General features: G+C 53.2%; 33 protein-coding genes across 33 annotated transcripts, besides 1 other annotated feature; 14 read left to right on the forward strand and 19 right to left on the reverse strand.

Annotated features, from left to right (window-relative positions):
- Positions 1 to 1734: 1734 nt before the first annotated feature.
- Positions 1735 to 3382, reverse strand: TRIREDRAFT_61576 (uncharacterized protein; the record flags this gene model as incomplete). The annotated part of the gene is made up of 2 exons (XM_006965467.1): positions 1735 to 2922; positions 3146 to 3382. Coding segments are annotated over 2 exons (1425 nt in total), but the record flags the coding sequence as incomplete, so codon positions are not given.
- An 8292-nt stretch (positions 3383 to 11674) lies between these two features.
- On the reverse strand, positions 11675 to 12813 carry TRIREDRAFT_61750 (uncharacterized protein; the record flags this gene model as incomplete). The annotated part of the gene is made up of 2 exons (XM_006965468.1): positions 11675 to 12069; positions 12141 to 12813. The coding sequence occupies 2 exons, from the start codon at positions 12811 to 12813 to the stop codon at positions 11675 to 11677; spliced, it is 1068 nt and encodes a 355-aa protein (XP_006965530.1).
- A 1792-nt stretch (positions 12814 to 14605) lies between these two features.
- TRIREDRAFT_107547 (uncharacterized protein) lies at positions 14606 to 16567 on the forward strand (the record flags this gene model as incomplete). The annotated part of the gene is made up of 1 exon (XM_006965340.1): positions 14606 to 16567. The coding sequence occupies one exon, from the start codon at positions 14606 to 14608 to the stop codon at positions 16565 to 16567; it is 1962 nt and encodes a 653-aa protein (XP_006965402.1).
- Positions 16568 to 17458: 891 nt separating this feature from the next.
- On the forward strand, positions 17459 to 18821 carry TRIREDRAFT_121915 (Hypothetical protein). Its single transcript, XM_006965341.1, has 5 exons — positions 17459 to 17523; positions 17660 to 17771; positions 18052 to 18189; positions 18291 to 18453; positions 18528 to 18821. The coding sequence occupies exons 1-5, from the start codon at positions 17509 to 17511 to the stop codon at positions 18610 to 18612; spliced, it is 513 nt and encodes a 170-aa protein (XP_006965403.1). The 5' UTR covers positions 17459 to 17508; the 3' UTR covers positions 18613 to 18821.
- Positions 18822 to 19075: 254 nt separating this feature from the next.
- Positions 19076 to 20274, reverse strand: TRIREDRAFT_107551 (uncharacterized protein; the record flags this gene model as incomplete). The annotated part of the gene is made up of 2 exons (XM_006965469.1): positions 19076 to 20074; positions 20185 to 20274. The coding sequence occupies 2 exons, from the start codon at positions 20272 to 20274 to the stop codon at positions 19076 to 19078; spliced, it is 1089 nt and encodes a 362-aa protein (XP_006965531.1).
- Positions 20275 to 20970: 696 nt separating this feature from the next.
- TRIREDRAFT_107552 (uncharacterized protein) lies at positions 20971 to 22242 on the forward strand (the record flags this gene model as incomplete). Its single annotated transcript, XM_006965342.1, has 3 exons — positions 20971 to 21030; positions 21112 to 21897; positions 21997 to 22242. 3 exons carry the CDS (start codon positions 20971 to 20973, stop codon positions 22240 to 22242), a joined length of 1092 nt encoding a protein of 363 aa, XP_006965404.1.
- A 214-nt stretch (positions 22243 to 22456) lies between these two features.
- On the reverse strand, positions 22457 to 25033 carry TRIREDRAFT_78095 (uncharacterized protein; the record flags this gene model as incomplete). The annotated part of the gene is made up of 1 exon (XM_006965470.1): positions 22457 to 25033. One exon carries the CDS (start codon positions 25031 to 25033, stop codon positions 22457 to 22459), a length of 2577 nt encoding a protein of 858 aa, XP_006965532.1.
- Positions 25034 to 25927: 894 nt separating this feature from the next.
- TRIREDRAFT_107554 (glutathione transferase) lies at positions 25928 to 27055 on the forward strand (the record flags this gene model as incomplete). The annotated part of the gene is made up of 4 exons (XM_006965343.2): positions 25928 to 25968; positions 26098 to 26245; positions 26303 to 26540; positions 26676 to 27055. The coding sequence occupies 4 exons, from the start codon at positions 25928 to 25930 to the stop codon at positions 27053 to 27055; spliced, it is 807 nt and encodes a 268-aa protein (XP_006965405.1).
- Positions 27056 to 27935: 880 nt separating this feature from the next.
- On the reverse strand, positions 27936 to 31392 carry TRIREDRAFT_61508 (uncharacterized protein; the record flags this gene model as incomplete). Its single annotated transcript, XM_006965471.1, has 6 exons — positions 27936 to 29016; positions 29116 to 30815; positions 30878 to 30943; positions 31056 to 31074; positions 31153 to 31211; positions 31324 to 31392. Coding segments are annotated over 6 exons (2994 nt in total), but the record flags the coding sequence as incomplete, so codon positions are not given.
- A 2964-nt stretch (positions 31393 to 34356) lies between these two features.
- Positions 34357 to 36141, reverse strand: TRIREDRAFT_121920 (glycosyltransferase family 57; the record flags this gene model as incomplete). Its single annotated transcript, XM_006965472.1, has 3 exons — positions 35952 to 36141; positions 35088 to 35854; positions 34357 to 35018 (listed from the first exon to the last, which is right to left on the reverse strand). Exons 1-3 carry the CDS (start codon positions 36026 to 36028, stop codon positions 34357 to 34359), a joined length of 1506 nt encoding a protein of 501 aa, XP_006965534.1. The 5' UTR covers positions 36029 to 36141.
- Positions 36142 to 36714: 573 nt separating this feature from the next.
- TRIREDRAFT_22351 (uncharacterized protein) lies at positions 36715 to 38370 on the forward strand (the record flags this gene model as incomplete). Its single annotated transcript, XM_006965173.1, has 2 exons — positions 36715 to 36989; positions 37110 to 38370. The coding sequence occupies exons 1-2, from the start codon at positions 36895 to 36897 to the stop codon at positions 38368 to 38370; spliced, it is 1356 nt and encodes a 451-aa protein (XP_006965235.1). The 5' UTR covers positions 36715 to 36894.
- Positions 38371 to 38905: 535 nt separating this feature from the next.
- TRIREDRAFT_61765 (uncharacterized protein) lies at positions 38906 to 40566 on the reverse strand (the record flags this gene model as incomplete). The annotated part of the gene is made up of 5 exons (XM_006965473.1): positions 38906 to 39122; positions 39235 to 39347; positions 39438 to 40025; positions 40068 to 40329; positions 40436 to 40566. Coding segments are annotated over 5 exons (1311 nt in total), but the record flags the coding sequence as incomplete, so codon positions are not given.
- A 742-nt stretch (positions 40567 to 41308) lies between these two features.
- Positions 41309 to 41491: a sequence feature (Protein overlapping with rRNA (TRIREDRAFT_48280, EGR48827.1) was converted to a misc_feature.).
- Positions 41492 to 42396: 905 nt separating this feature from the next.
- Positions 42397 to 46554, reverse strand: TRIREDRAFT_48281 (N-terminal binuclear Zn cluster-containing/DNA binding domain-containing protein). Its single transcript, XM_006965208.1, has 6 exons — positions 46322 to 46554; positions 45882 to 46233; positions 44931 to 45681; positions 44236 to 44865; positions 43768 to 44152; positions 42397 to 43707 (listed from the first exon to the last, which is right to left on the reverse strand). The coding sequence occupies exons 2-6, from the start codon at positions 46132 to 46134 to the stop codon at positions 42802 to 42804; spliced, it is 2925 nt and encodes a 974-aa protein (XP_006965270.1). The 5' UTR covers positions 46135 to 46233; positions 46322 to 46554; the 3' UTR covers positions 42397 to 42801.
- A 5435-nt stretch (positions 46555 to 51989) lies between these two features.
- TRIREDRAFT_61965 (uncharacterized protein) lies at positions 51990 to 53474 on the forward strand (the record flags this gene model as incomplete). The annotated part of the gene is made up of 3 exons (XM_006965344.1): positions 51990 to 52283; positions 52365 to 53129; positions 53214 to 53474. Coding segments are annotated over 3 exons (1320 nt in total), but the record flags the coding sequence as incomplete, so codon positions are not given.
- Positions 53475 to 54241: 767 nt separating this feature from the next.
- On the reverse strand, positions 54242 to 55420 carry TRIREDRAFT_62029 (uncharacterized protein; the record flags this gene model as incomplete). Its single annotated transcript, XM_006965474.1, has 2 exons — positions 54242 to 54565; positions 54701 to 55420. 2 exons carry the CDS (start codon positions 55418 to 55420, stop codon positions 54242 to 54244), a joined length of 1044 nt encoding a protein of 347 aa, XP_006965536.1.
- Positions 55421 to 55870: 450 nt separating this feature from the next.
- TRIREDRAFT_107564 (uncharacterized protein) lies at positions 55871 to 56652 on the forward strand (the record flags this gene model as incomplete). The annotated part of the gene is made up of 2 exons (XM_006965345.1): positions 55871 to 55953; positions 56031 to 56652. The coding sequence occupies 2 exons, from the start codon at positions 55871 to 55873 to the stop codon at positions 56650 to 56652; spliced, it is 705 nt and encodes a 234-aa protein (XP_006965407.1).
- Positions 56653 to 57048: 396 nt separating this feature from the next.
- On the reverse strand, positions 57049 to 57414 carry TRIREDRAFT_61577 (uncharacterized protein; the record flags this gene model as incomplete). The annotated part of the gene is made up of 3 exons (XM_006965475.1): positions 57049 to 57102; positions 57201 to 57316; positions 57378 to 57414. Coding segments are annotated over 3 exons (207 nt in total), but the record flags the coding sequence as incomplete, so codon positions are not given.
- Positions 57415 to 58407: 993 nt separating this feature from the next.
- Positions 58408 to 65529, forward strand: TRIREDRAFT_78109 (uncharacterized protein; the record flags this gene model as incomplete). The annotated part of the gene is made up of 1 exon (XM_006965346.1): positions 58408 to 65529. The coding sequence occupies one exon, from the start codon at positions 58408 to 58410 to the stop codon at positions 65527 to 65529; it is 7122 nt and encodes a 2373-aa protein (XP_006965408.1).
- An 818-nt stretch (positions 65530 to 66347) lies between these two features.
- TRIREDRAFT_107567 (uncharacterized protein) lies at positions 66348 to 69426 on the reverse strand (the record flags this gene model as incomplete). The annotated part of the gene is made up of 2 exons (XM_006965476.1): positions 66348 to 67306; positions 67419 to 69426. The coding sequence occupies 2 exons, from the start codon at positions 69424 to 69426 to the stop codon at positions 66348 to 66350; spliced, it is 2967 nt and encodes a 988-aa protein (XP_006965538.1).
- A 711-nt stretch (positions 69427 to 70137) lies between these two features.
- Positions 70138 to 71760, reverse strand: TRIREDRAFT_37368 (uncharacterized protein; the record flags this gene model as incomplete). The annotated part of the gene is made up of 1 exon (XM_006965186.1): positions 70138 to 71760. A coding segment is annotated over one exon (1623 nt), but the record flags the coding sequence as incomplete, so codon positions are not given.
- Positions 71761 to 72591: 831 nt separating this feature from the next.
- On the forward strand, positions 72592 to 73148 carry TRIREDRAFT_48295 (uncharacterized protein; the record flags this gene model as incomplete). The annotated part of the gene is made up of 2 exons (XM_006965209.1): positions 72592 to 72647; positions 72761 to 73148. The coding sequence occupies 2 exons, from the start codon at positions 72592 to 72594 to the stop codon at positions 73107 to 73109; spliced, it is 405 nt and encodes a 134-aa protein (XP_006965271.1). The 3' UTR covers positions 73110 to 73148.
- A 571-nt stretch (positions 73149 to 73719) lies between these two features.
- Positions 73720 to 75840, forward strand: TRIREDRAFT_4004 (uncharacterized protein; the record flags this gene model as incomplete). The annotated part of the gene is made up of 4 exons (XM_006965160.1): positions 73720 to 73730; positions 73977 to 74705; positions 74771 to 75142; positions 75228 to 75840. 4 exons carry the CDS (start codon positions 73720 to 73722, stop codon positions 75838 to 75840), a joined length of 1725 nt encoding a protein of 574 aa, XP_006965222.1.
- A 1306-nt stretch (positions 75841 to 77146) lies between these two features.
- Positions 77147 to 79531, reverse strand: TRIREDRAFT_107571 (PAK domain-containing protein; the record flags this gene model as incomplete). Its single annotated transcript, XM_006965477.1, has 3 exons — positions 77147 to 78456; positions 78502 to 78854; positions 78900 to 79531. 3 exons carry the CDS (start codon positions 79529 to 79531, stop codon positions 77147 to 77149), a joined length of 2295 nt encoding a protein of 764 aa, XP_006965539.1.
- A 13840-nt stretch (positions 79532 to 93371) lies between these two features.
- Positions 93372 to 94175, reverse strand: TRIREDRAFT_40216 (uncharacterized protein; the record flags this gene model as incomplete). Its single annotated transcript, XM_006965189.1, has 2 exons — positions 93372 to 93706; positions 93770 to 94175. Coding segments are annotated over 2 exons (741 nt in total), but the record flags the coding sequence as incomplete, so codon positions are not given.
- A 1893-nt stretch (positions 94176 to 96068) lies between these two features.
- TRIREDRAFT_78117 (uncharacterized protein) lies at positions 96069 to 97234 on the forward strand (the record flags this gene model as incomplete). The annotated part of the gene is made up of 1 exon (XM_006965347.1): positions 96069 to 97234. The coding sequence occupies exon 1, from the start codon at positions 96185 to 96187 to the stop codon at positions 97232 to 97234; it is 1050 nt and encodes a 349-aa protein (XP_006965409.1). The 5' UTR covers positions 96069 to 96184.
- Positions 97235 to 97306: 72 nt separating this feature from the next.
- TRIREDRAFT_48301 (uncharacterized protein) lies at positions 97307 to 99754 on the reverse strand. The gene is made up of 2 exons (XM_006965210.1): positions 97764 to 99754; positions 97307 to 97712 (listed from the first exon to the last, which is right to left on the reverse strand). The coding sequence occupies exons 1-2, from the start codon at positions 99738 to 99740 to the stop codon at positions 97443 to 97445; spliced, it is 2247 nt and encodes a 748-aa protein (XP_006965272.1). The 5' UTR covers positions 99741 to 99754; the 3' UTR covers positions 97307 to 97442.
- A 400-nt stretch (positions 99755 to 100154) lies between these two features.
- Positions 100155 to 103426, forward strand: TRIREDRAFT_61692 (uncharacterized protein; the record flags this gene model as incomplete). Its single annotated transcript, XM_006965348.1, has 3 exons — positions 100155 to 102780; positions 102909 to 103177; positions 103262 to 103426. 3 exons carry the CDS (start codon positions 100155 to 100157, stop codon positions 103424 to 103426), a joined length of 3060 nt encoding a protein of 1019 aa, XP_006965410.1.
- Positions 103427 to 103691: 265 nt separating this feature from the next.
- On the reverse strand, positions 103692 to 106614 carry TRIREDRAFT_61486 (uncharacterized protein; the record flags this gene model as incomplete). Its single annotated transcript, XM_006965478.1, has 5 exons — positions 103692 to 104271; positions 104342 to 104788; positions 104856 to 105868; positions 105939 to 106268; positions 106429 to 106614. The coding sequence occupies 5 exons, from the start codon at positions 106612 to 106614 to the stop codon at positions 103692 to 103694; spliced, it is 2556 nt and encodes an 851-aa protein (XP_006965540.1).
- Positions 106615 to 107118: 504 nt separating this feature from the next.
- Positions 107119 to 107651, reverse strand: TRIREDRAFT_107577 (uncharacterized protein; the record flags this gene model as incomplete). Its single annotated transcript, XM_006965479.1, has 2 exons — positions 107119 to 107267; positions 107489 to 107651. The coding sequence occupies 2 exons, from the start codon at positions 107649 to 107651 to the stop codon at positions 107119 to 107121; spliced, it is 312 nt and encodes a 103-aa protein (XP_006965541.1).
- A 954-nt stretch (positions 107652 to 108605) lies between these two features.
- TRIREDRAFT_62004 (uncharacterized protein) lies at positions 108606 to 110714 on the forward strand (the record flags this gene model as incomplete). Its single annotated transcript, XM_006965349.1, has 6 exons — positions 108606 to 108783; positions 108895 to 109212; positions 109290 to 109605; positions 109764 to 109891; positions 109952 to 110177; positions 110246 to 110714. 6 exons carry the CDS (start codon positions 108606 to 108608, stop codon positions 110712 to 110714), a joined length of 1635 nt encoding a protein of 544 aa, XP_006965411.1.
- Positions 110715 to 111512: 798 nt separating this feature from the next.
- Positions 111513 to 112637, forward strand: TRIREDRAFT_61971 (cis-Golgi transport protein particle complex subunit; the record flags this gene model as incomplete). Its single annotated transcript, XM_006965350.1, has 4 exons — positions 111513 to 111910; positions 112058 to 112175; positions 112244 to 112372; positions 112503 to 112637. 4 exons carry the CDS (start codon positions 111513 to 111515, stop codon positions 112635 to 112637), a joined length of 780 nt encoding a protein of 259 aa, XP_006965412.1.
- Positions 112638 to 113037: 400 nt separating this feature from the next.
- TRIREDRAFT_4009 (uncharacterized protein) lies at positions 113038 to 114710 on the reverse strand (the record flags this gene model as incomplete). Its single annotated transcript, XM_006965161.1, has 7 exons — positions 113038 to 113178; positions 113282 to 113426; positions 113489 to 113951; positions 114059 to 114146; positions 114278 to 114388; positions 114492 to 114523; positions 114698 to 114710. 7 exons carry the CDS (start codon positions 114708 to 114710, stop codon positions 113038 to 113040), a joined length of 993 nt encoding a protein of 330 aa, XP_006965223.1.
- Positions 114711 to 116522: 1812 nt separating this feature from the next.
- Positions 116523 to 117461, reverse strand: TRIREDRAFT_33692 (uncharacterized protein; the record flags this gene model as incomplete). The annotated part of the gene is made up of 5 exons (XM_006965181.1): positions 116523 to 116673; positions 116805 to 116929; positions 117052 to 117075; positions 117179 to 117279; positions 117422 to 117461. Coding segments are annotated over 5 exons (441 nt in total), but the record flags the coding sequence as incomplete, so codon positions are not given.
- Between the last annotated feature and the right edge of the window lie 666 nt (positions 117462 to 118127).

Raw genomic sequence — 118127 nt, forward strand, 5'->3', positions numbered from 1 at the left:
TATTTTATTTTAAGTTCTTAATTTATTTATATTAAGTTTTATTTAATAATAAACTTAAAGTTTATTTTTAAAAAAATAATACTTTAATATTATATAATAATTTAATTATAAATAATATAACTTTATTAAATTATAATTTCTTTTATTTATTAATTAAAGTTATTAATTATATATATATATATATATATATTAAAAGTTTATTTTTTATTTTAAATAATAAAGTAAGTTATAATTAATAATATAATAATTTTTAATTTTTAAAATTATTAATATATTTTATATTATAAATTTATAAAAAATATTTAAATTTATATTATTATATAATTAAAATAAATTAATAATTTAATTATTATTTTTTTTAATTTTTAATTTTTTATATAAATTTTAATTTTATATATTATTAAAAGTTATATATTTTTAATTTATAAATAATTTATTTAATAACTTTTTAATAGCTAATTTAAATTATTAAATAAAATATATTTTTAATTTATAATTTTTATAACTTTTAATTATAATTAAATTTAAAAAAAATTATTAAATATAACTTAAGTAATATAAATAATTTAAAAGTTTTTTAAGAAAACTTTTTAATAATTTTTTTTTAAATTTTTTTTAAATTTTTTAATATTTTTTTAATAATTTTTTAATAATTTCTTTTTATAAATTTAAAAGTTTTTTTTAATTTTTATTTATAAAACTTATATTTTTAATAAATAAATATTATATTAAAATTTAATAATATTAATATTAAAAGTTATATAAAATTTTAAAATTATAAAGTATTATTATTATTATTATTATTATTTATTTACTTATTTATTTACTTTTTTATTTTTAAATATATTTAATTTTAATAAATTATAAAAGAATTAATTTTTTTATATTATTATATATAATAAATAAAAAAATAAAATAAATTTATATTTAATAATTTATTAAACTTTTATAATATAATATTACTTAATAATATTATTATAAAAAAATAAGCTTATTATTAACTTAATTAAAAAATATTAAATAATAAACTTTATATAATATATATATTATATTATATATAATAATTATTATTTAAATAAAAATATATTATAATATAAAAAAGTATTAATATAAAAATAATAAAAACTTTTATTAAAAATCCTTTTATTTATATTATAGTATATTTTTATTTAAACTATAGTAGTTTATATATAAAATATATAGTAGTTTATATATAAGGCAAAATTACTATATATATACTATTAAGTCTACTACTATATACTTAATTATACTATAAGCTAATAGCAGGCTTGTTTTTATACTATATAAGGTTATAGCTCTAGTATTCTTAATTATTACAGTTAACCTTAGAGCTAACCTTATTACAGTCAGCGACTTAATTATAGCGCGAGATTAAGAGCAGCACTTATTATTATTAGGATAAAGGAGGCAGCTGCAGCAGCAGAAGAGGCAGCAGCAGAGACAGCAGATACCCTAGTGTTAATCCTATATGCCCTCTATCTTATAAGTATAATATTCTTAACAGTAATTACTTCTAGTATAATACTATATTTTAATACTTAAGTATAGGATATTTTACTTAGGAGGTTAGTCTAGCTATTAGTATAAACTACTGTAGTTTAAATAGAATTTTATAATAGTATAAATAGTAGGACTCTTCTCTAGTAATAATAATATTACTTAATATTATTTTATATTATTTATTTAATTTTACTATCTTATATAGTCTATTTATTAATGCCAGTCTTCTGTACCTATAGCACTAGCTATCCACCCTAGCTCACTGACAAACTCGTCAAGGCCTGCCTCAATTGGTGTATCCAACATGTTGGATCTGCTGGGAATGACCTTTGGTGAGGCACGATGTGCAAAAGTCTGCGGAAGAAACGCGTCCTTGCTATCCTCGCCGTGTCGTGGCAAGCTGTATCCCTGGAACGAAGACAGGGGCGACTGGGATAGAGGGGCGGGAGGGAAGTGTCCCTCGTCCTCGTTGCTGGACAAAATGTCGTCGTCATCATCTTCATCATCATAGAAGCTCATGGGGACATCTTCTTGAGATGGACTTCCGGTGATATGGTCTGATCTTGTGATAGGCCATTCATACTGCGGCCTTGTTTCGTTCATGACGGCTGAGATAGGCTGGCTCTGCTTTGGTAATAGAGACGGTACTGTGAGGCTGGGTTTGACTACTGTCGTTGAGGATCCGGCCTCGGTATTGTGTTTTACAGTATCGGATGATGAAGAGCGTTGAAAGGGGGGTGGCGAGAGAACAGTGGCAAACGGTAGACTTTCTGAGACCGCAGAGGCTGCAAAATCCTCATCGTCCTCATCATGCTCGATGACATCCTCTGGTATCTTGAGCGGTGGTAATTGAGCAGTGTGACTTGGGAAACGCAGGGGTTTGTGGCTCCCTTCCCGTAGGATTCGGGAGAGTGAAGTTGGAGAAATGTCTCTTGGTCGGGCACCCTCGCTGAGTGATGACATATGACGGCCAGAGCGGGCATGTGGTGAGGGGACTGTGATAACGTTGTCGTAGGCGGTAAATATGGTTTCTTGCGAGCAAGCAGAGGCAGCACGTTGACTGTCTGGTGTCTCCAGTTTGCGAGAAAAGAATCTCTTCCATGAGCGTGGTGACGTTGAGCGAGACGATGAAGATGACGAAGGTTGTGGAGCTGACTGGGAACGTCGTTTGTTTGTGTCCGGCGAGAGGGGCGTTGGTGGTAGCGGCTTTATAAATTTGGTTGCCGGGTCCATTGTCCTGAAATTTTCCAAGTTCACAGATGTCGTGGACGCACTTCTGAAGCGCGCCGTGCGTTCGATGGGGACTTGAAGAGTATTGACTGTCTGACCGGGCATATATGGGCAGGCAGTTGTGTGAGGCATCGTAGTATCAAATGTTTCGGTTGATCCGTCTACCTCGTACTATGGCGGCGCAAGTTAGATTTGGAAAAAAAAAAAAAAATAGAAAAAAAAATAAAAAAAAATCTGATACTCTGTGTGAGACGGGTGAGAATTGTTGGCTGACAAGGGGCAGAGAGTTGTTATACCCATGGATCAGGATCAGGAATTAATAACCTGCCCCAACGGCTGGGATACTCGACGAAGCGCATTGGGATGATAGCAGAAAGTGAAATTTGTGACTTACATAGTAGAAGTACGTGTGACCCATCTTTAGGCCACCACTTGTCTTGGGATGGTGCGGGCTCCCATCATCGTCCATGACGTTCTGGAATGCGAAGCATCCTCTCCATTGGCCCTGGCCACGTCTACTGTCCCGTTCCATGCTATAGCACATGGTGAAATTGTCCCAAGAGCCAATGAGGCGGACGGATCGGACAGATGGCTCCGTCTGACTGTGAGGTTGGGGCGTCAGCTTAGGTCTGTTCCAGCGGGCTAGTGATGGGCTGATCTGAAGATTTGTAATTTCGAACTGAGGGTATCGGCAGGTGCAGAATGCACGAGTGCGTCCGGGATTGGGAGAGGGGTAAGCCAGGAGTGAAGATTCAACTCGAAGAGATTCCCGTCTATCTTGTGTGGCCCGCGGAATCCCACCGGGCAAGCATAAGACTGGCAACGAGAGCAGGGTGTAGACATGAGGTGCAGTGTTGAAATGGCCACGGCGTAACTCATGAGTCCGTGAAGCCAATGTGTAGGGCAAACCGGCATGAAGCTGCGCGGCAATCAAAGTTCAATGGACTCATACCAACGAGCGAGCAGGTCAATGCAAGGGGTAGGCAATGTGAGCGGGCTGACGGCCACACTAATGAGCACTTGACCTGGCAAAAGCCAACAAAAAAGGGAGTACTCCGTCCGGGCTTCTGAGAAAGCAGGGCCTAGACCGGACAGAGTGAACAGCCGACCGTTCGAGGTGCGGGATTCAGTGAGACACGGAACACGCTGAGCCAAAGGCCGAGTAGACCAAGGGCTACCAATGCGCCCTGAACGAGCTGAGCCAGAAAGCGAGAGACGATAAGTGGGAGGAACCGGTCGAGCCCGGTAGTGAGGAAGGGGAACGCTCGGGAGACAAAAGTAAAAAGAAAGAAAAAGAGATAAAATAAAACACAGACAGATGTTGAGGATATTGAAGAAGGGAAAATGAAGGGAAAATGAAATCCAACCAAAAGACAAGGACAAAGGGGAAAAGAAGAAGAGTCCGCAAGACACTCACAACATAAATGTAACAAGAGTCGTTGTTGGGTCCATTGTGCTGAAAGGCGCGGGAGACAATCGACTCGAGTATCTGGTTTGGGTATAAGAGTCTTATGAGGGCCGATAGTAAGCAACCGAGGACTGTCTCGTAATCCGGCGATTATCTTACAATGTCTCGCGCTAACGTTGGCTGGCAGAGAAAGTCAACGTGCGAGTCTATTCTGATGCAGTATTCCTTGGGCGTCAGAACGGAGCAGAGTTGAGAGTGAGAGTGAGCTTGAGTGCGTGAAACACGGCGGGCTGAATGGCATGTTTGAAGAAGCGCTGAAGCGAATAGCGTTGTGAGGTGATTGGCTCAAGGGCGCGGTTTAACTCCATGTGCTGCAAGCGCCGCCATCTAGCCGTACACTGGCAAGTTGTACTAGATATGGTGGTGGAAACCGGTCCCTGGACGGTTGGATGAATTTTGGTCGTATTGCAGCGTTGGATGGAAGGGAGGAATAGGGGGGGCGAGACCAAGAAGGGAGAGACGGGCGCTTAGGACGATGAAAGAGAACGTCGTTAGACGCGATCCCGAAAGTCGACGGGGGTTGTTCAAGTAATAAGTGGCAAAAGATTTTCACCAGAACGGATAGAAGCCGCGATCAGCAGGGATTCTGAGCAATGAATCGGACGAGCTGAATTTGGCAAGAAGTGTTCCAAAGTGGCGATGAAAAGATGGTATGAGTCTGGAGCTTCATGAGAGCGGTAGATTGTCAGACCAGAGGCTCAGTACAACAGCTGCGATGCTGCGGGGTGGGAATGCAGCAGAAAGAGCGTGATGCTTTCCAGGCTGTTGATGCTGATGTTGGTGACGACGGCAGATCTCTTGCGGCCCAGAGCTCAGTAATAGTTTCCCGGGCCAGCAGCGTGACGACAGAGGCTCCAAGGGTCAGCCGCCATAACACCCAGAGGTGGAATCCGGAGAGGCAGGCTGACTAGCGAGCTGGCACTTGGAGGTGGTGTGAGCGATAGTGTTGTACGAACCAGCGATAGTTTGGTTTTGGCGTGATGCAGACTCCGGGATGTTGTCTGGATTTCCGCATCTGAGTAACGGGCCTGGTCAACGGGACGGCTCCTCTGAGGTTGTGACAAGAGCAGACCTTGGTCGGAAAAGCCGGCGCTGTGCCCATCAGACAAGCAGAAAGCAAAGCTTGTTGGAAGCACAAGATACCACCCGGCGGCCTCTGCCCTGAAGCACCTGGCTCAAAGCCTGGAAACATCAGTCCCCGATAATCCCTCTGGCCGGATGCCGTGGCGATGCCGGACTCAATTCAGGTTTGAGTTTATTGAGCTCAGCTCAGCCGGGGAATGGGCAGCAGCCGCCTGATCCGGATCCCAAGAAAGACGCTTTTCTTTGGGGCCGGGGTCCGAGCAGGGGCACGATTTGGCCACGCAGGCACGGAGAGAGGCTGATTGGGTGATTGGGCGGCATCGGCGTGGTTAGAGGGACCAGAGAGATTGAACGGGGCCGCACTGGAGAATCAGCGGCGCCAATCATGGGCGCGATGCCGTGAGAGGCATCGGTTGCCCCCCCCATGATGCAAGTCGAGGCTACATACTGTAGGAGCCACGATTCCCGTTAGCAAGAGCATCAGCCCACAAACAAGTGTGGTTGGAAGAAAGCGTCCCTTACTTGCTCTCATCGCTTGTCGAGTGGACGGACGCTTTCTCAACGCGATATTACTGGCAGCTATGCTTGTGTGCCTCTCTCCCTTCCGCCCTTGACTGCGCCCTCGGGGCGGAATAGGGAAGCGTCCAGCTGAGGTTTGATTTGTCGCTGCAAGGGAGCGTCACCAGTTTCGGCAATGGATCTGAATGGATGGCTGAAAGAACGCCAAGCGTCTAGCCGGGGACCGGCGTCGCAAGGATTTCATGCTGAGCGACGGTGAGGTAGTCTTGAATCTCGTACATGGTACTCGCTGCGATCATTGAAGAAGATGATCAGGTGCAACGGCATGTAAGCGTTGTGCTTCCCATGGAGGAGGAAGTGCTGTTGTGATCGGTAGCTGGCGAGTCACCTTGATGCCTCTCTTGTGTTCCGAGCACGGTTCCCGACCGCCTGCTGCTTTCGTCGGAATTTGCCTATCGATTACATGTCCTGAGGCACTACGTACTCATGCATGTCTCAGGTACAGCACTCGTACGGGTACCAACACCTTATACCTAGGTACTTAGGTACCTAGATGCCCCGGTAACCACTGCACCCAAGGCACCGGCAGATTGCATCTGATTGCCCAGGTGTCCAAACTGCAATCTACCAAACATGTACGACATGCGAGATGCCGAGCTTCAGGTCGCTCTTGGTCTGGCTGATGCGGATTCAATCTTTTTGCAATGTCGTTGTGAGTATCACCTTGGACGTACTCGTACCTTCGTACCAAGGACTGAAGCCGATGCATCCAGTGAAGCGTCACCTATTCGAGCTGATCTGTAATGACTTGACAATTAGAAGCCCTGCCGTTTATGCCTTGACCTGTCTCGCCTTGCCCTGACCTCCGTCTTGTCTCAGCCTCTTTATGCACAAGATGCCAGGCCTAGGAAACAAGTCCATCTACTCATACTAGTTAATACTCGGCGGGTTAACTAATGGCCCGGCCACAAGGCCCCTGCCTCTCCTTACTAAAGAGGCAGGGACCTAACCTATATCTTTTATTAATGCGTATCCTTTTATTATAGCATAACTGCTATACTATAATGCCTAAGTAAAAGGAAAATAAAAAAAGAATTAATAGCTATATAAAACTGCATTTAAGGTTTTTTTTAATATAAAGATTAATATATTAAGTATTATTATAATAGTATAATTTATATTTAAAAATACTAGGAAGAATATACTTATATTTATAGTATATTAATTTAGCATTTTATAATAATAATAAAAGGCTTATTTTTTAATAATAAGTTATATGCCTTTAATACCTTTAACTTTTTTAAATCCTAATTAATTTCTTAATTTATTTTTTTATTAAGCTTAAGGCTAAGACCTTTTATATAAAAAAACCTAGGAATATTAAAATAATAATTAAATAAAGTCTTTATATAGCTAGAAGTTATAATAATTTTAATATTATTATTATTATTATTATTATTATTATTTTTTTTAATATTACTGCTAGCAGCGCTATTAAATAATAATATTATAATATAGCTAGCCTTAAGGCTTTAATTAATTTTATTATTTTTTAAGTTAGCTTTTTTATTAATCTTAGGCTTTTTTTTAACCTTTTTAAGCTAGGTTATAAGTTTAAGGATTTTTAAAAAATTAGGCTATAGTATTATTCTTAAAAGAAAGAAATAATAATTATTATTAACCTTATTTTATTCTTATATAAGTTACTATAATATCTCTCTCTTTTTTAAAGTCTTTTAACTTTAAAAATATACTTAAAATGCCTTTTTTTAATATTTTTATTTATTAATAGCAGCCTAGCTATAAAAGTAAGGCTTTAATAAGGCTTTAGCTATATTTAAGGTATATTATTATTATAGCTAATATTAATACTTATAAGCTTATGCTTAAGCTTCTTTTTTTACTTTCTGTTATTATTAAGCAGCTATTTTATTATAAAGCTAGGTAATAGTATAAGCGCTATTAGTAATACCTTAAATCTAGCAGTAAGTCTTTATTTAATGCGCTTTATATTAAATTTAATAATCTTAAAGTTATTATATCTTCTTATTTTAATAATTTAAGACTATTATATAGTTTATATAAGTAATAGCATTTTAAATAATATTTTAAGTTAGGCTGCTTAAGATTTTAAGCTTTTTTTATATATTTTATGCTAATTTCTTAATTAACTATAGTAAGATTATATTTTAAGTAAGGAGGCTAAGTAAAAGTAGCTTTAGCTATTACTTTTAGCTATAGTAAAGTAGTAATAGTACTAAATTAAGGTTAAAAGGCTAAAGGCTAGCTTTTTTAAATTTAATATAAATATAATAAGCTTTAAAAGCAGCTTTATATATTTTATTCTATTAATAAAGGAAGTTATATTTTATAATACTTATACTATTAAAAATTATAAACTTTTATAAAGACTTTTACTACTACTACTTAAAATACTAATAAATACTAATATTAAGAGGTTAAAGAAAATAACTTATATATAAAAAAAGCTTAAAAGGCATAATATTAAAGAGATTATAATACTATATAAACTTAAGGTCTTTATAAGCAGTAAATCTATTTATTAATAAAAGCTAGTAAATAGTTTTTATCTTTCTTTTAATATAACCTTATTAATAATATTTAGTTTTGCCTTAAATTAATTAAGTTATTTTTAATAAGTAGCTAAATTAACTTTTAATTATATAGCTTTTAAAGCTTAAGCTAAGGGTAAAGGAGTTATAATTAAAATACTATAGCTATTATAAAGCTTATTAAGTATTATTAAATTTAGTTACTATTTATATAATAACTATATTTTTATTAATTAAGGCTATTATATAGTTTTTAAAAATAACTTTTATAAAAAGAATAAAAAAGAAAGGGATAGCTTTATTAATAGTATTAATAATATTAATAAAAGTTAAAGACTTTTTATTTCTTAGCTAAAAAATAATTAAATATATATTACCTTTTTTTTATATTAATATAAGTTTTAGTAAGCCCTTTATTTATTTAAGCTATAAAGGAGTCTTATTAAAGTTTTAGAAGTTATAAGCTAAGATATTAAAAGCAGTAATTATAGCTTTTAACTTTTTAAACTATAACTTTAGCTTACTAATATTAAGCTTTATTTTAGCCTATTATATTTCTTTAATCTTTACCTTTTAAAAGTATAATTTAAAATGCCTATTTTTAAATTTATAAATTTAATACTTACTAAAATTAAGGACTAGTTTAAATAATTAATAGTAATAAAGAAAGTTAGCTTAGTTAATAAAATAAGCCTTTATAAAGGTAAAAGAGCTGCCTTTTACCTTTTAGGTATATATTATAATAGCTTTTTCCTCTTTTTTAGTTAAAGCTATAGGTATACTACTAGTCCTGCTTTTAAGTAAGGCTAGGCTAGCCTGCAGGAATTATATATATTTCTTAATAAGATTTTTATTAATATAAAATTATAATATAGTTTTATAAATTATTAAGGGATATGCAGGATGTAAATTTATATATATTTAATAAGTTAGCGTTTTATTATTAATATAAGACTGCGCTACTATAGCTATATATATTAAGCTATTTTTTTTAAATTTAAATATATTAAAATAAAGAAGTTAATTAAGATTTTATAAAAATTTAAAAGTAATTAAGTGTAATCTAATTAAGTTATAGTGTTATAAAGTTAAAAAAGAAGGATATGCATTAATAAAAGATATAGGTTAGGTCCCCGCCTCTCTAGTAGGGAGAGGCGGGGGCCTTGTGGCTGGGCCATTAGTTAACCCGCCGAGTAAGTCAAGCCTGTACAACGAGGACGCGCCTCTCCGTGGGGTCCGAGACCCCTGTTTCCAGCTCGACTTTCGGTATCTACGCAGACATCGAGGATCGGGCTTTGAGCTGCCTTGTGTCCTGTCCACGTGGACATTTGACCACAGAGTACAATATGCATCCTCATACCTATGACTTCCAAGAATAATTGGCTTTCCACTGTCATTGTGAACGCTGAAGCTGATGAGCAGCGGAACCACAAGAGCAGTCAATAAGTACAAATACGCTAATGTGCCGATGCGCTTAGGCTAGAGCATCGTCAGACGGAGTGGAAGCGGAACTACTGGAGACCAGCCCATCCACGTATCTGAAATCCGCCGCCGTCCCAACTACAGGACCAAACACAACGCGAGATTTGGTGTGACGTAGCTTCGTGCTTCTTCCATGCACCCTTGACTCCGTATTTGCGCGGAGAAACGCTGATCGGTATGCTTGTTGTACCGAGTTGTATGGGCCGACGACCATGGACAGCTTGTCCGTAGAACTCTCGTCGTAATACGTGGTGCAACCGTTTCCACCTACGATGACGCCCACATGACTGCCCTGTACAATCCTTGATAGTAGCGCTGTGGTCCAACGGCTACTCGCATCAGGAGGTCCAGATCCTCGTGCTAGCCTGCCGGCAAGAGAAAACTAGTAATAAGAGGCAAAAGAGGGGAGCCAGCGTCTGATAATACATTAAAAAAACATTCCGCGTCCCCATGTTCCAATCTCGGGCTGTTGTACTGACAAGGTGGGATGAGCCAACATCTTAGCACCTCTCTTATGGACTGCAATTGCAAGTCTTTATACGTACCTAGCCAAGTCGAGAGAGGGATAACCTGGTTGAAAGAGCCAACGGGCGCCAGGATGCTTTTACCAGCCTCTGCGCCCGCACGACCTTGAACCTTATAGATGGGCTCCCCTGTCCATGCTTCTTGGGAATCCGCAGCCAAAGAGCTCTGGGTGGGTCGCCCTCAAGTTCGAGGTTGGCGCACTCTGGAGACGATGTTGTGCATGCGGCAGCGTAGTCGACATCTGGAACAAAATAGGCCAATGGTGGATTGATCCAAAAAAAAACTTTTTGCGATAGGGAGTCTCAAGGACTTTGGGACGAGTTAAGTAAGGCCCAGCAGTACTATCTAAAGCTGGAAATGTTCCTTGCTCTGTAACAGATTGCGGGTGTTAGTCGTATAGAGATGTCAGTTATTTGGTGATGCTAATCAAGAGTCAATCTTGCAACTGGGGGTTCCTTGGAATACGACTTTGATCAGGAAAAATGTCCAGCTAATGAAGTCAGGCCCTATTGCGGATGAAATCATCTTGCGAGAAGCGTCTTTGTGTCTTTCTTGGAGTCGAAACACAAATAGATTATTACCTGATTTAGACTGACTAAATTCAGGGTAGGTATCTAGAGCCAAGGTGCCGAAACGAATTCTGATAAGATAGGATGATCTTCCTCGGCATGTTCCAAGGTCCTCATATTCCTGCAACACCGGTCATCAAAAGTGAACTGTATCCTGTCATGCAGTCCATCACACCTACAGTGTTATACGTCAGTTGGATTGCAGGTAGTATAGACAGCAGCGGTGACCTGGACCAAGTTTGCGCCAAGATAGGTAATGTATTCCCAGTGAATTGCAGCATGAACCGCCTCTTTCTTCCCGAGCATCTCCTATGCCATTCCAGAATCATTCAAGAAAACCATGCAAACACCCCTGAAGAGAATATTATCATTATGTACAGATTTAGAGTAGCCCTTTCCTTCTTTTACCCTCAGCGGGCCTATGAGGTGAGATGTAGTCCATTAGGTTATTAGAGTATCGAGTTTGGCAGTGCCGATTCTGCTGCCGTCATCCAATATGCGTTTCGTCGTGTTTATCCATCATAATTGCGATGGAGAATGTAATTATCGATCCTCCCACGGAAGAGTGTTTTCGTGTTTATGTGTGAGGGTGGGAGGACAGTGTATGTGAGAGATAATAAGGAGAGAGTGTGAGATTGTGCGTTTCTGCAGAGTATCCGCGCACGCCTTGACCAAGATTAACCGATGGTCATCTTAGAGCCCGTTCACTGAGCCTTTTCGGCTTGCTTCTGTTGGCCCAGACGGTTGGTGCGGTTTCCGTTGTACTTTGTACCCAACAGCTGATCCCAGAAGGTGAAGAAGGGCTGTGAGAAGTTGGCCTTGATCCCCCAGTTCTGGTGGTGAATGTCGTGGTACGCGGCATTGTTGCTCGTGATGAGCTGGAGAGGATCCCAGGGGAAGGCATATCCGCAGTGGTCGTCAATGGTCTTGATCGTCGAGAAGGCGAAGAAGCATGTGCCCTGTAGCAGAGTCATGCCCGTGACCTTGAATCCGATGCCGGCGCCAAGGGTATCGAGGAGGAAGCCCTCCAGCGGGTGGTTGTAAAGGGCACCGTAGGCGTAAGGGACGTAGAGACGATGGTGTCGAGAGTGGAAAGTTGCTGCAGGAAGAACATGGTCAACAGATTGTTCTTTTTTTCCGCAAACGGAGTTTCATTTTGGTAAAACTTACTGTACAGCCAGCGGTTGACGTGCATCAGTCGGTGAAGAAAGTACTGCCAGGTATCGAGGATGAAGACGGCAACAAAGTATTGCACAGCGGGGATGAAGACGTAGTATATGGCCTTTGCAAGGGTCAATTCCCACGCAGTAAAGGTCGGAGCAGCGGCGGCGGCCGAGTCGGTAGAGGTGACGGGATAGTAGCCACCGGCCAGGACGCCGGCGAGCAGAGGATGGGACGACGACATGCTCTTGGAGATGGCGGTGGCGTTGAGCCCGACCAGGCCAAGCAGGCCAGGCAAGGCGCGCTGGGCAAGGCGGATGCGGGTGGCCCAGACGGCAATGTCGTAGTCCGTCTTGCCAATCATCTCCTGGGGCTCGGTTATCGCCAGCGCATATCCGGTGATGACCTGGATGATTTGCTGGATAATGACATCGCGCGCGACTTCGTATCGAGTGGCATGGTTACGCTTGGTGATCTCTTCCGGGGTATGGAGGCGGTACTGGGGAAAGAGGTCGAGCGTGTCAATGGCGTGGAAGAAGAGCGAAGCGACCCAGTAGACGACGACGGGCAGGACCAGTGACAGCCAGAGGTCAGAGATGAAGGGCAGCAGGTCGGGCTTCGGCTCGAGCGTGTAGGTCGGCAGGGGCGGGAGCGACGAGTCGTAGAGGCTGTGGTTCGCCATGCTGGAAGCCTCGGCGGAGAGGTTTTCCATGGCTGCGGCTGGTGACGATGGTCGTTGACTTGTCGACCATGCAGATGAGAAGAAGAAGGTTGTAGCTGAGAGAAGCAAGTATTATTGAGTTGAGAGCAGGCGGAGCTGTCGGAGCAAACGGCAAACTAATCTCGGCGTTGTTCGGATGGCGCGTATCATAAATTGAATAATTCGGACAGGGGGGGGGCAAATCGCTTGGGTGGGATGACGGCGGATCGCGACTGGGCAATCGACGACAACAATTAAGAGAGGCGAGAGAAGCGTGAACGGCGGGAAGAGACAATAATAAGGTGCCTTTCGAGTACTGTAAGAAAAAGGAAAGACGGAGGACGCGGTTCCCGTTATTAAAGGCGCGGATATGGAGCAGAATAAAAAGAGGAAAAGGAGCGTAAGATGACGATGGCACAAGCAGAGGATTAAGCCTTGGGAAGCTCACGACCTCTCATTGAGATGAGCTTCGAGGGCGGTGGGGGGAAAAGAAAAAACAGAGCCGGAGACCAGTGGCGAATTGTTAGTGGAATAGGTGCGAGCGACATACAAATGTCTATCGCGGACGGAGTCTCGGGCTCGGATAATTCCCATGGGAGCCAACCCAAAGAGTCTAGCGCGAAGAATTTCCCCTGGAGCCAAAAATTGGCTTGGGCGTGTATTGTCGCGTGTTGGATCAGACCACTTAACACGAGTTGGGAGACTACATCTGTACCTACCTACTGCTTGACTAAGTACCTACCTTACCTTACATTGTACGGATCTGCTGGATGATTTTTATGGTGATGTAGCGTTCTACGAGTAACGTATGTGCAGAAAACCAACATGGCGAGCTGCTTAGGTAATTGCTCGGAAGGCTGTGATGGAGTCGACCTTGTGGTGACGTAGATATACATTTGCAGTATATATTTCTCGGGGTACGATGGTGTACTGGGCACTTCGCGAGAGACTCACACAAAACCCCCCGACGTAGAGTCTTAGTACCGTATCGTCATTCCAGCAAGACGTCTGCGCAAGGAATCTGGTTGTAACAGTAATATAGTGTAGAAAATTCGAAGTATCAATTGAGCTACTTCCATGACTGTCCTTGGGCTTTGTTTGTTGCGACTGATCTCTGATACCGTTTGACTTCCATACAAACTCTGACAAGATGAGCAACAGAATAATCTCACTTCACAGCGAGACCAGAGACGACGGTATAATAGAAAGCAAAGACAGAATCAACTCATATGATATGACCAGAAGAAGCAGCAATCATGGCAGCACAGATGGCTAGGTAGTTGCAACAAGCAGCATACAGCGACACCAGAAGCAATCCCACAGATATATTGAAACTTGGTCTGCCAGAATATCCAGTTTGGTGCAAGGGATCTCGTTGTCTTTGCCGCGTTCTTGTTGGTGCAGCATGGCCAAATCACTGAAAGAAAGAAGAAAAAGAGCGTGCAGTGGTTCGTGCTGCTGGCAGAATCTCACCGACAGCTGGCAGACAGTCGCGAAATGCAGCCAACAGCTGCCAGCTTCCCTACCGCCTTCAAGACAGCAGAATTTCGTTCCTTCCCTTGAAACTTTTCGTTTCCGAAAATTCTCTTCTTCTTCTTCACCTCTTTTGCATCACCCGAGATCCCCCCTCTCCTCCTCCTCCTCATCCTCTTCATCCTCCTCCTCGTCCTCCTCTCTTCCACCATGTAAGTCTGTTCGTGAACACGTCAATCCTCCTTGGCATAACTAATTCTCCCATTCTTCAGAGCAAGTCTGACGGCTCTTTCTGCTCATAATGGAGGCAGCTCCAGAGCCTCAACTTCTTCCCGTCGTCAAGCCGCTGCACAGAAAGGTTGGGTACTATGTGATCAACATCCTTCGCAAGCGTCTTCGCACTCTTCGCAGCAACGACATAACGCCTCAGATAGAGGTAGACTTCTACGACTCGCTCATCCGCGGCATCTTTCGCTTTGTTGGAGCAGACCCAGACCTGTATCCGCAATGCTTCAAGGCTTGCACAAAACTATGCTGGGACACAGAAGCCCTCAACGCCAGCAACTGGCTTGAATGGAGCGGCTATTTCCAGATGGCATGGTCCATGTATAGATCTCAGATTCTCACTGAGAGAACCAACCTGCTGCATTGCCCCCCGGCGCCAATACTCGTGGTGGTCATTGCGATGCGGCAGGTCATCCTGTATGGCAAGCTCACACCGACTGACCAGAAGGTCGAGTTTTTGAGAAAGTTTGACTGCAACCGAAAGGCTGTTACCGCCATCCACTTCTTCAGAGAGAACTCTGATGAGGACGCCCTCACCTTGAATCAACCATGGAACACCTCCCTGGATGTCGACCACCAGCCACGGCCAAACAGCGAGATTGAACAGGCAGCCCAACCAGACAGCACACCTCCATACTCCATGGCTGTTGTCAACCGTCGACGGGGAAACAGTTCGGCCGCTCCTCGCTCAAACGATTCTCGACAATCAGCTGTGCAGTCTCCCCAAGAGACATCACCAGCGGCTGTACCTGCTTCTCTTCCAGTGCGGACCTCAACTCCGCGGCCCGTTGCAACGCCATCGCGCCGTCCATTCAAAGCAAGGTCGGCTTTCATTCTGTCACCAGACTCACCGGTGATATCGTCTTCCGTTCGAGCGCGTTCGTCACCGAGCCTGTTTGTCACCCCACTGCCGTTTCGACTAGCAGCAACGCCTGCGGCAGTGACGCCTGCGGCAAGACGTGTGCGCTCTCCTCCTCCTCCGCCCACACCTGTGCCAGTACCCATGTTTCCCTCTCCCCTTGTTCCCACACCGGTTTCAGTGCAGCCAAGATCAGCTTCACCGAGGGAGATCACCAAGCGAGTCACCCGAGCGGAAGTCATGGTGCACGTGCGGCCTCTCGTCAACCGACTTAAACGCGAGGGCTGGAACGGCAACATTCAAACGGACATTATGGAGGTACTTACCGACAAGAACGTCAGGGTGCTGCCGTACTTTGCAAAGCAGACACTGCGTATCTGGGCGGAGGCATCACGCAAACACGCAGTCGTCGGCTGGCTTGAGCAGGCCGTTGATGACGTTGATGTCTTTGAATGGGTAGAGACAGATCCTGAGTCTGAGCCCGAGCCGGAACCCCAGTCTGAGCCGGAACCGGAGGAAGAGGCAGAGGCAGAGGAAGAAGAAGAGGCGGAGGCTGAGCCTGAGCCTGAAGCCATTTCACAGACTGCAGGAAGCGCACCGTCCACCCTCGACGTCTTTCATGACCTGGAAACCGGCATTGCAAGCATTTCGGACACCAGAGCTCGAGAGCAACTCCTCACCAATCTCCGATCTCTAAAAGCCAACCTCTATACGAGTGACTTGGCGAAAAGGGAGGAGATGGATCGTCGAATTGACCAACACGATCAGATCATCAAAATGCTGCAGGCCCAGATGTCGGGCACTCAGAAGACAGCTGCAGGTGCTGTGGTCAAATCAGCTGTGGGGGAGTCTGTGGCTGAGAAAGTCGTCATTGTGATTGACTCAGACGGAGAGGCGCGGGAGGAGCGGCAGAGGAAGAAGAAGAAGAAGAACAAGAAGAAAAAGAAAGATTCTGGAGATATTAAGCGAGAGAGTGAGCGAGAGAAAGAGGGTGACAAGGAGAGGAAGAAGAGAAAGCGGAAGCCGAGAGTGGCAAAGGAAGAAGAGAGCGACGACGAAGTGGAAGACAGTGAAGAGGAGAGGAGAGCGAAGCGGGAAGCGAAGAAGAGCAAGAAATAAAAGAACGGTGAGCGCGTGCCGTGGCGGTCGATGCGTGGTGCACTCCTGGATGGAGAGTAATGGAGAGGGCATCGTTTGATTGAGATGGGGTGCGTGTAGGAGTACTTTATGCGGCCTGGTGGTTTCTTTTCCGGCCTCTTTCGGGTTCCAGGTTCGGTCTGGGATATTGGAGGGATTTGTGGTTTCGGTTTCCTTGATGGCAACGGCGCGCGCTGCAGAGTTTGCCCGTGTTTTATTTTCGCCTTAATTGTTCCCTTTGTCTTTTCGTGGACGCTTGATAATTGCCTTGAGGAATGGATGGACAGATGGATGGTAATCGTTAGGTAGAGAGAATTGACAAGTTTCGCAATCTGATTCTGATTTACAGTGTAGGAGTTGAACTGTTGTTCCGTGATTGCGCCCTCCGCGACTCCTCCGTCTTCTGACGCTAATAACTTGAGCCATCTTGTATTGACTTGATACCAACATTATGAGATTGAAGACACTGGCGACATCATAGAGTAGGTAGTAGGTCCATAAGGTACGAAGTGCATATGAAGTTCGATGCTTCCTGCCTTTTGCGGGACACCCGTGTGGGCATCAGCTGCTCTGCTTGGACAAAACAAGCTCGAAGCCCCACTTGGGCAATGAACCAATCGAGGAAGAGAAAAAGACATCGATCGAGAACCAAGAAAAGAAGGGAAAAAAAAAAAAAAAGGAAAGAAAAAAAGAAAAAAAAGAGGCAAAGGGAAAAAAAAACCGACAACCAGCCAATCACACCTCTTGCCGCCCACTTTAATCCGCTCCCCCATCGCCAAACCGCTTCCATCCTCTTTTTCTCTTCCTCCATACAAATCCCCCCTCCATCCACTCTTCTGTCCTTCTTCCCATCTTCCATTCCTCTCTGCTTATACCGAGTTCTTCTTTTTTTTCTTTCTTCGTGTACATTCACAGCCGCAACCATGATTATTTACAAGGTTCGTTTTCACTATCCCCTCCTCTTTTGTCTTCTCTTACAGTTTGCTTGCTGTGTCTCTCTTTACCCCGCCATTGGGAGGAAAGAAAAAAAAAAAAAATCAAGAACCATGTCTCTAACCCCGCAAATGTCAACAGGACATCATCACCGACGACGAGATCATCTCGGACTCGTATGACCTCAAGGAGGTCGACGGCATCGTCTACGAGGCCGACTGCGCCATGATTACCGAGGGCGCCGTCCACGTCGGTGCGTACAGCCAAATCCCCAGAACCCAAGCCACAAGACACAATCTCGTTTCGCTAGAGCTTCGTCTTTGTCTATGGCGCTTTCTCGCCCTCTGCTTCTGTTCTTTATGCGCATATGGATGAGAAAAATCAACAAGACAGAGAAATGCAATCCAGACAACAAGAGAGAAGCTGCGCAAAGGCATAAAAGACAAAGGCGGAAGCGAAAGCGGAACAATCCCTACATCTCCACGACTCGTCTTGACTTCCACAACACCGTCAACTAACTTGCACAATTACAGACACCGGTGCCAATGCTTCCGCCGAGGAGGCCGAGGAGGGTGTTGAGGATACCGAGGTCAAGGTCAACAACATCGTCCACTCTTTCCGTCTCCAGTCCACCAGCTTCGACAAGAAGGGCTACCTGTCCTACCTCAAGGGTTAGTCTTGTCTATTCTCTCTCACACACACCCCCTGGGTGCCCATCTAGTTTGTGTGTGTATAGACGCATCATCTGCTGACACTGCTGCGTTCTCTCCAGGCTACATGAAGGCTGTCAAGGCCGCCCTCCAGGAGAAGGGTGCTTCCCCCGAGACCATCACTGCCTTCGAGAAGGGTGCCCAGACCTACGTCAAGGAGAAGCTGCTGCCCAACTTCAAGGACTTTGAGTTCTACACTGGCGAGTCCATGAACCCCGATGGAATGTAAGTGAAAGAAAACGACAACCCTTTGTGTCAACGATTTGTGTGTCCAATAAACTGACTCGTTTCGTTTCCAGGATTGTCCTCCTCAACTACCGCGAGGATGGTGTCACCCCCTACGTCATTGTCTGGAAGCACGGTCTTACCGAGATGAAGGTCTAAGTGCCCGTCTTCTTTCAATTCAAACAAAGATGCGGGTCAGAGCAGGTTGGGGGAGAGGAAAAAAGAGACAAAGTTACGAGTCCAATCTTTTGCGTTTCACTCGGCGCATGACATATATACCTAAAACGCCTCATAGCTGGAGACACAAGCGGGAGATGATTTAACACGAAGGGACAACGAAATAATAAAAAAACAATCTGATTCATGACAAGCCGCTTTCTCAAGTTTTCTCCTCTATGCAAAGTGAAACGCCATGACGCCATTGCGTTACAAGCAAGTTGACAACGGACTATCCTTTCCATGCTATTCTTCCCCAACTCCAGATGAGAGACGTGCAGATTTGTCGTGCTATATACGAAACGTGAAAACGCACATCAAAGATGAAATGAGATGACAATTGCTTCACTTGCTACAAGTACAATCCTGGATTTTCCCCTTTTTGTTGGACTGGAGGCAGCTATGATCAAAACGACGGACGTGTCGACAGGGGAATGGGTGGTGGCGCAGGCCCCTCGCCCGGAGCAGCAGCAGCAGGACTACCCGACAGAGTGGGCTTCTTCTTTGGCGGAGGAGGCGGAGGCTTCTTCTTCCCTGCCAGACCCGGCGACCCGGAAGGCGACGGTGGAGCTGCTGCCTTGATGGCAGCTTGCTTCTGCGCCCATGTGGTAGCAGGCGGAGTGGCAGCGGCGGCGGCGGCGGTAGCAGCAGCAGCAGCAGCAGGCTCGCTGGGCACGGCGGCCGAAGTTCCCAGCCTGGCGAAGCGATTCTGCAGCTCGTTGAGCTGGGACGGCGGCGTAGCGTTGGGCCGGGGCGGCTTCGGAGGGGCAGCCTCATCCGCAGCGCCGGCGTGGCTGGGGGACGACGACCCGATGCCAAAGGCGGGCACGGAAATGCCGGCAGCGCCGAGCCTCTGGACGGCGCCCTGGTTCAGGTTGTTGGAGCTGACGCCGAGCGTCGACAGCGGGCTGGCCGTTCGATCCGGCGTTCCGGAACCAGATCGCGGAGGCAGTCTCGGGGGGAGCCTCGGTGCCTTGGCGTCGCTGGGACTTGCGCCGACAACGGAATCGTACGAGGGCGGACTTCGGCTGCCCGCAGCGTCTCTGTCTCTCCGTATTGGCGGTGGCGGGAGATGCTGCGTAGACAATCCCGTCGTGTCCACCCGATAGGACCTGGACGACGATGCTGGCTGGGCTTCGTGCTCGCTTTCGTAGGCCTGCAGCTGCGATTCGTCGGCAAATCTCGGCGGCGGCTCAACCTTTGGAGCGTGGGGATCTTGATACTTGGACGGTGCCATGATGACGGATCGTTTGGCTGTGGATGGAGGTGGCGGAGGAGCGAGGCCTGAGCCGGTGCGTTTAGGCGGAGGAGCAAAGGAGTTGGGATCGCGGAGGGAGCTCAACGGGGGGGCGACATGGGAGGGGCCGGATTCGTCCTTGTTGCCTCGTCCGGGGATGTGTTTTGTCTACTTGACAGGTTAGCTGGTGCTGCGAGATGTGTCGCTGCATCTTGTGTGATGCCAATGCGTGCGTAGGGCTAGATGTTGATTGCGAGGTGATGCGACTCGAGACGTACCACCTTGCCCTTTGCTCTGCCTTTGAAGTCCGAGGCCTTTTCGCCGGCCGAGGACAATTTGCCCTTGGCCATTTCGGCGTACTTGGACATGACGGGCGGCAAGGATCTGATGAGGCTAGAAGATGTAGAAGAATAGAGAATGAGAAGGAGAAAGTGAAGGATGTAGAAGTCTAGATATGTTTAATATACAGAATGTAGTGCCGGTCGGTAGCTGTGGGATGGATCCGGACAAGATCGGCGATGCCACCGCCTGGAGATGGGATTGATAAGAAGAGCTGAGGAAAGCGCAATGGAGTGGGAACCACTGGCAGGTGTCAAGGTACGTACCGCCGAGGTGGAAGCTTTACTGAGGTACCTTACTAACCTAAGGCCTATTAAGTCCGGTCCCATGTCACTGGCATCTGATGACGGGGGCCCCACTTGCGATCTAGGAAGGATGGCGATGCTTTGTTTGTGCATTCATTCACGATTCATTGATTAATCGAGCGGTTCATCAACACGAATTTTATTGCAATTCCTGCGCTGTGACTACGCTTCACTGATCGATGTGCCCTTTCCGACATATAAGAGTATAGTCCACATCAGCTGCGACGGGCCTCAAGCAGAGGGGAAGAATAAAAAAAAAAAAACAAGAACCTCGATCAGAGCGCGCCTTGTCGCGTCGCAGCCTCGTCGCCAATTGGCGGCCAAAGAGGTGTCAATCGCCAACTTGCTCCATCAGCCTCGTCACAAGAGGTGTTACCGTCCACCTCCACTAGCTCAGCGCCAGAACTCAGAAGCCTCGCCATGGCTTCTAGCAATTCCGACTATGAGCTCTTGACGGAGCACTTTAGCTACCCCCCCGTCGTGAGTTGCTCTCTCTTGACATCATCCGCTGTCTTGCCTCCTTTGCCTCCTCTGGTAATTCTGTGCTAAAGACGTCTCCAGTCCCTCCTCGACGACATCATCAACACCGTCAACGTCCTCGCCGACCGCGCCCTCGACTCCGTCGAACGACTCCTCCTCTCCATCCCCCCTCACAAACTCGGCTTCAAGAAACCCAAACAGCAGCAGTCAGACCAGACACAGACACAAACACAGACCCCCGAAGAGGCCGCCAAGCTCGAAATCGAAAACGGCACACACCAGCTCGAGACGCTGCTCAACGCCTCCATCGACAAGAACTTTGACATCTTTGAGCTCTACGTCATGCAGAACATCATCACCGTCCGGCCGCAAGACCAGCCGTACATGCGCCTCTCGCACTACCGCGGCCTCGAATTCCCCGACGACGGCGACGGCGCTCCCGGCCACCCCCAGCAGCAGGCCGACGACAGGCCGTCCCCCGAATCCATCACCGCCCTCCGCAGACGGCTCCAAGCGAGCCAGAAACTCAACGCCGTCCTAGAAGCCGAACACGCCCGCAACGAAGCCCTCCTGCGAAACCTGCGATCCCTCCTCGGCATCGCCTCCCCCTCCGAACACGCAGCCACCACAAAGACGGAAGAAGGAGAAGAAGGGCACGAAGCAGCAGCAGCAGCAGCAGTGCCCTCCTCGGCCTCAAATGGCGCGGCGTCAACGCTCAGCCCGTTCACCTTCTTGCGCGATAAGGGCGGGCTTGAAGAGAGCGGCGGCGAGCAGCCCATCACTACGACGACCGAGTTTGCGCTTTCGCAGCTGCAGGCGCTGCGCGCGCTGTCCGGATCGCTGAGGCAGCTGTTGCCCGAACTTGCCGTACCCGGCGGCGATGACTCTTCTCCTTCTTCCTCTACGGCGGGGGCGGCGGCTGCAGCGGATGGTGCAGGAGCACAGTCTTCGCTACCAGCGGCAGAGAGATGGAGACGAGAACGCGCAGAGTACGTTGAGTCGTCGACGAGGAAATACCTCGAGACGGTGGTGGGGCTGGAGCTTGGCCCCGAGGGCGAGGTCCGCGATGGCGAGTGGCAGGGCGAAGGGCGAGGACTGAGTAAAGGCGAGGTGGAAGGGCTGGAGAAGGTGGCGGCCATGCTGGGAGGAGGAGAGGGGGGAAGGGGAGGAAAAGATGCTGAAGCGGGGGGAGAGTCCATGGATACGACGTAGTTCAACATCAGGGCAACAAGAAGAAGATAATAATAAGCAGCCATGATATGAACAGATCCATGGAAGCAATCAGTATTCAAACGGTGACGGGATATGTATGTGTGTATGCGATTATCGCTTCTTATTGGCATGGCTTTCTAACGTCGACGAGCTCCAAATCTAACGTCGACGAGCTGCAAAACTACGAAACCATTGTATATCCAAGTTCAGGCAACTATCCTCGCAGGCTTGCACGCAAAACGTCCGGCAGCTCCCTCCCCTCGAGCAGCCCCCTCTCGTCGGCCAGGAACCAGAAGCGGTGCCTCCAGTACCGCTCATCCTTGGAGTCACCGTCCCAGTCGCCGTCGCCTGCCTTGTAGTCCAGCACCACGTCAACGACATGCCGCGCCTCCTCGCGCTTGTCGCCCGCCAGCAGCGCCCGCAGCAGATCCGCCAGGCACGCCAGCGAAGTCACGGGCCGCCCGGCCTTCTGCAAGTCGTGGAAGATGGCCATTGCGCGGTCCGTGTTGCCCGTGACGGCGTTGGCGCTCATGACGCGCTCCCAGAGCGTTTGGTCTCCGTCGCTGACGCGGGAGAAGCCGTGCTCGGCAAGCAGGGTGTCAATGGCCTTCATGTCGGGAGGATCGCGGCTCACAGCCCGCTCGATCAGGATGGTGACCATGTGGGGGGTCACCTTGAAGCCGTCGTCGCGCATGTGGGAGAAGACGGCCGCTATGGCCTCGTCGGTGCCGTTGGCCAGCGACGACACGGCGTAGAGCATCTTGCCGTACGTCTCCTGGTTGGGCCGCAGCCCGGCGCGCTGGATGTCCTGGAAGACGGAGTGGACGGCTTCGACCTGGTCGGCTGCCGAGGCCGCGCCCATCCTGCCAATGACCTCTTCCAGGATGATGGTGAACGTGGCCGAGTCCGGGTCGATGCCGTTCTGGGACATGACCTTGAGCAGCGTCTGCACATCGTCGGGAGAATCGTCCCGGAAGCTCTGGCGGATCAGCACGTTGTACGTCCGCACGTTGGGCTCAATCTGCTCGCGACTCGCCCACTTGAGTACTTCAAAGGCGGCCTTGCGGTCGACGGCGATGAGGCCCTTGAAGGCGGCGTTGACCGACTCGATGGTGGGCTGCACGGCCGTGTGCGGGGCGTTCCTCTGCACTGCCTGCTTCCACAGGGCGAGCATCTCTGCGAGCGCCTCGATTCCGGCTTGGGGCTTGCCAGCCTCGATCAAGCTGGAGATGCGCTCCGTCCAGATGTGGGAGTCGAGCTTCTGACCAGAGCCCGCCAACTTCTGCCAGAGGGCTTCGATACGGTCCGTCTCCTTGCACAACTTCCAGCCGTGCATCATGCCCGTGTACGTCTTTAGAGTCGGGTGTATCTGCAACTGCTGCATGAAGTCGAATGTCTCCTGCAGATGCCTGTGGCGGCGGCAGGCGCACCAAACGAAGACCCAAAAGTCCAAGAACTCGGCATTTCTGCGCAGCTGATTAGCAAGATGCGGCTTGTTTTCCAACAACCTCTTGAACTCAAGCCAGATGGAGGACATGGAGGCAAGATCGCGGGCCATGTATGCCGATCGAAGCTGACTGTGCAGAGCCACGAGCTCGGAGCCTGAACGCCAGGGAGGGTTTTCCTTGTGTAGCATCTCAATGGCTTGTGGCCACTGCTGCAGCACATAGGATTTGATGTTGGAGGCTTTTGCCGCAGGGAACCGAGCATGGCCGTCAAACATCTTTGAGATATAGGTCTCGGTGACAGCGTCTCTGTTGCCGCCGAGGGCCACGACCACCAGCTTCAATAACGGTGCCATGCTGGTGTACGTGTTGGTTCTGATGAATCGTGGATCTGAGAGAACAGCAATGGTAGTCAAGAGTCCTGGTATGATGTAGCGAGCGTCGACTGGCTCAAATTGCAGGAAGAGAGCAGCAAAAGCCCTAGTCGTGGAGTCAAGGGGAGGGTTTGTCGCTTTGCTCTCGGCAATGTCTTGCCGAACATCTCGTGCCAAGGGAAAGGAAAACTTGAGCGGTGCATTCTGTTGGCTGGGGCGGTGAAGCTGTGAAATGTGCTTCCACAGGCCGATGAGTTCATCCATAAGGGCGGTGCGATCTGCCGAGTCTCGCTTTTCAAATAGGAGTGCGTGGCAAACGTTGAGGACGAGCTTGTTCCGAAAGTCGAGATCAGGTTTTCCCAAACCACTGTAAAGCCGGGACATCTCAATGCCGTAGCCAGTGATTCCATGCTCGATGATCTCGTCGCACGACTTCTCGAGGAATTGAGTCGAGATCAAGTGTAGATGCTTGGGCATCCCGCTGTGAAACTGCTCGAGGTGCGGCCAGATATCCTGGCGAAAGATTTGGAGCTTTTTGACGACATTGACCGCTCTGGCAGATAGATCCTTGATCTTTGCCGCAATCTCGAATTCGCCGAGGGGAGAGAGCGACTGCGATGAGGCTGCCTTGGCTTGCGGACTGACGACATCGTTGAAGAGGGCGATGGCGGAGTCTTCCGAGGACCGTAGCGGCTTGTTCCTCGAGAAGCTGGACGGCCGGTAGATGCCCCTTCGAGGACCCTTTTCATGCTTGGAAGATGCCCAGGTATTGCTGTGAGGCTGTCGCTTTGCCGCATCCGAGGCCCTCGGGTGAGTGTCCGGGGTTATGTTTGGCGTGGCAGTTGGAGACGCATTGGCAGGTGTATTTGCATCACTCAGTGACGCAAACAGCGCCGCACCGCCGAGGGAGCGAGCCTGGACTGCGCGAATCTGCGAGGCACATCTTGAGCAGATGGTCCTTGGTGCGTGCATGGCGCAGAGCTCAATGGCTCAGAGGGCTCTTGGCTGAGGAGGTTGATGGGCAAGTTTGAGAGCGGCGATGCAGAATTGTCGCTGAAAGGTTGGAGACTGAGTGTTGTGGCGCAATGGCTTCGATGGGGTGTGGCTTGAGCGGTGAGCAGCCAATTATACGGCGTTATCCCGGCGGTTGATGTGGCGCATGCTGTGTCGCGATTGGTAGGTAAGTACCTAGGTACCTACTTGATCACCTCAGGTGGCCTCGTGCAGCATTGACCAGTAACGTAGGTAATAAGCCGGGATGCATAGGTAGGTACGTTATGAGATAGTACTTCAAGGTATGGGCACATTATCGGCTGAGGGTCCTCTGTACCTATATCCGGTTTTCCTGAAACAAACCACAGTTGCCAGTCGAAACTAGAAGCAGATGCGCCCAACAGCACCGACAAGACATTCCACTCACTCCGAGATGCTGACAATTGGGGCACGGCACGTCCGAGTCCGTCCGTCCCGAGGCACGGAGAAACCTGGACGTGCCATTTGCCGAAAATGACAACCTGGGCCGGCACTAAGCAGCTCCGGGACCTGGCCCTGATGATACTACCTACCTTATACCTTACCTTACCTTGACCATACGGTACCTGAACTACCACCACTGCCCCGAAGCCCGGGTTGCATGAGAGATCCGAATGTTTATTTGGAATTTCCCATTGCAAGTCTGCCGAGGCATCTCCTCATGACGTTTTGCAGTTGGCAGGATTCTGCGCCTCAAAAGTGTCAGCGCCTCTCCCTTTCGTGAGTATGACGTCGCTTGTTAGACCTCTGTGTATAAAAAGAGTGACCGCGCCGCTTCATCAGCGAGGCTTGCAACTCACCACACGAGCAAGACGTCATTGTAAATTCGGCACCATGGCTTCTGAAGAGCAGCAACCCCAAGTGACCCTGCACTGGTACGTCAATATCAACAGCAACAACAACCATCAGTGACGCAACGAATGCTTTTCAGTTCCCTACACTATCTATCCCGGCCTTTCAGCTAGCGAAGCTCGTTCTAACTCAGCACTGCTCCTCCCAACCAGGCTCAACCGCTCCCGCTCCCAGAGCATGCTCTGGCTCCTCGAAGAGCTCAAAGTCAAGTTTGACATCAAGCTCTACCACCGCACCGAGCAGGGCCTCGCGCCCCCGGAGCTCGAACAAGTCCACCCCCTCGGCAAATCCCCCGTCATCGTCATCAAGCCGCCTCCCTCCACCACCACCACCACCACCACTGCCAGCGATGGCCAGCAAGAGCAGCAGCAGCAGCAGCAGCAGCAGCCCATTGTCCTCGCCGAGAGTGGCCACATGGCGCAGTACCTCTGCGAGCACTTCCCCGAGGGCCGCCGCCTGGTGCCGCAGAAGTGGAAGCCCGGCATGGAGGGCAAGTTTGGCGGCGAGACCGAGGCCTGGCTGCGCAACCAGTACTTTTTGCACTACAGCGAGGGCAGCTTGATGCCGTACCTGGTCCTCAGCCTGGTCATTGGAAGTGCGTCTTTGATATATATATCTATCCTCTCACTTCGTTGCCCATAAGAGGGGAACAGTGAGAGAGAGAGAGAGAGAGAGAGACAAAAAGAGAGAGCCCTTTGTATGGTATGCTAACCGTCGTCGAATTCAACAGGACTCAAGCAGCCGCCAGTCCCCTTCTTCATCCGCCCCATCACCTCCGCCGTCGCCAACCGCATCATGGCCAGCTACATCTTCCCCAACGTCCACCGCCACATCGGCTTCCTCGATCAGCAGCTGCGCACCTCGGGCGGCCGCTACCTCTGCTGCGACCACCTGACGCCCGCCGACATCATCCTCAGCTTCCCGCTCTTCGAGGCCCGCGGCAGCCTCGACTCCATGGGCGAGTGGCGCGGCGGCTCCTGGAAGGCCGAGTTTCCCCGCGTGCGCGAGTACATTGACCTGCTCGAGAGCGAGGACGGCTACAAGAAGAGCACCGAGACCATCAGGAAGCTCGAGGGGAGCGCGAGCGAGGCGGCCCCAGCCAAGATGTAATTGATATCTTGCTTATCTTTTCTTTTTCCCCTCTTCCTTCTCATCTGCTTCTTTTTCCACCTTTGCGCTTATAAATGTTTCATTTCAAGCAGTTAAATGGATAATGAATACCCCTGGTAAATATCGAAATGAATGTAGACGTCACGGAGGAAAGAAGGGGGAGTCCATAGGTCTTACTCACAAATACACTCTTAGTTCTACACTAGCTATGCCAAACATGCTCTTGGAGTGGTTTCTATGCATCTCTCTCTGCCTTATTTACAACCTCACACCATTGCGAATCCGGGCAATCAAGCCCCGAATCTAGCGTCTACAGCAAGCAACCTCATACCTCGCTTGTGCTTCCCCAACCTCGTCCAGCAGCATTTTCTAAAGAGGGCGAAGATAAAACGCAGCCCTGATCGCTGTAAAAGAGAGAAGAAAAAGCTCCGTCCATGCCATGCAGCCCCCAAAAGACCAACCGACCGTTTCCGAGTAACCAACACCAGCCCTTGCAGCGACTTATATATAGACAGTCACTTCTCCCGAGCCGCAACCTACCACCAGGCGAAAGAAATGAGAGAGAAATCGACTTGTAATACACAAAATGCAGAGAACAAGAATACCCCCTTTCCATGCGTTGGCCTCCCAACTCCAGTCTAAATCTAACACCGGCCCGTCTGATCAATCGTTACGATGCGTCATGCTCCACAACCGTACGCCGTAATGGAAGTGGGTTCAGAGCTGCTTGCGACTTGCTGCTCACAAGTCTCGAGAGGATCTTCAAGCCCTTTCGAAAGCTGGCGTAGGCGAGCGTTGCTATGGATCCTCGACACCAGAAAAGGGAAAAAGACCAAGTGAGCCTCAACGTCACAATGCAAAAGATCTTCATCTCCTTCCATCACTTGCGTCGCGCCTTCGTCGCAGGTCTCGGTGCGGCCTCGACCACCGCCTCCCGCTTCTTTGCTTGTTTCTTCGACCGTGGTGGCGGTGGCGGGTCGCCGTGTAGGTGGCCCAGGTCTTCCAAAGCCATTGTGTTCTCCCATTGCTGACAGCGATAGCTCGGGGGCTCGGGCGTCTTCTCCCGGATCCTTGAGCTGACTCGTTTCGGCTCCTCCTTTTTGTCGCCTTCGTCGCCCTCAGCATCGCTGCTTGAGAGATACTTCTTCCGATTCTCCATATGCTTGGCTATCCGGTCACGGTAGGCCACAAGCTCCTTTCGTAGCTTGAGCTCGTTAAAACCTCGAGGATCCAGCCATCTAATGAGTCGATCCAGGTCATCCGGGTCCGAAATGTAGCCCCATTGTCTCGCGTTGAAGACGCTGGTTTCGCCCTCTTCCATCGCCTTGCGCTCGGGGACAGTCATGTTGAACTTGGCCTTGTACTCGGCCTGAAGGTCAGCCGGAAGATCAATGTATCCTTCTCGCTCCAGGTCGTCGGGGCCCTGGACCCAGATGCAGCCATTTGCATATGCGGCGTGCGCCGTGGAACTGTCGGGCAGTCCGGCATACGGCATGCCATTCCTCTCAAACCAGTAGTAACGGTTCCAGAACCTGTCTTTTCCAAGGACACGGGTTCTCGGACAGTCAGCCTCCCGAAGATCATTGTCGATTATGGCAACTTCTTCCTCGCACTTCTTGATCACCTCCTCCTTCTTCTGGATGTCCTTGAGGAGCTTGATGTACTGTTTCGACTGTTGTGGCTTGGACTTTTCCAGCGCTTTTTCTTTAGCCTTCTTGAGCTTCTCCTCTTCCTCGTGCTTTTTCTTCTTGTCCGTCAAGACGCGGCTTCGACGTTTTTTTCTAGAATTCTCATCTTGACTGTCCTCGCCTTCTTCATCTCTGCTCACGATTGATTCGTCGGCGTCGACCATTTTGACGTCGATTTCCTCCTTGGCAGGAGTACCGTTGGCCTCCACCACCGGTTCGTTCTCCGGCATCAACAACTTGCGTTGTTCGTTCAGTTGTCGGAGCTCCTCAATACTAACAGGAGAAAGAAAGTCAGCGACATGATCCCTGGGGCGACGAGTAGGGGTAAAAGATTGAAGAAGAAAATGGAGACAATTGTCTTTGTCAACTTACGCTTGTTTCCGCTGTCGCTGCCACTCAATCTTGTCTTTGCGGTACTTGGTCATGGTTTCGCTGCAGTCCTCCATATAGCCCCTGACGGCTTTTGTCTCCATCGTCAGCATGCAGATGATCTGCAGCGCCTTGACACGGTAGTTGATGTCCAGTTTGTCGTATTGCTGCTGCACATTCTCCGGGGAGGGCACCATCTCCGCAGGCACCAGCTGCTGCAGCAGCTCCTCGCATGCGCGCTGGAGGCGCTCCTTTTTGGAGAGCTGATGCAGTAGGCCAACCAAAATCCTCTGCCAGCCCCCCTTCTGGAAGTTCCGCTGCCGCAGGTGCTCGATCCAGTCAAACTCTTTCATGAGTTCTTCGGCGCGATTCTTTGTCTCCAGCTCCGCACGAAGACTTTCCTCCTCGGCTGCTGCCGCTTCAGCGGCCAGCCTCTCCGCTTCGAGCTTTGCCAAACTGCTGCGCGTAGCCCTCGCGACGGGGATATCATCAACCTCGGCGCTCTGCTGTCGACTGCCCTCACCCTGCTCTTCATCGTCGTCGTCGTCGTTGTCGCTGTCGTCTTCTTCTACCTCTGGCAACGTAATGCGTACCTTGCCTCCGTCAGCCTCAGAATCGACCAGAATCTTCAACACCGCGCAATGGATCTCGTCGAAAAGCTGCACCGGGTTACTGCTTGAAGCAACCAGCATGGCTTCGATATAGTCGTCAAAGGTGAAGGAATCGAGCTTGAAGATTTCGCAGTAAACATTGAGCGTATCCCACGTCTCCAGCAGAGGCCCGACGGTCTCCATGTCGATTTGACGGTGGACATCGTCGTCGATTTCCTGATGAACGGGAGGGTTCTTGCACATGAACTTGAGCTTGGGTCGCACGTTACCCTCCCGCGGCTCCAGTTGCAAGTCCTCGATGGGATATTTCGGCGGAGGCGGAGGAGGCGGAGGAGTCGGCTCACGTGGTAGAGCAGCTCGTTCGTCGTCGTATCTCGTGAAGCCGGCGCCATTGATGCCGTCGGGCGCCATGTCTGTGGGCCACTTGAGGCCCTTGGCCGCGCTGCCGGGGGTCGGCTTTCCCTTGTGGCTCTTGGGAGCGGGTTTGAGTTCGGGCAGTCGTACTGGTCCAGTCTGCGCAGCCGGGCTGTGTCCATTGGCGTCTTGAATCAAGCTACGCTCACGCTTCTGGGCCAGAAGCTGCTTGCGCTCTTGAATCTTAGTATCGTGTCGAAGGTGCGGGGGAATCCTGGTATCAATGTGATATTGCTTGGCGTAATCATCCTTGACGAGCCACGGGGCCCCGTTCCAGGCCTCTCGATGGATCGTTCTTTTCAGAAAGGACCGAAGCATAGACTTGGTGAAGGCGCCTCGCTCACGGCTTAGGTTGTCGCCGGTGACAATCTGCTCCTGGCCGGAGCCGCCGCCGAGGACTACTAGATAACGGCTGGTCGGAAGAGAACTCGAGCCATCTGGCAAGATCCTAGCACCAAAGGTCGTCTTCTCTCGCACGAGACAAGCCCGTCTCTCGTTATTGAACTCGTCCAGCGTGACAAAGACATCCTCCCCGGGATAAAAGTCGGCTTTGAACTCATCAAACACCATGTCGACGAGATTATCGAGACGTGAAATCGTTTGGAACTGGACTTTGCGCAGGATGGGACCCTTGAGCGCCTCGGGGAAGGCAGCCTCTACCTCTTGACCACCAGCACGCTGTGGACAATGAATGTGAGCCAGTCATGTTCGAACAAATGCTGGAGCAGAGCATAACCAACCTCGCTGGTGTAGGCCTCGAAGAAAGTGAGACCTGAATGGCCTGTGATTTCGTCATTGAACCGACGCTGTAGACGAAAGCCGAGTTCAGTAAGTGCTTGCTTCAATGCATCGCCAGTCATGCGCGGCATAACAGCGACAGAGGGAGGAAGGGAGGTAGGAGGGTTCGAGCTTTGTTACCTGCTTGTAGAAATCCATGCTGCAGGTGAAGAAAGCTGTCAGCAGTGTGGCGCACAACAGGCTAATTACGGAGAGGGAAGCAAATGAGGCAACTTACCGGTTCAAGTAGTCTTCGTACGAAGCAAATATCTCGCCAGTCTGAGGAATGTGCCAGACCTATAACAACGACAACCATCAAGTCAGCACCAGCTCTCGACCTTCCCGCCCCCTAAGTTTGTTGCCAAAAGCAAATGCCACGCGTCAGTGATTCAGATATGGCTCGGCATACCTCAGTGTCATCATCCTCAACCTCGGCCGGGGGCAGAAACTGCACCGGTTTTCGCTTAAAGAGAACCTGTTTGGAGTAGGGCGTATAAGTCAGCTAGGAAGAGACTTGGGCGGCCAAGCGATAGCAGCATACCATTTCTGCGAGTCGCGTTGCGTGTCAGGATGGCTATTCAAAGCAGATACTCGGATGGGTGAGGAGAAGCCGGTAGTTCGAGAGAACAAGAGGAAGGGGGAAAAGATATCAAGAATCCGCCGCCGACGCGAATTTGGGAGGAGCAGAGAGCAGAGGGAGCAATTCGAAAGCTTGGCGCGTTTATCGAGTCGATGGCTTCGGCAGCACAGGCATTCGGGCTAGGCGCAAGTGACGAGGCGCGGGCGAGGCAAAGAGAGGCCGAGATCGGGAGGCGGAAGATTCGAGATTCGAGATTCGAGATTCGAGATTCGAGGTTCGAGGATCGCGGTTCGGGGATAGTGCATCTGCGTGTGGCCAGCGCGGCGGTGCGGCTGTCCAAGAAGCGTGCAAGGCTGAGAGGATTGAAAATGTTGCAAGAGGAAGAAGGCCGGAAAAAGTTGGCGGTGGCTGGTGAGGAGGAGGTGGTGGATGCTGGCAGATTTCGGGGCCGGCGGTCTCGAACAGGGTGCGATGCTGATTGCCGCACTTACACGAGGCTGCGCGGGCTGCAGGGCTCAAAGGATTTACAGCAGACGCGGTCCGGGCAGCTCGCAGGGGCGCCTGGCGGGCATTTCCTGGATCCGGAGGCGGTGGTTGAAGCTGCGGAGAGACTCGACGAGACGCGACTGAGGGCGAGCGAACGTGCAACGGAGGCGTGGAAGGGGAGGGAAAAAAAAAAAGAATTGCGCGGGAGAAGGAGAGCTGCCACGGAACCTAGCGAGTACTTAGCAGATTCGCTGTTTGGGGGAAAGGCGTCCCGCCGTGGAGACCGTCAACAGCGCCAGCTTCTAGCGGGCGAGGTACCAATCAAGTACGGGCTGCTTGGGGGCGCCTGGGGGGACGTTGTACTCGGCCGGTACCGTGGAAGCGCCGACAGAGGAGGGCGGCATGGGAGGTACCTTGCGGGTACAGAAGGACGCCGGGGCTTGGGTCGGGGGGTTTATGCAACAAACAGGGTCCGGCACTGGTTGGATGATGGGAGTTGAGAACAAAGAAGAGAATTGGCCAGATGATCTGATGATAAAAGAAGCGTTCCAACCAAATCCGCATCCTTAAGCGCCTTGGATGTCTGTCATTGGGCGATTCAGCATACCCAGCAGAACAATACAGCTTGAACTGGACGGGAAGCTGTGAGCACATGAAGTGGTGCTTTGGACTTGGCCCGCAATATCGGACCCAACCCGTTTGACACCATCCGCTTCTAGAACTGCTCAAACTACCATAAAGATCAGGGACGAACAATAATCTCTCTATAACATATATTGCTATAACCCACCGTCGAACGAAGCAAAGAAACACACGCCTGCCTCTGCGCTCATGCACCTACTACTAAGGTACCTCTTAGGTGTGCCAGCATCGCGACTCCCGCTTACCTTCATAGCGGCCCCTTACAAGCAAAGCTCCACCGCCGTTGAATGTACTCTCCCAGTACCCCCGCGCCCAGCAGTCCCTTTGTTCCCTGCCACACCCGAGACACACGCACGCAGCCCCCGGTCCAGCTCCTCTCCCGTCCACCTCATTTCACTCTCTTCCACCGTCCGTCCCTCTTCCTCTCCGTCTGTCCTCCCCATCTCCAAGTCATGAAACCTACCCCAATCTGCTGCCCTCATCCTTTTCTTTCCAATACCAGTAGTGAGGACCAAGGCTTACACTGAGACAAGACAAACAAATGTTATCAGCCGTGTGCGAAAAAGCTTCCTCCTATTCTACCTACCCACCATCCCTCTCTCTTCCATGCGCACAACTACCCTCCGCAATATCGCAACACAGGACTATTTGGGCTCAATTTGATCCTTGATCATTGGAGATTTTGATACGTCCTTGAAATGTGTGTTATTCATTAAGCATTTGCTGGTCTATGTGCATGTACCTGCAGCAACACGGATCAGTTGGCTGTGAGCGACATCTACTATCCCTCTTTCATATAGGCTTCTCGGAGAGGAGAAAGAGACGATGACAGAGAGAAGATGAGCTCTGTGGTAGGTCAAGAAACTCTGCACACCTTGCTCTCGCTATAAGAAGCATCTAGACGGTTCATGGGAAATTCAGGCAGCGGTATGCCCCATCATCAAAAACGACTTCACCATGCTTTACTGTATATCATACAAGACACCCACACCCCTATATATATCAGTATTTGTGCTTTCTACTCCATACATATATAGAACTGCTACCCTGCGTTCATCACGCTGCCGGCTCTTCGTCGTTCGCACGCTCATTGTCCCTGATTTCCAGATCCGGCAACCATCCGCACTAGCCCTGACGTCATTCCGCCTCCAGCAATCCGCATCCCCCGAGCAGAAAAAGGAAGAATAAGAGGCCCAAGTGAGCCTTTTCCCCATGCCAATTGAGCGGCTGGTTTCCCGCAAGACATGGCAAACTCCTGCGCTGAAGCCGTACTCCTCAATGCGCGCCCCCCTCCCCTCCCCCTTCCCCGCCCTTCCCCTTTGAACCGTGTCGGTTTTTTTTTTTTTTTTCTCTTTTTTGGCTTTGGTCGCCATTCTGTTTCCCCCCTGTCGATGCCGCCACATCCCCCGGCACAGCATCAACCCTGGCTCCACTCGCTCAGCACAGAACGGGAATCGTCAGCCTCGCCTCACGTGGAGCGCCCCACTCCCCGACCCTACACAATGACTAAGCACTCCTCGATGCCGAACTTCAGGCGGCGCGGAATCACAGACTTGTTTGGAGCGCAGACGACGAAAGGATCAAGAATAGGGACGGGAATTTGGCCTTTGGCGGGTTCTATGTCCTCTCTAACAGGGTATCACTTTTGTTTCGCGACTCTCCTTCGGTTCCCTTTTCCTTTCAACTGCCCTCTCTTCTTCTCTGCTTGTTGCGGTCCCCCCCAACTCTGCCGGCCTAGCACGTATAATACACAACCATATATCCCACCCAGCTTCCGACCACGCCGATCGCGGTGTAAGAGCTTGTAAACATTAACGGCAGAAACTCGAGCCGCTTCCCAAATATCACTTGGTGGAACAGGGACGTGTATGCAATGAGGGGAATGCTCACTGCAATGTAGAGCGTGCTGAACCGATCCAAGAGGAAGACACGTGGCTGGTTGGACGCCGGCGCCATGCGATCAAGCGATATGAGGAACAGCACCAGCCAGAAGACGGTATAGATCGTCTTGATGGGGAACTCGGCGGGGGTGAAAAGCAGCGGGAATAGTGATATATAGCCCGCGACGATGAGGGGTCGGAATGCGCCAAGATGCCGGCGATCCCGTAAGGCGATGAGGCTGAAGGGGATGATGACAAGCAGAATGGCCTTTTCGTGGACGTGCCAGCCAAAGAGGAACGATGCATACCCGCACAGCGTCACGGCGCCTATGAAGTTATCCCAAGTCGGGCGCCGAAAAAGCTTGATAAGGGGGAGGATTTGGAAGAGTAGCGTCAAGGCGAAGCATACACGGGGTGTAACCTCCGGCAGCACCGCAAAGGCCGTATCGCCAACCAAGCCACGAGTGACGCTGTTGAGGGCCTCGGTCTTGAGGGGCAGACCTAGCTTTGGTGCAACTACAAAAAGGTCAGCGTGTCTTACGTCTTTCGAGGTAGAATCTCTGCTGCAACAACTTGCGCACTCACAATGTATCAAGACGCGATCCGCCAGCGAATAGAGCGCCCAGACGTTTGGAGCCCAGTAGGCATGACACAGCCCGCGGGAGAAGGGAAATAGCCGGCTGAGCAGCTGGGGGATCTGCCCCATCAAGGCAAAGGGCGCAAAGGCAGCGGCAAAGATACCGCCAAGCCCGAGTCCGAGCTTGACGCAGTTGAGAAGCTTGATGCGGAAAACCGATCTCGCCGACAGGCAGTACGCCCTCAGAAGGAAGACAAAGTAGGCCGGCGCCAGATAGAGGTAGATGTGCTTGAAGCACAGCAGCGCGCCAAAGACGAGGCCGCTCTGCAGAAGCGTGGACTTGTAGCGGGCCAGGACCAGCGACGCCACAAGAATGCCGTACATGAAGCCGTTGTATTGAAAGTGGATGTGGTCGATTATGAGCAACCCGGGCGACAGGAACACGGACAGCGCGGCGACTTGGGCGGCCCTCTTGGACTGCAGGGGCGACGAATCGACAAACATCTGCAGAGCGTAGACGAGGAGCAGCTCGGTGATGATGACGGAGAACCTCTGGAAGTAGACCGTCTCCCAGCTATCGTAGCCCAGATTGTACACGCGCACCATGGCCGGGTCAACGAGGCGAGCGACGTGGGCGAGCAGCCACTCGAAGTAGGCGAAGAAGGGCGGATAGTCGAGCGTCCATTCTGACGTCTTGTCGTGGTACCACTGGGACAAGGGGAGGCTGTTGGTGATGGCCAGCCAGTTGCGATGGACTTCAAAATCGGTCGATTTGCTGCGAACGGGCGTCAATCAATTAGCCACAAGCTTTCCCCTTGCCCACATCACTGTCCAGGAACAGAGCGCAGTGATCGTGGAAGCACGTAACTTACTAGGCCGGGAAGAGGAGGACCTTGAACGCGGCGGCCACCAGCGCGCATTGCGTCAGTGTTGGGTAGGACTCTGCCATTGTGTCTGCAGGATGCGGAATGGCTACCGCATGGCGTCGTGCAGCAGTTCGGAGGAATCGACAAAGTCCCGCGATCGCGCAACGTGGTGGTTGGTTGCGGTTCGACGAATTGAATTGGCGACAGCTTCAAGTTTGTCCAGAACAGATAATAACAGGTTGAGATTGGCTGGGCCACGGGAAGCTTCACCCGGGGCTAGCACTTTCAAGGAGAATTTCTTTGTTTTTGCTTCTCCATCTGGTCTAGCGCTGCCCTGCAGAGGTCCCTTCCCCGCCACGTTGAGCCACAGGCCGGGATGCGGTGTAAGTGGGCTTGAATCAATCTTTGTATGTACAAACAAGTACATACATACCTTACTGTATGATGTGGGATTCAGACGGGATGTCTTGATGCCAGATAATGAATCCTACCTAGCAGGAACATACTATCGTTGTCTTTGACCCTATTAAACAGCCTATTCTCAGTACATATGCTCTTTGTCATTCAGCGCGTTTGCTTGTCCCCATTCAGCCTCTCTTCTGTAACGCTATCAGGCTTGGCGGCGCTGTTGGCAGAAAGCGCACGTCCTCCGTGCTTGCCCCAGATCCCCATATGGGAAGTCGGAGCTGAGCGCCTCTAGTGCAAAGTGTCCTCTGCCTTTATTTTCCCGTCTCCTCAACACCCTCTCAAACGGCTTGAGGCGGGCAGCTGCACTGCGCTGTTGCGATTCTTTTCCTCTTGTTTTCTTGCTTTGTTGTTTCAATCTTTCATTGTCTTCTTTTTTCTGTTGCATATCACCTCGCGTTGGTCTGCCCCTGAAAGCAGAAGCCGGCGCCTTTGCATCGACAACCTGGACTGAGAAGCTTCCCCCCCAATTTGATCCCTCACGATGCGATTCTCCCCGGCGCTGGCAGCCCTGCTAGGCGCCACTCTCGCCGAAGCTCAGTTCCTCATCAGCGAGCTCAGCTTTGGTTACGCAGGGCGGTGAGTCCTTTGTCTCTGTGTCTGCGCAGCTCGCAGCTCGCAGCTCAATGGCTCTGAGAAGCAATCGCAAACCTGGCAGCCAGCTAATGCGCGCCCTCTTGACGGCCCCCCCGACTCCAGAATAAGCCCTGCGGACAATCCCGGCCACATCCCCAACTTTGTCGTCTCTGGCCAGCCCAGCATACCAGAGATCCTGTCCAGCAAGGTCATCCTGACACCCGTTGCGCCGGGCAATGCGCGGGGCGCCATCTGGAGCGAGCAGCCGCTGCGGCACTCCAACTGGATCGTCGACGTCGACTTTCGCGCCAGCGGCCCCGAGAGGGCGGGCGGCAACCTCAACATCTGGCTGGCGCGCGACGGCAAGAACCTGGGCACTAAGAGCGTCTACAATGCCGGCAGGTTCGAGGGCCTGGTGCTGGTCATTGACTCGCACGGCGGCCAGGGCGGCATGCTGCGCGGCTTCCTCAACGACGGCTCGACGGACTACTCACAGCACCACAACGTCGACAAGCTGGCCTTTGGCCACTGCCAGTACAGCTACCGCAACCTGGGCCGGCCGTCGCAGGTCAAGATGCGCCAGACAGCCAACAGCTTCCGCGTCCAGATCGACGGCAAGACGTGCTTCGAGACCAGCCGGGTCAGTCTGCCGGCGGGCTACCATGTGGGCATCAGTGCCTCGACGCCCGACAGCCCGGATTCGTTTGAGATCTTCAAAATGGTTGTCATGTCGGACAAGTCCAGCCACGATGTTGACGCCGGAACGAACAATAACAACAACGAGAACAAGGAGAGCAAGGACAGCGGTAACGACGCCAACGGCAACGCCGGCGGCAGCCAGTTCGCCTACACCTCGCGTCAGCAGCAACAGCCTGGCAGCAACAAGAACCAGCGCTCCGACGACGGTTGGGAGGAGATTGCCGACGAGAACGCCGACATCTTCCAGACGTCCAAGGCGCAATTTCAGGACCTGCACAACCGCCTCCAGGGGACCAACCACCAGCTCGCGTCCGTCTACCGCTCCGTCTCGCGCCACCACCAAATGGACGAGCAGCGCCACGCCGAGGTCAAGGAGCTCTTCGCGTCGCTGCAGTCGAAGCTGGCCCTGCTTGACCAGCTAGCCGCCTTCCAGCAGCGCATCGTCGCGCTCGAGAATGAGGTGCGCAACATGAACTCGGAGCTGCACCAAAAGATTGCCGCCAACGAGAGGGCCGTGCACGGCGCCCTGCGGACGCACCACATGTCGCTCACACAGAGGGTCACCGAGAGCATGCCGGGCCATGGCCGGCTAATTGCTGTCATTGTCGGCACACAGGTTGTCTTGGTGGCGGCGTACGTCCTCTACAAGCGGAAGAAGGCAAATTCGCCAAAGAAGTATCTGTGAAGAGTCTGAAATGTTTCGGGGGGCGGGGGGGGGGGGGGGGGGGAGGCAAGATGGGATTGCAGACGCGAGTTGATGACTGACGGTCACGATTCAAGAGGGGGAGTTGGAACGAAAATGGGGGTGGGCGGCCCTTTGTATAAAGCACGACACGTTTTTCACCTTTGAGGGGGAGGCGACTTTGCCGTTATCTACAGTTATATACCTTTTGACATATATAGCATGCATACATGAATTGGATGAGAAGACGAAGAAACATAATCAAGGCAATCTCTTTCGAACATGACGGTCTGCTGATGCTCTCTATATATGAATTACATCGCCTGCTACGTCAACATTAAACATCGTTAAATAAAAAAAAAAAGGCAAGAAGGGAGCAAAAGAACAGAGAAATGAAAAACATAGATACTAGGCTTGTACGATGACCAAGTTCAACCCATGGACAATCTGATGTGACCTCATGGCCTCAACGCAAAAGAAATACTAGACTTCACAAAGCAAAAGAGGGGAAAAACAAAAGAAAAGAAAAGAAGCCACTTCACTTGCTGCCCTTGTGGGCGTTGATAATGCGAATCATCTCCTCGCCCTTGGGAGCAGGCGTCAGGTTCTCGTACCCGTCCTCGGTCACGAGAATGTCGTCCTCGATGCGGACGCCTCCGACGCTGTAATAGCCCTCGAGTACATCCTTGTCGATGAACTTTGCGTGTGTCGGGTTGTTGAGGAAGTAGCCCTCAATATACTCGCGGCAGAAATAACTGTATTTTGGCGTTGCACTTGGTTAGTAGCCTGCATCAACGGAAGGGGGGGGGGGGGGTTTGCTGGAAAAGCGAGACAGCTTGAAAAAGCCGCAAAAACAGAAGCACTTACATGCCCGGCTCGACGGTGACAATCATGTTAGGCTCGAGGAGCTGCCGTTCCCTCATCGACTTGGCCCGCGAACCCGCCGCCTGATTGTTGCCCAGCTCCAGTGCCGCACTCATCTCGACCAATGCCTCGGCCGTAATCATCTCGCGCTTCCCGCCGTCGAGGCCGAGATTCAGGAGCGTCATCAGCGGCAGGCTGCCGGGCACGTCGTGCACCTCCAGGCCGACGTGGTGGCCCAGCCCGTGAGGGAAGAAGGCGCTGATGGTGCCGGCCTTGGATATCTCGGCGACGTCGCCCTTGAGGATGCCCAACTTGAGCAGGCCGACGGTGCCGACGGCGGCGGCGTGCAGGTGCAGCTTGTAGAATTGGACGCCGGGCTTGATGGAGCGGATGCACTCCTCCTGCATCGTCTGGACGAGGTTGTACACGGCCGCGGCCTTGGTCGAGAAGCGGCCCTTGATGGGCAGCGTGCGGGTGATGTCGCTGGCGTAGCAGCGCCACTCGCAGCCCGCGTCGACGACGACGAGCTCCTTGCCGTCCAGGGGCTGGTCGTTGTCCTCGTAGTGCAGCGTCGAGGCGTTGGCGCCCGAGCCCGCGATGACGGGGTACGCCTGAGAGCGGGCGCCGCGCGCACAGCACACGGCCTGAAACACGGCCTCGATCTCGCGCTCGTTGGAGAGGCGGAGGAGCATCTCGGCGACCTTGCGGTGCGCGGCGCTAGACACGTCGTTTGCCTGGCGAATCATGGCGATCTCGTACTCGTCCTTGATGCAGCGGGCGCGGTCCATGGCGGGCTGCAGCATCCAGTGGTTGACCTTGGCCCGCGTCTGCCGGACCCGCGGGGGCGCCTGGTCCTCGTGCAGCACGTAGAGCGTGTTGGTGGACGCGAGGCGCGACTCGAGGAACTTGGGCAGCTGGCTTGAGTACCGCACCTCGTCGACGTCGTAGAGCTGCTTGGCCCGGGCGGTGTCGGGCGTCGATCCGAACCACAGCACCTGGCGCGGCTCGACGTAGGGGATCCAGAGGATGAGGACGTCTGTGCGGATCTCATACGTGACGAAGCAGTCGTGGAAGTTGGCGCCCGTAAGGTAGAAGAAGCTGGCATCGGCTCTGGTCAGCAACGAGGCTTTTGAGCGCACCTCCTTGGGAAAACATGTATGAAGTCTTGGATAAGGTAGGTAGGTAAATGCCACCAAGGACGTACTATCTGCGCTGTCTCAACGGCGGCGGCTGGTCCGAATCCTCATAGTTCTGCGACGGCTGGCCCGGCAGATAGATGAGCCCGTCCTGGACGCCGAGCTTCTGGGCCACCTTGCGCGCATGTTCCTTGGCTGGCGTACCGAAGAGTCATATAACGGTCAGCCGGCACGATTTTTTTCATGTTAAAGTCCTTTCATCACTCACCTGGGTACTTTCGTGTCTTCCAGACCTCGTAGTCTTCCCTCTTGGATATGGCCCTGTTCGGCATTGCGCAATGCGCAGCGCGTGTAAGCAAACACAAGTCGAGGGTGAGTGGAATAAAAGGCGCGCTTACACTGCGTCAAACTCATCGTCGAGGATGAAGCTGAAGTCGAGGTCCGCCATGGCGCAGCGCAAATGAAGTTGCGGTGATGGTTGCGCGAGTCGATAACACGATTTCCCTGAGAGAACGTAGTGACTTGTTGTAGAGTCCTCCAGGCACCTATCGACGATGAATGACGGTGATGTGTTGCGATCTGATGAGGCAGTTGATGAGGATGTGGTTGGAATCGATGAAAGGGCAGCGCTGTTCCAGCAAGTCGTGCCTGGCAATACTAAGGTAGTAGTAGTGCCTGCATCCCCTAATGAGACCGCCACCAGTCAATCGCTGCTATTATTACATACGCCATCCAAGCCGCCTTATCTAATCTTTACCCCAGAAAACGAGAGATTGGCACGAACGCCATGACCGCTTTGGCTATAGCGCTACTGGCCCTTAGTCTCTCCCTGGTCTGATGTCACAGTGTCCATGAACCATCAATCTGTAGCGTGGAAGAAGCCCGCAAGCAGCGCTTCTTCATCCCATCCATAAAGCGGAGCATGGACTGTCCCCGGGGAGAATTCTCCAGTAGAACAAAGGGGTAAAAGTCCCCTTGATTTTCATCTTTAGCATGAATACAGTCCATGAAAGTGTCGTGTGGCCTATCGATCCTTTAGTCCTTCGACATTCGAGGCTCGAGGTGCCAGAAAAGTTACCACAGGAATAGATAACTAAGGTAGCTTGTGGCGGCCAAGCGCTCATACTTAGGTAGCGACGTCGCTTTTTAATCCTTCGATGTCGGCTCTTCCTATCATACCTACCGAAGCAGAATTCGGTAAGCGTTAGATTGTTCACCCACTAAACATAAAGGTATTATGTTTGCAATATTGAACCTATTGGTGGGGATAGTCGGGTCCTGAGGGAGGGTTCAGGATGACGCCGGCTAGTCGATACAGCGCACAAAGCTGCAGGTGCTGTACGGCGACACAACCTGGTTCGGGGAAGGCTAAGGGCTCTCTCCAGTGAGTGCTGCCTATGCTAATCCCGAGGGGAGCTGCGTGAGAGTGATCTCACGATAGCCCTCGTAGAGCGCGGTAAAGGTGTGGGTGGTCTCGCTCTGTCGAGATCGCTTCAGGGGCGTGCCAGCCCCACGGGAAACCGTGCCCATTTGCAAAAGGACCTGCAGTCCCGATCTTATGGGGGGCGTTCGAGCTTAACGCGGAAATGCTTGAGCGATGCCTGGTAGTATCCTAATCATATAATGGGGACGATACAAACCACAAGGGCAGCCGGGCCGTGTGCGCATTCAGAATGCATAATGTGATTAGAGCGAATAGGGAATGTGAGCTGGGTTTAGACCGTCGTGAGACAGGTTAGTTTTACCCTACTGATGACCTCACCGCAATGGTCATTGAGCTCAGTACGAGAGCATGGTTTTTGCGGCTGTCCGACCGACCGGGCAGTGCAATATATAGGCTATATGTCAGTCAGTACACACTCTGAATCACTGCCTTCAATGAGGTTATCCAGTTGCATGTCCGTGCCATTCATGAGTACGATACGTGGTATAGCTTTGGATCGTCCATAAACATTGATATCCGACCGTGTACATACAGCGACCAAATTCCAGACGTCTAGGTAGTTGCTTCATACACATTGTGCTAAGTGATGGGGACATGGTTGGGTTATCTGTCTGTTCGCTTGCCGCCATCGAGAGACGGAGCAAAGATGAGGAGAAAAGGTAAAGGGGAATTACAAGCGGATGACAAATAGAAAGAGCCCCCAAGTTCTATACGCCAGTCGACAAGGCTCGAGATATGAGAGGAGCGTCCAAGACACTCGTGACATGCAATCGCGCTGTGTAACCTTTTTTTGTCCTTCGTCCGCGTTGTCCAAGGAACACATGATCCAACAAGTCCCAAGAGGAGCAGGCAGAGGCAAAGACAAACAACAAAGACAAGTAAACGCCCCTCCCATCCCGTGCAACCGCAAGGCTTTCCCGTTCTCATATCGGCAAAAGACACACAAACAAGAAAAGGAAAAGAAAAAATGGGTATCATGTGGCAAGTCGTTCACATTCCCTGAAATCCACCCCTGCCAGAACCAAAGAAACTCCCCCAGTCGGGCTGCATGCCGTGATCAGTAAACATCTGCTCTATCTGCCGCTCCTGGTGCCTCTCGCCTCGTATTGCTCGCCGAAGGGAAAGCCCTCCCGGTCGTCGTTGCGGCGGTTGCTGCGGCTGTTGCGGTTGCGGCTGCTGGTGTATCCCCATCATGGCGCCGGGGTCGTACATGTTCGGCGCCATGTTCATCGCTAATGGGTTGTGCGGCGGCTGTTGCTGTTGCTGCTGCGGCATCATATAAGGCGGAGGCTGGCCCATGAACTGATCACCGAGATCATCCAGCGACGCGGGGAAGAAGAAGCCTGATTCCTGAGTTGGCTGGGGCATCGAAACGGCAGGGACATCGGTCTTGCCCGAGAATCCCAATTCCATCATCGGCTGGTTGGGGTACGCAAATGGATCATCCGAGGGGAACATCAGCGAATCGAGCTTGTGCACCGGGTTGTTGAGTGCGAGGTGCCCGCCGAGGGGATGCTGCTGGTACGGGTGTCGGTGCGCGCTCTCGCCCGTACTCGTGGAGTCGGGCGTGGCCCGTGATGACAAGTCCATCGGCATCATGTCGTTCAAGCTGCTGGTGAAGGAAGGCTCGGGAAAGTTGGGGTCGAGTGATTGCGCCAGGCTGCTGTCCATGGAGCCCATGGAGCCCATGGAGCCCCTTGACAGCGAGGTCCCGTATAGCGACATTCCGCCGCTCCTACTGCGCATCGAGTCGTCTGGCCGGTGAAGGGACAGGCCTACGGGGATATTAGGGTTATTGCTTGGCACCTTGATTCCGGGTGCCGTCCTCTTCTTTGTCGTAGCCGAAGGCCGAGCCTGGGGTTGATCGAAACGCTCTGGGAGTTGATCAAAAAGAACCTACGGAGATCATGTCAATAGGAGAACAAAACGCGGGTTGGTGGTGAATGGAGTCCTTACCTTAAGGGTGTTGGTGACCCTCTCGGCAGAAAGGCTCTTTTCAGCCAGATCGGCAATCATCTGTCTCCCAGCGCGCGCATCAGCCAGCACCTCTGCCGACCCAGGCTTCTCCGGGTTCTCAATGGCATAAAACACCAATGACAGCACCGAGAAGAATTCGGTGTAGAGCATGAACCAGTAGGGTCCGCTGAGGACGCGCTGCTTCCGGATCTCAAGGCCAATGTGGACAATATTGCGGGACACGCTGATGGCCGCCGCCGCGCAGGCGTAGGAAAGCTCATCAATCCGGCTATTCTGGCTGAGGCGAGGGGAGACATAGTGCAGAAAGGGTCGGTAAAGGACAAGTTGCACGTGCGCGTAGGCGAAACGCAGCAAATGTCGCACGCTGTCACAAGCATGTTAGCCCAACTGCCTGAGCGGCGACCAGGGACGGAAATATATAAAAGATGTATCAGCTGGTGAACTTACCGAACCACTTCAATCGGACCATCAGGACTCGGGCGCCACGCCTCGGGAAGTCTCTCGAACCAGTTGTGCAGGTCCGTTTCAATCTCCTTGATCTTGCTGTAGCTGATGAGATATGTCGACGAAGGCTTGTTCCCCCTCATGACGGTTTGCCCAGCGCCTTTTGTCGGGTAAATGTACTTTGTGATTTTGCCCAAAATCTCCATCAGCCGAGTGTGGGCGTTGAATGCTTGGAAGAAGGAAGCCGTTCCGGGTGCCGGCTGGATGATACCTTCAGGCCGAATGAACTCGTCGTCGACCTCGAGAGGGTACTGCTGGTCGACATCTTCGCTGTTTAGCAGCAGGGGAAACCCTAGCATGGCTGATACGTAAATGTCCATTTGCCGTATTACGTAGAAGACCCGCCGCCGAACCTGCTGCTCGATGTTCCCTATTCGTTCGTGCTGCAAGTTGCGGTGGAGGCCTATTCGTAGGGCTGATCGAAGAGCAATCCCCACAAACGAATAGCAGGTGTTGAGATTGGCGGTGGATTGGAGGAAGAGGATCATGAAGACGAGCGTTTGAATGGAGATGAGGCTCCGGCATTCAGTCACATCACGCAGCAGAGATCTTGCTATCTTGTAGTACTTGACTCTGCAGAGATGGGTCAGTTGGGGGGGGAAACGGCTGGTATCGGATGCAATCAAGGCGACGCTTACCCTTCGTCAATGGCTTGTCGATAAGTCACACCACTAGAGCTGGAGTCGTCTAGATTGCTGTACATGCAACCCAGCGCCAAGACGGCGTAGAAGAGGGCGAGAAACTGAGTATCATCGTGGCTCGTGGGTTCGTGCTGCCGATCGTAGATGTAATCGAATTTTTCGTAAAAAGAGGGGACGTGAACGATGCGGACGAGGCATGTGGCGCAACTCAGGGAGTAGTAGCAGAGCTTCCGAGCAACGTCCTTGGGAGGCAGCTCGGGGTAACTGGAGGCGGAGGAGAACGGTGAGTTGCCGATGGAGGGCGTCGTGTCGAGATTCAAAAGGCCCGCTGTTCGATCAGCCGGACGGGGAAGAAAAGGTCCCTTGCCGACGGGGCCCAACAAGCCACGGAAGTTTTCCTTCATCCGCCGCAGGAAGACGGCGCCGGAGGAGATGCCGTAAAAGTCCCAGCCGCCTTTGTCATCAAGATCCAGCTGGCCGATGGAGTCGATCATGGAGGTGAGCTGGGTGTCGTTGGGGTCGGGCTCGGGAGCATGGCCGGCTCGCAACTTGGCAGCCTCAGCACGCGCTCGTTCGCGATTGTGAAACTCTTGCTGGATGGCAGGGTCAAGGCTTGGGTCAGCCAGGTCAATATCGGGGACAAACTTCCGCAGCAGCGACTCGGCGCGCTGGAGGCGGCTTTCTAGGGCCTCGATATACTGCGGGGCGGGATTTCTCCTCCTGTTTGACGGCTTATCATATGTGCATTCTGTTTGTAGAGAGGAGAGAGAGAACGATCAGGTTAGCAAGATGGTGTACCCAGGTGGTTGATGGGATGCAAGGTGGCATGGCATGAAGAAGGGGTGAGGAAGAGGTTGTGAAGATCAACCCGAGAGCGAACAACGCTTGTTGGTAAGGGCAGAAAGAAAAGAAGGAAAAAAGGCCGAGAGACGCCATCTTGATACGCACCATAGCTGTAGACGGAGCAGTGCGTGCAGGGCTGCTTGCCGTCACACTTGATCTTCTTGCGGCGGCACTCGTCGCAGGCGCGGGTGACTCGCCGTCGTTTCTGGATAGGTTGCGACGGCGCCGATTCGGCGTCGCCCGCCTTGTCGTCGGTTTCAGCGTCCGACTTGACGCTCTCGGCCGGCGACGCAGCATCGTGAATGGACCAGTCGCCGGCGGGCTGCGATCCAACGGTGACGGCCTCGTCGTCGGACATTTTCGCTGGCGGTCCGGCAGGGAGGGGAGGAGGCCGAGTCGCAGGGCTGAGTCGCAGAGCTGGGACTTTTTTGGTAAAGGTCAGGCGGGCTCGTATGTACTGCAGCGGCGTTTGGACAGGTTAGGACAGGATGCAGCGCAACGAGGTCGAGGTTTTCCGGCCCGGAGGCTCGTCTCTATTCACATACTCGTCGTACTCGGGGCTGGGGTCCGGGCGGGGCTTTGGAGGCTCTCGCTCTGGCTCTGGCTCTGGCTCTGGCTCTGGCTCGATGCCTCGTATGGGATGGAGGGAGAGAGAGGCCTTTGGAGAGGCAGGACTGGACCCCGGGGATGCAGAGTCGGTGGCAGCGTACGTGCCAATTGCCCCGGTGTCTGCCAATCTAGGCCATCAGACGGGCAGCGCAGTCTCTCCCTAATCCGGGGCAGGCTGGCGAGGGTTGGCGGGAGCGGCGTCGAGATTATGGCGCGAGGACGAGGGAAGAAACAGATAAAAAAGAAGGGAGAGGCCGTTCAGGCGCTGCAACTTCAGCCAGAAACCTGTGCAGTGGTTGGACTGGGCTGGGGCCGACATTTACAAGCTGAAGAGGTACTTCGTACTGCCTGGCGGTGATTGGCACTGTGTGCAGAGGGCGGTACTAGTACTGCCGGCGCAAGTGCTGCATGCGAGCAAGCACGCGAGAGGGCGCTGTGGCTGATCGGGGAGAGGGAGACTTGAGCGCGCTCTCGCACTGTGCCAGAGTGGCTTGGCCGCCGCTGAAGACGGGGCACCCACCTGAACTGGGCCTGCATCGGTCAGCCAGCGGGTGGAGCGGGCCCTGTGGCTAGCATTACGCAGCCCGTCCAGCCGCTGTGTGGGTGCGAAGTACTGCTCGCACAGTACGCTTCATGGGAAGCATAACTAAACTCGGAGAGTGCGTGCGTAAACGTCCAGAAATCATGGGAAAGTGCTTCAAATGCCGGTGGATGCGATGGTCAAGGGCTGATGTCCGCTTTGACGAATGAAGGAGCCGATGTATATTATAACGCAGCGTAGTATGTTCATATCAGAATCTCGCGTCATTGAAGCAAGTAAAGGATACCAAGGATGGAAGAAGAAGTGCTGTGCACATAGTACTACCTAGGTATGTGTGCAGTTGATGAACCAAGGGAAGGTATCTTGATTGCAGACGAGCCACACATTGCTCACTCTTTGTCATTTTCTATACAATTGTTCGGGCCGTTCAATGAGAGATGACAGGGACAATGTCCAAGCCTTGTTTCTGTATAAAATGGAGACCTAGTATCACGGTTGATTGATCTCGCGCTCGTCGTCCACCGTCTATCAGAAATGCAGAGAAAAGGATTCAAGTTTGTCCACCACCAGAAAAAGCCCACAGCTTCCTGGCGTCGGGGGCTAAAAGCGCAATTGCACACGAGCTGATCCACTTCAACGAGGACTAGCAGCTGAGGCGGCGCCAAAAGTACTCCCGCGTCATATGGTATGGGAGCAAGTCGAGATAAGTGGTTACTTGGCTTTTCTACAAGGTAAAAGGGAGCGAATGGGCAGGAACAAGGGCGTAAGATGTGCTTTGATCTCTACTTGTATTCGGGTACGTCGTACATGGAGTGTCATGATGCTGTTTATGAGTGTAGGTACTACCTAGTTGGTTGGGTCGCAGTCGAGATTGTCTATAGCGAATCAAATCTTCTCCACTCCCACATGGCATCCCTGGGAGCCTCCAGCGCCTCGACTGCCACTCGGCAGATGGAATCAAAAAGGTTCCTGATGAATGAAGCTGTAAGGCTTGGCTGAAAAGCTTGGCTGGCAGGGCGAGAGAGTTGGGACTCGATGGTGGATGGAGTTGGCCGTGCTGTAAGAGGGAGGAAAACATGTGTAGTAGTACCATCGAATGCAACAGTGCGGGTGAATGTTAGCTCGACATGGACTAAGGTAGGTCGTTCGCCGTAGGCTAGTCATAGCAGCAGATCAGATTGGATAAAGAATGGAACATTACACTGCAACTAAGGTAGTAGTAGTATCTGCGTACGTGTTGCCAGTGTCATGGCTGCCCTCTTTGTCGTAGGTCCAAGAGGCAGCTCACATCCTCTGATGCAATTGCTTAGGTATGTAATCCGATTTACTAGGTACTTAGCCGTTGCAAGCTACTACATACTACCTACCTTATATCTACAGCTGCATGAATCAATCGACCTGCGCTGGACTTCACAATGTTCCGGTACATTCTAGACTGTCTGTCCAGAAGTTCTGATTGGGACGACCAAGACGCCCAGTGTGCGAGATACAAGCAGCCGCGCGCCATATCGCCGTTGCCGATGTTAGTGTTAACCTTGGTCATATTGGGCAGGTCTTGCTGGTATTTACCTAGGTATGCAGCATACTATACGTGTCCGTTGACCTATGTACAATCATTTTCATGGAACATCAGACCTCTGCTATGTATTGAGAGAGTGATACCTCCCCACTCACATATGAAAACAGAAGGGGGAAAAAAAAAAAGAAAAGGGAAAAGAGAAAAGAGAAAAGAAAAAGAACAGAAAACCCATGAAAAGCAGACGAGATAGGTAGGTACTTAGTTGTGGAATCTGCGCCAATGCCCGCTTTATTTCCGCCCACGATGGCCGTTCTGCAGCTTTGGGCAAATTGCTGGGGACGGGAAACGGAAATTGATACGACCTGCGGGTATTGCGGGCATACGGAGTACAGCTTCCGCCAGTACCAGCACTTGTCGTTGCCAGCATCTCAAGGGCGTGCCGCAAGTATGGGCTACAGCCTACAGCTGGCACTGCGGGTGAGCAACAATTTATTCGCACTTTACACAGCAGGTGTGCCATCCTTTCCCATGCCTTCGGTGCCGAGATTCGGTCAGTCTGTGGGGATCGCGTCAACAATAGACTACACCTTTTCCATTCTGGCCTACCCAACATTCAAGTGACATTCCCATGGATTGTTCTTCGTTGATTCATCTTATCTACCAGGCTCGCCGCTACGGCAAAGGGAGGGAGGTGAGAATTTAAAGGTTGAGTCCGGCAGAGATTGGCGGGGGCAAGTAAGAGATAACCTTGATTTAGAGTCGAGCACTCTAGATTGCATGCACGTAGCTTCATCGCGTACCGTACGTGTTGGTCCCAGATGGATGGTTGTTGAAGCAGTCGGTATTTGTCCGTCAATCACCCCTATCTTCTCATGTGCTGGTTGTTGACCAGCAGAGCGCAGCTGGGTACCTACATGTAATGAATAAGCCGTGCTATGTTCCTTGTGCGACTGGCTGAGGCGGGTGCGATTTCTGGGCAGCAGCAGGAGAATGTCCCTCCACCCTTCTTCTTCTTTTTCTCTACTAATCATCTTTGCGTTGTTGCTTCGTCCTATCCATCTCATGCTGCTCTCAGGTATCTTAAATGTACCCAACTTTCAGCTCCATCGGCCGCCTCGTCGGTGCTCTTGCAGCGTGTCTCGGCCCCGGTGCGCTCAGGCCATGGCGGCATTACATCACCCTGCCTATGCCAAGCTTTTGGCCGTAGAAACGAGATTGCCGACAAAGCCAGGATAAGCCCACAGGGCTAGGTACCTAGAACTGGATGACACTGATCTCAAGAGACTTTACAAGACTTCGACAATACCATCTGCCGGAGTGAGCCAAGATGTATCGACATTAATCTTGGTCTCACTAAAATAATTCAACACTTGCTATGTGCTGACATGAACATTACATATAAGTAATGTCCTTTGATACGGCTTAATCACCGAGTACCTTGGTATGTTCTGTAGGCTATGCCGTGACAAATCGCGATAACCAATTTGCAGCTCATTGACGGATGAATTGCTGCTCGCTCACGATTACGTCCCTACAATGCAAATCACTGTCCCGGCTCACCATTGATGGATGAATGATACCTGGGGTCGTTCCAGAAGCCTCGTGCCACCGCCTGCCTTGAGTTCTATTCGCCAAAGGCGTGGGGTCTTTAAGCTGGCGGGCCTCAGATGTTGATCTCTGCGACCCGTCCAATCTCCCTTGCCTCCCAACCACCGGTGTTATCCTGCTACTACAGGGCCATGGTGAACAACTGATGCCATGGCGATCTGAGTCCTGTCGCAAATGGCAGTTCTCCGATACTGTACGTACGGCTCTCTCATGTCTCCAGAGTAGGACGAGGCTCCATACTGAGAGTAGAACACACACGGAGCAGTCGTGCTCTATCAGCAACCCCGAGACTTCTCCGCCTCGGCACAAGCTCCGAAATGTATGGAGCAGCCAGGCAACCAAGGCAAGCCATTTGCAGTGGACGGCGGACCTGCAACTCCCGGTCAGCGTGCGTGTGTGGTCATGAGAAACGCCGTGTTTCCCACATCGAAAACCTAGCGATCAGAATCGTCTACTGGTATCTGGGAAATGCCCTACGAGCCAGTGGTAGTACAAGTTGACCTAAGTACTGTACGCCTGCATGAGCCACTCTGACCCTAGTTCGGAGCTGCCGCCTGCTCCCGGCATCGCGGCATCACGGCTTCACGGCTTCACGGCATCGCTGTGCTCGGATGCCAACAACTCACGATCTCTTCGCCTACTGCCGGACACAAGTGAACGGCTGCTCAACAGTGGTGGTGAACTACCCCCTTAGGTGGGCTGAGAGGGGCCTGGTCTCGTCCTCCCGGCGGAGCTGAGGTCTAAGCCACAAAGCGAGCTGCATGGCAGTGAAGGGGGATCGGAAAACGGCAAGCTAGTTCATCTGCCGCGCCAGAGGTCAAGGGGGCCGCTGCATACTGTACTGTAGCTTGCGTAGGTAGCTTAGTTGTAGTAGTAGATACATACTTGGGTAGTCTGCAGCCTCATGATCATCATAGGACGGACTTCATAATTGCCTAAATACAGAGTAGTATCTAGCCTCGTATGGCGTGTCTCGCACAACTGCGCTGCTCCCCATCTTGACATGTTCCTTCCTGGAGATGAAAAGCTACCTATGATCAAATGTCAGCATCTCGCTACTACGAGGTCCCTGTGAGGAGATGGGTTTTTGGCGCTCGAATCACCTGGAGAACGAATCGACGTATGGCAAAGTTCGACCGCGACGATTAGTTGGCTACACCAATGATCTTGGGTAAACCATAATGCAAAAAATGAGCAAGTCTCACAGTGAATGTTCTTGTTGGGACCTACCCAGCAAATGTCCCTTCATATCGTGTGAAATGGAGGTTACCTCGATGGAAGTTCAGTTGTGTCGCAAACACGGGCAGTACCTAGGTAGCGACAAACGACGTACGATACGTGGGCTGTACCTTCAGCATGCATTTAGTTGGCAGGCGTGGCTCTGTACTGCCCGGGTACTGTTTCGTCCCCCGCAGGCGCTTGCCCAGAAAGCTCCAACCCCGCCAAACTGAGCAGCTGCGTCAATCACTCGCCTGCCGAAAGTTTCAAGACAAGCTATCTCCTCAGGCTGCACACAAGGAAGAAGGCTGAGGCACGTGCAGGGGAGAACCTTCGAACCCGCAGCCTCGCCGAAGCAACAAATCGTCATCTTCCCATCAAACAACCGTCTCCTCGCCCTCTCTCCCATGGCTGCTTCCACCTCAACGCAGCCGGGCTCAGATGCTCAGGCGTACGCAAAATCCCCAGATGTCATCGTCACCGGTAATGACAGCCCTGCCACTGCCTCCACATCGTAACAACTGCCCGCTTCGTTCAGGAACGAGCTGACCTCGAGGCTGTACGCTTTCTCAGAGCTGCCAAAGCTAGATATCGATCTCTATATTCAAAACTATGTCGGTAAGGTGGTCTCCAGTCTGCTTTCTACAACTATCTGCTCTCGATCGTGCAATGACATAGCTCCTCGGGCAAATGCTAACTTTGTCTTCTCAACCTCGTCGTCGTCGTCTTAGGTCGAACACGGTACGAACGTCTGCTTCTCATTGGCAAATGCTGCGTGCCGCTGCGCGTCGACGCCCTCAAAGCTGCCGTCGTCGAAGCAAAGAGCGGCTCAGATGTCACCCGCTACAAGGATGCCTTGCAGCTGCTCCGTTCCGTTGCGCCAGAGGAGCCCGAGGCTCAGAGGGACGAGGAATGGATAGAGAGGACCGAGATGGCCAACAGAACCGAAACTGCTCGCCTCGAGACAGAACTCAAGGGTTACAGGAACAACCTCATTAAGGAGAGCATTCGGGTGAGCTTTGACTCCCCTCCATCTTGTCCGTCTGACGGGTTCGTCTTGCGTTTCTAACTTGCAATCTGTTGATCTATCTAGATGGGCAATGAGGACCTTGGCAAGCATTTCGAGAAGATTGGCAAGCTCTCCGAGGCTGCCGAAGCATACAACAAGATGCGACACGACGTCAGCACAACCAAGCACATATTCGACTGCGGTATGCATTTGGCCAGCATCGCCTTCCAGCGCCGTGACTGGGCCACCGTCTTGAGCAACGTCGGCAAGATTTCAAACATCCAGAGCGGGGACGACGAGCAAGCGCAGCAGCAGGCCTACACAAAGGTGGTATCCGGAGTCGCCCTGTTGGGGCTGGGCAATTACTACGACGCCGCCGTGACGCTCCTCCACACCAATCCCAACGTATCTCCGACAGAATACAACACAGTCGCCAGTCCCAACGACGTCGCCATCTACGGCGGCCTTTTGGCGCTGGCAACCATGGACAGAGTGGCCTTGCAGAACCGCGTTCTGGATAATCAGTCCTTCAGGGCTTTCCTCGAACACGAGCCGCATATTCGCAAGGCCATTGGTTTGTTTGTCAACGGCCGCTACTCCAACTGCCTCTCCATTCTGGAATCGTCGCGAGCCGACTATCTCCTTGACATATACTTACAGCCCCATATACCAACCATCTACTCCATGATCCGCGAGAAATGCATCGTCCAGTACTTTATACCCTTCTCCTGCGTCACATTAGATAGCCTCGACGCGGCATTCGGCAGCCCCAATCGGTCTGTGGAGCCGGAGCTCATCAGGATGATACGCGATGGCTCACTGCGAGCTCGCATAGATACGAAGAACAAGGTACTTGCTTATCCTCTGCTTCTCTCCGATGCTCCATATTTTGCTCTCTTCATTCTCAGCTGCGCTTGCTCACACTGCATATAGCTTCTGGTAGCCGTTTCCCCCGATCCACGACTGGTCGTACAGACCAATGCCCTGGCCGTGGCGCGCAAGTACGAGCATGAGGCCAAAGAGCGACTGCGGCGCATGAACATTGTTGTTGCAGGGCTCGAAACCAGCAATTCCAGGAAGCAGCAATCTAGCGCCGTTGGAGGCCCCGAAGTCGAGGATGCTTGGTACGAAGACAGTGGTAGTATCCCTCCTGCGACTGATCAAGCCGCTGAGGTTGACGTTGGGGAGACTTGAGCAGCTTTGGGCCAAAGTAACCCATGGGCTGGGTGCCACTAAACCTTACCTCAGCTAGAGGAAGACCCCAGAGCTCGTACGCGACTCACCATGACTATGGGAATGAGACCACCGGTCACTCACAATGAGCTTACGACTGAAGCCGATATTTGCCAGCTCAGCCGTGCGGGACCAGCATGAGAAGAGCCCCTCTCCTGAAAAATCATAAAGAAAGGGGGAGAGGGGAGACATTCAGGACAATGATGGAACATGCTGGGCTTGAACGTTAGATACGATGTGCATTAGAGAGGGAGGCGCAAGGAGAAACAGGGAATATGTGATTTCTTTTATTTTATTTTTTGTTCAGTTTGTTAGGCCCCGGCTGCAAAAAGCTCTTTCTCATCTGCCCATTATCACAATTTGTCTCTCCAACTGCTTCTGTCCTCAACACTGGGTTTCCCTTCGTGCTGTCCATGCCTGCACTCCCCCCTAGATCATGCCACATCATGCTATGGCGCAACGACGCGCAGCAAAGTCTACAAATATGATTTGGTAGCTTTTGACTCCAATTCAGTGGGCTTCTCATGCATACATTTCTTTCTTGTTATCGTCACATTAAGACGGGGTATCATATCACATCATGTAGTGGGTAGTATAGGCTTTCCAAGAAAACGCTTTGCCGTGAACGCAAAGTTCCCCCTCCCCCCTTTTTCATGTCCTTTTCCCGCTTTCTCCTCCGATCTATTTGACCACGAGGACACACGGAATCATGAACACACAGACAAGACTCACCCCATGAGCTGCCTCAGGTCCTGCGGCGGCCAGCGGACCTGCGCAAAGGTTAAACAGCGCTTGATGCTCTGCAGATACTTGCGCGTGGCTTCGTCGCCCATGACGTGGCCCTTCTCGCCGTCGTGCAGCTTCTCGCGGGCGCTACGCTCGTGGATGCCCACCATGGTGACGCCAATGGGCCATGCGGCCTTGCCGATGCTGAGGCGGAGGTAGCCGTCGTTTGCGTCGACATAGCGGCGCTCCTGGAGGGCCTTTACGATTTCGACTATGGGCTGGAGAAGGGAGTCGTCGAGGTCGCCTGATTCGAACTTGCGGAAGAGCTGTATGGTGTTTGCGGCGGGTTAGCAAGTCTCTTCCCTCTGTGCGTACTCTGGACATGCGGAAAGAGAGGGGTTGATTCGTAGATGGGAGTTGTAGATGGAGTCGTCTCCTTGAACCAGGCATCAGTGACTTACCGGCTTCATGTTTTCGCGAGTCTGCACCATGGCGCTGTAGGCCATCTTGCTGGCGCTCGTGTCTCGCTTCTCCTCCTCCATTGCCTTTTCGTAGGCCGTCAGCACCATGGTGAAGTAGCTCGCCAACTGCCTGAACAGCCACTGGCGGCCTTCCTTGTCCTTTGGAACCGTGCCGTCGACCTTCATGTCCGTTTCGTCTACCAGCTGCAGCGTCGTGGGTATCGGCCCCTGCGTCACGACCGTGGTGAGCTTCTTGTATCGCTTCAGCCGTCCCGCGTGTGATTCTCCAAATAGTCTCGCCGGCTGGCCCAGCTCTCTCAGCTTCCGTATCAGCTCGTCGTCCGGCATGTCGTCCGCGGCGGGCCCGCCGTCCTTGCTGCCGCCGTTATCCTCGCCCTTGACGAGCTCCGGCAGCCCGAGCCGCCTCCTCCGGGCCTGCTCCTCCTCCCACTCCTTCTCCTGCTGCCTCCTGCGCGACTCTTCCGCGAGCCGGCGGCGCTTCTCCTCCCGCTGCGCGTTTTCGGCGGCGATTTCTTCCTCGCGCTTGCGCTTCGCTTCGGCCTTGCGCGCGCGTTCGGCCTCGAGGGCTTTCTGCTCGGCTAGGTATGCGGCTCTGCGTTCCGCTTCGATCTCGGAGCGCTTCAAGTATTTTTTTTCATCGTTTGTGGACTTTTCTTTCGTCTTGGACAGTTCCTTGTTCATGAGAGCCGCGAAATCCATGGTCGCGGTGGTGGTGTGTGCGCTATGTAAGCGTCTTTGGAGAGTTGCAGGTTAATTCCGTCTGTCCAAGAGTTCAATGTTCCGACTACCTAATGTTGTAAATTCTCTCAAAAACTCGAGAACTGGGTATGTAAGCGGCAGGTGTTTGGAAATTGGTCAGTGGATGCAGAGTATGTATAGGTATGGGGGGTTGTCTCGAGTTGTCGAGGTTGGCAGAGAGATAATCCGGTGAGCTCACCGAGGTTGAGGCTGCGCTATCGATTACGGATGATATCCGGATAATCCCATGATGCCTCAACTGGTGTCCCGTTACAGCTTCAGTGACTGCCACTGAACCTCAGCAACACAGAAATTCGACGATCGAACTGATACGCTAAGAAAGTGAAGAATTGTGCAATTTTTACACGCCGCATCTACTTTATAGGTAGTTTTTACCAGCTTGTTCCCACAATGGCAAACCCACGTGGAGGGGATGGTCATGATGTTACTCCGTTCTTAGTTCGGCTCTTCCATAAGACTGGCAGCTTTCACAGGTACGCGCGCCTCTTATCATGGCATCACCATATGGCACTTTCAAAGAGCACAGCTGATTAACAGCATAACCCTTCAGGCCAGAGGAGTTCGCTTCACCGTCTCTCCCGCCACATGTTCCCATCTACACATGGCCCACCTGCACTCTCCATGAGCTCGCCCTTGAACTGGCGGCAGCCAAACCCAGCGCAATACCTACTCCCGCGGTGGGCACGAGGCTCTCGTTCCAGCTCGTTTGCCCGGATTTGCGCGGCACAAGCGCCATTCACGCTGCACAGCCCAAGTTTGCCGTCAAGGACCTAGGAAGCATCGTCATTGGCGAGGGCTATCCTTTCGCAGATGATGATGATGCCGGTCCAGATATCTCGATGATGGACGATGGCGCCAAAGACAAGACACTGGCCGACTGGAGATTTGTGGTTGGTGATTACATCTCATGTGCGGTGCTTCCTCCCTTGTCAGACGGCTCTGTAGCGCCACCATCGGCCGCCAGAAGAGCATCATTATCTGCCGGGCGGGACGGTCGTGGCAGTGGCTTCAGGGGTGGTTTCCATGGTCGGGACAGCAACTTTGGCCGCGGCTCTGGCCGCCAGGGCAGGCCAATCGGCTGGAGAGAGGGCAGGATTCCCTCGGGTGAGTGGAGGAGAGGAGAGGAGCTGCCGGACGGGCCACCGGGGGCATCGCGCGGCAGACGCTGGTAGAGTGCAAGTAAGGTGCCTTGCTATGGGGAAATGTGACAGACGTGGTTGAGATTTTGTTAAAGATGCGATATACCCAGATATTTCAGCGCAGGGTCAAGGCGAAATACGGCTTCAATTGGGCTTTGCAAATGTTTACCACCCCGGCACAGTGACTTCAGTCTGGCGAGGAAACAAAGTGTTCGCCCTTTGGAATGGCCGGCACCAACCCACGACTGCAAAAGGATGTTTGGCAGGCTGCGGTACGGTGATCGTGTTCCATTTGTTACTTCTCTTCTCCTCGTTTCTGGTATATACGTCGGATGCCTACCCAGGATCCGCCCAACAACAGGTTCTCTATTACCGTAAGGAACCTCTTGAATTTATGCAACCTTCTCCGCCATCCAGCACCTGGTAGTTTTATTTCTCGTAGATGGTATCGCCCTTTCGCTTCGCTCGGAAATCCCAGAGTCCCTGGCCCAAAGTCAGCATCCCAGCATCCCACTCAATCCGTGTCCCCTCCCCTGCCTTCCCCCTCCCCCTCTGGACAAGTGCTCATAGTCTTCACTCACGTCTGTCTTGTAGGCGACCCATCCGAAGATGGCGGGAACAACGGCAATGTACATGAAGCTGATTCGAGCGGTTCTGGGTGTGAATCGGAAGTGGCGATGGCGGGCCTTTTGCATCGCTGTGCTTCGGGTTAGATGGGGATATCGGTTGCATGTGCTTCGGACTGATAAGTTACGCACCCTCCAGCTTCAGAAGAGCCGGGTCCGGCTTGACGTCTGCGGATTGCGGTTAGCATGGGCCATGGCCACCAGATGGTTGGCAAACAACATACTGAGGTGCGCCATGTTGATTGAGTCGTGACGGCGTCTGCTTGGGGCCTTGTAGAGTCGAGCGCTGTCGCGACAGAGTAGACCTGGTGTTGCCGGCGGGAGAAGATCATGAATGAATGATTATGTAAGGCTTTTCCGGGCGGGTTTGATTGGCTCCTGGAAGGCTCCTCCTTCGATGGTCGATGTACCCTGGAGCAAATGCTTCGAGAAAGAAACTACCACTACAAACTATGACATTAGGGGAAACCGCGATATATCACGTTATATGAACGTAGGTACTTCTTATTCTGATTGTTTTTAGCCTTCTTTTGTACTCTGCAGTGCCCATCAACGCAACAGACATGTCCCGATGCCTGTATGAGATAATTCGAGTTACGCTGCAGAACAAAGTAGCTATCTGGTATCTAGGCACCCAGTACTAGAAGGAGATCGAGAGAAAACCCCAGGGATGCGTTATCCTATGTATCTTGAGTTTCTGACATCTGTTTAAACCGCATGTGAATAATCATATGTATCCACTTCATATGCAAAAACACCAGGAAGAAAAGCTTCATCAGCTCAAGAGTTTCCCGTATCTGTTGCCTGCTCTCCATGATTCAAGGTACAAAGCACGGCCGTCCTCAGCAAGTCACGGTCACGTGACCAACTAGCATCGACACCCAGCTAGTGCCTCTCGGGATCTTGTCCAAGAAATTGTTTCGAAGGCGAAGCTCATCACCAATCCGACCTTCTGCATCGTTTCCGCGCTGGTCGTCGTCTGATTCCAGCGAGGCCGGCATCTTCATCATCAGAACTGAAGGCCGCATCCCAGCATCTCTCGTGGCAGCGGTTCTGTGTCTGCAATTCCACGGCTGCCAGCGCGTCTTTGACACGCGCCACGGCTCCAGGCCTTCAGGCAGGCAACCTCACGAATTGCCTCTGAACGAGTGAAGGCATCGCCATGTCGCAACTCCCGCCGCCTCCGCCGCCGGGCTGGGGGCCTCCTCCTCCTCCCCCGCCTCCCCCCTCGTCATCGCTTCCTCCTCCTCCGTCGACACCCGCTCCTCCAGCCCCGCCACCGCCCGGCTATCGACCGCCCGCCGATGCCCATATCGCCAGGTTTGCCCAGAAGAAGAAGGAATGGCTGCGAAACCAGCGGAACAGATTTGGCGAGAAGCGAAAGGCAGGCTTCGTCCAGACGCAAAAGGCCGACATGCCTCCAGAGCACCTGCGGAAGATTGTCAAGGATATCGGCGATGTCTCGCAGAAAAAGTACACCAATGACAAGCGAAGCTACCTGGGTGCACTCAAGTTCATGCCCCATGCCGTCCTCAAGCTTTTGGAGAACATGCCCATGCCCTGGGAATCTGCGCGAGAGGTCAAGGTTCTGTACCATGTCAACGGCTGTCTCACCCTGGTCAACGAAATCCCAAGGGTCATCGAGCCGGTCTTTTTTGCACAGTGGGCCATGATGTGGACGTTCATGCGAAAGGAAAAGGCCGACCGAAGGCTGTTCAAGCGTATGCGATTTCCGCCATTCGACGACGAAGAGCCGCCCTTGTCATGGTCCGAAAACATCGAGGACGTGGAGCCGCTCGAGCCCATTCAGATGGAGCTCAACGAAGACGAAGACGAGGCAGTCTACGAGTGGTTCTACGACCACCGGCCGTTGCTCGATACACCCCACGTCAACGGACCCAGCTACAAGGCATGGAATCTTACATTGCCTCAGATGGCAGCCTTGTTCCGTCTCAGTCGGCCTTTGATCTCAGATGTCGTGGACAAGAACTACTTCTACCTCTTCGATCTCAAGAGCCTTCTTACAGCCAAGGCGCTGAATGTTGCCTTGCCAGGTGGCCCGCGATTCGAGCCGTTGTACAAGGACATCAACCCCAACGACGAGGACTTTGGCGAGTTCAACGCCATTGATCGGATCATCTTCAGGAATCCTATCCGAACCGAGTTTCGAGTGGCTTTCCCGTACCTGTACAACTCTCTGCCCCGCAGCGTCCATCTTGCATGGTACTCGCACCCCCAGGTTGTCTACAACCGTGTCGATGACCCGGATCTGCCCACATTCCACTTCGACCGCCGTATTAACCCCATTTCATCACGCAACGTGGCGCCAAAGAACGTGGAGACGTCTCTCGAAGACGAATTGTTCGGCCCAGGGAGCAACGAGGAGCCAGAGGAGGATGCTTTCGAGCTTCCTGATGGCGTGGAGCCGTTCCTGGCCGACGAAGACCTCGACAACGATGATACAGCTGCTGCTATCGAGCTCTGGTGGGCACCGTACCCATTCAACCGGCGATCTGGCAAGATGGTTCGCGCTCAGGATGTGCCCCTGATCAAGCAGTGGTATCTCGAGCACCCTCCTGCGAACCGACCGCCCGTCAAGGTCCGCGTTTCCTACCAGAAGCTGCTCAAGAACTTTGTTCTCAATGAGCTACACAAGAAGAAGCCCAAGGCCCAGAACAACCAAAACCTTCTTCGATCCCTGAAGCAGACCAAGTTCTTCCAGCAGACCACCATCGACTGGGTGGAGGCTGGTCTTCAGGTTTGCCGCCAAGGCTTCAACATGCTCAACCTCCTGATTCATCGAAAGAACCTTACATACCTCCATCTTGACTACAACTTCAATCTGAAGCCTGTCAAGACCCTGACCACCAAGGAGCGAAAGAAGTCTCGATTTGGAAACGCTTTCCACTTGATGCGTGAGATCCTGAGATTGACAAAGCTGATCGTCGATGCGCAAGTTCAGTACCGACTGGGCAACATCGACGCCTTCCAGCTGGCGGATGGCATTCTCTATGCCTTTAACCACGTTGGACAGCTGACAGGCATGTACCGTTACAAGTACAAGCTCATGCATCAGATTCGAACCTGCAAGGACTTGAAGCATCTCATCTACTACAGATTCAATTCCGGCCCTGTCGGAAAAGGTCCCGGTTGTGGTTTCTGGGCGCCTGCTTGGAGGGTTTGGCTCTTCTTCATGCGCGGTATCATCCCTCTCCTCGAAAGATGGCTTGGGAACTTGCTGTCTCGTCAATTCGAGGGCCGACACAGCAAAGGTGTCGCCAAAACAGTCACGAAGCAGCGCGTCGAGTCTCACTTTGACCTCGAGCTCCGTGCCTCTGTCATGGCAGATCTCTTGGACATGATGCCCGAGGGTATCAAGCAAAATAAGGTCAACACTGTGCTGCAACATCTCTCCGAGGCTTGGCGTTGCTGGAAGAGTAACATTCCCTGGAAGGTGCCCGGCCTGCCTGCCCCCATCGAGAACATCATTCTACGCTATGTCAAGGCCAAGGCCGATTGGTGGGTTTCGGTCGCTCATTACAACCGCGAGCGTATTCGTCGTGGTGCTACCGTTGACAAGACTGTTGCCAAGAAGAACGTTGGCCGCCTGACCCGACTCTGGCTCAAGGCAGAGCAGGAGCGCCAGCACAACCACATGAAGGATGGTCCGTACGTCTCCTCGGAAGAGGCTGTTGCCATCTACACCACGACCGTTCACTGGCTGGAGTCTCGCAAGTTCTCTCCTATTCCATTCCCCAGTGTTTCCTACAAGCACGACACCAAGATCCTGATCTTGGCACTGGAACGATTGAGAGAGGCTTATTCCGTCAAGGGCCGCCTCAACCAGAGCCAGCGTGAGGAGCTTGCCCTCATCGAGCAGGCTTACGATAGCCCTGGCACAACACTGGAGCGCATCAAGCGATTCCTCCTCACCCAGCGAGCGTTCAAGGAAGTCAACATCGACATGAATGACAACTACAGCACCATCAATCCCGTCTACGATATTGAACCCATTGAGAAGATTAGCGATGCCTATCTTGATCAATATCTGTGGTACCAGGCTGACCAGAGACATCTCTTCCCCGCTTGGATCAAACCTTCCGATTCTGAGGTGCCCCCTCTCTTGGTTTACAAATGGGCTCAGGGCATCAACAATCTGAGCCAGGTCTGGGAGACTGAAAATGGCGAGTGCAACGTCATGATCGAAACGGAGTTGTCGAAAGTCTACGAGAAGATGGAGTTGACGCTCCTCAACTCTTTGCTCAGGCTGATCATGGACCACAACCTTGCTGACTACATTACGGCAAAGAACAACGTTCAGCTCACCTACAAGGATATGAACCATGTCAACAGCTATGGCATGATTCGTGGCCTCCAGTTCTCTGCATTCGTGTTCCAGTACTATGGCCTTGTCCTCGACTTGCTGCTCCTCGGTCCTCAACGAGCCAGCGAGATTGCCGGACCTCCGCAGAGCCCCAACGACTTCTTGCAGTTCCGTGATCGGGAAACCGAGACCAGGCACCCAATCAGACTTTACAGCCGATACATCGATAAGATCTGGATCTTCCTTCGATTCACAGCGGAAGAATCGCGAGATCTCATCCAAAGATTCCTTACCGAGCAACCCGATCCCAATTTTGAAAATGTCATCGGATATAAGAGCAAGAAGTGCTGGCCACGAGACTCTCGTATGCGCCTGATGCGACACGATGTTAACCTTGGACGAGCTGTCTTCTGGGATTTCAAGAACCGTCTGCCGCGATCTGTCACGACGATTGATTGGGACGACAGCTTTGTCAGTGTTTACAGTCGGGATAACCCCAACTTGCTCTTCTCAATGTGCGGGTTCGAGGTCCGCATTCTGCCAAAGTGCCGAAACCTGAATGACGAGTTCCCCGTCAAAGACAGCGTCTGGTCCCTGGTCGACAACACAACCAAAGAGAGAACGGCGCATGCCTTCTTGCAAGTCACGGAAGAAGACATTCAGAAGTTCAACAACAGGATCCGACAAATTCTCATGTCGTCTGGCTCGACGACCTTCACCAAGATCGCGAATAAGTGGAATACTGCTCTCATTGCCCTGTTCACGTACTACCGCGAGGCCGCTGTCTCCACCATTGAGCTCCTCGACACCATCGTCAAGTGTGAAACCAAGATCCAGACGCGAGTCAAGATAGGCTTGAACTCAAAGATGCCTTCTCGTTTCCCTCCTGCCGTCTTCTACACCCCCAAGGAACTCGGTGGTCTGGGTATGATTTCTGGTTCCCACATTCTCATCCCGGCTAGTGACAAGCGGTGGTCCAAGCAAACCGACACGGGCGTCACTCATTACAGAGCTGGTATGACGCATGCCGAGGAGACGCTGATCCCCAACATCTTCCGATACATTATCCCATGGGAGGCCGAGTTCATCGATTCCCAACGTGTCTGGACGGAGTACTCTCAGAAGCGCCTGGAGGCGAACCAGCAGAACCGACGTCTGACGTTGGAAGATCTGGAGGACAGCTGGGATCGTGGATTGCCGAGGATCAACACTCTGTTCCAGAAGGATCGAAGCACGCTCAGCTTCGACAAGGGTTTCCGTGCTCGAGCCGAGTTCAAGATTTATCAGCTCATGAAGAGCAACCCGTTCTGGTGGACGAGCCAGCGACACGACGGCAAGTTGTGGAACCTGAATGCCTACCGAACAGATGTTATCCAGGCTTTGGGTGGTGTTGAGACCATCCTCGAACATACGCTTTTCAAGGCCACCGGTTTCCCTTCATGGGAAGGCCTCTTCTGGGAAAAGGCCTCCGGTTTCGAAGAGTCCATGAAGTTCAAGAAGCTCACCAACGCCCAGCGATCTGGTCTGAACCAGATTCCCAACCGTCGCTTCACTCTCTGGTGGTCTCCCACAATCAACAGAGCCAACGTCTACGTCGGTTTCCAGGTTCAGCTGGATCTTACCGGCATCTTCTTGCACGGCAAGATTCCCACGTTGAAGATTTCCCTCATTCAGATCTTCCGAGCTCACTTGTGGCAAAAAATTCACGAGTCAGTGGTCATGGATCTCTGCCAAGTCTTTGACCAGGAACTGGAATCTCTCGGCATCGAGACTGTGCAGAAGGAGACTATTCATCCCCGTAAATCTTACAAGATGAACAGCTCCTGCGCCGATATTCTTCTCTTTGCCAGCCACAAATGGAACGTCACCCGCCCCTCACTCCTGTACGACACGAAAGATGTCATTGAGCCCACCACGACCAACAAGTTCTGGGTGGATGTGCAGCTGCGGTACGGTGACTACGACTCTCACGATATTGAGCGCTATACTCGTGCCAAGTACCTTGATTACACGACCGATAGCTCCAGTATCTATCCTTCAGCCACTGGTATCATGATTGGCATCGACTTGGCGTACAATCTCTACTCGGCTTACGGAATGTACTTCCCGGGACTCAAGGTCCTCATCCAACAAGCCATGGCCAAGATCATGAAGGCAAACCCGGCACTGTACGTCCTGCGAGAGCGTATCCGCAAGGGTCTGCAGCTGTATGCCTCTGAGAGCAATCAGGAGTTTTTGAACTCACAGAACTACTCGGAGCTCTTCAGCAACCAGACGCAGTTGTTCATTGACGACACCAACGTGTACCGAGTGACCATTCACAAGACGTTTGAAGGAAACTTGACCACCAAACCCATCAACGGCGCCATCTTCATCTTCAACCCGCGTACTGGCCAGCTCTTCTTGAAGATTATTCACACCAGCGTGTGGGCGGGTCAGAAACGTCTTGGACAGCTCGCCAAGTGGAAGACGGCGGAAGAAGTGGCTGCGCTGATCCGCTCGCTCCCTGTTGAGGAACAGCCCAAGCAACTGATTGTTACCAGAAAGGGTCTCTTGGATCCCCTCGAGGTCCAGTTGGTCGACTTCCCCAACATCTCCATTCGCGCGTCCGAGCTGCAGCTTCCTTTCCAGGCTGCTATGAAGGTGGAGAAGCTGGGTGACATGATTCTGCGAGCGACCGAGCCTCAGATGGTGCTGTTCAACCTGTACGATGAGTGGCTGAAGAGCATTTCTTCCTACACGGCCTTTTCTCGTCTCATTCTCATTCTGCGCGCTCTCCACGTCAACCCTGACAAGACGAAGCTCATCCTCCGACCTGACAAGACCGTTATCACGCTGGAGCATCACATCTGGCCATCCCTGAGTGACGAGGAGTGGATCAAGGTCGAGACCCAACTGCGCGACCTCATTCTGAACGACTACGGCAAGAAGAACAACGTGAACGTGGCCAGTCTGACAAGCACGGAAGTCCGAGATATCATTCTGGGTATGGAGATTTCTGCGCCGTCAATGCAGAGGCAGCAAGCTGCCGAGATTGAGAAGCAGCAAGAAGAGCAGAAGCAATTGACTGCTGTTACGACGAAGACGCAAAACGTCCACGGCGAAGACATCATCGTCACCACGACGTCTCAATTTGAGCAGCAGACATTTGCTTCAAAGACGGAATGGCGAACACGAGCAATTGCGACCTCGAACCTGCGAACGCGAGCCAAGAACATCTATGTCTCGTCGGTGGACAGTGATCTGGACGATGTCACATACGTGATGCCCAACAACATCTTGAAGAAGTTCATCACAATCGCAGATCTGCGAGTCCAGGTCGCGGGCTATCTTTACGGCGCCTCGGCTCCTGACAACGATCAGGTCAAGGAGATCAAGTGTATCGTCATGGTGCCCCAGATTGGTGGTCTGCGCAACGTGCAGCTTCCGCAGAAATTGCCCCAGAGCGAGTTCCTGGATGGCATGGAGCCCCTAGGTGTCATCCACACACAAGCGGGCAGCGAGCTCCCGTACATGTCCGCGGCAGATGTGACGGAGCACGCCAAGCTGCTGGATGCACATGAGGAGTGGGACAAGACCAATACGGTGACGGTGTCGGTGTCTTTCACACCCGGCAGCGTCTCCTTGTCTGCTTGGGGACTGACTCCTCAAGGATACAAGTGGGGTGTTGAGAACAAGGACCTGCAGAGCGACCAGCCCCAGGGGTTCACCACTACCATGGGAGAGAAGCGCAAGCTTCTGCTGAGTCCCAGATTCAGAGGCTTCTTCCTCGTGCCGGATGACGGTAAATGGAACTATAGCTTCATGGGTAGTGCTTTTGCAGGCATGGAGAAGAAGACCATCCACGTCAAGCTAGACACGCCGCTGCCATTCTACAGTGACCAGCACCGCCCGATTCATTTCCACAGCTTTGCCGAGCTGGAAGATATCTGGGTTGACCGGTCTGACAACTTTGCCTGATCGGTATATAGGCGAGCTGAGCATGGAACAATACCCTGGGTCCTATTTATTGGTCGCGGTGGACTCTGACGTCTCTACCTTTTTATTTCAAGTCAATTTTTTTTTTCATTGGCCGCTGGAGGACGATGCGAGTTTGGTAGGCGTTGGCTCTTGCAAGAGAAGAGTGTGCTACGTGCAATTGGATCCTTATTTCCAAAAAAGATCATTGAGTGCGGCGGAATATCAAATGCGGAACCAGAAAAGGAACGACTTTATTTTTGACGATTGCTTATTGTTGTTCTTTATTTGTAAGACTATGGAAAAGGGCGGATGGACCTATTAATAGCAGATTGGCAAGTGATTTTTGTCTCAAAAGCAATTCAAGGTTTTTGCTCGCGGTGATTAACTTTTTGGTATTGTCAATGTATGAGCTGTTTCTGGAGCTGCGTTGAAGTCATTCGTCTGATGTTAATTAAGTAATGATGTCTGACGGATCAAAGTCAGTCAATCAAAGGTAGTTTCTTGCCAGCACTCCTGCCTGGATCAAATTCATGATTCACATTTCAAGAGGTATTGTGCGTGATCGTGACGGAAGTTTGAAACAAGACAAGCAAAGCACGCTTCAACTTCTTCTCGAGTCGTTTATGCTATCTTTACATCCTGTGAGCTATTATTATACTCAAATGATTGCTGGTGTCTCAGATCCCGCCATCCGAGAGCAGTGCGCTGAAAATCTCGCCGTTATCCCACAGAGTATATAAAGTACACATTCCTTCTTGCTGAATCGATTACTATCAGGCAATGACAATCAGGATGACTAACATCACTTCATACACTTATTATTCCGATGCTTGCGTCACTTGTTGTTGATTCGGAGACACGTGTGCTCCTCTTGCAGCTTTGTTCTCAGGCTGAAGAGGCTGAGGTTGGGGCTGAACTGGGGCTTGAGATGGTGGTGGTGGAAGTGAAGAAGCAGCAGGAGGCTGGGTTTGCGTCTGCTGAGGTAGAGGAGGTATAGTCGCGCCTTGTCGGGTAGGAGAATTTGGGAGGGCGGGCGATGGCGATGCTTGCGGCACTTGTGACGCTGGTGTTGAGAGGAGTGGTTGCTGTGGAGGGGCTTGTGCTTGTGGAGAAGGTATATTGGTGGCTGTGTTTGGTGCAGGCCGTTGCTGCTGTGGCTGCTGTTGTTGCTGCGGTGTCGGTGGTTGGAGAATAGGACTTGGTCTTGTTTGAGTCTGGTGCTGTTGAGGAGGTGGCTGCTGCTGCTGGGCTGGCGGTTGTTGAAGCTGGCCATGCGCCTGTTGTACAGGCTGCTGGTGAGCTCCTCGCTGCTGCGGCCCTGACAATCTCTGGCCCCCCTGTTGCTGGGACTGCTGCTGCTGCTGCACATGCTGCTGAACTTGGGGAGACTTGTGGGCTGCCGCCACGACAGCCGGCGGCGGCGCCTGATGCTGTTGCTGTTGCTGCTGCACCTGCAGAGGCTGCGACTGCGACTGCGACTGCGGCTGCGACTGCGGCTGTGGAGGGACGGCTCTGATCTGGGCCAGCCGCTCCTTTTCCCTCTCCTCGGCAGACTTGGTGGGCGCGTTGGGGTCGAGGAAGCGCGCCGGGACGCCGTCGGCGGCCACCTTCTGGCTGCCCACCCAGGCATTGAGGATGCGGCTCCAGCTCAGCTCGCCGCGCTGCAGACGCTGGAGCTCCCGGTAGGCGGCAACGTTGTGGTACGGCAGCCCGGTTTTGGGGTCGCGGTAACGAGCTGGCAGGTTTGTGATGATGCAGTTTGGAGTGGATGGCGGCTCTGTGGACGGAAGAGAAGAAGAGAAAAAAGTTAGATTGTATCAGTAAACAGGAGCTTGGAGGAATTGAAAAGAGGGAGGAGGAGGAGGAATGGACGGGGGGGCGGGACATACTGTTAAGTCTGTTCATCTTACGGCCAAAGAGGATCTGGGTCTGGATGCTCTTGTCTTGGAGGGCGTTTTCATCAAAGTTCTGAAAGATGATGACGTTCCGAGTCGTGGTTTCGGGGGCTTCGGGAACATCAGCGGCGCCAGGGGCAGGCTGCGAGGGCGGTTCTGAGAGACTGGGGCTTGCTGATTTGCTGACTGGGTCGGGATCGGGGATGATGGGCCGCAGGACGGTATGCCGAAGAACGGGCTCCGTCGACACATGAGCTGGGCCGGCCGTGGGACCGGGTGCCGTCTGGACGTGAGGCGGAGGAGCAGGAGGAGCCAGATTTGCCTGAGGCAATGGCAGCGCGAGGACGTTGGACTTTGGTGCGGCGCTGGGGCGATAGTCCATGCTCATGGCTGGCGGGGGGGCAAGAATAGGGGGCGCGAGCACGCCCGATGGCTTGCCGGCCTCTATTGGCCGTGGACTGCCCATGCCGGCGGGTGCGGCTAGGGGAGACATCTGGCCAGGCGGTCCTGAGAGCGAGGCGGCCACTGGTGCAGCCAGGCCACTATGAGGCGGTGGAGGAGTGGGAGGAGGAGGCAGAGAAGGCGAGGCGAGCATCGGGGGTTGACGCAGTTCTTCGGGTGCTTTCGTGGCAGCAACCGTAGTGGTTGTAGCAACAGTTGCTGACGATGCTGCTTCTTCCTTGTCTGGCGTTGTTTTAGGGGGCTCTTCTTGCTGTTGAGGCATGCTCCCATCCTCTTCTTCCTGTTTTAGTTCCTTCAGGGGCGCAACCGCTGGGGATCTGTCGGCGGCATCTGCCGTTGGCTGAAGCGTAGGAGGATTCGCCGCATCATCAGCACCGCTGGCCGTCGCCGCCGCTGCCTTGTCGGAAGAGGAACCCGGCTGTTGCTGGTCTTCCTTGCCCTGCTTGCCGGCTGCTGGATCGTTGGAGGTAGAGGCGGCGGTCGTAGTAATAGTAGTAGTAATAGTGTCCTTTCCAGGTTCGGGCTCGGGTTTTGGTCCGGCGTCCTTGGCCTTGTCCTTGTCCTTGTCCTTCTTCTCTACCCGCCTCCTCTTGGGCTTCTCCTCCTCAATGACGACGCGCCTCGCCTCGCCCAGCCCCGTCCAAAAGGTCAGCACGGGGCCCTGCAGCGTCCTCTGGCTAAGAGCCGCCAACTTGGCCCTCCGCTCCTCCTCCCTCTGCTTCTCGGCCACCTCCCAGCGGTTGAGGCTCTTGCTGTTGCGCTTCTCCACGATGGCGGCCTCGCGCAGGCGGTCCTCCTGCGTCATGGGCGGCTTCTTGAGCGCCTCCATCCGGGCGGCCTTCTTCTGCATCAGCTCCAGCTGCCGCAGCCGCCGCTCCTCGCGCTCAATCATCTGCTGGTGCAGCTGCTCCTTGGACATGCGCGTCGTCTTGCGCGACGACGCCCGGGTGGGCAGGTCGGCCGGTGACGGTAGCCAGGACGCGCGCTCGGACTTCTTCTTTGGTCGGGGCGCGGGCGCGGGCGCAGGCGTCGACGTGTCCGATGCAGTGGCCGTGGTGATGCGCACCTTTTTCCTAAACTTGGCCGGGATGCCGTCCTGCGCCTTTCGCTTCCGCTGGGCCGCGCGCCGCTCGCGGGCCTGGCGCTCCAGTTCCCGCTCGCCCTCGAGCTCGTCGGCGGCAGCATTGTTGTCGTCCTCGTCGTCGGACGAGGAATCCATCTGGACGTCGGAGGCATCGTCGCCAGCATCGGAGAAGCCCTGGTCGTTGTCGGACTCGGCGAAGAGCAGCTCGAGGTCGGAGTCGGGCTCCTCGTTGGCCAGCATCGACTTCATGCGGTTGCCGGCTGTGGTCCGCCGCGACCGTGAAGTGGCGAGCCATTCTACAGGCTCGGGTTCGGGCTCTTGCTCCTGTTTCGACGACGATGCCGGCTCGCTGTCGCTGTCGCTGTCGGAGCTGTCCAGGTCGCTGAGAGGAGGAGGAGCCGACAGCTGCGACTCGTCCTTGTCAGACAGCCTCGATTCGGAGTCGACTGCCGACATTTTTATTCTTCTTCTTGTGGTGTTTCCTGCGACTGCTGGAGAAGCAAGAGGGAACAAGTATCTGCTGCTTGGAAGCACTGAAGAGCGCTCGACGATGGAGGCTACATTGGAGCCGCGGTTTGTGAGAGGATGAAAAGTGGGAGGGTTTTTTTTTTTGTTTGCGTGGAGGGGTGAAGATGCGCAAGGACGCGTGTGGCGTGTGGGAGAAGGTGCGATCTACTACTAATAAGCTGGACCGTGAAATTGGTAAAAAGTGACAACCATCTCCACGTCCCAGTTTAAATTGAAGTACTATTGCAAACACTTGCGCAGTGTTTTTTCTACGCAAATCATGTCAGAATACATGCACTTTTGATGCAACAATGGGACTCGATTGCATGATTAATAGCCTAATGAGAAGGTAGGCAGCTCTGAGTGATAGATAGTAAATGTGGCAAGTATCGAGTATTCTACTCGTAAACGCTACAGAATGCCTTTAGAGAATTCTCTCCAGCAGTGGTCTAAACACGATGAGGAAACCAAAACAAACAAGCTACCCAACGCCATGTTGTCCAATCAAGCAAGCAAAAAATCAACAGTGTAACAATCTGCATCTTCCCCCCAATTCCGTCATCTACCAATCTGTCACCGTACGGGAGCCACCGTTGGAGCAGACGTAATGGTCGGAGCGGTGCGCCCAGCAGCAGCAGGCCCTGCGTGCGTGCTCGTGGGCGTCACTGCATCCTTGCAGCCCCAAAATCTGCCAGGAGTCTCGCAGGTGGTGCTGGCAGGGACGGTTGTGAAGACAGAGCTGGTCGGTGTAGCCTCGTCGTTGCAGCCCCAGAACCTCCCCGGGGTCTCGCAGGTGGTGGTTGTGGTGGACGACTGGCTGGTGCTGGCCGGCGTCGTCGTCTTGTCTTTGCATCCGAACCAGCCAGGCGTCTTACACGTAGAAGTGGTGGTGGTCACGGTCGGGGTAGGGGCGGGCACCTTTGTATCGCCCGTCGTCGTCGGCTGATCTAAACATCCCCACCAGCCGGGGGTCTGGCACGTCGAAGTCCGTGTCCTTGTGCGAGTCGTCGTCGTGGGCACCGCAGAGGTGGTGGTCTCGGTGCCGTTGCTCTCGTACATCTTCCACGGGCCACAGTCTCGGCACTCGGGCGTCCGCGCACACTTGGGGACTTCGTCATACTTGAGAATAACGTCTTGGATGACGGACCTGATCTTGTGGGTGCCAATGCCCACGCGCCATCCCTTGTCAGCCACCACGTCGTAGACGCACTCATAGCCAGTGTGACAGGACGACTCCATGGCATAGCCGGCAAAGGAGCACGTAGCAGTTGCGCCGTTGCACGTGCCAATGTATACGGGATCTGCGGTGTGACCAAAGTGATACGTCCCCGTGTAGGCCCGCGACTGCGGCGCATCAGGGTCTGCTCCGGGAGGGACCGGGAGGCCTAGTCGAGACGCTGGCAGCGCCTCGGGCACGGCCTCAAACGTCACGGCGGGAACCCCGTATGTCAGAGCCAGGAAGGAGGAAACGGCGCCTCCCAGCGAATGGCCCGCCAGCCAGATGTTGGAGTCGGGATACTGCTCCGTGACGTTCGAGTACAGCTCACGCGCAGCGGCATAGTAGCGGTTCTCCTCTCGGAGAGCCGTCCTCACGCAGGTATTGTTGCAGGTATATGTGCCGGTGGCGCAGTCACAGACCTGGTGCCAAGTCCACTGGCCCTGTTGAGCGCAGCAGCAGCTGAAGAACAAGTTGTCGTTAACCTTGTCGTTCGTTGTGGTGCCCTCTCCGTCAAAGACGGCGGGTGATGTCCCCTTGAGGCCGATGATGACGGTCGAGTTGTTCTCATCGGCCCAGATATGGCCGCGCAGGCCGTCCGTCCCCCAGCCAAAGTCGAGACTCCGGTTGAAGGGGGCACCGATGTCTTGCCAATCGGCCTGCCCCTCATTCTCGACGTAGGCGTCGGCGGCGACGTACGCCATGGTGAGGACGGTTTCTTTATCAGTGATGTCGGGGGACGAGACATCGTCCATGGTCCACGCCGAGGCGTCCAAGACGGCCGCGTAACCCTGCCTCCGCGACTCGGCGACTATTGGATCGACAACAGACGGACGCCTGTCGGCCAGTCGCTCGATCGTCTCGGCTCGGCTCCGGGCCTTGAGCTGTGGCACCGTATGCTCGGCATACTCGTCGTCGGCGGCGAGGAAGACGCGCGACTGGTCGTGGACCACGTCCAGCTTCCGATGAAGCCTCGGATTTCGATCGGTGCCGTGGTGGTAGATGTGTCGGAGAGTGAAGGTGTGTTCAGCGGGATGGACTGTGTCGGGGTGCGATGGCAACACAGGGCCGGGGCCGGCAGGGAGCAGGACGTGCTGGTCGAGGCCGACGTCACCGCCGATGATGCTGGCCGAGCCCGGCGAGATGGCGAGGGCCGACGCCAGCAGCAGGGCAGCGGTGGCCCTGCCGGGGAGACCGCACCTGTAACTGGGCGACACCATGGGGCGAACTATGGTTTGTTGGATGGCTGGGGAGTTATTCCATCTAGAGAGGAGAGAGTCTGTATGTTGTTAGATGGTTGATGTAGGTTGTGATGATGGTGATGATGGTGAGAGAGAAGAGCAATTTCTGATGATGGCAGGTGGTAGAGGTGAGAGGCGAAAGGCGAGAATAGGGAGTAAGTGGCTGTCAGGTGATGGGAGTTGCATTGGTTGTCATGGAGCGTTCATGGTTGTGTTGGCATCGCAGATGACTGACGTTATCGCGTCACTGGGCGCGGTCGGCACTGTGTACGCTAACCGCTCCTCCAGCATTAGGCCTGCGCTTGTACCGCCTCGGCAGTGTCTCTGGAGACGGTAGTAACAGATAAGATTAGCGTAGTCGAAGATTCAAGTATATTCTGTCACAGAGAGTGTACTGTCAGTACATCTTTGAGAGACGGAACCTAGCGCCCCCAGTTAGTGAGTGCTCCACCCAAGTCCCTACTCGTGGGGAATGCCCCAGCGATCCGACGGACACTCTCCCATGCCTTGAGGCTTCCCCTTGCCCCCCGGAGGCACTGTGCCACTCTTACTGTGCACTCACCGGCATTCTGCTTCGAGTCGTTCCGGGGCCGAATCTGTTCACTCAATTTGAGTCTCTCACTTGATACTTGCGAAGCGCCTGCATCGAATCTCAAGATGGCGTGGCTATCCCGCCCTCTGACCCTTGTCGGTCTGGTTATTCTCGCTCATGGGTATGTTGTATGCCTTTATCGTTGTCTCTTTCTTTGATGCTTCGATTTCTTCTTCTGTTCTTTCGTCCTTTCATCGCCTGTTGTGATGCTGAAACTGCCTTTGATGATGCCAGATGCTACTCCGCGTATGAGCACACACTCCTCGCCTCAACTTCAGTCCAGCATCCCGCATCACCAGCCGCAGCCGCTCTGCCTTTGGACATTTACATCGAAACCATAGTGGCGACCTTTCTGATCTGCTTGGGACTCGTGCTGGGAACGGGAGCTCCCGAGCCAATCCAGTGGCACACCTGGGCTGGCAAGATTGAGCGCGAGGCCGACAAAAGAAGCTCTCTGGCGGGGAATGCGGACAAGGAGGCGCTGGGAAACCCTTACAACGCCCTGGAAGCTCGGAGCGGCTTCATCAACATTCACAAGCTGCATGGCGACTTTGTCAAGTACACTCAGCAGCTCAGCAAATAGAAGCTGTGAGGTAGCCTCCAACTCGATCAATTTGTTACTACCTCTTCGAAAGTGAAAAAGCTGGCCCTGACGCTGCCCCTTGCAGCAACAAAAGTAGCAATCTGTGCTCTCCTGTGCATCGTCCAATTGTTACATTTATCTCCGTTGCCGGTCTCTCCATTATAAATGCATCTTTGTTGCGGCTGCCCTTGCTCTTTGCCTCGGGAGTTCATTCGTCGAGTCAAGCGACTTGAGCTCATACTTACCTTGATACCTACAGCACCTCTGCATGTGAGACGCCTCCAAAGCTCCAGCCTTCTGACGCATGCGCCACAGCAAGCTGCGAAAAGCAAAGCACCCAACCTGGTACGCTAGCAGCTGTGGCTGGTGCCCCGACAAGCTGAGGCGCAAACAGGCAGGTGGCGCGTCTCCCCGGCGCGCTCGCACCTGCACCTGCACCTGCACCTGCACCTGCACTTGTCGCGCCGCCGCAGCTCTCAAATTTCATTTGGCTTTAATCCCATTTGAGCCGCAAAGCAGCCTCGCCTCCATTTTCCATCACCAAACCAGCCAGCCTTCCCCTTCATTGTCCACCAGCTCGCACCATCTCGGCAGCAAAAGGCACAGCAAAATGACTGCAATGTAAGTGACTTGCCATTTCTCTTGCTCTGATGTTTTTGTCCCGCGATTGCCAGCCTCTTCCTCTTCCTCTTGCACTCTTTTTGCGTCATCGCCCTTCGTCTCGTCTTCGCTTCTCCGTCGCCCCTCCAAGAGAAGCCAGATCCAGCCTGGTGTTTTGTACACGGCCATCCAGCAAATATCCCAACTTCCAACTAAATCACCAGAAATATGAATCTCGAGATACTAACTGCAGCCTCTTCCATGCAGCGAGAGCTTCGACAACATCTACCTTGACCTCTCCAAGGAGAGCGGCAAGTGTAGGTTCGCAGAGACGGGCTTTGGATGGAAGCCTGCGGGTGGCGGTGACACCTTTACCCTCGACCACACCAATATCAGCAGCGCCCAATGGAGTCGGGCGGCCAGGGGATACGAGATCCGGATCCTGCAGCGAAACTCGGGCATCATCCAACTCGACGGCTTCCAGCACGAGGACTACGAACGCCTGAGCAAGATCTTCAAGAACTGGTACAGCACCGCGCTGGAGAACAAGGAGCATGCCCTGCGCGGGTGGAACTGGGGCAAGGCCGAGTTTTCCAAAGCCGAGATTGTCTTCAACGTCCAGAACCGTCCGGCCTTTGAGTTGCCGTACTCGGAGATTGGAAACACAAATCTGGCTGGCCGCAACGAAGTCGCCGTGGAGCTCGCCCTACCCGTCAACGCCAACGACACGGGCACCAACGGCCAGCTGGGCGGCGCGCGAGGCAAGGGCAAGAAGGCCGGTGCCGGCAAGGATCAGCTGGTCGAGATGCGCTTCTACATCCCCGGCACGACGACGAAGAAGGAGACCGAGGGCGACGACGCCGGTAGCGACGGCGAGGAGGAGGAGCAGAACGCCGCCACCTTTTTCTACGAGACGCTCATCGAGAAGGCCGAGATTGGCGAGACAGCGGGCGATACCATCGCCACCTTTCTTGATGTTCTGCATCTCACCCCCAGGTACGTTATTTGCGTCATTCGCACTCTCCAGGAAGACATCCGATTTGTTGACAAATGCGCTGCAGAGGTCGTTTCGATATCGACATGTACGAAGCTTCCTTCAGACTCCGCGGCAAGACGTACGACTACAAGATCCAGTACGAGGCCGTCAAGAAGTTCATGGTGCTCCCCAAGCCTGACGATATGCACTGTCTGCTCTGCATTGGCTTAGATCCTCCACTCCGCCAGGGCCAGACAAGATACCCCTTCGTCGTCATGCAGTTTAAGAAGGACGAGGAGGTGACTATTGACCTCAACATTGATGAGGAGGAGCTGCAGACCAAGTACAAGGACAAGCTTGAAGCTCACTACGAAGAGCCCTTGCATCACGTCGTTGCCAAGATTTTCCGCGGCCTCGGCAACAAGAAGATTTCCTCACCCGCAAAAGATTTCCTCACGTACGTCCATCCATCATCTCCCGCTTCATGCCCTCCATTCTGTATATACGAAATGCACATGCTGACCTCCTCTCCTTTGCCACAGCCACCGCAACCAGTACGGCATCAAGTGCTCCATCAAAGCCAGCGAGGGTTTCCTGTACTGCCTAGAAAAGGCCTTCATGTTTGTCCCGAAGCCGGCGACATACATTGCCTACGAGCAGACGCAGTCCGTCACCTTCTCCCGCGTGAGCGGCGCAGTCTCGGCCCTGTCCACGTTCGACATCACCGTCGTCATGAAGAACGGCGCCGGATCATCGCAGTTTAGCAACATCAACCGCGAGGACCTCAAGGCCCTCGAGTCCTTCTTCAAGCTCAAGGGCCTGCGCGTCAAGAACGAGATTGACGAGGACGCGAACCTGCTTGCCGCCGCCCTGCGTGAGGAGGCCATGGACGACTCGGACGACGAGGTCGTCGTGCCCAAGGCGGACCGCGGATCCGCCGACGAGGACGAGGAGAGCGTTGATGAGGACTTCCAGGCCGACAGCGACAGCGACGTCGCCGAAGAGTACGACAGCAACCACGAGAGTTCAGGCTCCGGTAGTGCCGAGAGCGACGTGGACAATGACGACGAAGACGAGGAGATGGACGATGTCGATGACGATGACGAGGAGGAAGAGGAGCGGCCCAAGAAGAAGTCCAAGACGGGGAAGAAATAACCCACTACGGCTTTCTCTCCAGTTGGCAGTTCAGCAGAGGCGAGCTTCGTATCTTCCTCTTATTTACCCCTTGACGTTTTCTCAAACCTCAGAACATGTTGATGGAAGGAGCCATCTGCGGGAGAAGAAAACAGAACATCCGAAGGATGATGAAAGAAAAAGATGGTGTACGAATGACAGGAGGAAAGGGAAAGGGATCTAGGAGAAATGACTACCTTGATCGGTAGGTAGTTTGGATGGCGTTCACGGAGGCGCGTGGTTTCTGTTATTGTAATGTACTCTTGTGTATCCTATTCATATTGATAAAGGGAATCAAAGCTCGTTCTACTTCTGCGTTTTCTCTTTCCTCATTACCTAGGTATATGTCAGCTGATCCAGGTGAGTGTTCCGCGTCAGATTCAAGCTTCTCCAAGTAGTCTTTGTTGACTACTTAGCACGCACTACTTTCACCCTGAGATTATCCCAATTCCATGTTTCGAGTCTCTTTTTTTATATTTATATCTCAACTAATCTCAGTCTCGAGAGTCCTCCAAGCGGTAAAGGATGAATACAGATTTATATTCCCGGCGACCAAGTCCAGTTCAGAGCCACACTTATTACCAGCAATAACAACGCAACGCAGATATTTCCTGGAAAACAACTAGAGAAAATGAGAATCCCGATTTGATTCCAAGCCAGAAAAGGAAAGAACAAAGAGAAATCAAGCCAAAGAGAGCATGGTGAAAACAAACAGGGGGGGAAACAAATAAAGGGAAAAGAGCCAAACTCCGTCTAAGTCCAGTTCATGAATTCCATCGCAGTCGTCATAAAACCCGCAAATCCATCCCAGGATCTCCCATTTCCAGTCTGTCCAGAATAGAGAGAAAGGCAGAAAGAGAGAGAGAGAGAGAGGCGGATGATAAAGGTAAAAGAAAAATCAGTGTCAGCTGTGTTGTCCCGCTTTTTTCTATCTTGTTTTCTCTTTTTAAGCAGAGCTTTGCTCTCTTTCTCCCTTTTATCCCCACCATATCCAAGGAACTGCCCAGCGTAGGGCCCACGTCGGCGATGCCACGCCCCCGATTCTATACGCAAAAAAAAAATGAAAAACAGACGCCTTAACGAGAGGTAAGAATCTCAAAATCCAGGCAAGGAAATAGCCAGATGGTGTACATCGCTAAAAATACATAGGAAAATCGAACAGCGAGTGCTTTCGAACTTTGTGCATTGATTAGGGGAGAGGGCTCGAATATGAGTCGGGAGCGCGTATGACTGCGCGTGCGTGAGTAGGTAGGTATGTATGAGCGCGGATTGGATCGGTACAGTTCTCCTAAATGCGGTCGCCCGTTGGCTTAATGTATGATCGGGGAAACAAGGCATACTGTCCAACTGGCGGCGCTTGGCTGCTCAGACTGGCAGTCCTAGACCGTGAGGCCCGCCTCTGGCCCGCCTCATATTGTTTGAACGAAGCAGAAGGGTCCTCGCGGATGATGGACTCACTGGCGTGAGACTTGTGATGAGCAATTTTCCTAGCCGGGCCGAGAGGGAACGAAACCAGTTCGGGAACTGTGTCCTGGGGGCTGGTGATATTGGCCTCGTCTGCAGCATCAGCAGACGGAAACACCTCGGCTTGAGATGCGGGCAGAGGCTCTGCACAGTCGGTCCAGGATTCAGTCATCTTGTGTACCGAGCCGCTGCTGCTCGCTGTGTAGCGAGTGAAAAAGGACCAGGTAGAGTTGGTTGAGACGTGGCGGTCGGCAGTCGAATCCGAGTTTGTGGAAGTAGTTCCGGTCGTCGAGGTACTCGCCCGCTGCTGTGACCACTGCATTGAGTTGCTGGTCTCGTCGTATAGCGCCGCCTGCGCATATGGCAGGGTCAGCTCATGCTCGTCGGGGAACTCGTGTCGGGCACTCTCTTCCAGGAGCATCTGCTGGTGGAAATCGCCAGGAATGAGCAGCGACGGGGACAGGGTGAAGCCATGGGACTCCTTGAAGCTCGAAGCATGAGAAGCACGGATTTTCTTCTTGTCCAGGCGGGGAAGAGAGAAGTTATTGGTAGCAGGGGCGGCGAAAACAGGCGTGATGGCCTCTTGGACAGTGGGTGTCGATGTCTGGCTGATGGGGCTCAAAGCGGGAACGTCGCAGGTGGCTACAGAAAGCATGCCTGGAGACGACGTTGCAGTTCCGATGGGCACAACGGCTTCCTCAGGGGCGAAGCTCACCTCCGCCGGGAGGGTATCGCTATCACGAGCAGTATCCATGGAATCACGCTCCCACTGGTAGTCGCAGTCTGCCTCCGCCTCGTGCTCGTAGCAATAGTCGATGTCGTCTTCCCAGCTCTCGTCAACGAGGCCAAAGTCAAATCCGTGACCCTCCGGAGCAACTTGCTGCGGTACCGGCGTCGCTTGGAAGCTACCAAGCGTTTCTGACGCGTTGCTTACCGGGCGATGAGATTTGCGAAGCATGGGAACGGACTGGCTGGCCCTAATGGACCGTCTGGCGGGACCGCCCTGCTCATCTTCCTCCGGGACATCGGCAAGCGGGGTCTCGTACGATGCCAACGTAGGGCTGGCAAGTGGCCAAGAGGGCTCGGTGGGTGAAGGCTGGATGGGGGAGAGCGTTGTCTTATAAATAGGAAAGTCTTCGCGAATTGGTGAAGGCTGAATTGGCGAGAGCATCGTCTTACTGAAATGGAAGTCTTCGCGAGTGGTCAAGATGGGCATAGGCGGGAGCGGCTCGACGTGCTCATCAGGGTTGTACGGCAACGGATGCCGGAAGCCTCCGCTGGTCTTGGGGCGTTCGATGTTGACAGTCGGAAGCTGCTCGCCATGTTCGTATGCCACCTGGAGGCTTGGTCTGCGAGAGGGCGAAACCGGAGAGTCGGCCTGCGACACAGGGGGAGGGATGGGAGATCTTGGTGGCCTTGGCGGTGGTGACATGGAAGGCGTGCCTCCCATCTGGTCCTGCGATCGAATTCGCCTCATCAATCGACGAGGTCCGACAGGCGGAGTGGGCGTCTCGCGTGATGCGGCAGCCGGCCTGGAGAAGAAGGCACCAGAGTCGTTGTAGGCGTCGGGGTGGAACAGAAGGCCAGGTTCCTCGGTCGACGCGGCAGCACTTGGGGCGCTCGTCGGGCCAGTCGCCCGCATGGTCAGCAGCTCGGGGGCCTCCTGCAGAGGGCGGTCGTCGCGGTTCGTGTGCATGACATGTTGGAAGTTGTAAGGGCCCGAGATCTGCAGCTTCTTCTGTGATGCGGCGGCGTCGTCTCGTGAAGCTCGTCGTCTGGAAAAAGCCTGTATGAAAGATTCCTTTCGGGGCGCGGCAGCGGCAGCGGCATTGTCCGCCGGTACTTCAGCGGAATACATGGAGCTAGCCGACGAGGAGTTGGCGCTGCTCTCCCGCTTAGATCTCACCCGTCGATGGAAAGGGTTCTTGCCGAAGCCGTAGACGCTCTCTGAGCGCTCTCGCGAGTGGGCGCTGCTGCCAGTGGACTTGACGGAGGATCGCCTGCCGAGAGACAGGTTCTCCAAGGTCTGCTCCCACCCGGGGTTCTCGACGTTGGAAGCCACAGATGCCGACGCGGCAGTGCGGTGTCCATTCTGGCGGCGCAGCTGCGATGCTCGCCTCATTTGCGAGTTCAGCTGCCGAATCCTGCTTGGGGAGGGTGGCCTGTCCATGGCAGGCTCGAAGAATTCGGCGGCACTCATGGGAGACATTTCGGATGGTGTATGGTCGAGGTTAGGAGAAGAGGGAGCTGTCGACGACCTGTTCAAGTACCAGTAGGAGGACGTCTGAGGCCTGGCCCCGGGAACCTGCTGCGGTGCCGGGTGGCCAGAATAGAAGGCTATGGCATTCATGCTCCACATTGCGAGTCAAGGGTTCGGAGGAGGGCGACAAGAGACCATGCCCTCTGGGGATCTGCGGCGAGACTGATTGCTCCAGGGTGAAGCAAAGCGATGAGGGGCCTCTGTTTTTCTTTTTTGGGCTGCTTTGCTTTTTTCCTCTTGCGCTTGGGCTCCGCTTATTGGTATGAGTGCATGTAAGGATGCGGTGCTCCGTGCTCCATACGTGTGTGAAGCTGACCCAGGGGAGGCTTGTGATGAACGCAATCGACGGTTCGGCCAAGGCGAGGTGTTGGAGTGGATATCATCAGCACGAGGCGCGCGAGGGCAGCGGTTGCCGGTATTATTATATTTGGTTCTTGGGAGCTGAGATGGGAGGGATCAGAGGGAGTACTGTAGCACGAGGGCTTTTTCTCCAGGGCCCCAGGACGAGGGCTGTTGGCAGAATTCCCAGAGGTTGGGAGCTAGCCATGACCCCAGGTCAGTTCAGGAGATTAGACCGCGGGACCTCTTCGAGGGTGGATTTGGGTAGCGTCGTCGACAGGGAGGGGTCCGATGGAGACGATGGGTGCTGGGGAACAGCTCCCTGTTGGTCTCTCGGTCGACAGGGTTCCCAGGGCCCCTGGACAGAGTCCGGGATGCTGCATCCTAGCGACGACTGGGATGGTTAGCAACCCTGTACGTCCGTACGAGTACATGTAACTCGATATGGCTGTCTGAACATACCATGTACATGTTATACTATACCCTGTCACCCGCAGCGTGCAGACCGATGGCCGACAGCTGCACGAATAGAACCGGAATGACTGAGCCCAGCACTCCATGACTGTCAGTCGGTAGTGATAGCACGGTGTGCGGACGAGGAGCTGGCGAGCACCTCAAGGCTCGTGTGACGGACAAGGCCACAGGCAAGCATATGCCTGCCATGCAACGATGCAGGCAGCAGCAGTTCATAAGCGTGATGCAACCTGCAGCTGCGTCGTGGCCCCAAAGAGCGTATAATGCCTGCTCTGCGGGAACGCGATGCTCCTACAAAGCATGAGGCACCAAAAGCAACGACCACGGAGCGCAGAAGTGAGGTGAAGTGGGCAATAGCGAATAGTGTGAGGCAGTGGAACGATCCGTATAATTGCGAGCAGCCGTAACAGCGCACCGCATCGCACCGCATGGCGTTGCACACCGGCTGTTTTCGAGGCACGCCATTGCGAGATGAGCGAGGACCGCTCGCGTATGTTGGCGCAGAATCGCACGGCGTACTCCGAGCTCCTGATATAGGTCAGTAGATACGAGTAATGGTGATAGTACCTGAATGTGCCCTTCGGGTCGGTGCCTTGCCGTATCTGCAGAGGCACGCAGCCGCGTTAGTATCCGGACCGGCGTTCTGCGGGTGCTTCTAGAAGGCGAGAGGCAGCGGCTCGCGAGTTGGATCTAAGACATTCGAAGCACTTCTCGTCTAGCGACGCAACCAAAGATGAAGATTCCGACATGACAAAGGAGCAGCTAGTGGAAAAACGCGCGATCGATAAGTAGAAGATGGATGGGTTGTGGTGATGGATCGTCGAAGGTGGTGCGAGTGTCGGTAATTCCAATGTGCAAGTACCTAGGTACTGGTACCCGCTGCCAACGTCAAGTGGTACCTACCTTAGGTACTAGTACTGCTACTAAGCCCAAAGGAACGCGCGCGCACGGGAGGAATCCGTGCCTGGCGTGGCAGGAACAACTGCGCTAGCACGCCAAGGTGCCCAGGCACGGCAAGGGCCTGGCGGTGCCTGTGTTATGCCTACCTACTTAGGTATTAGCTTATTAGCACCTAATAGGGATTGCCTTCAGTTGTTGTGTGCTTACAGCTGTCCTTGTATGAGGCATGCTACCTAGTATAGCAGTACCTGAAGTATCTGAACATCTCTTATCAGGCCTCACCAGCCTTGCTTCGATATTTCACCTGAGCAATATGACAGTTTCCGAGTCGGGCGCAGCCAATTGGTGATACGTGGAACCTGCATCGAGTGGAGTGCCATTGCGTCCAAGTTCCACTGAAGCTGTCGTGTTCAGAGCGCCTCTGTACCGATCGCAGGACAAGCAGCCCTGGAGGATCTTTCTGGCAGCAGCCCAGAGCAGCTCTGTCCCTGTCCACGCGTCGGAGAGGCCAGAGGCCAAGAGGCAAGGATCTGCGTAGCGCTAAACGAGCAATGGCCCAATCCGCTGCGCCGGGTCCGCGCTGCAGGAGCAACCAAAGTGCCTTTTCTCTCGCCCGTGGCAGGTGGACGGCTGTGCGTGTACTTCGGGACATGTTTGATCTGTGGGTGTTATCGGTTTGCCGTGGGACGCAACAGGCAGGTTGGATACCTTATTTGGCTCGGTACGAATACATTAATATCTCTACCATTCCTAGGTAGGTAGTATACAATAAGTCAGGAGTGTTCACCTCTAAGCACCTCCCAATCCATTTTGATCTCCTGTGATTATAAGGTCTTAGGTACCTACCTAGGTACCTGTATTTCCTTGACCAGAGAGGACCAAGGTGCCAAGGCAATGTGATGTGACAATATTTTAGCTCTGAGAGGAAGGCTTTCCACTCCTGCGACGGCACACGACGCGTACTACCCGATTCTTCAAGTTTAGGTTGTTTCTATCATGTATCGGGTTTTGGCTAGATAAGGTACAAGGCTGTTGGTGTCTGCTACATCGAGGTATGCTTGTCTTGAGGTAAGGCAGGTAGGTAGCACCAGGAACAGGAACAGGACATGAATCTACAAGGTCAGGTACCTTAGGTAAGTAGGTAGTACCTGAGTTGCATTGTTTTTCTTCTGCCACGGACCCTAATACCTCAGGTACCTCCTATCTACTAGTAGTACTTGTCACTGACTTGAAAGTTCCTTGCCAGACCCCGCAGAGGCACTTCCGCTCGACTACCCTACCTAACTTACCTAGGCAAGTGCCCAGTCATCGGCGATATGCGGCCACCTTCCCCTCCAACATGCAGCACGCATATGCAGGAACGAACGTTGGCTCTTGGCTCTTGGTTCTTGTTGAAGAAGTTTTTATTCGCTCAGCCTCCACATCGTCAATGTCCAGAGGGCCATCTCGTGTTTCCTTGCCTCTGCCTCTACACATCCAATTGTGCGGCTGATGATTGCAACTGCGTCTTCATTTTCGTCGTGTGGCCGCACGCGGATACGAGCAGCTGCACAGCAGCAGTGAAACCCTCCCTCCACAGCCTCTCGGATACAAAGCTGACGTCCGCCATGGCTTCGTATGTACAGTGACGCAACGAGGTATCAAGGTGCGAGCTCGGCGATAACACCTTACTTTCACGACCAGGATGCTGTCCTTTGTTGACGAACTGTTCTCAAGAGGAGCACCAACCAATGGGATTGGGGCATGGGGTATTAGGTGCTTGTTCAGTGCGGTCGACTAGCTCTTACGAGCACAAGCAGGGGACAGGCTCGAAAGCGAGAAGCTGTCTTACTGTAGTTAATCCAAGCACAACCAAATCAGACATGTGTGGGGGCGACACGGGAAAAAAAAACTTCACTCGAGATTGCTACGCCAGGGAAGTCCAGGTTGCACCTCGCCCTGCATAGTACTGTCACCATCCACTTCCCACTTTGGAGAGAAACGATCATAATCCAGGGCATCCAGAAACAACAACAAAGGACAGCGGACGAGGGTTCCCTAGGATGTGTTCTTGATCACCAGGGACTGGTTGTCTGGGCCGGACAGCAGTCGTGAAACGTTTGGCCCGAGACCTGGTCGGAGACTGGGGCACAGGCATGATCCCCGTCTGGCGTGTCCTGACCCTGCTGCAGCCGGAGCCTTGCAATCTTGGTAGCAGGGCCCTGCCAGAGGTGCCCAAGGGTCCGTGATGAACAGCAGCCGTCTTGTCCAAACGGGGAAGACAAGCAGCAATGATCCATTGTGATCGCTGCACAGAACAAGAAGCGACCGGCTTGCGGCGTCTCATTCGGAGCCCATGTGTTACTTCAACCTCCGGCCAGTTGCTACTTTGGGCTTCGTAGGCAATACTCTTGGCTCCGAATTATGAACCTCTTTGTTTCTGCGGTCCCTATGACATTCTCTACACTCTGGTTTCTCTTTGTGCCTGAGGGGTTTTCTCGCCAGAAGGCCATTGCGTGCATACATGGACGGCGCTGCATGGCACGATTGCTAGCGCTCGTGTCTCGCACAAGCTCATTCAGACGTGCGTCCTACAGGTCCTAACGACGCTGCGCTTGTACGTTTCCATCTGTGAGCCTTCTCACGAAGCCAAGGCGGGGATGGGTCCGTTCCGTCGCATCTCCATCATGGTGAAGCATTCAGGGATCCCCCCCAGCCAGCTCCGCTTGTGCCTTGAACACTCCTCCCAACCCAGGTCGACGGGAATGTACAGGTACGAATTCAAGACTGATGCCCGATTGCTTGCGTACAATACCTGACTTGCCCTGTAGTAGCTTGTACGTACGCGTCGTCGCAGGCTCAGGGCGAACAGTCTGTGCTTCTGGCTGCATCACCAATACGATAGGTATGTATGCGGGATGCTGTTCTGCAATATATTTGCGTTGTGGCGTCTCATGATATTACCGCTACAACAAACTCAAACCGGGTCAACTCGTTCGTAGAGGAGGGCAACACAAGGCCAAGGCCCTTGCTCGAGAGCACCTGCAAGAAGCCCTCGCCACGAAACCAAGCAGCTCTTGGGCTCGCCCTGTATCACGGATGGCGGCGTTCTTGGTTGATCCCTGCCGTTCACAGCACACCGATATGTTGCTGCTAGTGGTGAGAAAAGGCAATATAGCATACAGGTTGTGCTACGTACGACTACCTAGTTGTAGTCGTTGCCGCATCAATATTCTTTAATTTCCATGTCGAGCATGGCGACACTGAGTACATGCATCTGGTCGCTTATCTCTCGGACATACCTACTACCTAGGTAGCTGTACTAGATGGTCGACCAGACTCTCGTTCAGGGCAATCTCCCCGGATATCGGCCGTCAGGATTCTGCCTGCGAGAGACGGTGACTTGTCGACATCAGGCTGTTTGGCGATTGTGATTGCCAATCCCGGTCAGCTCACCGTTCCCCCCAATCACCAGCTGGTCAAATTTCCGTCTGAGGGCCGCTGCCATTCCCATGAACGATGATGCTCAGCCCAACAGCGCGGAGAGGACAGCCGCATCCGGGGAACTTCTGCTCTGCTCATTTACTTGTGTGCCCCCCATCGAAGATCAGTGGTTTATTCGACTTGGTGGTGGTGTTGGCAATCCTCCCAAAGGATTGCGGCCCTAGCCTGGTCCCCCCCCCCCCATTTGTCCCGCGCCTCTCATTTCCTTCGTCGTCTTGATTTTGCTCTTTCGTCTTCTTCAACTCAACTGACGAAAATAAGGAAGGGGGGGGGGGGGGGGGGGGCGGCATCCGGAACGCCCAGCTTGCAAAGACGGGGATGGAGAGCAGAGGGTTCGACGCGGAGTCGCAGAGTCGTACAAGTTGATGAAGCAAATCGTGCAACTCTGGGAGCAAATCGTGCTACTCTGGAACTAGGGCCTGTTTTCGCAACGCAGCCGAAGGGGGATCCGCCACCCCGGATAGCATCGATTGGGCCGTTTCATTTGCTGCCGCCGTTGGGCCTTTGTTGCGATGTCGTACCTACTAATCCAGGTCAGGTATTGATAATCCAGGATCAAGCAACAAGAAGCTCGTCCGGCTAAGTTACTGCAGGAACCCAAGCTGGGCCGTGTCATTGGCGCATTGCGGGCTACCACCATGCGATTCTGTGGAGGGAAGGGAAACAGGTGGGATCCGCATGGCTTTTAATTTACTTGAGATTAACAACATTCAAGGAAGAGAAGAGAGGAAAGAAGAAGACAAGGCTAGGCAAGTCAGTATACGGGACAGTGCAAAGCATTACTTGTCTACATGAACATGAACAGAAACAAACGAAGCTGAGGCTAAACACGATCCTTGGGTGAGAGGAGGGCACGCAGGGTATTTCCTGATATGGCGTGATGGCACGAAGGGGAGCCAGGATGGCGCCAACAGCAGCCTCACTCCGCCAGGATGGTCAAACGTGCGGAAGGGAAGAGACACAGACAGAGACAGGCGGAGGTGGGATGAATGCACAAGGCAATTCTTTGGCCGGCCTTGATGTCGATAATACTACTCAATTGCACAGGCAGGCCGTCTACATACCTCGGTGGATACACAATATATAGGTAGGTAGGTAAGGTAATACAGGTAGTAAGGCAGATGAGCCGGAGAAGAAACAAGAACCCGCTCGCCACGTTTAGGTGTGGAGGGAAGAGATGGCGCCGCATCGTATCGCATCGCATTGTTGCGGATCAGCCGATGCGAGCACTGGCGAAGACGTTTTGAAACCGGGGGGGAGAGGGGCGTTCAAATCACGCATTGGGCATTGTTCCATGTGTGTTTGAAGTCTTGCTTGTCCGAGAGAGAGAAGAGCATGCGGCATGCCGTTTTGTCGCGTGTTTCGAGAACGGGGACTGGCATCGCATGGCACGGCATGGGCAGGGTAAGGTGAGGGTTAATGTAGTAATAGTGTCGAAGCCATTCTTTGGTTCTTTTCCTGTTCCACATCTATTTTTAGCTTGTTTACATGGAACAGTTCAGCTCTCTTTTCATCTTTGATCATTCTTTCCTTTTTTTCAATCCCTTTTTTTTTTTTTTTTTTTTTTTTTTTTCTCTTTTAGATCGATTCTTCAAGCTATTGAGTGACGTCTTTGTGTGCGTAGGTAGGTAGTAGTACCTTTCCACCCCACCCCCTTTTTTTCAGCCCTTTGCTAGGTACCAACCAATTTCCACCACAAGCGGCGCCATGGCGATTGAACGCAGTGACCAGCTGGCTCGAGCTTTGAAGGTATATTGCATAGTACAGTAGGTAAGTACCTTTAGAATGGCTCCATGCAGGCAAGCTGCAAGACATTGAGATTGACTCGCTGAGCTGCATATGCAAGTGCATGGAGACAAAGAGGTCAAATACCTTACCATTACTCGTACCCGTAGACATGGACATGGATTCTTTCGTCATGCTATAGAGAGAAGATGGCAAACAAAATGAATCGGAATTCGTCGTGATTCGTTGCCTACCCTATAATTCGTCTCTGACATGAGCTGCTTGATGTGCTCCTCGTCGACGAGGTCCCGATGCTTGTCGACGCCTGGAATGGTGAATCTGGACCGCTCTGAAGATGTGAGCGAGTGATGATACCGTTGACATGGATAGCGCCTCCCAGTCGGTGTCGGTGCACGCCATGATGAAGCCTTGGAAGGTGACGGGGAAGGGAAGAGAGTCGTGAGCAAGGGATGAACACAAGGGTTATACAGAGCCCTCCTGGCAGCATTCTGGCCCGTTTGCTACTACATAGTAGATGCCTTTGATACCACTAGGTCGTAGGTGATAACCAGACTGGAAGCTGTTCACGTGGCCATAGCGCAGGCCTCGGGGCTGGAAGAGGCAGAAGAATTGCCCAAGCTCAATGAGACAATAGTGACCGGGTCCGGCATCGAGGCTTGAAGGTGTCGATTCGAGCCCGGCCGAGGTGACCAACAGAGGCATCTTGATGGAGCAGACGAAGTCGTCGGGGCCACGTGACGAAGGTCGACGACGAGCTAACAACAACAAATATGAAGACTGCGATTGATTCCTTCAAAGCATCTGTCTTTTTTCCCACAAAGCACTGCTTCAGACCACTTCAGAGGTTACGAAACAAAAGTCTCACCTTTAATCAGATGCCTGACCATCTGAGGTAGCCGACTGAGAGATGCCACCACCACAGCAGCAAGTCCGACGGTTGGAGACGAGGGCTACATGCAGCTCGGCAATGCACCATTACATGCCCTGACATGGTTCTCGAGTTTAACATGAGAATGTATCACAGTCCAGAGGCCTCGCCAGCCTCAACAACATGATGTTTTATAGCAGAGGGATGCTAAGGTTCTTTATTTCCACCCAGGTAGGCAACAGGTCGGTTCCTCCTTTGTATGGAGAACTACCTATAGACGTTGGTACCGTGTGTTGAATGAGCAGTCTCAACTATGTACACACTAGCATCGAGCAACTTCTTTTAGGGATACAATCTCTCCGCCCTCGCTACTGTACCATCGCTGTAGCAATGGCAATGTGTGATCGGGGAGCCAATGGTCATCACAGTCGCACTCAAGCGGGGAGGTTGGTGTAAGCGACAAACTGGCCGGGGGAAGAGCCAATCTGTGGCGATGAACAATGGAGAGGATCAACTCGTCTGGGACATTGCATGGACGACCGTAGGCACCGTAGGTAGCAGTGGCATGAATGATGGTTCCTTGTTGCATTGAGATCGTCGGGTCCGAAAACTGATGCCCGGGTCCGGCAGTCGCTCGAAGCTCGTCTTGCTGACACGGACGCGCCTTTGCATCTGGAGGAGGATCCTCCCTCCCATTAGGCGGGAGTGGTTGCATTGCATTCCTGACGGAATAGTCTTCATACTGGCCCTAAGTTGATGCGACACGCGCAACGACATTACGCTGGCATTGCTTGTACTGCTTACAGTGCTTTGCCCGAGTGTCTCTCTCCCCATGTGCCGGGTTCCCGATGGCTACATCCGTGATGCTGATGCTGATACTCTACAATACAACTCTACAGAGGCATCAGTTATCAGTTCATGCGGCGTGATGGAGTGTAGAACTAAACTCCTTGGAAATACCTCCAGTCGCACCCAGCATCGCTCATCTCGCCTACCATTGCTGGTATCGAAGCGTATGCGATATGACCTGGGGAAGCAAGATGCCATTTCGCTGCCGGCCTTTGTTTCTTCGTACCCTGATTACGATCTACAGGTACTACAAACATGTGTTATAGATGCAAGCCATTGTAGCGAGACGAGATCCTCGTCCACCCGCAAAGGAGAGCAGATTCAAGTTAGCTAAATCCCCGATTCTGACGCCGGCTGTTGTTATGAGGCGAGGCCATGGCTGGATACCCTTGTATCACTGGGTTGCAGCCTATTCAATCTGTACCAAGCAGCTGAGAGATGCCTACAATTGACCGAATCGGACCCTTCTCACTTGATGTCATTCTCCCCCCTTTTGCTAGTAGATATCCATCTGCTTTTCTCTTGTCAAAGTGGACATGAGGATGTGGTTGCCATATAGCACGTCCTCAAGACAAAGGTGAAAGACTTTTGTCTCTTCGTGCTCGGCCAATAACACTCCTGTTCCCTGATTTGGTGTCCTCCTCACGCTCTACCGCTTAGAGTGCACTGAATAGTATACGACGCAGCAGTGATGGAGCGTCATGGTGATACCTGCAGGAAAAGAAAGGTTCCCTTCTTGATTGTCGATTACATACCGAGTCTTCTCGGCCCCATGGCCGCAGTACAGATGTGGATGTGCTTAGCCCACTAAACATTGTTTTATTGTTGGCAACTTGTTAAGAATGGTTATACAATGCCTCACGGATGTGGTTGCTGACGGCGAGAGGCCCGCTTCTTTGCATTATAAAACTCGTTGATCTGATATGGACTTGAGCAGGAATCGGGTAAGATACCAGATGCCCAAAGTCTACGCCGCCGTACTTTGCACGAGTTGGCTCATGCTGATATCGCTTGAGATTCTCATTCATGGTCAGTCAAGCGCGGGCATAGCATTGAGGGGTAATTAGACCGAGAGATTGTTGAACGAGGTAGACTATGACTGAAATTGACGCAGTTATGATGTCCTACCGAGTATGGAGTATCGACTTGTCTAGGCTGTTGGGAAAGAGTACAGAAGCCGTGCCAAGTACCTTGAGGTCGAAATGTTGTTCTTTTTAATTCTTGTCGAATATGGCTATAACCCGTGAAGGGTAGCATGTCAATGGCTCGAGCGCAACTCGCTCTTGACAGCGTGCAAGGCATCATATGGCCGCCGTCAGAGACATGTTGGAGCTGCATATTGGTCTTCTCTGTCATGGGATACCGTTGCCATTCCGATGGCCCGACTGCATATAAGCGGGAGGACGGTCATCCCCGCGATATCATAGTCGAGATGGAAAACACATAATAGAGTGAGCTTCAGTCTCAGCGGGTAGCATGCTGCGCAAAAGAGCTTCCCCCCAGGATCAAAGACAAATACGCAAGTCAGAGATGGGGGTCAGTAACAGGGGCAAATTCCTATCTTGGTGATTGTCGATGAATGAAGCTTCTGTTTCTCTCTACTTGAGTCTGTCGACAACCTCGGCAGCGCCCAGCACTCTCACCACAGAGTCTTACAAAGATCAACGTCAAGTATGACAGCCCCTTTACTATACACCGCAGATCGCGAGAGCCAAGACTAACCCCGGCTACAGAGATTATACACTCCTTCGTCACCCTCGGACTCAGCCTCCTCGTCGTCGTCCTCTCCGGCACCTTGGCCACAGCCCCCCAAGTGCGGCGTCCGCCTCGTCTCCGGCCGAGGCCTGACCAACTGGAAGCAGTCGACATCGAGATGGAAAGCCATCTATAAAGAAGATGCAGAGGTAAAAAAGTTTCAAGGCATAAGGCCAGAAAAAAAAAAAGAGATTGAAGGGCATTGAACCCAACCCGATTCGAACGGATAACCTTCAGGAGACTCCATGAACTGGAATCTGACGCGCTACCGTTGCGCCATGGGTCCGCTGTGTATGCCGATCGAAAAATGACGTCTCATAAGGCTCGCACTTACTGGAGGCTCCATCGGCGCGGGACCAACCGAATTGTCCGCATATCATCACGTTTAACATGACAAGTCTTGACAAAGACTCACGTTTGAATTGTTGTCATTGAAAAGATGTGGCCCAGCTTGTGAGGAGTTATATCCTCGACTTATCCAGTCGGATAGACGTTGAGAGCAACTGTGACACAAATACACCGTTTGAGACTTGTGCATAAGCTTACATAGAAGAATGGGCATGACGGCAGGGAAAACGCACGTCGCCCAGTTCTGCCAAATGGAGACCTCGATCCTCTGCGACAAGTCACAGGAATCATGAATTGCGAAATAGACAGCCAGTGACATGTATGATGGTGATGTTTCTTACTACACGACCTAAGAAGACTCTTTGAAACTACGCAGGCAAAGCATGGTAAGGAGGCTGATATCAAATACCCAAGCACCTTGATCGGCTCTCAAGCCAAACAAACAGTCATGTAAAAGTCACATTAAGAATCCAGACATTTTATCTATCTCCCTGTCGAAAAGTCAGACTTTATTACATCTTCTCATGCACTACGCAGCTATCAAGTCCGCGAAAGTACCGTCTCCCTACGTGCATCTCGCCTCTATGACTGCTGCTAGTAAAAGATATCAATCTAGCATGCCTCTCTTTGTTTATACAATTAAAGGCCGAATTAAGTGCAAGGATACAAATCTTATTTAAACAAATCTTATTTAAACATATCAAGTAATTCCAAGAGCAAAATGTAACAGTAAAGGAAAAAAAGAAAGGGAATTTTTGTTTTCTCAAAAGCATCAACTCTATGCCACATGTCAAATCATCAACAAAACAACACCTTTCGTAAACCAATTGTACACGCATCTTTTTCTCACACAGTTCCTCACGCAAGCGACCCATCGTCAGCGGGTAAAATACCAGCAGAGCGTTCTTAGCTAAATCTTGCAAGGCTCAAATTTCAACGAGGACCCATGGCGCAACGGTAGCGCGTCAGATTCCAGCTCCGGAATCTCCTGAAGGTTATCCGTTCGAATCGGGTTGGGTTCAATGCCCTTCATAACTTTACTTTTTGCCTTTTCTTTTTCTTTCATATTGCTGTAAAAAGTAATTGAAGCATCGTCACTTCATTATTTGATTATTCTGTGAGTGAGCTTTGTGTGGTGGTTCTGCGTTGTCGCGCTGAGTGACTATCCTGTTTGCTGTGTGCCATGCCTTGCTATTGTCGCTGGTTGGAGGCTCTCGCTGTGATCATCTAGAGAACATACCTCCAGGTACACAACGGCGCAGCGGGTGTAAGTTGTGATACACGCCTTTCCTAGTAAACTCGTCCGTCTATATTTTCGTTTCCATTTTGTCTCAATAGGACACTCGAGGGCTGCTTTACTGAACCGAAATAGAGACCTTCAATAGGGGGGAGATTAGCACTCTTCACACATAGAGAAATCATGCGTCTCTCGTCGAGTTTCAATGTGACAACACGTTCCGTCGGAAACCCGAAATGAACATGTAAATCACGGCTTCACCACCGATACTTTTGCCTAAGAAAAAGAGGTGAAAGCGAAAAGCGAAAAGCTCAAGCAAAAAGGCCAAAAGGGGCTGATGGACCCCAATCTCAATTCATCTCGCCTAGCCAACACAGCCATACATTCATTTTACTATCAAAGAAACCCAATGAATCATGCCGCAAAAAAACAATGCATTCATGGGAATATCAGGTAGAAGAAAAAGACAACAGAAAGAAAAAGCATAAACAGATGGAGAGGCCCCGGGCGCAGACACCCAAAAATAGAACTCTGACTGCTGCCCTCCCGTCCTTTGTTCATGTCATACGAGCTCGTTGACCCGCGATTCATCTGATGACGAAACAACCAGGATGCCAAAAGAGAAACAAGAATAGAGAGTTTGAATAGTAACAGGAAAGAAAGCAAAAACGCCAGGCACAGTAGGTACATTATACCGTGCGGAAACCCCAGAATCTTTTGAGCGGCCATCTTCGGGCAAGGAGACGCGTGGTGATGTATGAAAAATGCTGTGACTATTAAGATGTAATGACTGGAACCGCCCGCAAATGACATGTTATGTAAGTGACTTATTACAATTATGAATCGCGGTTCAACGGCTGCTCGTCGTCGCCGTCCAACCGCGTGTTGTCCTCATCGGCCGCCTCCTGCTTCTTCTGCTTCTTGGGGCGGAAAAACTCACCCAGCGTGTCGCTGAGGCTTCGCGACCTCCCCCTGGAGGCTTTTGTGGCTGTACTACTGCTTGGCCCGGCATCGTCGTGGCCCAGGGCTTGCGGCAGATTGTCGTCCGAGAACGGCACAATGGGCTGTTCCGCGATGCGCTCCGGCATGACGGATCCCTCGCCATCGCTGTTAAAGAAGAGACTTGCTCGAATGGTCGACCTTATGCGTCGTAGAGAGGAAGACGTGGTGGCTTCTGGGCTATCGTTCTCCCGAAGGATCACGTCCTTGACGGCCGTCGTGACGGTGGAAGAGAAAGGAGAGGGAGAAATAAACGGCCGTCCACGGTGGTTGCCCGCCTTGGAACTGTGAGTCGTTCGAGGCGTAACTGGTCTATCGGTGGAATGTGTCGGGGTCACCTGGCCGTCTTTGATGGAGGCCAGGGGATGCGGCTGTACTGGCGTCGATCCCAAGCCGGATCTTGTGGCAACGGACTCTGCCGAGATTGTCCGAGCCCCCCGGGGAGGATCTGGGCTCACCCAGAGGCCCTGCCATGGGTTGCTGACCAGCACATGCGCTTCGTCGCCGCTGAGGTGTGCCGGGGAGTTTGCCGGTTCGAAATCATGCGTCGATGGGGGCTCGACGGCGCTGTGGGCTGAGTCCGACTTGAGCGCGTCGGCAAAACTGACTCGCGACATTCTGCTAGATCGTCGAGATGGTGTCTTCGGAGGCGGTAGGCTGGGGCGCCGCTGCTCACGCCGTGCTTGAGGAAGCGCAGAGGATGAGGCGCCGCCGTCGTGCTGCGTCAGCCCAATTGTCTCTTCGATGCCATCGGCCTCGGCCAGCCCATCTTCCTCGTCGTCGTCGTCACGCTGGTCTCTGCCAGAGGTGATGAGAAAGACGCCAAAGAAGGTGAGTAGGCAGCCGCCCACAAACTTGGCCGCCTGCTTCTTGGTTGTCTTTTCAAAGTCGCGATACAACACTGCGCTGCCGGTGATGACACACAGTGTAAACATGACGAACTGTACGGGGATGACCTGGGTCGAGTCGAAGCGGGACAGGGCCTTGTTGACGTAGCGAATCTGCATAATGGCGGTGGAGAGGAGGACAAAGGCGAGCGCATATGTGACGGGCGTGGTAAAGGCGGCCAGGAAGCTGGTGGAGAGCATCGACGAGACGCCCTTGGTTGCCAGGGCCGTATATCCTCCTGAGACGTAACCGTTAGTTTGGTGAAGAAAAGAAAGGAATGATAGTAGGCATCAACACTTACCAAAGAGACCAACGAGGCCGAGGTCTATGAGAATGGTCCGCTTGCCGTATTTGGTGCTCGCCCACATGAGAAGAACAATGAGCAGCGTGGTGACGCCGAGGTAGATTTCAAACTCCATTGTCGTAATGGCCCCCCACACATCGTCGGGGTTCAGCTTCGTCTCCTTCTGATTCGCGCTCAGGACGACGGTGACCACGCCGGACACGGCAATCAGGACGCCCCAGGCATCGCGGGGCCTGAATATCTCGTGAAACATGACGGGGGCAATGATGCAGTTGGACACGAGAGCGACGACGCCGAGGGGGGACACGATGGAGGCGGGCGCAAAGCCGTACGCCAGGAAGTTGCCCGCCTCTCCCAAGGTTATCAAGATCTGGCCGAGCCACCAGTACGGCGATTTCAGGTAGTTGGAGGATGACTTCTTGGACGGGTTGGAATCCGATTCCGAGTCGGAGCCGGAGCTGGCCGTCGTGGCGCTGGACTGGAACGAGGCCATCAGGGGCTCGCTCTCCTGATAGTCGCGCTCGTCGTCGTCGTCTGAGTGATCACTGTACAGGCCGCTGCGGCTGCCGGTGCCGTTTGTGCTGGCGTGACCGTTGTGATATTCACCGCCGTTGCCTAGATCATCGCCGCCGCCGCCGAGGATGGTGCCGTAGACGCCCACCTGAGTGGTCCCATTGCTGTGGCCGTTGCTGCTGCCGCTTTGCGCCCGCTTCAAGGCCGCGCGGGCCTCTCGTTTGATCCTCTTGCGCTCCTTGTGCAGCCGCGTGTGCGCATATCGCTGGACGTTGAGGGCGAGGGCGATGAGGACGTTACCCACAATCGCCGTGATGATGCCAATCAAGGAGGACCAGCGCTGCAGGGCATCTTCGTCGTCGCCTCGGCCGGGCTCGCCCGTCGCCGTCGCTGTCGGTGGTGCTGTTACTGTCGCTGTCAGGGTCGTCCACGTCGGCAGAGTCGACTCTGTGAAGGCTGGTCGCATCGTCGTCGCCGCCGCCGCCGCCGCCAAAAAAAAAGGGCTGGAGGCTGGGAGGAAGATGTATAAGCAGTTAAGAAAGAAAAGGGGGTTGAAAGAAAAGAAGAAGAAGACGAAGGAGAAGAAGAGAGAGTAAGGCTATAGTAGTAAGGACAAGAACCTTGAAGACGCAAAGATGCAGTGACGGTAGGATCGGAGATTTGGTGGAGAAACGCGCAGCTACAGTCGCCGGACGCCGAGGCAGATTGCCTGACCAGGTACCATCGGAGCGAGCAGCAGAGACAGAGACAGAGGCAGAGGCAGAGCAGAGACGGACAGACACGAGGCACAGACGAGGCTCATGATGGTGCAGGAAAACCAGAGCTGGATGATCAAGGAGTTTTGAAAAAAATGCGGTCGACAGTCACGCATCCATTGCTGTACGAGTACTTAGTAGATCAGGTAAGGTAAAGTACGGAGTAAGGTATTGCTTTGGTCGCGGGCTTGGCGCCGAATTTCCGCTGGCAGGCAGATGACGAGGGGGCAGGAGGTGACGGTACGTACCCCCACGCTATGTCATCACTGAAGAAGCCTCGACATGGACTTGGATCGAAGGGACAAAGAAGACGTCTGCAGGATGTAATTGGAGGGTGAATTTATCTTTCTCTTGTCTGCATGATCTTGGGTATCCTTTGTATTACCGACTACAGCTTCAGCAGATACCTATTTACTAGGTGCTTCCTGGTGTATCAGCAAGATGATTTATATTTGACCCTCTCCGTAATAATCGTCATCATTCTATCAATTTGTTGTTTTAAAGGTATTACCTTAGGTACCTTAGGTAGCCAAGTGACATTGAATTGAGCCATTGGAAGCCGGACGCTCGTACTAAGTTGCGCCTCATGCACCGCCACAGCAGTACCGTCATGTCTAGAGTGCGTACATATGCACGCAGTCTAGCGCTGCCAGGTACTCTCATGGGCTCTCCAGATACCTGCCTGTCAGAGCGCATCACGACGGGACCCAGACACTGAGGCTCAGCAGGGTCCAGGTCATGAGACTCGGAGCTGTCTAGAAGGCTCGACAGCCTGAGCCACTCTCTCCATTGGGTAGTTCTCCAATATCACCAAACTTCACCTGGATTCACCTCACCATCGCCATCGCCATCGCCATCACCTACGCTACCATCCACGAATAGGCATGTCTTCGGCATGCTGAACGCCTTCATCCAATTCAAACAGCACGTCGATTCAGCCATTCACTCACTCTTCTCACCCTCGTCTCAACCCCAAGCTCAACAGCACCAGCCACAGCAGCAGCAGCCGCCGCCGCCAGACATACGTCAATCTGACCTGTCAACCTGCCCATCACCAGATACGCCCGTTTGCGACAGCTCCCGCCATCGTCACGCTCGCAACAACCACATCACTCAAACTCTGCCGCCTGTTCCTTCGGTCACAATGGACAAGTCCGAGTCGCGCCCATTGGCCCTCGACACAGTCTCAGTCGCCTCATGGCCCTATTCGCCGTTGAACCTGCGCCACCTCAAGCAGCCCGTCCCGAATGACCTGCCGCCGCAATGCGACCCGTCCGTCTTCACCTTTGAGGACGCCTTTGAGGACCTGCTCGCCGTCTCGCAGGGGCGGCCCCTGCCTGACATCAAGGACAGGTACAACCAGCGGCAGCTACTACGACAGATGTTCTCCAAAGGCGAACCCACCTGGTTCTGGCTTCGACGGCTAGAATCCCAAGGCCTGCTTCGCCGGCCCACGCGAGATGAGCTCTACAGACCGCGAAACTTTGGTCTGCTGGAAGGTGATGGCGACGATGAAGCCTCTGCCGAGTGGGGGCTGTTTAGGGCGGGCTGGAGTGACTGGGCCAGGCTTCATGAGGAGCTCGATCGCAAGGCAGCCGAGGTTTGGAACCGCGCTGCCGCAAGTGAAAAGGCCGGCAACGGATTCTTTGACGAGGTGCACCAGGTATTTAAGCAGCTCGAGGATAGCTTCCACGGTCGCGAAAATAGGCCGCACAAGGACGATCATCAAGGCTCGCACCAGAAGAGCCTCCCCGATCACTTTGACGATTGGTTCTCTTCGCTCAGTTCGAGCTTTGCAGAGGGCCACAAGACGTGGGATGCATTCGTCAAGAGCATCGCAGAGAGTACCACCAAGACTGACAACAAGCCCGTATCCACTGATAGCAGAGAGGTAGCTTCTCTGCCGCCCAGCACAAGCGAAGAAAAGGTATACGACAATGGCATCAAAGAGGTCGTCACGAGGGACGAAAAGGTCAACAGTTTTGGTTACCTGACCACGACGGTCACGAAGAAGACATACGACAAGAATGGCAACGAAATCAGCACGGAAACGCACTTTTCCATGCGTCCCGCCGACAGGTCGCACAGAGTCGACGCCAGAGGGAACAGCGAGGCCAATGTCATTGAGCGAGCGGACACAGATGCGGATGACCAACAGACACAGGATAAGAAGTCGGGATGGTTTTGGAAATAAGAGGGGGGTAAGGTTCTTGATTACTGTTAATCTCTTCTCTGATTTTTTTGATACCTCTCAGCTCAAAAAGATTGTATGCAGCAACAGTAAAATCCTCGATTGGAAACTCGAATCCTTGTATAGCCCATAGCACAGAAATAATGAACAAAAAGGAAAAAGACTATGAATCCCACAATGCCACTGGATATTATAGAGACGGTCCCCAAATCTATGCTTTTCCCCTAGACACAGCCTTCTTCTTGCGCATCAGCCTCTTCCGCGCAATCAGCTTCTGCTGGATCGCCTCCTTTGCGTTCGCCGGCTTCTTCTCCTCCTTCTTATCCTCCTTCTTGTCCCCGCCCTCCTCCTTGGCGGGCTTCTTCACCTTGGGGCCCTTGTTCATGTTCCCCTTGTTTTTCTTTCCCTTTTGCTTCCCATTCGCCTTCATCTTTGGCTTGGGGGCCTCTTCTTCTTCCTCCTCATCCTCATCGCCTTCGTCCTCGTCTGAATCGGCAGCATCTGCGCCGTCCTTGCCCTTTGCCTTGGCCACCTTGGCGGCGTTCTCAGCCTCCTGTCGCCGCTTCACCACCTGCGCGTTCTCAATGGCAAACTCGACAATCAGGCGCTGCTTCTTGCCGTTGGGCGCGTCCAGCTGCAGGCCGTTGAGGTACCGCAGCCCCATGAGCGCCCAGCGGTGCGACGTGTACTCGATGAAGCCGTAGCCGCGGCTCTTGCCGGCCCCGCTCGCCTCCGACACCTTGGACCCCTTGTTGTCCTCGAACACAATCTTGGCCTGCTTGACGATGCCCTTGCGCTTCAGCTTGCGCTCCTTCTCCTTCTCCTTGGCGTCCTTGCCGTCTCGGGCAATCTCCTCCTTGGACAGCGGCTGCCGGCGCCCTTCCTTGACGTCCTTGGCGAAGCCGACGACGGCCTTCCTCGCCAGCTCCTTGAGATCCTTGGCGCCGAGGTCGCTGGGGATGTTGCGCAGGGCGAGCCGCGTCAGGCTAATGTGCAGCATGGGATTCTTCTCCACGAGCTTCTTGCGCTGCGCCGCGCTCGCCTGCCGCATCCGCACTTCGGCGTCGGTCAGGAGGCCTCGCAGCGGGGAGCCCGCGCCCAGCGAGCCCTCGGACAAGAGGTACAGCCGGCGCTTGTCCTTTTGCCTCCGCTGCGCCAGCGAGTTCTCCGCCAGGTGCGCCGCCTCGTTGCGGCCGACGGCCTGGGCCACCTGCAGCACTCGCCCGTCGAGCGTGTACTTGCCGGTGGGGTCGGCGTTTTCGTCCTGGAGGATGGAGTGCTTGACGCCTCCCGCGGGCGGCGGCGCGCGCCGAGGGGCGCCCACGATGCAGGCCTTTGCGTCTGCCGCATCGACGAAGCACACGAAGCCTGTGCCGGCCGGCTTCTCCGTCGCCTTGTCGATGACGACGCGGGCGTAGCGGACCTTGCCAAAGTGGCCAAAGAAGGACTGGAGCTGCTCATCCGTCGTCGTAAAGGGCAGGTTTCGCACAAAGACGGTGGAGGAATTGTCCGTCATCAGCTCCCGCTTCGGCTTGGCGGGCTCCTTCTCCTCCTCATGCTCCTCGTCCTCCTCGTCCAACAGCTTCATATCCTCGTCGTCGTCTTCATCCTCATCTTTGTCGTCTTTCCCCTCGTCGTCATCCTCGTCTTCGTCCTCCATGTTGTGCATGTAGTTTTTCATAAAGTTGGCAAGGTCCGATTGCAGTTGGTCATCGCGATTCTTGACCTCACCGTCGTTGCCCCCAGCGGTCTTCTCATCCTCCTTGTCTTCATCCTCGCCGTCTTTGGGCTCCTGATTGCTGCTCTCCGCCGTTTGTTGCCTGTCCCAAGTCTCCTTATCGACAGCCCAATCGACGGCCAACGTTCGGCCATCAACGACCTTGCCGTTGATCGCCTCGAGGGCCTTCTCTGCATTTGGTCGGCCTCGGAGAGTGACAAAGCCGAAACCCTTGAGCTTCCCCTTGTTCTGGGGCAGGTCGGCGAATTTGACCTTTCCGAAACTGATGAAGAGCTTCGAAAGCTGCTCCGGCGTCTTGATGCTCCACGGCAGGTTTCGAATAATCAGCTTGGTGGGAGGCGGCTGGTACGCAGGCTTTCCCGGCTTCTTGGCTGCCGCGTCCGAGTCGGGATCGGGGTTTCGATGTCTGGGCTCCGCGACTTCGATTCGAATCCGCCGGCCGTCCCATTCCTTCTTGTCCAATGCCTCCTTGGCCGCTTTGGCGTCGTCGGCGTCAGCGAACGAAACGAAGCCGAACCCTCGGGACTCCTTCGTCTTCTGGTCGACAACCACCGTGGCATGCTTGACGGGGAAGTACTGCGAGAAGAAGTCCGCGAGGCTCTCGTTTGTGGCGCTGGGAGGTAATGACCGCACAAAGACAGACCGTCGGTCTTCCACCTTTGCCTTCTTTGGCGTCCGCGAGATTCCACCGTCCGGGTCGTGCGATTTTGTGGCAGCGGAGGATTCACTGTCCTGCCTCCTCCGCTTTCGATCATTCTGTGTAGGGGCCATGGTTTTCTGCTGCAGTCGACGTTCAATTGCAGCAGCAGTATCTGGTATACTGAGATGCGAGAAAAGTTCTGGGAGCAGGCGTTGCACGAACTCTGATATGCTCTGCTAAAAGAAAAAAAATCTGGAGCTGCAGCTTATCTTATCGCTAATTATCAAATTAGTATGTAGGTACATAATGTATGTATCGACCGAATGTTTGGCGCTAGTCCGACTATGGATGGCGGGGTCCAACGCCACGTTATGCCGAAACGGGAGAATTGTTGATCGCAGTTTCCCGTTGAGCGACGCGCCGTCTACACAACACACTATCCATCAACTTCACCTCTTCTTCTCCTTCTGAGAGCTTGACTGTATCTTGCGGCTTCACGCGCAGGGATACCTGTCGTCTCCAGACAAGCCAGAGAAGCAGACAAAATGCCTACACGATCAGGGACTCGGACCGGCAGACCGGCGGCCACCGCCAAGAAGCCCGCGGCGCCTCTGCAGCATCCCGACACACCAGACAACGCCCTCCGAACCCAGGTCTGCGCCATCTTCCGCGATGCGCAACGGACGACGGCCACGCATCGGAAGCTGGCCGTCAACCTCCGCAAGATCCAAGAAGCGTGCTGCTACGAGCCGGTAGACCCCCGAAAGCCAGACGCCAACCAGTTCGACGAGAGGGCGTTCAATGACGAGTTTGTGCGATGCGTGCTGCGCATCATGCCGGTGAAGAAGGCGGAGAGCGTGGGCGAGAAGCTGATTCGCTTCATTGGGCTGTTCCTGCGGCATGCCTCGGATAAGGACAGCGAGCTGCTGGACGAGGCCGATGCCGACGCGAGCTTGATGCCCGAAACGCCGAGCAATCGGCTCTCGTCCAAGGTGCTCCAAACCGCCCTGTCGCTGATGCAGGCCAAGGACAAGTACGTGCGGTTCCGGTCGACCCAGCTTGTCTCTCACATTATCAATTCCCTCGACGCCATCGACGACGACCTTTTCCAGAGCCTTCGCAACAACCTGCTGAAGCGAATCCGAGACAAGGAGGCCATGGTCCGCGTCCAGGCCGTGCTGGGCCTTGGCCGACTTGCTGGAAACCAACCCGAAGACGAACACAACTCGGACGACAGCGACAACCACTCAGTTGGTCTCTTGGACAAGCTGCTTGATGTCTTACAGAACGATCCGAGCGCCGACGTCCGACGGTCTCTCCTGGTCAATCTTCCGATCGTACCCGCGACTCTCCCATACCTTCTCGAGCGCGCAAGGGACCAAGATGCCGCGACGCGACGGGCAGTCTACTCTCGTCTCCTGCCGGCTCTGGGGGACTTTCGACACTTGTCGCTGTCCATGAGAGAAAAGCTGCTCCGTTGGGGCCTTCGTGACAGAGACGAGAACGTGCGGAAGGCGGCGGGGAGACTGTTTAGAGAGCGATGGATTGCAGACTGTGCCGGCGTGGCGCCGCAAGAAGAGGCACCGCCAAACTTTGATGGTTTGCTGGAGCTTCTAGAGAGAATCGACATCATCAACTCTGGAATGGAGAATGGGGTGGCTCTCGAGGCAATGAAGGGCTTCTGGGAGGGTCGCCCGGACTATCGCGAGGCGGTAGTCTTGGACGACCACTTTTGGGAGACCCTGTCGGCCGAATCCGTCTTCATGGCCAGGAGCTTCAACGACTTCTGCCGCAGCGAAGGTGAGGGCCGATATGAGCCGCTGATCGAGGAGAAGCTGCCAGAAGTCACCAAGCTAGCCTTCTTCCTGGAGCGCTACCTCAAGGTGCTAGTCGACGCCATCAAGCGAATTGCACAGCACGATGTCGATGAGGAGGAGGAGGAGGATACCGTTGAACAGGAGTTTATTGTCGAGCAGATGCTTCACATAGCGCTGACCCTTGATTACTCTGACGAGGTTGGCCGGAGGAAGATGTTCACGCTGCTGCGCCAGTCTCTCGCCATTCCAGAGCTCCCGGACGAAGTAACAAAGCTTGCCATGGAGGCTCTACGATACATTTGCGCCCCAGACGCCGCTGGAGAGAGAGAGTTCATCAGTGTCGTGCTCGAGGCTGTTGCGGATGTACACGATACGATCGTGGACCTGCCCGGGGAAGACGACGAGAGCTTTGTCTCTGCCCATTCAGAACAGAGGAGCCGAGAGAATACTCCAGCGCCCGATTCAAACAAGGAACAGCCCGAGATGAGCGAAGAGGAGGCCCATGAGAAGGCAGTGAGGGAGATTCTCGTCAACTTGAAGTGCCTTCACATCGTTCAGTGCATGCTGACGCATGTTGCCGGAAACCTCAAGGACAACACAGACTTGGTGTCCATGCTTAACAATCTAGTGGTACCGGCTGTGCGGAGCCACGAAGCGCCCGTTCGTGAAAGGGGGCTCGTCTGCCTCGGGCTGTGCGCCCTCCTCGACCGCTCGCTGGCCGAGGAGAACCTGGGGCTCTTTATCCACTTCTTCACCAAGGGCCACACTGCCTTGCAGATCACAGCGCTGCACATCCTGACCGACATACTCAACGTCCACGGAGCTCAGCTGCTTGCCACAACGCCGGCCGTCCTCAAGGTGTACGTCAAGGCAGTCAAGGGCGGCGGCAGGTCGTCCGAGGTGCAGGCTGCGGCCACGATAGCGGCCTCGAAGCTGCTTCTCGGACGCGTCATTTCCGACGAGGAGGCCTGCGAAGAGCTGCTAAAGTCCCTGGTGGTTGCCTACTTTGATCCCGCGTCCTCCGCCAACCAGACGGTCCGACAAGCCCTCAACTACTTTTTACCCGTGTTCTGCTTCTCTCGGCTGGAGAACCAGGATCTCATGAGAAAGGTTTCCCTGCTGGCGCTCCATTCCCTGCTCAACCTGCGCGAGGGTCTGGAGGATGACGATGTCGACGTCGAGGAAGACATGGTGAGCATGACGACGATTGGCGCTTGCTTGGTCGACTGGACAGACCCGCGCAAGTGCTACAGTCCCGAGCTCGTCCTCGACGGGGAGAAGAAGAATCCCCAGGGCGACGTGCACCTTGATTTTGCCTGCGACATTCTCGAGAGGCTTCGTGGCAACATAAGCAGTACGTTTTCAACACTTTCCCTCCCCTCCGTCTTTTTTTTTTTCTTTTTTTTTTTTCTTGTTTTTCTTCTTCTTCCTTTTTCTTCTGGGAAGATTTTATGGCTAACAAGCAATGTCCCAAAAAAACAGAAGCTGAAAAGAAGCTGGTCGCCAGCCTCCTCGGGAAGCTCTTCGTCTCGCCCAACTCCTCCGAGGAGAAGCTCCGCGAGACGTACAACGTCGTCAGCGAGGCCGTGGAGGAGGGCCTCGTGACGGACACGACGGGCCGCAACGCGCTGTACAAGATCCACGTCAGCCTGGGCAAGATTGTCAACGGGCTCGAGGAGCAGCAACAGCAGCTGCAGCAACAACAACAACGGCCCTCGCATAGTCGTACGAGTCGCAGCGTGTCGGTGGCTGTGTCGGAAGCTACGGGAGATAGACAATCTGTTGCCGGCTCGCGGGCGGGCGACGACGATGAGGAGGAGGAGGATGACGACGAGGATGACGACGAAGAAGAAGAAGAAGGACAGGGAGCGAGGAAGCCAAAGATCAAGGTGGAGGACGATAGCGATGGGACCGTGGTGCCGGAGCATGGCGGAAGGAGGGATTCGCTTGTGGAGGATTTGTTGTCTGATGGCGAGGATACCAAGATGGAGGACGTGTGAGAAAGAGGTCGTCGTTGGCTTGTTGGGCTTGATGGGAAAGGATGGCGTGTCCATGGGTCGGTCCCTGTCATGTGTGGTTTTAACGTGTTTATGATTGAGCAAAAGGTAAATATGCAGATTGGCTCTATTACTACTAACGATGGATATATTAAGCTGGTACTAGGCATTACTGAGTTGATGAAGGATAAAACTGCTCTCTTGCTAGCCATTCCATGAGCGCTTTTATTCTTCAGATAGGAGATTATATCCTTGTTCCTGTCCAGATTCAAGTGCCCACCCAATACAAAAAGCCCCCAAAGGCAACATTGATTAGCAGATGCTGTCCAAGACTCCACGCCATGGCATACAGATACTTGGGCGAAAAGACGGTCCAGATGAACAAGTGCGTCCTCAGCGCCGTGCACGCCGCCATCACAAACGCCACGCTCGTCGACGCAAAGACGGTCAGCAGGACGACGTGGCTGCGAAACGCCCCGGTCGTCCATCGCTGTCGGCGGTTTTGCAGGAGGAGCAGGTTCGTCGCCGACGTCCAGAAAATGGGGCCGGCCCAGTTGCTGACGAGGGTCAGGGCGCCGACGGCGACGACGTTGAAGCCGCTGATGCCGTTGTAGGCGCTCGAGAGGTCGACGGAGGAGATTGCGTTGGAGCCGCCAAACGCGAAAAAGGTCGTGTACTGGAGGATGATGCAGGACGTGGTGATTTCGGCAATGGAGAGGTCGGCAGATTCAAGGGCCTGCAGAATGAGGCTGGAGAGGAGGAAGAGGGGGATGTTGGTGGCACGCGATTGAGTCATGGCGAGGAGAGTGCACAAATGGTGGGAGAGCTCGACTGTTGTTTTGTTAGACCTGGCTTGTGACGGGCGACAGTGATGCAAAGACTGTCCATTGTCGCATGGGTGCAGACGTACCAGATGACTGAGCAGCTCGGGGCCCCCAAGCCTTTGCTCGATATATGGCGAATCCTAGCAGCGCTGCGAGCAGCCCAAAGACTATCCTTGCTCGCAGTATGAGGGTCGGGCCCTGGAAAGTATCGAGTAGGTCACGAGCAAATCCCACAACCAGCTCGGGAGCATCCTCGGCAGTAAACGCCAGCTTAAAGGTAAAGGTCGCCAAGAAGAGGGCCGGCGCCAAGGAGGTGGCCAGGATATACGGCATGCCAGACAGGCTCTGCAGTGTCTGGAAAGTCACCACAACATACGCCAAGGTGACGAGCACCCATAGAAGCTCGGGGTTGGGGTTGAGGAATGTTTTGACAGTGTCCGGCTCGCCAGCAAACTTCTGGCCGGTTTGGTTCCAGCTTCGGGTGAGCCTGAGAGCAGCCAAGGACAATACATGGCTTGCGATGGAGGAGAGGCGCGAGGTTCTGAAATGAGAGGTTCAGCATCACCGAACGTTTGTTCAACAATACGGGGGTGGGGAAGCCAACTTACTTTGCAACCTCTCGAATGCTGAGATATGCCAGCCATAGAGTGCATGTCCAGTACCAGAAATGTTGCTCCTCTTCCACATAGCTGCTGGCAAACATCATGGGCCCATAGGACGCCGCAAGCAGAAAAAGCGGCATCGGAAACCCTGTCTGCCGGAAACCTTGCAAGCCCAAAACGACAAGGCTCGCAACGAGGGCAGCAACAGCCAAGCCCTGGCCGAGGGCAAGTCTCGACATGTCATAGTTGGATGCCATGCTGCTCATCAGTTCTTGGGCCTTGCGAATCCAAGCAGACGTAGCTGACAGCCACGCCTGATCAACCGCTGCGGCATTCGCCTGTGAAGCCGCCTCTAGACTGATCCTTCGCCATTCACAGGCCAGTTCTTCAACATCCGTGGCCCTGGAAGCGCACGGGTCGACAGTAGCCTGAGCGTCAAACAGCTCCCCTCCAAAGGCTGCCGTGACGACGTTGAGGATCTGTCTAGCGTTGCGAATGAGAATCTGCACCTTGTCGCTCGAGCTAGGCCAGAAGGGCAGGAATTCCGGGATGAAAGCTCCCAGGTTGTTCTTTGAGATGGGAAATCCCAAGAGCGCTGCGAGAGTCGGCGAGATATCGGACTGCTCAACCATGGAATAGTAGTCGTACTCGTTCTTGGGCCGCTCAGGGGCTGCGTATCCAGACGATATCTCCTTGAGCTTGGGCGCCAGGAAGACCAAGGCGGGTGACGTTTCTCCGGGGGACGACGCCCCGTGGTTTCCTGCATCGTTCATGCCGTGATCACCGCAGAGCACAAGCAGCGTTGACTTCAGGTGACTCTTGGTTTCTAGGGCTTCATACAGTTGGTGGACGATGCCATCCATTTCACGCTGCTTGGCGGGCATGTGCGTGCTTCGTGGCCCCGATTTATGACCAATGTGATCGAGGCCAAGATAATGGAGGACCATCAAGCTCCAATCGTCCTGTTCGAGCTCATGATGGATGTGCCTGGTGACATTGTTGTCCACCTCTGTGAAGTCCTTGAAGGTTGCGCCTGTAAGCGATTGGGAGACAGCAGGTGGGAATTCCAGAGTGGGAAAAGCAACTTACTGCGACGAAGAAGCTAGAGGTCCCGTCGTGACGGTCAAACGTCTCGGGAAACAGCTTGAGCCACGTATCATCGCCGTACATGAGAAGCTTGCCTGTGTCTTTGGCCTTGAGCTGGGACAGCCAGGTGTCTTGGGCGGCCAATGTGGAAGAGGTGTCGGCTTCGTCAAAGTTGAGGATAAGGTCGACAAAGGAGGGGATAGATCCCGTGGTGATGGCCTTGATCCGAGGCATCGTCACTGTCGGAGACCGAGCATTGGCCGTGAAGGGAATGGCGCCGCCTTCGCGGATGAGGCTATACGGGACTCTGGCATGAGAGAGTGAAGCAAGCAGCTATACAGTGTACGAGACTGACCGTTGGGTGTATTCAAATCCCGAGCCATCAGAGTACACAAAATCACTACCATGGCAGTTTTAGTATGGAGATGACGAGCCGTTATGGGAGACGAATATCGAGTCCATACCTCCGCAAGGCATCAACTACCATGAATACAAGTCTATCAAAGGGGGCCTTGGGCGGAGGTCCATATTCGAGAGGCTCATATTCGGCCAACCCAGAAAGAAAGGGCTTGTACGGAAAGAAACCAGTGGCAAAGACGAGAATCGACAGCGGGACGAGGATGTTGGCCGCAGTGAGCAGCAGAGAGCCCGCAAGCGATGAGTTTGGTGAGGCCACCATGTCTTAACGAGAATCGGACGAGCCAGGCAAAGACTCGGAGAGGGCCGGGGTCAACAGTGCTTCACTCAGCCGATGCACAGTGGAAGCCATATGGGAGATGCGAGAGACGCGTATATACGGGACTGTGCTGGTGTTGAAATGTCCCGTTCATCGCCAAAGGTATGGTGAAGGGATAGGTAGTAAGAGTGAGATATGATAACGAAGCAAGCGGGAGTGGAGGATTGATTGGCCAAGGGACGATCCAGAGGTCCGAGTTGGGACAACTGCTGCGCCACAGGCATCAGGGGCGCGCCTGCAGGTAGTGAACTAACGCTTTTTTACTAACTTTTTTTTTTTTTCCTTTCTTTTTCTTGAGGGATGGTCATGGATATCGTCAATTGAGAGCTGGTATGCAAGACAATACAATTTGAAGATTATGAGTACTCCGTATAACAGAAACGAACCGAACCCGACAAGGAGCAAGAAAAATTCTTAGAAAATTGAACATCGACCGAATCTCGCATCTCACGCCTTCTTTGGCGCATTCTTCTTCTTCCTGGCGGCTAGTCTGTCGCTGTACTTGGGGAACGTGATGCTCGACTTCTTGCGCTTCTTCTCGATGCGCTTCTTGGTGATTTGCGGTCTTGTCGGCTTCTTCGAGTCCACGTCCATGGCTGAGCATCACAGCATACCTTATTAGCATCCGGCTCGTCAAAAGAGGAATTGGCGTCGGAAAGAGGGTGGGAAACTGTGCATACATGTCTCATCTGCGGCCTGGTCGTCTCTGTCCTGCGCATTGTCGCTCTCGTCTCCTTTTTCGGCAGTGTCAGAAACAGCACACACAAACGTCGTGCATACTCCCTCGATATAGGAGCTCATGGGGTTCCCAACGAACCATCAATCTTCATCTCCGCAGGCTCGGGCTTTGCCTGCTTTGCCAGCTCGAGCAGCTTGGCCGACAGACGCTCTTGTCTGGCGGTTTCAGCGGGCCCAAAGATGCTGGCAGCCTTGCGCTGGTTGTTGAATTTTTTGCTGCTCGACCGCGAACTCTTGGCCATGATTGCGGTTGTCGTATCTCTTGTGCTGTTGTTGCCGCAGGTACCTGTTTCTTTTGGTGACGGATGGACGGACGCTCTGTTCGATTCTGCTTGCGATTATCGATTTGGCACTGCGGTCAAATACAGTAGAGTAGAGAAAGAAGAAAGTTTACGATAACGGCGGGAGGAGATAAGAGATAGTGCATCAGTGTGGCGCATAATGGGCATTCCTGCGTGGCTGAGCGCGCCCTCGGCTGCTCTTACTGCTCTTCTTACGTACAGTACCTGGTAGGTGTAGTATTACATACAAGGTGCCGAGTTCTGCCAGCTGCCGCCGCCTGCCCGATCGCAAAAGTCCGTCCAAGTGGCGATAGCGTCGAGGCTTAGTTATCTCTCCATCTCTCTGCATCTGGACCGCTGGTTGCTGGCATGTCTCGCTCATAACAGCAGAAGCGACGCGAGGCTGCCGGGGTGAGAGGAGAGTGAATGTCCAGGACGCTGCTGCATCACTCGCCCGTTCTCGCCGTCGCCCTTGGGCCCTCCGACCGAATTCACAGCCTCGCTGCTGGCGACTCGACGCCTGCATCAACCGCACTTCTCCTCCGTACGGTGACAAACCTCGGGTCGAAACCTCCGCCCTCTGCCTCGCATCGTCAGCGACCATCACGGCCGTCTGCCGGCTTCACAGCGTGCGCCACAAGCAACCGCCTTGTGCCGTCCAGCGGCCGCGACACTCCTCTGCTGCTTGCTTTGCGATCTCGGACTCGATCGTGTCCGCTCCGCCCGCAGCCCCTGCCCTGGTTATAGAGACCGGAGACTCGATCGCATCGCCTCACTCACACTCGCTTGCACATCAGCCCACCGCTGCTGTCTTGCTGCCCGCTCGTGTCGCCCTTGGCTCCTCCGCTCCCTCTTGGATGCCCATGCGAGGCGCCTCCTCTCTCTCGATCTTCAATCTGCGACGCCAACCAAACCATGGCTTCGTCCAGCTTGATTCAGCGGAATGACGTGAGCGCGCTGCTCCGGCAGGTCCAGGGCAACTCTCTGTTTAATCGCCAGCTCTCTACCGTCTGCCAGGTGAACGGGCTCAAGAGCACCGGCGTCAAGGCTGAGCTCCAGCGACGCATTGTAAATCGTGAGTCTCTCTACCCACGTTGTCTCCCCATCGCGAAGCCTACATTCGCGTGCCCTTGTTGCACCCATCCGTGCAGACCGCTGACCTCTTTCTTTCATATTCAACATGCAGTCATCAACGAAACCGTAGCCAACAATGACTTTGCGCGGTTCCAGCAGGTCAAACAGAGCATCTTGCAGGCTAATTCCCAGCGAGCGAGTCCATCCAAGGCCACGACGGCTCGGGGCAACGGATCCATAGCGCAACCAGCCTTGCCCGCCTCCGCCTCCTCAACCTCGCCGTACGGCAGCGCGGGCTACGGCAGCCAGCGGGCATATGGGCAAGTCTCTGCAGACGGCTTGCCAGTCTCGCCCTATGGCTCCGGAACGTACGGTTTCTCGTTCAAGCCAAGCCCCTTTTACACCATCGAAGTCCCCGTGAGCGGTTTGCGTACCTGCGAAGGCAAGTGTTGAACCCCCCCTCCCCTTCTGCATAGATGCCTTGAAGATAGAAGGCCTCCGCTGACCGGCGTCGTCCATCTACAGCCATGGCACAGCATAGGAACTCTGTCACCATCCCGCTAAAGCTAAGCCACTGCCCCATTGCACAGCGATGCATCGACGACAAGTCTTACAGGATCATGGTGTTCTGTGCGAGCGACAACAGTGGCGTACAAGATGTTGCGTTCCCACACCAATCCGAGCTCCGGGTAAACGGCGACGAGATCAAGGCCAACCTGCGAGGCCTCAAGAACAAGCCCGGCTCTACCAGACCGGTTGACATTACCAATGCTCTGCGCCTGAAAAGAGACTACATGAACAATATCGAGTTTACGTATGCGCTGACGACCAAGGTAAGTTTGTATCCGGGACTGAACTCCCTTTCTCCCCCTTTCCTCTGCTCTCCCCTTCTTTTTCCTCCTAATCTCATAAGTCTTCTCCCCTCCCTTGTGCTCTCTTCTTTCTGATGCGTCCCCATCATTCGCGTGCCTCTTGTTCTGGATCATCTCCGCTGACGAGTATCTTTCTTTCGCCTTTGCAGAAATACTACCTCATTGTCAACCTTTGCAAGGTTACCACAGTACCGGACCTGGTAGCGACAATTGCCAGCCGTAGCAAGATCACTGAAGAATCGGTTATAAGAGATTGTAAGTCTTGCTTGGCGGCCACCGTCACTGGTACGCGGTTGCTAATGCAGCAATGAATAGTGAACAAGATTGCACAGGACCCGGATGTGGTGGCAACTTCCCAGGTGTTATCGCTCAAGTGCCCTCTGTCCTACATGAGATTAGAAGTTCCCTGTCGGAGCGTGAGATGCACGCATCTCCAATGCTTTGACGCAACCTCGTACTTGCAGCTCCAGGAGCAAGGTCCACAGTGGCTGTGTCCTATCTGCAACAAACCGGCGCCATTTGAACAGCTGGCCGTTGATGGGTGCGTACCGCTCATAATCTCGGCCCCTTTCTCTCCGCAACCTGTAACCAGCACTGACCAATCTTTAGTTATGTCAAGGCCATTCTGGAAAAGACGCCAAAGAGCCTGGAGACTGTCACGATTGAGCCGAATGGCAAGTGGTCTAGCAAGCCACCCAGGGAGGAGACGTTGTCCAGACCAAACGGCGCACAACTCGAGGATGATGACGATGCTGATGACGACGACGACGACGATGATGATGTTGAGGTGTCAGAAATCATCATTGGCGGCCGTCGACCAGCTACGCCCAAGCACTTGACCCCGTATACGGGCACTCCTGGCTCTGCGGGCCATGAAGGGTCGGCGACAAGACCGCGGGGCAGCTCGCATAGCGTCAAACGACCGGCGCCAGCAGTCATTGACCTGACGCTGTCGTCTGACGATGAAGAGCCAATCCAGCGCCCGAGCAAGCGCCAGCATACGGGGGCGAGCAGCTACCGCGGATCCTCGTCGAATCTCCCATTCCTCAGCGAGTCCCCCAGCAACTATACGCCCTAGGAGGCCAGTATGGAAGCTATAGAGGGCATAAGGCGTCCGCCTAAAGAGTCGCGTGGTCGACGGCGCCGACGGCGAGAAGAGTGAGGTATTTTATCATCTATAGAGGAAACTGTAGAAAGCGTTTCCATCCAAGAGAGTCTGGAGGGGGGTTAGAGACCAGACAAGGGGGGGAGGTTTGCTTTATCAAGTCAGCAGAGGCGTTTGGGGTGACGAGGAACAAAAAGGATGATTCCCCCTACAGGTCGGCACAGGGCCAATTTTGTTTGCTTTTATTTCCTTCCCTGGTCCTCTTCTCCTTGTTATCAGCAAGGACGGAGCAGCATAACCGTCCTCGGAGGAGACGGAATATGTATGGCTAGGGCATTGATAGGTAGCTAGTGGTGACTTTTGGCAGGGCTGTATTTACCTACCGTATCTACTAGTAGTACCTAAAGTGGGTGTGTTTTGGCTACTTTTTTTGGGAATTCTCCTGGAGGTTCATCTCAAATCAGAGCTGTTGTACAGCTACATCCACGCACCCCACCACCAAGCCCACCCCCACACCTTGAACCTCTCACCCACTTCGTACCTCGTACCTCGTACCTCTCTACCGCAGCCACAATCGATACCCTTTGACCGTCACCACCTTGATCTCACAACATCTCTCTCACCACCAAACTCCACACATCACCAAACACCTTCTCTCATCCTTCTTTTCACACACTCTCTCTCTCCCCTCCAGCAAAAGACACATACACACACACACAAAGAAACACAAAACGCAGACTCTCGAGCCGAAAAAACAAAACCGAAAAAGCAATGTCCCTCTCCCCTCCAATGCCGCCCTTCAACTCCTCCGACCCAAGCGCCTCCTTCCTCTCCACCTCCGCCCTCGACTTCCTCCTCATTGAGCTCGTCCCGCTCGCCCACCGCGTCACATCCCAGCGCGACTTTTCCTCTCCCATCTCTTCTTCTCTCTCCCCTTCAACCGCCGCCGCCGCCGCTTCTCAGCTATCCCCCCAAGCGAACCAGCAACATCCCGACAGCAACAACAACAACGACAGCAGCGCCACGCACCCGCAGGCGCAAAACTCCTCTACCGCCTCCGCCTCCGCCGACCATGCCTCAAAGAGGATAGACGACGACGAGCACCTCGATGCAGTGCACTACCGGCTCGAGGCGCAAGGATACCGCGTCGGACAGGGCCTCGTGGAAAGGTAATGTACCTCTTCCTACCTTACATTTCCTTACCTTTTCATATACCTATCTACCTACCTACCTACCTACCTACCTACCTACCATACATATACATCAAAACCAAAAGAAACAGTCTAACAAAAAGGTTTTTACAAAAAAAATTGCAGATTCTCCCGCGACCGCCCGCGCTTCAACGACACCCTCGACGTCATAAAGTTCCTCTGCAAAGACCTCTGGTCCCTCGTCTTTGGCAAGAACATTGACAACTTGAAGACGAACCACCGCGTACGCCCCAATCTCGTTTTGCCCCTCCACCCTTTCCCCTTTCCACTATGCAGCACACACACGCGCAGCCTCATACAAACATCATTTCCGCTAACAACAGCCTCCAGGGAGTCTATGTTCTGACCGACAATGCCTTCCGCCCTTTTTCTCGCATGAGCACCGAAACCGGCAGCCAGGCCGTCGTTCGCGCACAGCCTGTACGTTCTACTTCTACCTCTGGCCCGGTCTCTCTCTTCTCTCCGCGCATACGTACACACAGATAGGCGAGACACAGAAAGGATCACAGAGCTCGAGTTTTGTATTTGCTAACTCAAACCTACTGACCAGTTCCTCTGGTTTCCCTGCGGCATCATCCGCGGCGCTCTGGCTGCCCTGGGTATCAGCGCCACCGTCCAAGCCGAGGTCAACGAGCTACCGGCGGCTATTTTCCAGATCAAGACCGTCGTCGCCAAGCCACAGTGACCAAATCACCCTCCATACAACGAACCCTGCTCGATTACCTCAGATTTGGCCGAATAGAGCAACAGAAAACGGATGCATCTCCTGCACCATGGTGCGAATAAAAAGACGACAAGTCTGGTCCGTCAACACCCCAAATGACCTGATCCAACCTTGCGCGAACAGCAGCGGACTAAGCCAGCATGGAACGAGAAAAGACTATCCCAACGCAACTGCCTTCGCTTGGGGGGAAAGAGACTCTGAGACAAGTTTACAGCCTATGAAAGAGAGCAAATCATCAGCCACCCTGCTTATGCGCGCGCGTATATATTATACCCAGTAGTCATAGCTATTGTCCCTCAAGACCGGCTCCCTCGACACTAGAACAGCTACCCAGAGGCTGCAGATTTCAGGAGGAAAGTATTTACTTTTGGGGAGGGTTGTGGGCAAAGTCGACGCCCTTCTGAATGTTGGCCTTGAGGCCCTCGACAGCCTTGCCCAGGAGTTCCTTCTCCTTCTCGGTGATACCCTCCAGGGGGTTGGTGGCCTTTTCCACACCTTCAGGCTGCGTAAAGGTTAGCCAAGCACGCCTCTTTGGCAAGTCAAGTATTTGGGGGGGGAGAGGGGGGGGGGGGGGGGGGGGGGGGAGAGAATCCGTCGAAACTTACGCCAAGTTCCACGGGGACGGAGAAGAAGTCGACACCGGTGGCCTTGGCAATGGCCTCGCCTCCGGGCACGCCGGGCAGGTAAACGTAGCTGGGCTCGACAAGGCCCTTTTCGCCCTTGGCGGCACGCAGCAGCTTCTCGGCGAATCTATAGGCGCGCACGTCAGAATATAAAGTTTGAAATGACAAAACTGCCTCGGCGAGTCTTACCGGAAGCCAGCATAAGCCATGGAGAGGGTGGCGGAACCAGCACCATCCTTGGCCTTGACAACCTCGTCACCGCCAAACTGCACGCGGTTGACAAGCGCATCGTACTTGTCGTCTGGGATCTTGACAGCAGGGTTGGCCTTGCTGAAGAGGGGCAGAATGGTCTCGCCAGAGTGGCCACCAACAACGGGGATGGTGAGCTTCTGGGGCTGAGACTCGCCAACAATCTCGGCGACAAAGGTCTCGGCACGGACAATGTCGAGCGTGGTGACACCAAAGAGGCGCTTGGGGTTGAAGACCTTCTTGGCCTTGAGGACCTCGGCGGAGATGGGGACGGTGGAGTTGACAGGGTTGGAGATGACGAGGATGAAGGCATTGGGGGCCACATCGGCAATGGTCTCGATGAGGCCCTTGACGATGCCGGCGTTGATGTTGAAGAGGTCGTCACGGGTCATTCCAGGCTTGCCTGTTGAGCAATCGTAGTGTTAACAGCCAATGATCAAACAGGAGGGTCCAATCACATGCCGAGGCTGCAGAAGCCTGTAGTGACTATGTGTAACCTTGGATACGTACGGGGAATGCCAGCGGGGATGATGATGATGTCGGCATCCTTGAAAGCGGCCTTGGCACCGTCATTGGCGGGCAGGTAGCCAGTAACTTTCTATTAAACCACAGCGTCGTTAGCGAGCTGGGGGTTTATTGCAGAGGTCGGGCCAAGGGAAGCTCAAGCTGTTGGTAGTTCGGTGATGCGGAGTTGGCGACGGATGAATGAGGTTGGAGCTGGGAGCTTACCGCGGGAGAGGAGATGTGGGAGAGGTCGGCAGCAACACCAGGAGTGTTGACAACATCGTACAGAGCCAGCTCGTCGATGAGAGGGCTGCCCTTGAGGAGCAGGGACAAGGGCTATGCGAAGACGGCAAAGGACGCGCAGAGTTAGCGACAAGAGACACCAGGGGAGAGACGGGTTGCGAGAACCCATCCGGGCAAGAGGGGTACGGCATCATACCTGTCCAATGCCTCCAGAGGCGCCAGCAACAACTATCGTAGTGGTCAGCCTTTTGAGAGTCCATCACGGCCGCTGTTCAATTGCGCCCTTTGGCCTCGATGACGCGAGCTCTGTTTCGCACAGCACCCAGCTGCCGCCCCTCGTCGCTGGCGGTGCGGGGTTGAGGGGCAATTCTTGAGCTGAGCTGGTGGAAAGTTGAGACATACCTGCTTTGACCATTATGGCGGTTTGTAGAGGTTTTGTAGAGGGCAAAATAAGAGAGGAGGGAGCTCAGAGGAGAGATTTGGGATAGAATAGCGGGAGAAGCAAGCAGAGGAGAGAAAGTTGGCCAAGGGCGGGAGAATGGAGGAGAGGATGGGATTATCTATCGCGCAAAAGGGATTCTTGCAAGAGGGGCATTGCGTAAGAACGGGAAGGGGTCGTTGCTTGTACGGAAGCGGGATGGCTCTTGCCCGGTCCAGCCCAGCCCAGCTGCAAAGGGGGCAATCGCGCTACCTTGGTAGGTACCTGCCTTATTATTCTCAGACCAGGTGCCTCCACTCACTGGAGTACAAACCCAGGTACTGCTGTACTCGTAAGGTGTTAACAAGTACCTGACTATGCAAATGTGTTGGGGATTTTTTCCTGGTTTAAACGGAGGTGGCTCTTGTTCTCCTTGGGTACGTGCTTGTGCTCTCGCTTGTCTGGTCTCTGCTATTGGGTCAAGCTCTTCTCAGGTAGCTCAGATACTGCTCGTGAGTGCTTGTCTGGCGCGGAATGAGCCTGGGCTTGGCCAATCGGGAGTCTAGAATAGTAACTAGATGCTTTGGTATTACAAGGAAATCCGGATTTCATGTGCATAACAGGAATTGGTATTCTGTAAAGCCTCTCTAGGCTATCAGATCTACAGGCCGAGACAGGTACGCTGTAACATGCTCAGAAAGGGTGCAGCAGCAATATCACCCAAACCTCCGCCAGAAAGAAAATAACATGAACCTCGGATCCCCGTTTACCCCCTGTTCCCCGTCATGTTCCGACCGGCCTGCTGATCCCGATAACCATGGATGGTTTCCAAAGGCTTGTGAAAGACAAAGACTCTTCACCTTGGTTGTCTGGAAAGTAGCGGAACAAGAATGACACAATAAGGTCGGGCCGCTGATTCCGAGGTTCGCCGGGCCGGAGCGGATGGCCGTTGGCTTGCGAGGTAGCCGAGCAGCCAACTGCCTTGCCTTGCCTAGTAGTAGGTATCGTGTGAGATCGGAACTACTGCTTGTATCTGAAGACAATGATTTCATCGATTGGCAATTCGGCTGCTTCTGCCTTCATTACGCATAAAGGTGTCTTATGGTGATGCTACATGTAAAGTTGCTGGGGGCGAGTTTGGGGATAGGATCTCACCCGAACATCTTGAGGAGTGGCATACCCGAAGCGCAGTCCCGAGCCGCGTCCTGGACTTCTCCGGCGGCACTCGGGGCAAGGCGGAGCACAGGAAAAGACCGGCCATGTGGCTGCATGCTGGCCACTTCGTGGTAGATCCTGGACTCGTGGAGCAACGAAGCAGTTGCCGAGGCTGTGCTTGTAATACGAAGCACCTAACTCATCGACCATTGTACGTGGGTTCATATTAGCCACTGTGGTTGCAGCTGCTTTCTTTTTTCACAAGGCATTGCCAGAAACCATTGGATTCGGTAACAAATTTTTGATTTATTGATTTGGCTCGACGGTTTCGGGATCCAGCTGCAGCTCCGGCCGTAAACAGCGAAAACCTCCAAATATCATAACATGGAATTGACCCTCGAAGGGGACAACCCTTTGTCCCTCCTTCAGGTCCATCGCTACCAAGCCAGGTCAAAATGTACAGTCGTCAAATGGAGCCCATTCAGATCCCTACTCCCAAGCCCCAGCCAACTCCAACCCTCTCTCCCCCTCGTTTCTCCCCCCCCCCCCCCCCCCAAAAAAATCCTCATCTCATCCTCTCTTAGATGGTCCGAGAAATTTTGTAAGTCTCTTTTCATCGTTTCCTCCTGTTTAGGACTCGCCAGCGGCAGCGGCCTTGGCCTTCTTGCCCCTCAGCTTAGGCTCGGGGTCGGCCTTGACGGGCAGCTGGGAGTGGCGGATGGCAGAGGCGCGCTCGACGGCGGCGGCGCGGAGGTCAGGGCGGTAGCCGGTCTTGGCGACCTGGCTGGCAACGGCCTTGTAGGTCCTACACATTATCCAATTGTCATTAGCATGACGGGAACTCCTCCCACTTGATTCTCTTATGCGAATCCTCCAGCAACCATGTTTCTCGCAATCCAGGAGTAAGTGTATGGTGTTGGGGTAGTCTCAACTCACTTGCGGGTGGACTTGCCGCCGCCAATGGTGGTCTTGGCGACAGACTTGCTGGGCTGGGTGACAGCAGCGGGCTTCTTGGTGACGAGAACAACGCCGCCCTTCTCGTTGGGGAGAACACCGACGGCCTATTCATTCCATAGTCTTAGCATATTGAAAAACAGCTCCTCTCGATTCGTTTCGATTCTTTCATTATATCGGTGATTTGCTCGATTGCTCGCTCGTGGAAAGAAGAAGGATTGCGTCGTACCTTGTCGTTGACGAAGCCAGCGTACTATTTCAACCAGACAGTTAGCCCTCATCATATCCTCCCAAGTTGTAGTGAAATCCCCCCATCCTCCACCCGGACTGGATTCAGCGTTTCGAGCTTCGCGTACCTTTCGGCTGTGGACGTTCTTCAGGTTAAGAGGGTCGCGAGAGAACTGGACGCCGCCATTTCGGGCAGCACCGGTCTTGTGGAGGTAGCTGTTGTTGGTGCCTATGCCATGAATATCGCCGATTTAGCTCCCATGCCTCTCTGTTCGTGATTGTGTGTTGCCTCCGTCTGAACTGCCCCTTTCGGAGGGGGGGAACAGCTTCAGGGAGCTTTCGTTCGGGGAGAGCAATGAAGGAAAACTCACGAACGACCTCCCAGATCAGGTCCGAGGAAATGTTGGGCAGAGCGGCGGCCATTGTGTCGGATTTTGTTGTCGAAGGGGTGACTTGACGGTGGTTTCGAGGTTCGTTTTTCGGTTCGTTGTCGCTAATCCTCACAAAGAGCTGGAGCCGGGCGTGTTGCAGAGAATCAGTCGGCCAGCCGAAATGTGCGGGCTCGCTTAGCTTGCTTCTTACGGTTTAGCGTTGGCCATGCCGCGAGCACCGCAATCGTTATCGCTCCTTATCGGCTTACATACTCATAGTGTACTAATTAGTACACGTACCTTAGTCTCTCCCTGTCCCGTCTCCTGTGGCTGGTGACCCGGATCGGATCGGATCAGGTTCAAGACCGGCCAGTCAATCTGCTCCATCAACCACATGGTGCGACCAGGAAGCTGAATGGATCCCGCACAGCCACCTGCTTTAAGCTGCGTTCAAGCCGCATCAAGTGCAGTCGCAACACGTCAGACGGGCCAGCTCTTTTTTGAGGCCTCACCAAATCCGTCCCTGTCGCATCGCATTCCCCTCAAAACAGCAGCCGCCCGCATCGTATTAGTACAAGGTCCTCTCGATCGTACAGACCAGCGCCCGACAAAGGAAACGAGCCTCCCTCACCCTTGCCTTGGCCATGAACTGCTTCATCTGCTAGCCGCCCGACATCTCCAGGGAGCAACGACATTCGGCTTTGAC

The sequence above is a fragment of the Trichoderma reesei genome, assembly GCF_000167675.1.
Source record: "Trichoderma reesei QM6a unplaced genomic scaffold TRIREscaffold_9, whole genome shotgun sequence".
Lineage (NCBI taxonomy): Eukaryota > Fungi > Ascomycota > Sordariomycetes > Hypocreales > Hypocreaceae > Trichoderma > Trichoderma reesei.

Coding starts and splice junctions, on each gene's coding strand:
- TRIREDRAFT_48281 (XM_006965208.1), bottom strand. CDS start 46,134: ATGTCCGACGACGAGGCCGTCACCGTTGGATCGCAGCCCGCCGGCGAC. Junction 44,866..44,930: donor CGACAAGCCATTGACGAAGG/GTAAGCGTCGCC, acceptor CCATCTCTGCAG/AGTCAAGTACTACAAGATAG. Junction 43,708..43,767: donor GGGTCACCAACACCCTTAAG/GTAAGGACTCCA, acceptor TGATCTCCGTAG/GTTCTTTTTGATCAACTCCC.
- TRIREDRAFT_48301 (XM_006965210.1), bottom strand. CDS start 99,740: ATGGCCCCTACACAGAATGATCGAAAGCGGAGGAGGCAGGACAGTGAA. Junction 97,713..97,763: donor AGGCTGAGAACGCCGCCAAG/GTGGCCAAGGCA, acceptor GATTCAGACGAG/GACGAAGGCGATGAGGATGA.
- TRIREDRAFT_121915 (XM_006965341.1), top strand. Junction 17,772..18,051: donor CGAGGGCGCCGTCCACGTCG/GTGCGTACAGCC, acceptor GCACAATTACAG/ACACCGGTGCCAATGCTTCC. Junction 18,190..18,290: donor CTACCTGTCCTACCTCAAGG/GTTAGTCTTGTC, acceptor CGTTCTCTCCAG/GCTACATGAAGGCTGTCAAG.